Source organism: Bos grunniens, chromosome 2 (genome assembly GCF_055505025.1).
Source record: "Bos grunniens cultivar Pamir isolate PY7600 chromosome 2, Bosgru_T2T1.0, whole genome shotgun sequence".
Classification (NCBI taxonomy): Eukaryota; Metazoa; Chordata; class Mammalia; order Artiodactyla; family Bovidae; genus Bos; species Bos grunniens.
This window is the reverse complement of record NC_141166.1, coordinates 11,762,396-11,893,003: the sequence shown is the minus strand read 5'-3', so window position 1 is coordinate 11,893,003 and position 130,608 is coordinate 11,762,396. Positions and strand designations below refer to the sequence as shown.

General features: G+C 44.3%; 3 protein-coding genes and 4 pseudogenes across 14 annotated transcripts; 3 read left to right on the top strand and 4 right to left on the bottom strand.

The window, feature by feature from the left end:
* Window positions 1–12,212: 12,212 nt before the first annotated feature.
* ATP5IF1 (ATP synthase inhibitory factor subunit 1) lies at window positions 12,213–14,535 on the bottom strand. Its single transcript, XM_086331251.1, has 3 exons — window positions 14,373–14,535; window positions 14,179–14,270; window positions 12,213–12,484 (listed from the first exon to the last, which is right to left on the bottom strand). Exons 1-3 carry the CDS (start codon window positions 14,457–14,459, stop codon window positions 12,334–12,336), a joined length of 330 nt encoding a protein of 109 aa, XP_086187377.1. The 5' UTR covers window positions 14,460–14,535; the 3' UTR covers window positions 12,213–12,333.
* A 3,037-nt stretch (window positions 14,536–17,572) lies between these two features.
* Window positions 17,573–42,271, top strand: DNAJC8 (DnaJ heat shock protein family (Hsp40) member C8). 7 transcript variants are annotated; one of them, XM_086331227.1, is made up of 10 exons: window positions 17,573–17,678; window positions 20,817–20,918; window positions 25,721–25,831; window positions 28,954–29,010; window positions 32,500–32,566; window positions 33,085–33,179; window positions 34,717–34,788; window positions 37,479–37,570; window positions 39,881–39,956; window positions 41,461–42,271. In XM_086331227.1, exons 1-10 carry the CDS (start codon window positions 17,601–17,603, stop codon window positions 41,581–41,583), a joined length of 873 nt encoding a protein of 290 aa, XP_086187353.1. In that variant the 5' UTR covers window positions 17,573–17,600; the 3' UTR covers window positions 41,584–42,271. The 7 variants fall into 7 exon arrangements, 5 of the variants coding, with proteins under 5 accessions (XP_086187353.1, XP_086187367.1, XP_086187359.1 ...); XM_086331218.1 differs by lacking the exon at window positions 17,573–17,678 and adding an exon at window positions 17,687–17,819; XM_086331241.1 differs by lacking the exon at window positions 25,721–25,831.
* A 6,884-nt stretch (window positions 42,272–49,155) lies between these two features.
* Window positions 49,156–95,782, top strand: PTAFR (platelet activating factor receptor). 6 transcript variants are annotated; one of them, XM_086331153.1, is made up of 4 exons: window positions 49,156–49,237; window positions 57,287–57,340; window positions 58,911–59,078; window positions 92,578–95,782. In XM_086331153.1, exon 4 carries the CDS (start codon window positions 92,594–92,596, stop codon window positions 93,650–93,652), a length of 1,059 nt encoding a protein of 352 aa, XP_086187279.1. In that variant the 5' UTR covers window positions 49,156–49,237; window positions 57,287–57,340; window positions 58,911–59,078; window positions 92,578–92,593; the 3' UTR covers window positions 93,653–95,782. The 6 variants fall into 6 exon arrangements, with proteins under 6 accessions (XP_086187279.1, XP_086187270.1, XP_086187286.1 ...); XM_086331144.1 differs by lacking the exons at window positions 49,156–49,237; window positions 57,287–57,340; window positions 58,911–59,078 and adding an exon at window positions 68,132–68,814; XM_086331160.1 differs by lacking the exons at window positions 49,156–49,237; window positions 57,287–57,340; window positions 58,911–59,078 and adding an exon at window positions 68,897–70,168.
* On the bottom strand, window positions 50,707–51,573 carry LOC147377510 (small ribosomal subunit protein eS1 pseudogene; annotated as a pseudogene).
* Window positions 95,783–105,296: 9,514 nt separating the features above from the next.
* Window positions 105,297–105,477, bottom strand: LOC147377508 (large ribosomal subunit protein eL39-like; annotated as a pseudogene).
* A 4,496-nt stretch (window positions 105,478–109,973) lies between these two features.
* Window positions 109,974–110,781, bottom strand: LOC147377507 (translationally-controlled tumor protein-like; annotated as a pseudogene).
* Window positions 110,782–113,055: 2,274 nt separating this feature from the next.
* Window positions 113,056–115,243, top strand: LOC147377506 (heterogeneous nuclear ribonucleoprotein A1-like 2; annotated as a pseudogene).
* Window positions 115,244–130,608: the final 15,365 nt, after the last annotated feature.

Below are 130,608 nucleotides of genomic sequence, written 5' to 3'. Positions count from 1 at the left end.
TCAATATATCTTTTCTAGCCTAATCACCTACCACCTTCATGTTCCTTGTTTGATCTTCAAGCCTTTCTCTCTGCAAATCTCTGGCCACTGAACTCTAGCCCAGCAATTAATGCCTTTATTAGTAACTGTGGTCTGAATGAAAGCTTAAAAATGCCACTTCCTACAGAAAGTATTGCTTTTTTCAACTGAGCTGTAAATAAGCTCTACCACTGTTTAACTCCTCAACACATTGTTTCTACATTTTTGTACCATTGGTCTTCAAATCTGATGCAGTCTTGTTATCATATTTGCATGTCTTACCCCTTCTCTCCAACTAACAATAGAATGTTACTGACCACGTTTGCAAAGTGAGGAAACCCAAACTCAGAAAAGTAAAGCTTTGTGTCAGGGTCATATAATGTCTTCTTTTGACTGCACCAGACTGTGTCAGAACTCCCTGAAGGCAGGAACTGTGTCTTATTGTCTCTCTGTCTCCCACTAGCATGTAGTGAGTCCTCAGTTCAGTTCAGTTGCTCAGTCGTGTCTGACTCTTTGCAACCCCATGGATTGCACCATGCCAGGCTTCCCTGTCCGTCACCAACTCCTGGAGCCTGCTCAAACTCATGTCCATTGAGTCGGTGATGCCATCCAACCATCTTGTCCTCAGTTGTCCCCTTCTCCTCCTGCCTTCAATGTTTCCCAGCATCAGGGTCTTTTCTCATGAGTCAATTCTTCGCCTCTGGTGGCCAAAGTATTGGAGCTGCAGCATCAGTGAGTCCTTGGGAACTACTTTTATATTAATGAATATGAGTTGCCCTCCTCTGTAGCATAATGACTCTTTAGAACCTTCAAGGAAGCAACTAAATCATTCCCAAGGCTTCACTTACAAAGTCAGTAAATTTGTGAAAAGCAAGAGATACTGATATTCTCAATTGAATGAGATTTTGTGACCCAATCTCCTTTGAAGGAAAGCTTGGAAGGGACACAGATACTACTACTTACTGAGCTCCAAGGATAATCCAGGATTCATCTGTTATCTCATGTAATTCTCACCACAATATCATGAAGTAGGCATTATGCCCCTATCTGACAGATGAGGATACTGAGGCTCGAGAGGTGTGTTGGCAAAAGTCAGACAGCTTAGTAATATATTGAGTAAGAATTCAAATGTAGACAAGAATGACTCCAAAGCAGAAACTCCACTGCATCACTGATGAAAGACCTGAATATGTAAGAAGCAGGCTGGCACAAGGAACTGATGCGTAAAGCAGAATTCCAATATATTAATTGGGAGTGAGAAACGTAATTGTTAAGTGGCCCATGATTGATAGGCCAGAACCTCTTTATACCGTGAAAAGCCAAATTATCATCAGAAAGTACTTAGGGTAGTTGGAATCTGAGCAAAAGGAGCCAGTGAAAAGATGAATCACTAAACCACCTCCACAGCGAATGTGCTGGTTGGGGCTCAGGCTTCTTCCCTCACTCTTTCATTCACTAAACATTTATTGACCATCTAGTGTGTATCAGGCACTGTGCCGGACTGGAAATCCAGCACTGAAGCTTCCAGCCCAGGTGATACTGCCAAATTTGTTCCTCCCCTCCCCCATGCCTCATATTTTTGGTTCAGGAAAGATCCACCTCCTGTTGCCCTTCTCTCTACTCTTGCATCAGCTCTGTTGAGGCCACTGATTGGTCAATGCTTTCTTTTATTCCTCAGTCACATTCCAGTCCTGAAGGTACATCTAGATGCTATTTGAAATGTTTCTGAGGCTCCTTTCGCTTCAGACCCTCTCACAGATTTTAACCCTAATGGAATTCTCATCTGTTCTGAATTCATTCTTCATAAATTAATTTTTTAATCCCAAATGCAATATGATAGAATATTTTTATACCCTGACCAGATCTGGGGCTATGATTTATCAACTCAGATGTAATTTTCTGAGCTCTTATTGTTTGCCACACCCTCCCCTTCCATTTTAGAATATCATTTCTGCCTTGAGGGAATTTCAGGAAAGAAATCCAACTCCAGGTGACTTATTTGATAAAACCAAAGCAGACTCAATCTCTGTGGCTCATTCACACATTCATTCATTTAATTACTCATTCAGCAGGCATTCTGCTAGGTGCTGAGGGAGGGCCTTCTGGCTGACAGGTCCTGAGCTGTCAAGTTATACAATCAAAATTGACATTGTCCCCAGGAATTGTGCATTAGGGGGCAGAACAGCCACAGACTCTTGAAAGCAGAACCAACCCTCTCCAAAGAGCCCTGCCCAGGAATCAGACAACTAGGGTTCTAGTTTTTAGCTATGTGATCCAAAGTGATTTTTTTTTTTAAATCTCTTAGGATCTGTTTCTGCATCTGGAAAACAAAGGAATTGAAAATAGCTCTAACTCTCCAGAGGAAGTGTGAGAAGAACTGGTGTTCTTCTCACATATATATATGTTCTCATACATATAATTCAGGTAACTTGATTGCATCCTGAGGACAGAAATTTTCAGATTTCAAAAAGTTAACCCCTCTTGGATTTCCCTGGCAGTCCAGTGGTTAACACTCTGTTGCTTCCACTGGAGGGGGTGCGAGATGATCCTTGGTGGGGGAAGTTCAGCGAGATGCGGCCCAAAAACCCCAATAAATTAAAAACAAAATTCACCCCTCTTAAAAAATAAAACACAAAACCTGAGCTCCAGTTTGGTTCAGTAGGCTGTGAGCCCTCAGCGCACCCTGCAGGCAGGACTCTGTTATAGCTCAGAACCGGCTGGGGAAAAAGGTATATTTTTGAGTTCCCAGAATTGTCAGATCCTTAAAAGAAGCCAGGCAACATCTAAGACTATGAGGATTTCCTTGCTGCCAGCAGGAACCAGACTTCCCGAAGACCACCCCGCTTTCCTCTGCCCCTTGCCCAAATGCACTTCATGTTATCTTGACTTACTCTCTCACCTTATAGGCAGGAATCCTGAAGTCCAGAGAGAAGGCATTTGCCAAAGGTCTCCCAAGAAGCTGATCAGAGAGCAGAATTTAGAAAACTTGGGATCCAGGCCCCCAGTCTAGGGCCACCTGCAGACTGCCCCAAGAGCCTCCCGTTTAGAGAGAGAAGTGTCTTCGCACTGCAGTTTTGCTCACCCTCTCTCCCCCTGTCCTCCAGGCCCCGAGGCTGCATATATTCCATTCACAGACAATTATCCTGAGGCCTATCACTGGAGCAGTGCCCCAGAGCCTTGCCACCATCCCTTTCCACCTCTTCCTACCCTCAGAAGTCTTCCCTGCCCCCAGTTGTACTTGGAAGCAGGATGTCAGAATTGAAGGGTCTAGTTCCAACTCTTTAGAGCTGTGGGAACATGGGCAAGTCACTTCACCTCTCTGAACTTGTTTCCTATTTTGTAAAATGGGCTATAACGTTTACCTTCAGGGGTTATTGCGTGGATGAGAGTTAATGCATATGAGTCTCTTAACCAGGCTTGATGAAGATTAGGTGCTCAATAAACAGTAATGATCATTTAAATGGTATGAACTGTGGTGTTGGAGAAGACGTATGTATGAGAGTCCCTTGGATTGCAAGGAGATCAAACCAGTCAATCCTAAAGGAAGTCAGTCCTGAATATTCACTGGAAGGACTGATGCTGAAGCTGAAGCTTCAATACCTTGGCCACCAGGTGCAAAGAACTGACTCACTGGAAAAGACCTGATGCTGGGAAAGACTGACGGCAGGAAGAGAAGGAGACTACAGAGGATGAGATAGTTAGATGGCATCACCAACTCCATGGACATGAGTTTGAGGAGGCTTCGGGGAGTTGGTGATGGACAGGAAAGCCTGGCGTGCTGCAGTCCATGGGGTCGCAAAGAGTCGGACACGACTGAGCGACTGAACTAAACTGTTCTTGTTTTAAAGTACCTAGCTCAGTGACTGGTAGATAGTTGGGTGTTCAAGAAAGTGGTCATGACAATTAAATTTAAAACTTTGGAGCACGAAGCCTGGCATTTAGCAGGGACTGAATAAAAGAAGGTTAGTCATGTTGCTTTTCTGACCCAAGGGCGCCCAGTACCTTTGCGCTCTAAAAGTCTCTCCCGAGCAAAAGCTGCGGCGCCTACTTCTTTTTGCTCAGCAACAGGCTCTCCTTACGAAAACCGTGGCTGCCAATGAGCAGGAAGATGGGCGGGGCTATCCGGCAGCCAGAAGCAGCTCACAGCGGCACTCCGGATAGGCCCAGGCTGGTTTCCAGGCCGCTTAGGGAAGCATAACCCCGAGGCTGATTGCTGGGCATGGAGTGTCTACAAATTCTCCTCGCTAATCAACCATCCTCTGATTGGTGCGAACTGCGGCGGCCCGCCCCTCCCTCCGTCGATCCCACCCCCAGGGGAGGGGGCGGGGACTACGCCGTTAGCTTTCCATTTCTTTTTTTCGCACTTGTTTCCTTTTCTTCTGTTAATCAACTTTTGGTTTTAGTTCATGTTTTTCCTCTCCAAATTATGTAACATATATTATTGCAGAATACTGGAAAGTACAGAAAAGGATAAAGCTACAAAAGAAATAACCCGAAATGATATCCCCTCCCCCCTTTAAAAAAAGGTTTTTCATGCTTTCTACTCTAAACCGGTATTACTCCTGTTCATTGTTCTATTGCTGTAAAAGTGTAAACCTAGAAACAACCAAAATGTTCATCAAAGAGGACTGGTTAAAGTAATAAACAGATTGGTCTACACAAGGAAACATAATGCCGCACAGAAGCAGAAGGAGATAGCTATTCGTGCTGTATTGCAGGTGCTCTACGTGAAATGAAAAGATGTGCTGAATTTAATGTTAGGTTAAAACAAAGAAACAAAAAACAAATGCACGGTGATACATTCAGAATGATGTAGATATGTTGGTGATTACACAGACGCAACAAAAGTCTGGAAATATATGCAGTTTGCAACAAACTGTTAGGATCCAGTTACCTCTGAGATAAAGGGATAATAGAGAAATTATAAGACTTTATACACTACATTTATTTAATAATCGCTTAAAAGCCAAGATGTAGTACATTTGTAACTTAAAAAAAAGATACTTTCAAAGAACTGAAGAGGGGAAAGAAGGGGGTAGAGGGAAACCCTTTGAAATTCTAATCCTACTACCAAGAGAGATTCAATGTTAACATATTGGCTTTTATTTTTGCGTATATTTATTATATATAAATATAATGTTACTATTATATACTAATTCTTTAACCTATGCTTATATTTACAGTATATAAATTATGTGGACTTCCCAGGTGGTTCAGTGGTAAAGAATCTGCCTACCAATGCAGGAGACCCAAGAGCCTTGGGTTGGATCCCTGTGTCAGGAGGATCCCCTGGAGAAGGAAATGGCAACCCACTCCAGTATTCTTACCTGAGAAATCCTGTGGACAGAGAAGCCTGGCAGGCTACAGTCCACGGGGTTGCAAAGAATCTGACACGATTGAGTGACTAAACAGCATATAAATTGTGTATGGGTGTGGAGCCTGCTTTTTCTACTTACTATAATTCATGATGATTTTCAAAAATTAAATATTCTTTAAACTTAATTTGTTTAAAGTTCATAATAATGTGATTTTACTGATAGGTTTTTTTTTTAAGTAATTCTTCTTTTTTAATGAAGCTCTTGATGTCTTCATGAAGGTTCTTGATGTCTTGTGGCAGAAAGAGTTGAGCTTTAGCCACTGAACCACCAGGGAATTCCCCTACAACAATTTTTAATGGTTGTAGAATGTTCACGTGTCACATTCATTAATATCTATTGCTAGACATTTTTCAATATTTTATGTCAAAGTGAGATGAAACTCTTACATACAAAATATTGCATTATATTCCTGATTAGTCTCCTAGGTTACGTTTCTAGGAGCAAATTCATGAGTCAAAGACTGTGAACAAGTGTATTTCTCTTGATGCTAACTGTAAAGACTTTTCAAAGTTTATTTCTGTGAATATTTTTGATGCCTATCTTAGGTCAGGCTGCCATAAAAAATATCGTAGACTGGGTAAGTTTGAAAAAAACAGAAATTTGTTTTGTCAGAGTCTGGAGTCTGGAAGTCCAAGATAAGGTGCCAGCATGTTGGGTTCTGAGGAGAGCTCTCGTCCTGGCTTGCAAATGGCTGCCTTCTCGTTGTCCACAGATGGCAGAGAGTGAGTAAGCAAGCTGACTGATGTCTCTTCTTAGAAGGGCACTAATCTCATCGTGAGGGTCCCACTGTCATGACCTCATCTAAAATCACAGAGTGGGAGAAAATTTTGCAAATTATATAGCTAATTAAGGTCTGAAAGTGAAAGTGAAGTTGCTCAGTTGTGTCCAACTCTTTGCGACCCCATGGACTGTAGCCTACCAGGCTTCTCCGTCCATGGGATTTTCCAGGCAAGAATACTAGAGTGGGTTACCATTTCCTTCTCCAGGAGATCTTTCCGACCCAGGGATTGCACCCAGGTCTCCCACATTGTAGGCAGACGCTTTACCGTCTGAGCCACCAGTGAAGTCCAGTTAAGGTCTAGTAGCCATCATATATAAAGAATTCTGGGGGCTTCCTTGGTGGTCCGGTGGCTAAGACTCCAAGCTCCCAAAGCAGGGAGCCTGGATTCCATCCTTGGTCAGGGAGCCACATCCCACATTCCACAACTAAGAGTATGCATGCCACAACTAAAGATCCTGTGTGCTGAAGCTAAGACCTGGCGCAGTCAAATGAATTAATTAATTTAAAAAATTCTGGAAACTTAATGACAAGAAGACAAATAATCGCATTCAAAATAGGCACAGGACTCGAAGGGATGTTTACTCAAAGAAGACAGACAAATGGCCAATAAGCACACAAAAAGATGCTCAATATTATTGATCATCAGAGAAATGCAAATCAAAACCATGACGAGCTACCATTTTACCCACATTAGGATAGCTAGAATCAAAAAATCATGTGTAACAAATGTCAGTGAGGGTGTGTGTTGGGGGCCAGAGTGAGGTACTCCGCCCATGGCAAAGGTCATGAGGAAGGAGGCTCCACGTACGCAAAGGCGGGATCGAGCCTCAGGAGTCCCCCTGGAAATCCTCGAGCATCTACCCCCATAACCAGAGCCTGCCTACTTTACTACTTTGTGCTCATTTAAATAGTCGCCTAAGCCGTCTCCCCTTCGAATACCCTGGATCAGCCGGGGCTGGACCCCGGCAGGTGTGAAGAAACTGGATCTCTGTACATTGTTGGTGGGAATGCAAAATGCTGCTGTGTAAAAACAGATTGGCAGTTCCTCAATAGGTTAAATATAGAATTTCTCTATGATCCAGCAGTTTCACGCTTAGGTATTTATCCAAAAGAACTGAAAACAGGTGTCCAAATAAATACTTGTAGAGGAATGTTTTTAGCAGCACTATTCACAACAGCCAAAAGGTGGAAGCAAGCTGAATGTCCATCAGTTGATGAATGGATAGTCAAAAGTGTGATATAGCCACACAATGGAATATTATTTTGCTATTAAACAATGGAATGGAGGTGTGGGATGGGGAGGGAGGTGGCAGGGAGGTTCAAGAGGGAGGGGACATATGTAAACCTATGGATGATTCATGTTGATGTTTGGCAGAAACCAACACAATACTATAAAGCAATTATCCTTCAATTAAAAATAAATAATTTTAAAAAATGGAATGGGACTTCCCTGGTGGTCTAGTGGTTAAGAATACACTTGCCAATGTAGGTGACATAGGTTCCATTCCTGGTTTGGGAAGATTCCATGTGCTGCAGGGCAACTAAGCCCATGTACCCTAGAGCCATGAGAAGCCATCGCAATGAGAAACCCAAGCACTGCAACTAGAGAGAAGCCCCTGCTCATCGCAATTTGAGAAAGCCCACGTGCAGCCACGAAGACCCAGTGCAGTCAAAAATAAATACAAAAAGTTTAAACCATGTTACACAGATGGACCTTGAAAACCTTTCTCTAAGTGAAAGAAGCTAGACACAAAATGTTACATACTGTATGATTCCATTTGCATGTTGATTCAGAATAGGCAAGTCTATGGAGACAGAAAGCAGGCTAGCAGTTGCCAGGGGCTGGGTCGAGAGGGAAATGGAGAGTGACAGCTTAATGGGTGCGGAATTTCCTTCTGGGGTGATGAAAATGTCTCGAACTAAATAGAGGCAATGTTTGCACAACATTGTGAATATACTAAATGCCCTGAATTTTACACTTTAAATGGTTAATGATTAATTTTATGTCATGTGAATTTTATCTCAAGTTAATAAAAAGGATGATGAGCAAGGGGGAACCTGTGGCATCTGCTAATTGCAAGATTGTGTTGGGTAGCCCAGCGTGTGAAGCGTTGGCATAAGTCTCCTTGTACTTCTTTGTTCCTTTGCCTGTTCCCAAGCTTTTTGTTCCTTTCTGATGTTTGAGGTTGAAGACTCCTCAAGGGTAAAAGTGGTTTAGGTGTTTTCTGCTCTAGTAAAGGACTGTGCTTAAAAAGAAGAGGGAAAGGAGCAAAGGAGGGGGAGAGGATGGAAAGAAGAAAGGAAGGACTGAGGAGTGGGACACGGTGACTGAGTCAGCTTACAGGCAGCCGCTCAGCCCTGGGCAGAGTCACAGAACTTCCTATACTCCCTCCTCCCCAGCCCTGCAGCGATCCCTCCGTGCAGCAGATAGAAAGGCTGAACTATTGTCGACTCCCCAGGAGCCAAGGACCTCTCCCAGTGCCAGAGGCTGTCACTCGGTCTTGAATGCCAGTCTCTCCTGTTTATCTGGCTGCCGTTTTGTCTCTCCCAGGTCTGCACTGAGTGCCTATCCCACGACCTCCCCCAACATTCTAAATTCACCCCATTAAAACGACATTGTTGTTTAACCACTTGACTTTGCCAATAGGCTGTGGGTTCAATAAGGACAGGAGTGGGAATTATTTTGTAGTTGAATTCCCAGTGTTTACCAAGTGTCCAGCATGTAGTAGATACTAAATAACATTTTTATATTGAAAATTAAATGAATACATTTTAGAAGTATGAAACTGGAATCCATAGAATATGCAGCAGTGCATATTTGAAAATAGTGGGATAACCCTGGGTCATCCCCAATGGTCCTGGCAAGACCCACCACCCCCAACCTGTTCCACGTTGAGGAGGGAGCTAACAGGTAGCTGAACCACCGCAACTCAAGACTGTGGGAACAGGAGTTCTGAAGTAAAGTCCTTGCTCAGCACAAACCTGCTTGTGTGACCTTGAGAAAGTTATTCCCAATTCCCTGCTTTTGTTTACCTTGGTTATAAAATTAAGCTTATGGTGTATGAACCTATTTACCAGAAATATCATGAGATTTAATGAGTAAATAATTATAAAGTGCTCCATAAATATAAATTTTCATGCAATTATTAAATAATTGTTAATCTCGTGTAAAATTCCATACAAATTCTTTTTTTTAAAAAAATGTTTCTGACACAGGTGGTTAGAAAGCTTAGACAGATCTCCTGCACTTTTCAGGGCTTCTCTGGCCCCTGCCTTTCCTGAGTTTTGTTTGTTCAGGTCTTGAGATTCTGTGAGCCAATAGCCTGTTCCTCCAGTAAATTACTGTTTTTCTCCTCCATAAGCCAGCCAGTGCTGGTTTCTGTTACTTGTAAACAAAAAGATTTTTACTAATGCAATAAACCACTGTAGCATTTTCCAAATTGTATTCTGTGGAATGCAATGTTCGAAAATGCTAATATGTTTTGTATAGAATAATTCTTAATAATTTTTTTAAAAGTCCTAAAATAGCATTCATATTAAGAACTATATTAGAGACTTTCCTGGTGCTCCAGTGGCTGAGACTTTGTGCCCCAATGCAGGGGGCCCAGGTTCTATCCCTGGTCAGGGAACTAGACTGCATGCTGCAACTAAGACCTCGCACAACCGAATAGATATAGTATTTAAAAACTATATTATATAGTTATCTTCATTGTACTTAATAATCTGCCTATGTTGACAAATATGTTGCCTATGTCTGACGATTATTAAAAGTGCCCTGTGCTCAAGAATGTCAGCAAATTTCATTAGAATTTAGAATGGGCCTCAAACTTCAGGGCACATCAGAATCACCTGGGGGAGCTTGTTTAATGACATTGCTGGGTTCCACCCTCAGTTTCAGCGGGTCTGGGCTGTGGCCTGGGAATCTGCGTTTCTAACAAGCTCCCAGGTGCTGCTGCTGCCGCTGCCTTGCGGCTTCTTTAAGAATCCCTTGCTGTAGTATTTCCCAAATTCTAAGAACCACCTGAGGGTGCTTCTGGGTCTTTGGTTAATCTCATGACCTGTGCTGTGTCTGTGGTAACTGGTTCCTATCACATAAATTATCTTAGGATTTTAACATATATTTGTTTTAAAAATTTAAAGTATTTTAAAAGTTATATCTTTCCATTACTATAGCATGATAGGAAAACTAACCACAGGTATGTCCTAACAAAAAGACCATGAGTTACCATTTTCATAAAGCTCAGGTAGTTTTAAATTAGGCAGCTCCAAAAACTTTTTTTAAAGAGTTGAAACTCAGTTTTAACCACTGGACTTCCACTGCAGGGGTTTCAGGTTGATCCCTGATGGGGAAGTTCCACATGTTGCCAGGTGAGGCAAAAAAAATAAAATTTGAACTCATGATTCCTTGTCTTCATTTTAAAGTTTCAACTCTTTGATTCAATCATTAGACTGATTTTTATTTAAAACATAGGACAAGACCAGATGATACACTGCTGTTGAGGAATCAACTTAAGAACATCATTCCCAATAAGCAAAGTATTGATTATAAGAAGTCACAAAACACTATAATCTTCAATTTTTTTCTTTGCCTGTTTGGCCTCGGGGCATGTGGGATCTTATTTCCAGGAATCAAACTCCAAGCGCATGGCAGTGAAAGCAGAGTCCTAACCACTGGATCACCAGAGAATTCCCAAGATTTTGTGTGCCATTTTTTTTTTTTTTGGTCACAAAGTCCAAAATGGAAGATGTTACTTGTTCCTCAACCAGTTTTTAAATGTTTCAAATTTTGCAGTGTTTCAAAATTTTAAAAAGGTATGTGAGTTAGTTTGACGATTTCTTATACCTCATCTTTAAGGTCATTTTGTTGCTGGCCACTAGAATCTCAGCACTCATACCTCAAGAGTATCTAGAAATAAACTTTCCATCAGCAGCACTATGGGTAAGTTTTAGAAACAGCCATCAAGTGTCTGGTCTGCAAGGATAGGGTCAATGACTTGTCCAAGATGTTATCACTCAATGGTCCTAAAACCTTTTGTGTAAACAAAAAGTCATCTGTCTTAAAACAAATGACATCACAATTCTGGGGCAAATGATCTACCACTGAACTGGTGAACTGAAAATATCTTGCCAATGCCCATGTCACTTGAAGTTGTTTTTTGCATTTTTGTCTAAAAGAGTTACACAAATAGTTTGTATAATAATCAAGGCCTTAAAGTCTAAAGCAAGAGGATGCTCGGCAAAGCAAAATGTAACTTCAGTGATAACTCTAATTCTGTGCTGTTAACAGATTAGGAGTCTAATCACCTGGATGCCAAGGTGACACATGATTTCTAATTCCAGCCTTCTCAACCTGCATGAGGATAATTAGAACAAGGGTAATTAGTTCACATGGAGTTGTCTAATCCATTTTATAGATGCAAAATGGTATTATTACTGATGGTGCCTTGAATTAAAACTTTTAAAGTCCATCCTAAAGGGGATCAGTCCTGGGTGTTCATTGGAAGGACTGATGTTGAAGCTGAAACTCCAATACTTTGGCAAAGAGCTGACTCATTTGAAAAGACCCTGATGCTGGGAAAGATTAAGAGCAGGAGGAGAAGGGGACGAAGAAGAGGATGAGATGGCTGGATGGCATCACCGACTCAATCGACATGAGTTTGGGTAAACTCCGGAAGTTGATGATGGACAGGGAGGCCTGGCGTGCTGCGGTTCATGGGCTCACAAAGAGTCAGACATGACTGAATGACTGAACTGAACTGAAGCAACCACTCCTGTTTTCCAGGCTGCTCTTGACCTTATACACTGACATTTATCCCTTAGGAAGCTCTCTCCGACGCCTCTTGACCAGTGTCTGACGGGGAAAAGGGGCTTTCTGTTCCCCGTGTCATGCCGTTTCCTGCCTCTGTTGCACAGCACTCCTCACACTGTGCTTTGTCTCCAAGTTCCCTACTTCGGGTACCCTGTCTTCTGATTCATTTTAGTGGCCCAGTAGTTCGTCCCCTTACCCCTCTTCAGACAGACGCATTAGACACAGCTCACTAATGACAATTTATTATAATTTGTTGGAAGCACACAGGTTGATTTTGGTTAAACCAGAATTATGTCTACATAGAAGTGGGCGATAATAGGTAGCCATTCTGTGGAGAACTTGTGCACTTAGTCGTCATCCTCACTCTGTTTTAGTTTCTTGATCGACTGCTTATGCCGCTCAATTTCTTTCTGCAGGCGCTCAATCTCCTTTGCATGATGGGAGATCTCATTTTCATGGTGTTTCTTCAAGGCGGCCAGCTGTTCTTTAGCACGAGCTCTACAAGGACAGAGTGGCTCTTGGTTTAATACCAGTTCTTCATCCCAAAGAAATCTCTAAGCACCTGAAATACCTAAGGCAAAGAACAGGCATCCCAACCCCACAGGAGTCTGGCTCGCCATCCTCTTCTACCCTCTTCAAGCCCCTATGAATGACGACTCCATCCTAAGATACAACATTTACAGGAGATGGCCAAAAATGATTCCATTGTCCTGGTGCTGCTGCTGCTGCTGCTGCTAAGTCGCTTCAGTCGTGTCCGACTCTGTGCGACCCCATAGACGGCAGCCCACCAGGCTCCCCCATCCCTAGGATTCTTCAGGCAAGAACACTGGAGTGGGTTGCCATTTCCTTCTCCAATGCATGAATGTGAAAAGTGAAAGAGAAGTCGCTCAGTCGTGTCCGACTCTTTGCGACCCCATGGACTGCAGCCTACCAGGCCGCTCCATCTTGTCCTGGTGCTAGTGCCTGAAATTCCTCCGCTAATGAAGGAGTCCTTTCAGATTCAGTAGAAAACTCCAAAGAGGTTTAACTTAAGTCCCTACCTGAAGGACTTATTAGAGAAACAACCCAGAGAACAGAATCCCTTTCTGGGGGGGGAAAGAGCAAAAGGAAGTGGGGAGATATAAAGGTGCTGCAAAGGACAAATATATGTGTCTTACCACAGTTTATCTAGGGCTGTCTTTGCCTGAGGACTGCAAGGCCCTCTGTAAAGGCCAAAATGAAGGGGAGGAAAAATAAAAAGTGGTCTCTTGAGTCCAATTTAGGTCTCAAGAACGGATGATTCAAATGTTGGTTTAGCCACACATAGGCTTCTGTTTTCCATAAATGTAAAATGTGGGAGGCCAATTAGATGGTCTCTAAGGGCTGCACCTTGTCTCTCTGGTATGACAGGTGCCATGGTGATAATCCTTAATAGTGAGCAAGAGAGGGCAGAAGAGAAAAGATAGGCCAAGGACAGCAGAAGATAGATTAGTTCCACGCTGCTCCCCACGGTGGATACAAGTCAGTATAAGATAACTCGAGGTTGGTAAACAGGGTAGACAGGCCCAGCCCAATCCATGCTCCTACAGGCTGGGCTGGGCTGGGCGGAGCCGGCCAAGTCTCCAAGAAAAGGGGGGATGGGTGTCCCAACCACGTGCAGCTGCCACATGCTCCTACGACCCCACTCGCTGAGGCGAGTTGCAGAGGCAGAAGCGTCTAGAAATGGCTGAGGGTCTGAAGAATCAGGGAATCCATCCTTGCGGGGCTGGCAATCTACGGCCTGGGATGAAGGCTGAGAGAGTCAGGCTCAGTGAGTCTGCAGATAGTGGAACCGTCGGATCTAGACGCTCTGGGAGGAATCTGGGGGGCGTTCTGCATGATGCGGGTAGAATTCCATGGGTGGAGACGGCAGATGACTCAGGAAGACATGAGTCGAGGTCTGCAGACCCGCAGGTGGAAATGACTTGGATATGGGGGCCGTGGGATTCAGCAGGGCACCGGAAGCCCACAGGTGGCGACAGTCGGGCCCTCAAGCCTTGAGTGTTAACAGGTTCAGGGGCCTGTTGGGTCTGCCTGGCGGGGTGAGGTGGGGTGGGGTCGGGTGTGGATGGGACGCCGCAGGACGCTAGGGAGGGATGCGTGGGGGCAACTGACAATTGAAGAGGGACTGGAAGGCCGTGAGGGATCTAGGGCTGGGGTCCCCAGGGCCTCACCGGAAGTATCGCTCCTCTTCGGCCTGCTCTCTTTTTCCGAAGGCCCCACCGGCGTCCCGGACCGCGCCCGCACTGGACCTAACATTATCTCCCTGCGGAGAGAGAGGGGGGCATTGGTACAGACGCCGGCGGGGTGGGGGGAGAGGAGGAATCCGCGCTCAGGGCTGGGGCAGCAGACCCTGCCGCTGGCGTACCGATTCCGAGCCAAAGCCTCGGCCTTGCATTGACAAGACGCTCCAGACGGCCTGCCGGGTACGCGCCGCCAACGCCGTGGCTGCCATTGATGTCACTGAAGCACCCCTCCAGTGACCTGAAGAGCAGCTTCTCCTTAGGCGCAGCTTCTCCGCAGGCGCTAACGGCCCTGCTGGTCAGGCAGCCAATCGTTTCGCTGGAGAGGCGGGATGAAGCCAGGAGTAGCGAATCATACGAGGGAGAGGAGGGGTTCCTGTAGTTTGTGGCGAATCCTGGCAGAGGGGCGGGCCCATTCTTAGCCAACCCCTAGCAAGGGCTCCAGGGTCAAAGGCCTGGAGAAAAATAATGGAGGAGACTGGGGAAAAGCTGGAACAGAGAGGCAGTAGCCAGGGTTTCGGCTCTTGGATCTATCAGAACTAGGCGTGGCGTCCACCCCCACCTCACCATTCCTTCTCTCATGTTATTGTTAAACACCCAAAGGAAGCTTTCATTTTTCTGGACTACTAGCATCAATAAGATGGGTAATAAGGGGGCGGGGGGCGGAGTGGGCCGCTCTGTCCATGATGCTGATGGCCAGGGTGCCCTTAGTCATTTAGAGTTGTGGGGATTTTTTTTTTTTTTTGATGTATGAATCTATGGTTTTTTTGTTGTTGTTGCACTGACATTTCACTCTCAAGCCTAATAATAGTAGACTTGAGCTGAAGTAAAACTTCAGCTCAGAGAAAACTTCTCTGCCCTCCTTCGTTATTCTATCAATAGCTCACTGTTTTGTTCTTTTTGTTTTTGCGCCTTCGAGTTTATGAAGTTGTCAAGTCATTACTGAATTAATATTTGTGAGATGCATTGATGTGTTATCAAATGGACTTGATAACAGGACTTTTGGCAGCGTGGTGCAAAGAAGTTGAAAAGAGCATAGGTAGGCATCTAGGGAAGACATTACCTTGGTCTTCCGTTAGCCATCTAACAAACGTCGTCGAGATAATAGTAGTTCATAGCCTTTGCCTATGTCATTTTCTCCCTCTGGGTCCAGTTTTTTTCTCTTTTAGTTGAGAGAGTTGGGCCAGATTAAGTGTTTTTAGTGATCACCTTTTCGCTGGAAAAATACCAGCCCTGGTTTGTATGACTTATATGGGAGGAAATGGCTGCGGGGCACATTTTCAAATGTTCATTTCACAAAACTTGAAAAAGCATGAAAGCAGAAGGCTAGAAATAATAATCACGATAAGCCCACTACTTAGTGATAATAATTGTGTGTGTCTCTAGATACTTCAGTGCCATTCCTGTTTCAGGGGGCTTCCCTGGTGTCTCAGATGGTAAAGAGTCGGATGAGACTAAGTGACTAAGCACACAGCACAGCATCTGTTTCAGAAACTCTGCTTCTGGTTCTCAGATAATACTGTTTTTTGATTATCTCCTGGGTGGGCATCCAGTGGAAGGTCTTGCTGAGTTTGTGCAAAAGATCCATAGAGGCATTAGGGTGGCTGCAATTTAAAAAAATGGAAAACAACAGGCATTGGTGAGGATGTGGATAAATTTTAACCCTCCTACATTGCTATGGGATTGTAAAATGGTTCAGCCACTTCGAAAAACAGCTTGGCAGTTGCTCCAAAGGTTAAGTATCGAATTACCATATGACTCAGCAATTTCATTTCTAGGCACATACCTCCCCCCAGTAGAAAACTGGTACTCACACCTTCATAGCAGCACCATTTTACAATAGCCAAAAGATAGAAACAACCCAAATGTCCATCAACTGATAAATGAATAAACAAATTGTGGTATACATGTATGATGGAATACTGCTGCTGCTAAGTCGCTTCAATCGTGTCCGACTCTGTGTGACCCCATAGACGGCAGCCCACCAGGCTCTGCAATCCCTGGGATTCTCCAGGCAAGAACACTGGAGTGGGTTGCCATTTACTTCTCCATTGCGTGAAAGTGAAAAGTGAAAGTGAAGTCGCTCAGTCGTGTCTGACTCTTAGAGACCCCATGGACTGCAGCCTACCAGGCTCCTCCATCCATGGGATTCTCTAGGCAAGAGTACTGGAGTGGCTTGCCATTGCCTTCTCCGGATGAAATACTATTCAGCCATAAAAAGTGATGAAGTAATGATGTGTGCTATATTTTGAAATAACCAGGAAAACATTATGCTAAGTGAAAGAAGCCAGACACAAAAGGTCCCATGTTGTATGACTGCATTTACGTGAAACATCCAGCATAAGTAAGTCCATAGAGACACTGGCAAGTATGGGAAGAAACTGCTTATTAGGTACTAAGTGTCCTTTTGGGGTGATGCAACTGTTTTGAAACTAGACAGAGGTGGTGATTACACAGTACTGAGAATACACTAAAGACCATTGAATTGTTCACTTTAAAATGGTTAACTGTATGGCATCTGTGCATACGTGCTAAATCACTTCAGTCTCCGACTCTTGGCGACCGTATGGGCTGTAGCCTCAATCGTGTTCTACTCTTTGCAACTGTAGCCCGCCAGGCTCCTCTGTCCATGGGATTCTCCAGGCAAGCATGCTGGAGTGGGTTGCCAGGCCTTCTTACAGAGGATCTTCCCAACTCAGGGATCGAACCCCTGTCTCATTATGTCTCCTGCATTGCTGGTGGGTTCTTTACCACTATCGCCACCTCAGTTCAGTTCAGTCGCTCAGTTGTGTCCGACTCTTTGCAACCCCATGAATCGCAGCACGCCAGGCCTCCCTGTCCATCACCAACTCCCGGAGTTCACCCAAACTCATGTCCATCGAGTCGGTGATGCCATCCAGCCACCTGCTGCTGCTGCTGCTGCTAAGTCACTTAAGTCGTGTCCGACTCTGTGTGACCCCATAGACGGCAGCCCACCAGGCTCCCCTATCCCTGGGATTCTCCAGGCAGGAACACTGGAGTGGGTTGCCATTTCCTTCTCCAATGCATGAAAGTGAAAAGTGAAAGTGAAGTCGCTCAGTCGTGTCCGACCCTCAGCGACCCCATGGACTCCAGCCTTCCCGGCTCCTCCATCCATGGGATTTTCCAGGCAAGAGTACTGGAGTCAGGTGCCATTGCCTTCTCCTCCAGCCACCTGGGGAACCCCAATTTAAAAGTTTCTTTAAAGGTATCTGGCTGGGCTGCGACCCCTTTAAGAGACGCAAGGAAGGGGCCGGGGCTGGAGAGGCGGGCCTGTAAGAATCACGTGAGGAGGCGCCTGCGCAGAAGAGTCACGTGGTCGCTGGGCCGGGGAAATGGCGGCTCCAGGAGAGAGCGGGGCTTCGGGTGGAGGAGGCAGCACGGAGGAAGCATTTATGACCTTCTACAGTGAGGTAAACACGGAGTGAGGAATGGCGGCACTGGGGCGACTCCGCCCGGGGCTATCCTCCCAGTGGGAGAAGGCAGTGATCCTCCTGGCCTGGACCGTTGGGCGGCCCCTCCTGTCTGGCCTTTTCCGCGGTGGGGGACTTACGGTGTGTGTGTGTGTCTCCTCCTGATACTGCAGGGGGGATCCCCTGGAAAACTAAAAAGGGGCGGGGGTCTGACGTTTGTGAGGAGGCGTCGAGTTTGGCCAACGAAGTGCTTGGGCGCGCGCAGAGTTCCCCAAGTTCGCGTAGTCGGGTGCTTTCTGCAGCTGGGAGATTGGGTCTACCTGGGGGCGAGTTAAACGGCTTGGTCCCCGTTTGTATTCAAAACGGAAGCACTCTCTACTCTTAGTCCTCTGTAGTGAGTTTTAGTAGTAGTTATTTCTGCCATTCGAGAATGCTAGGTATTGTGCATCATGCCATGTAGGCACTGTCTCCATTTTACAAATGACATACCTGGAGGTTTAGGGAGGTGAAATAATTTGTTCAGGGTCTTAGAGCAGATAATAGTTTGGTATCATGTTAGGACGGGAGTAAGTTTGGTTTGAGACTTATTTACTGTCGGTATCTCCATCGGCCCTGCGTAGTAGTTACTCAGTATTTGTTGAGTGAATGAATGAATGAGTTGATGAATGAATAAATGAAAGAAAAGGATGGTTCTTGGAGTCATAGGACCTCGGATTGGATTTTTGGATGGCTGTTAACATGACTGTGACTGAATTCTTTCAAGCCATTGATTTTGCTAATCAATTTTCACGTTTGTAGAACGAGGTTTATTATTAAAACAAGAGTTTTAATGAGGGTTAAAAGAAAGCTTCATAAAATATAAAGAAGAAGCTACTTTGTAAAAGTTAAAAACAAGGCTGAATGTGAACTTCTTTAGCTTGGCGTGGATTTGAGGAATGGAGTTGCTCTCTACCTGGCTGTGATGTATTCAGAGTTAAGCACCGTGTTAAATTCACCTTTTATCTCTGGTATTTGTAACAGTGCTCGCTACATAGTTGGGCTTCCCTAATGGCTCAGACGGTAAAGAGTCTTAACTGCAGTGCGGGAGACCAGGGTTCCATCCCTGAGTCGGGAAGATCCCTTGGAAAAGGAAGTGGCAACCCACTCCAGTATTCTTGCTCCGAAAATTCCATGGATGGAGGAGGCTGTCAGGCTACCGTCCGTGGAGTCGAAAAGAGTCGAGACGACTGAACGACTTCACTTTTGTTACATAGTAATTTCTCCGAAATAATACATTGTAAAACAACGTAGTACATCCACTTATAGTCTACTTTCAAAATGCCTAATTCACTTTGAAGTGTTAATTTGCTGGTAGCAGTGTTTTCTGGTGGCTCAGATGGTAAAGAATTTGCCCAGCATCTGCTGGTTATACAGAACACCCGGGTTTGAACCCTGGGTGGGGAAGGTCCCCTGGAAAAAAAGAATGGCTACTCTCCAATATTCTTGCCTGAAGAATTCCATAGACAGAGGAGCCTGGCGGGCTACAGTCCATGGGATCGCAAAGAGTGGGACACGACTGAGCAACTAACAATAATGAGTACTGAACAATTATAGGGGAACTTGTTTTAATTTCTTAATTTTTTTTTAAAGCAATCCTGGTTTGTTTAAATTTTAATGTCAGTTTCATCTGTGAGCTGTATTGCACAGATGACTGTTTTTTGTTTTTTTTTTTTTGTGGGACGGAATATTTTCTCCTGGGGGCAGTGACTTATGAGTGTTTTGCTGTAGTTTGCTCTCATCTTAGCTACCCAGCAATTATGAACAGAAGGGTTTTCATGAAATGAGTTATATGCTCATGGGCTATGGGTTTCATATTAGGTACTGTACAAACATCATGGGTGCCTGATTTTCCCTTTTGTGGCCCCATTGAAATGAGCCGTATCTCTTACGAAACTCCAGCAGTGCTAGAGCTTGCCCTTCAGACACTTTTTTTTTTTTTTTTTTAATCTACACATTCACTGGCATGGTTTGTTTAATGAGAGAAAATGCCTAAAGGAGGACCATTTAATCATCATTCAACTAATGTTTGTTGAGCACCTGGTATGCACTTCGCCCTGTATTGTTTAGCTCCTTGGAGAGATGGTAGTTGACAGCAGAAAGAAGAATCCTGTCTTCATAGGGCTTTCATCTTATAGAGAAGGCTAAATAATGAACAGATGTACAATATAGTGTTAGGTAGTGGTAAGTGCCATGAGGAAAAATGAGACTGGGGAAAAGAGAGTATGGTGGAAGGTGGGGAGTGGCGTGCTGTTTTACAAGAGTTAAGAGGGAAGGTGCTGAGAAGGATTAGCTTTTCCTGTTATTGAAATCCTTTCCAACTCTGTTTTGGCCATAGAAATAAAGATAGTATATATAATATGCCAGAGGTTCATTCCAACTAAAATTTCAGTTCTGACAGTGGCACCAAGGATGTTTTTCTGGGGCTAGCCTGGTGCTTGTTCTCCTTGGTATCGTGTTCAGGTCAGGGATTTTCCTATTAGAGTTAGAAAGATAGAGTTATTTGCTCCCTCCCATGTATTTTTTAGGTGTACTTTTTTTAGTGTCTATTTCAGTGTAATTGTATTTTTCCTTTCTTAAAAAGTTGTGAATTAAGTTTGAACATTCACAAGTACATCTTCCATCGTTAGAGTAGAAACTCTTTGAAGGTAATAGCTGTGACATATTTATTTTTGAATCTTCTTGCTCCCTGCTCTGGAGTCAAACTGTTGGGGTTAAAATTCTGGTTTATAACTTGAGTGATTGGGCAAAAATCTGAGTGGTTACAAAAAAGTTGAGTGGTTACAAAAAAGTTGAGTGGTTACAAGTCAGTTGACCAAACTCTTAGATTTGTTATCTGAAAAATGTGGATAATGGTGGTACCTACCATAAGGGATTGTTGAGAAGAATGAACACCTGTAAAGGTTTTGTAATTTCACATTATATTAAAAGTCAGTAATTTGTAGCTGTTGTAATTATTCCTAAAGTGTTTAGCAAAGTACCTTGAACATGTAGACACGCAAATAAATGTTTGCTGACCATGTCAGTGAGTTATTATTGAGATGACAATTTACAGTTCATTACTGAGCTTTACTAATGAGGTTTTTATTCCCTTTATTTTAGGTGAAACAAATAGAGAAGAGAGATTCAGTTCTAACGTCCAAAAATCAGATTGAAAGATTGACTCGTCCTGGTTCCTCCTACTTCAATTTGAACCCGTTTGAGGTGAGCCGTCTGATGTTAATGTGGCCTGTAGTAAGGAATTTTACCTAGCTGTGGGCAGACTTACTTCAAACACACACCTAATTGGTACTGTGCATAGTTGGAATTGAACTTGGGTGGCTTTATTGTGAGCAGAGCTTGCTGTCATCTTTTAGTAACCCAGATATATATAGATTTATTTTCAGGTGTGATGGAATAGCTAGCCTTGGTAAATTTAGGGTCTTTGATTTAATTTATTTGTTAAAACTTTCCTGTTTCACCACGATAAAATAACTCAACAAGCAAAAAATGATCATATGATTATAGACAGGCATGTAAACTTTTGAATTTCCTTAGTTTTATAACTTCAGACATTTCCTGATGATAAAAGTAAATCATGTTGTTATAAAAATTAGAAATATACAAATAGCAAGAATAGTCATGTATAATTCCATCTAAGAAAACAGCTGTTTATTTAAAAAAATTTTTTTTATTTGAAGTGTAGATTTTTTTTTTAAAGTATTATTTATTTATTTGGTTGCACTGGGTCTTCATTGCTGCGAGGGGTCTTTCTCTAGTTGTGGTGAGTGGGGACTACTCAATGAAGTGTGCAGACTTCTTGTCATAGCGGCTTCTCGTTAGATTCAGTTTATGCAGTGTTGACAAGAATAGCACAGAAGTGACACTGCATTGTCTCTGTCACCTGTAAAGTGGAACATGATTTTGATTTAGCCTATTACTAGTGATGTTAAGTTGATCTCTTAAAGAAGTGCCTGCTAGGTTTGCTTATGAAATTAGCTTTTTCCCCCTTTCTAGGAACACTTTGAGAATGTGTGAATATACTGTCCTTGTCGAGGTTTCAGTTTATTCATTTGTTAGTGTAGACTTGGGGTTTCCTATTTTATTCAGTGGGTTATGATTCAATATTATTTATTCTGATGCTCAGATATCCCAGATTTGACCAGCAGGTTACTTTTAAGCCCGTGCTTGCCTTTTCTTTTTATTTAATCATTCTTTGATTCATAGGCACTCTTGTACTTCTCTGAACCCAGCCTTGAATTAACCATTTCTTTGAGGATCTCTTGAACTCCTTTTAATGAAGAAGGATATTTAGAAGTCAAGATTTGGGTGCTGAGCATACCCATTGCCATTGTCATTACTCCCAGGCCCTGTTGGTAGATAGGGCTAAGGCGTGTGTGTGTCTGTGTGTACACACACATACATGTATTACATAAAAGTTCAACCCAACACCACAGGGTTTATTCTAGGCCGTTTTTCTTCCAGTGTTCATAGTTCCCTTCTCTGATAGCAGTCTGGCTCCTGTTATCTCAAAGTACTGGTATTTTATTTATGCATTTGGCTGCCTCGGGTCTTTGCTGTGGCACACAGGATCTTCACTGCGTTGTATGGAATCTTTGGTTGCGTTGCATGGGCTCTCTAGCTGTGCCACGCAAGCTTGGTAGTTGTGGCACTCAGGCTTAGTCGCTCCTTGGCCTGTGGGAACTTAGTTCCCTGATCAGGGATCAAACCCTTGCTCCCTGCATTGCAAGGCAAATTCTTAACCAAGGCCCTCCCACTGTCTCTAATATATATGTTTACTTAATTGATCCCCGTGTATGAATCTGATCTCCCATCCCTTCCCTCGTGTGAATGCCCTCCTCTCCCTGCTTCACTCTCATACCAACCCCAGGTTGCCTCACTATGCAGAAACCCTTCTCCCCACCTCTGAACTCTCAACTCCACTGCCAGGTCACCTTCGCTGTGGGTGTGGGTCTCACCTGGCTCTGCCCTCCGTGCCTGCCCTCCAGCTGCTGGGAACTGTCTTCATCCTTCCTGGGTCCGGCATCCTCCCCACCAGGCAGGCATCCTTCCTGTCCTGCTCTGGCTTTGACACCCCGTGTTAGGCTACCTTCCTCTGGGAACACCCTCGTCACCTTTCTTGGGTTCTGACTTCATACTCCAGATCACTCCCTGCGTGGAGGTCCTCTTCACTCTGCTCATGTTCCAGCTCTCTGTGCCAGTAATACCTGGGCTCCTGGTCCCAGTTGGGCTGCTCTGTTACTTTGATGCCCTCTTCCATGGACACCCACCTCACTGTGCCTCGGCTTGCACACCCCATGCTAGGCTTGGGTTTCACAGAGATGTCCTTGTTGGGCTCCTGCACTCTGTGCCCATCTATATTGGCAGTCTCACCCTGCTTAGGTTCTGACACCAGGGGGCAGGCTGCCTGTCCATAGAGATGCCCTCTTCAACCCACTTTGGCACTTCCTGTCGAGTTAGCCTTCTGTGGATGCTCTTCTCACCCAGCTTGGGTTCCAGCACCACGTGACTGGCTGACACTCCTCCTGGGGTTCCTGTCTTCTTTGTCCCAGGTAGACTCTGACGCTCTGCTTTGGCCATCTTGACTTCCTACCCAAAGTAGATGTCTACTTTGCTTGGTCCCACTTAACATATTTGAAAGAGAAGAAGAAAATGAAAAAGCTGAAACTTAATCATAACTAATCATTAATTAAGCATAACTTAACTGATCATTAATCATTTAGTTATGATTTTGGGGAGGACAGAGGGGAAGATGATATATTTGAAACGTGATAAAAGAATCTGACGGTATATCCATTCTGTTGTATTTTAAATTGAGATAGTATATACTGTGAAAAAAGTGAAAGAGGAGAGTGAAAAAGTTGGCTTAAAGCTCAACATTCAGAAAACGAAGATCATGGCATCTGGTCCCACCACTTCATGGGAAATAGATGGGGAAACAGTGAAAACAGTGTCAAACTTTATTTTTGGGGGCTCCAAAATCACCGCAGATGGTGATTGCAGCCATGAAATTAAAAGATGCGTACTGCTTGGAAGGAAAGTTATGATCAACCTAGATAGCATATTGAAAAGCAGAGACATTACTTTGCCAACAAAGGTCCGTCTAGTCAAGGCTATGGTTTTTCCTGTGGTCATGTATGGATGTGAGAGTTGGACTATGAAGAAAGCTGAGTGCCGAAGAATTGATGCTTTTGAACTGTGGTGTTGGAGAAGACTCTTTGAGAGTCCCTTGGACTGCAAGGAGATCCAACCAGTCCATTCTAAAGGAGATCAGTCCTGGGTGTTCTTTGGAAGGAATGATGCTGAAGCTGAAACTCCAGTACTTTGGCCACCTCATGCGAAGAGTTGACTCATTGGAAAAGACTGATGCTGGGAGGGATTGGGGGCAGGAGGAAAAGGGGACGACAGAGGATGAGATGGCTGGATGGCATCACCGACTCCATGGATGTGAGTTTGAGTGAACTCCGGGAGTTTGTGATGGACAGGGAGGCCTGGTGTGCTTCGATTCATAGGGTTGCAAAGAGTCGGACACGACTGAGCGACTGAACTGAACTGATACTGTGAAAGGGAATCACTTGATTGTATAGCTTACCCCTTTATTCATTAAGCTAATTCCTGTTTTCTGTGGAGATCTGATTGCTGAGGAGTAACATTGTTGGGACTAGGGTGAATGCTAGGATTTTGCTCTCCTGCCAGTTCTGGAGGTGGAACTTACTGCTCCATAGCTCCTGACCTGGTTGTAGGAAGTGTGTGTGAATGTGTAAAGAATACGGTAAGGTTGACACACTTGAGGAGGTGCAAGGTGGTGTTTAAGTTTGTAGGACTCCATGACTGTCCATTAGAACTTTTGTCTTTTCTATTTTTTTACAAATACGCTGGCCACTTTGTAGTACGATGTCATCGTCGTCTCTTTAAATTGAAGTGTAGGTGATGTTCAGTGTTGTGCTAGTTTCAGGTGTATAGCAAGGTGAGTCACTCGTGCATATATGTGTGTGTGTGTGAATATATATTCTTTTTCAGATTCTTTTCCATTATAGCTTATTACAAGGTACTGAATATAGCTCCCTGTGCTGTATAGTAGTAGGTCCTTGTTGTTTATCTGTTTTATATATAAAAGTGTGTATCTGTTAATCCCAAATTCCTAATTCATCCACCCTCCACCCTCATTGTCTTCTTGTAAAGTTGATTTTTGGCCCTAAGTCAGGATTAGGTATTCCTAGAAATTTAGGAAATCTTTCTGTTGAGGGGAAAAAAAAATCTTGTTTAGAAAAAAATCTTCAATTTAGGGAAATACTTCTGTTTCTTCATGCAACAACTCGAGACATCTAAATGAAGCAGACTTTTCTCCAGAAGTAAGCAGACTGGTCTTTCCTAGTAAGAAGTGATGTCATAATAGCTGTCCTGTTGGCTGTAAATTGAAATGTGAGTAGTCGTCCAATGTACCATTTTACTGAGCAGCAGGTAGAAGAGGGATGCTGAGGGGTCTTATTACAGGAATTCTAATCCACAGGGCATTCCCTGCCCCCGCCTCCTGCCATTAGTGCAGCTCCCTATTTGGACATATTTCTAACCTTCAGCTATTATCCGAGCATCTGTCTCTTATGCATCCTAAGAATGTCTCCTCCCCCACTTCTTTCATAAGCTTAGATGAATCTGTGCTCCTGTTCAGTCCTGCCTTCCTCATGTTCCTTTTTTCTGTTTAACTTTAAAGCCCCAGGAGGCAGCACCACAGACTTGTGTTTTCTGTTTATCTTGTTTGGCACTTTGGAAAGAAAGATATTTGTCTCACAGGACTCTGGAACTTGCGCATTATTCACAGGTCAGAGAGTTCAGATATGACCTAAGACTGGATTTCTCTTTCAAGCAGAAGATCCTAAAGGTGACAGTTGCACTTTATTTGAGTTCAGGAACTTATATTGATGTAAATGCCACAGTCAAGCGTTTTCATTTCTGTGTGATGATTTATTCACTCGCTGAGGTCCAAGACTGTGGATTTTTCTTTGCAGCATCTCCAAAGCCTGAGACATAGTAGGAGCTCAGAAAAATCTTCCAAGAGTCTGAACAGACCTGTGTGCTTCCTTAGAGTCATACTGATTGACATAGTATTTATCATTTTGGTAAGAATTACTTGTGACTTGTCTGTTCCTTCCTTTGTGGACCTTAAATTCCAAGAGAACAGTAGTGAGCACAGTATCTAGCAATCCCAGTTGCTTATACATTTGTATTGAATGTATAAACTGGCTTCAAAGAGGTTTGGGCTGGTATAGGCCCGTTGTCTTTACTGTTTCATGGCTACATATGGCACCTGCAATGCTTAAAGATAGGAAAGGAGCTGGATTAGCTAACTTTGAAGGCACTCAGTGAATGTATGTCGCAGTGATCAGTGTATGTATGATCTGAGTCTTGGAAAAATAACTTTGGCATGTGTGTGTCGGTATGTGTCTGTTATACATTTTTGTTGTTGTTTAGTCGCTAAATCATGTCCACCTCTTCTGTGACCCCATGGATTGTAGCCCACCAGGCTCCTCTGTACATGGGATTTCCCAGGCAGGAATACTGGAGCAGGTTGCCATTTCCTTCTCCAGGAATCTTCTCAACCCAGGGATCGAACCTGTGTCTCCTGCATTGGCAGGTGGATTCTTTACCACTGAGTGACTGGGAAGCCCTATATTTATACATACCCCATCATTTTTGCCAGATCATCAAAGTAAGCTGTAAACATTGATGCTTCATGCCTAAGTATCTTAGCATGCCTCTTCTCCAAACAAGAACACATTTCCACATAACCACAACACTATTACCACACCTAGGAAAGACCACATTACTGCAATTCAGTAAACATCATCAGGCATAGAATCCACACTCAAATAACTCTAATTGTCCTAAAAAAAAAAAAAAACCCAAAACCCTAAGTTATAACTGTTTTAGTTTTTAACCTGGGAACCAGTCAAGGTTTATGAAATACATTTGGCATGATTGGTTCTAGATTGTAGCTTTATTGAGGCTTTTTTTTTCTTTTTTGTGAGGGCAGGATGATTTCCATCCTTTCACGTTCATCTGAACACCTTTTTGGGTGTGCTGGACTTCCATCTGTTTGCTCCAATGCATTCCTTTTTTTCAGAACCAGGAAAGGTAGGGTTCTCTAAATATTTGTGTGTGTGCAGTTATCTCCCTTTGTCTATAAATCTCATTTAGCTGCATTTTTCCTTTTGAGTGACTCCCCCCACCCCCAATTCCTTTCTCCCTTGGGGTGGTATGGTGGGGCACACTCATTCTTGAAAAGTCTTTGTTTTAAAGATTTTCCTTTTCCCTCATCCACAGTTGTATGCCTGATATTTGAGAATTGGTATTCTAAAGAAGTCTCTTGAATGTAGGGGTGATTCAGCTTCCTTGCCTACCAATAACTCTGCTGCTGTAGGTGGGCTGTTTGAATGTTTGGACAGCTTGCTATAAATCTTGACATTACTTGTTGTCAAGTTTTTCTGAGACCCTGTAAGCATCTGACTAAGTTTGGCAGATTATTTTTCAGTTTTAACTTCTTTGGTATGTATTTTTCATTTCAAGATTTTTTTTTTCTCTTTATCCCCTTTAATGATAGATCATCAGTTCTATTAACCTCAAACACACTTATAGCTGACCTCTGTCATCTTTCCTAACCAGGCATCTCAAGCTGTAATATGATTCAGATCACCTGGGGATCTTGTTGAAATCTTGATTCTGATTCAGTCACACTGACGTTGGGGCCTGCTCTTCTGAATTTCCAACAGACCTTCTCACCCTGTGCCCTTTAGCCCTTCCTTACGCCTTGAATACTAAGTAAATAAATAGATACTATGTTGAATCTATGGAGTAAACTGTGAAATCATCTGGTTTAATTGTATTTCTTATAATGAACCCTTCTTTAAAAAACTGTGTTTATGGTAATTAAAAAAATGTTTTCCCTTATTTATCTTTGCATTTCTAAGTGTATAGCAGCATGTTCAGCAGGTGGTAGCTACTGTGTAAATGTTTGAATGAATCTATGTTGTGGTGGTGGGATCAAAATCCTTGATGAGGAATGTCAACACCAGGATACCCAGGGTTGGAGAAGAATGATAAAATTTGTTTTTAAACCGTATTGAGCCCAAAATAACAGATCTTCCCGCCATTTCACTGTGCACTAGTTCTGCTGAGCTGGAATCGGAGTTTCCTGGAGTGAGCCCCAGGCGTTGCTCTCAGGTTTCCACTCCGGGTTGAGAACCATTGAGCTGTGTAAATTTTAACATGGAGCCAAGTCGCATTTCTGAATTGAGGTGAAAATCAGGATATATTTAAAGTGATGAAAGGGAAGAACTTCCAACCAAGAATATGCTACCTGGCAAGACTCTTGTTCATATTTGACAGAGAAATCAAAAGCTTTCCAAACACTCAAAAGTTAAGAGAATTCAGCACCACTGAACCACCTTTACCACAAATGCTAAAGGAACTTCTCTAGGCAGGAAACACAAGAGAAGGAAAAGACCTACACAAAATAAACCCCAAACGATTCAGAAAATGGTAATATGATCATACATATTGATAATTGCCTTAAATGTAAATGGATTAAATGCACTAACCAAAAGACAGACTGCCTGGATGGATGAACACGTGTGCATGGATCTCCACTTACCACATCACTCTACTTAAGCCTCCAAATTGTATGTAATAATTTTATAAATGTTTCCATTATGGCTTGCACTTGTAATTATCTTTTATTTAGTTTATTGTGAAAACTGATAAACATCTTTTACTGTTGTTATAAAAATCAGATAGTCTTGTGGGGGGGTGCTTTATTTGAAAATCAACAGTTTTCCCTCATTTAAAAAAACAAACAGGTAGCCAGCCTAATTATTTCCTTGTTGAGTTGCTATACTTTTTCCACATTTGCAAAGATAAGTTAGAGGGTGGGTGCTTTTCTTAATGAAAAGGAGTGAATGAAGGAGGAAGGCAGCATTTTTCTCATGGTCTGGAAGCATGTACTGGTTATAGTGTAATTTATTATTTTTCTGATGGAGTGAAAGTAACCACTGAATTAATTGAGAACCCTGAAACACTGTCACTGTTACTCTGTTACAGGTTTACTCATTTCTCTTTCTTGAACATTTTTTAAAACTGTTCTACAACACTGACAACTGTTAGATGCCAATTATAATTATTGGGGATCTCTTAAACCTATAAATTCTTTTAATCTCTTTTACAATTTTGATTTTAATTCTTCCAGGTTCTTCAGATAGATCCTGAAGTGACAGATGAAGAAATAAAAAAGAGGTTTCGGCAGGTATGGTACTGTATTCCTGTAATAGGTGGAGTTTGAGCCTTTTGAAAATGTGTTGAGCACATGATTTTCTTAGGACTTAACTGTTACAACTTTTGGGTGAAATTTTAACTTTTTTTTTCCTTCAATTTTGTAATTCTTAAAAAAAATTACAGTGACTTAATCTTAAATAATTGAATGACCATAGCTTACCTATGATTGGAGAAGGAAATAGCAACCCCCTCCAGTGTTCTTGCCTGGAGAATCCCAGGGACAAGGGAGCCTGGTGGGCTGCCATCTATGGGGTCGCACAGAGTCAGACACGACTGAAGTGACTTAGCAGCAGCAGCAGCAGCTTACCTATGAATAGGATGAATTTAACATCCAAATAGAATCTCTCCAGCCCCTTAATTAAGAGCGGGAAGTACAAGGTAGAGTAGAAAGCTTTCACGAAGTCATACTGTACAGTACTTACCAAATCCCCTGGCTTCTAGGAGAGAACATGTTAAATGATTCATAGTAGTGATTTACTTTTAAGATCCCATTCCTCAATAATTCTATCTTTTGTGAACCTATATGAATACTCAAAAAATACCTGACTTAATATAAAGAGTGCTTTCAGAAAGTTCTCTCAGAAAGGAGATCCAAGACCTCTGATTATTACTCATTCTAATATTTAATAACTCAGACTGTAGAGTTTATAGTAGCCTTTTAAAACACTCTTCCAGTCTGGGGCTTCTCTGTTGGATCAGACGGTAAAGAATCTGCCTGCAATGCAGGAGACCTGGGTTCGATCCCTGGGTTGGAAAGATCCCCTGGAGAAGGGAATGGCTACCCACTCCAGTATTCTTGCCTGGAGAATCCCATGGACAGAAGGGCTGGACGGTCTACAGTCCATAGGGTCACAAAGAGTCAAACACAACTGAGCGACTAACACTTTGACTTTCAGTCCAGTTTTGACAGCTGAGTAACCCCCAGCATTTTCCTGTATGAGCTGAATAATCATACTCCCTCTAATGTCTTTGGAAATTAAAATTTCCTTATATTTCATGCCTTTAAAATTTCTTTTTTCTTCAACTTACATCTTTTATATACTTTATTTTAAAAAGTTGTTTTTTGGCCACACTGTGAAGGATGGGGATCTTAGTTCCTCCACCAAGGATCAAACTTGCACCCCCTGCAGTAAAAGCATAGAGTCTTAACCATTGGACCACCAGGGAGTTCCCTGTGATTGCTTTTTCAATACAGCCATTGCCTTTCCATTGCTGACTCGTAATTATCTTCAGATCTATTATTAAGCCAAGGTGTTTTTAATCTTTGCCTACCCAGTCATTTCCCATGATATAACTTGATAGTTTTTTTTGGTTCCTGAGTTCTACTCTGCACTTATGTTCAGCGTTTGCCTCTTTTTCTAAAATTTCTAGTTTTCTAGTGTAGTACATTAGCAGTTTTCCCCAGTTAAATAAGCATTTATTCAAATTCATAGTCAAAACTTTTAGACTATTTATGTAACAATACAAAGAACTCAGATTTTTTGTTTAGTTGTTAATAGGCCCTAATAGCGGAGAAGGCAGTGGCACCCCACTCCAGTACTCTTGCCTGGAAAATCCCATGGACAGAGGAGCCTGGTAGGCTGCTGTCCATGGGGTCATGAAGAGTCGGATACGACTGAGCGACTTCACTTGCACTTTTCACTTTCATGCATTGGAAAAGGAAATGGCAACCCACTCCAGTGTTCTAGCCTGGAGAATCCCAGGGACGGATGGCCTGGTGAGCTGCCGTCTGTGGGGTCGCACAGAGTCAGACACAACTGAAGCGACTTAGCAGCAGCAGGCCCTAACAGTTAAGAGTCTGTGCTGGAGCTGTATGACTTGAGTTTCAGCCTTGGCTGTACCTCTTACAAGCACTGTGAGCTCTGGCAACTTACTTTCAACTTTTCTGTGCCCTGTTAGCTCATTTGTAGAATTCATGTAACACTAGTGACTACCTTGGGATTGTTAATAAGGATTTGAATGAGGTTACACACAAGCAGTTAGAATAGGTCTTCTTTATGTGCTGTTGTTTATGTGTATTGGTATGCTAAGTTCTTTACTTGCATTATCTCATTTCATCTTTACAACAATCAGTGATCTAAAGGTATATAGTATTGTCCCACTTACAGAGGAGGAAACTGAGGCGGAGATTAAGTGAACTGTTCAAGGTCTCACAGGTAGTTGGTGGTTGCATTTGGAATTGGAACCCAGGGTTCTGGCTCCAGTAGTGCTGGGCTTAGCATTAGATGCCCACTTGCTTTCATCCCAGCGCAATCCCTGTGTTCAAGCTGTTTCTGTCTTTCAGTGACAGGTCAGTGGTTCTGAAAGGGTCACCTGTGGAGGTTTTGTTTTTAATTTTTTAGTCATAAGAAGTTTTAATTATATTTTAAAAAGAAAGAATAAAACAATGAGAGCCCATATATTCACCTTCAGTAGCTGTGTATTTTTGGCTGAATTGTAAATTACAGACACCATGATACTTAATACCTAAATACTGAAGCAGTTATCCCACCAAAGTAAAAGAGGACATTTTCTTTTTTCTTTTTTAATAGGAGTATAATTGCTTTACAGTGTTGTGTTTCTGCTGTACAACAATGTGAATCAGCCATGAGTATACATATATCCCCCCGCAAAAGGACATTTTCTTGTATAACTGCCTGTCGCACCTAACAAATCAACACCAGTTCCTTTGTATAATATCATCTGATACCCAGTCTGTTGCTGTGTTATGCTCAGTCATGCCTGACTCTTTGCCACCCCATAGACTGTAGCCTGCCAGGCTGCCCTGTCCATGGAATTTTCCAGGCAAGAATACTGGAGTGGGTTGCCATTTCCTACTCCAGGGGATCTTCCCGACCCAGGGAAGGAACCCACATCTTTTGTGTCTGCTGCATTGGCAGGCGGATTCTTTATCACAGAGCCACCTGGGAAGTCTGTGATACACAGTCTAGTAGAGATTTAAAAGAGATTTAAAAAGTACAGATGCCTGCGACTCATTCAGAAGGTCTCAGGCTGGAAAGTAGACCTCTGTATTCCTAAAAATCTTTACAAGGTTCAAGCATAGCTGGAACTGAGAGCTACTGCTTCATATTAGAAATTCTTTCAGGAAAGAGGTGATATCTCAGACCTGTTTAATCCTCTTTAGTGCTCCATACGAGAAACATAAAAGGAACTTGGTACTTTTCATTTTTCCCTTCCCTCACCCAAAGTATCAGAGCATCTTCATGATGCCAGGCTGATATTTGTTCTCAACTAGCTGTTTTCCACCTGTGTGCATTTACCTGTTGATATTTGAATTTTATTAAGGACTAATATAATACCTCTGGGCATTTTATGACATTTATTAATTTGTAAAAAAATGCTTCTGGCTAACTGTTTTTGCCCTAGTATCTTAGAGCTTTTGGTTTTAGAGAGGTGCAGTGCCGGTGAAGAGTTGCTAAATGTTCCTCTTACTGAAAAACTAACTTTTCTCTGATTATAGTTATCCATACTGGTGCATCCTGACAAAAATCAAGATGATGCTGACAGAGCACAAAAGGCTTTTGAAGGTATTTGTAAATTTACCTGCTTGTGAGTAACATTCTGTCAATGCTAAGGACTAATTGTTCCTAGTCCTGGATCAAGAAAAGAATGTTGTAGTTTTGTCTTCTGGTCATGAAGAAGCTGTGGTTTTCAGAATAGTTGTCATTCAAAGCAGAATGTTACTGTTTAGAAATAGGCCTTAACTTTGCTTAGTTAAAACTTTTGTGTGCCAACAAAGACTATTTCTGCGTAGGCTCATTTTTTTTTTTCCTTTGAACATAAAAAATAATTGGAAGAATTTGATCACTGAATTAAATCTAGATATGGTGTAATTAGCCTTGAGTGCATATTTAATTTTCTTCCAAGGCTCTCAAAGAAAGTCATTGCCGTAGTTGTATGTTTTTAAATTAGTGTAACAACAGTAAATAATTTAACAAAGTAGGGAATGCTTTTAGATGGCACAAGTCCATTTGCACTGCCTGAGTAGAGTTCAGACTTTGAGAGGGTGTTTGCAGAAACAGTTAATTTCAATGTTTTGCATTAGCTGTGGACAAAGCTTACAAGTTGCTACTGGATCAGGAACAAAAGAAGAGGGCCCTGGATGTAATTCAGGCAGGAAAAGAATACGTGGAACACACCGTAAGTATTTATAGTGCTGCTATGTTTACAGGAAGTATTAGTGCGCCTTGGGCACCCTGCAGGAGGGTGAACGTTACTGTTGACATAGCAACGCCTGCCTGGCCTGACTGCCCCTGCGGTCTCCGCTTCTTTGCGGTGGCTGTGGTCATGCACAGTGCGTGCCTGAAGCTGGCCTTCACTCCTGGCGCTGAGGGTGCGTGGCCAAGACGCTGCACCTACCTCTTCCCCTAGCACTCCTGTATGTGGAAAGCTCTTCTTGTCCTCTCGGCACTGTGCCCCGTTCTGAGAGTGGAACAGTAGAGCAGCCATGCTGCTGCTTGGCCCTGGACTGTTATCCTTGTCTCTGTGGAAGAGCTGAAACAGGGGCTTGAGAAAGTCTGGCAAGGGCATATGAGTACATTTTTACAAAAAAATAGGAGGTACATGTCTGTGTTAATAGCAGGGTTGGGAAGGACTCAGCTGAAATGAATTCAGTTATAGCTGGCTGTATTTTTTTGCAATACCTAAATCTCCTGAGTGGTAGGAAGTGTTAATAAACTATCTTAACTATTTTCTAACTAGCTATCTTAAGAGAGGTCTTCATTTTAATTTTTCGCCTGCTGGGGCAAAACTTTTGAGGCTGTTTTATAAGGGCAATTTCTATTGGGAGTGAATATAGATGTGACCTTTTATTTGAAGAGCTTTGGTATCTGTAACAACTGTATAACCAATCATAGTGATGAGGCCAGTTTAGATGAAGGAAATGAGTAAAAAGAAGAGACAGACTGCCATAATTGTGTCTTGTTGGTCAGACGCTGGAATTCGAGGGCCAGATTCTGGTAGACACCCAGGAAAGGACCTGATGATTTGTCCACTAATTATTGTAATAGTTACCCTTCCTCTGTATTTTGCCTGTAAAGGAGCTACCACTCTCAGGCTGTCTGACCACAGGGTGGCAGTAGGGCCTTTCTGAGCTTGGAAGGCACTTGGCGTTTTGCTGGACTGAATGGTAATTTATTGGAGTAAATGCCATTCTTATGTGAATGGATATATTTATTTTCTGGGGGGATCTCAATGGTGGCCAAAATGATGTGAAAATTGTTGGTTTAAGAAAGTTTCCCCATGACAGTTACCCAGAATACAGGTGTAGAAATGCCAGAAAACAGTCACATTTGATGCCACAAATTCTGTAGCTTCTTTAAAACTTGAAAGATCTACTTTCTTTGCTGTAAACACATAACCACAAGCCCTGAAAGATACATGCGTAATCTGTTCAATGTGTCAAAGACTCTTTGGATCTGGCCTGGGATGTGAGTTGGGGACAGCGCCCCTGTTTGTCCCCCGGTGTTGGATTTTAGATGAGGTTGGAGAAGGGACCCTGGTTCCTTTTTTTCTTCGATTGCATTGCTGGTTTGGAGGGGAGGCAGGGGCTTATCTTTTTTCAATGCAGACTTTTTGTTACAACTGTAGAAAAGCGCACACATCGTATGTGTGCAGCTTAATGGATATTCTCAAAGTATAAGTGCTCATTTTTTGATGGGAAAAAAATTCTTTTTAGGTGAAAGAGCGAAAAAAGCAATTAAAGAAGGAAGGAAAGCCTACAAATGTGGAGGAGGATGACCCTGAGCTGGTAGGTTCAAAACGGGAAAGGCCACATCCTCTCGTGTGAATGCTTCACAGCCGGTGGGTTAAAGAGAGGGAGTTGTGAAGACTGATGCGCGCATGCTGGAAGCAGTTTACCTTAAAATATTAACATGTACATTCATTCTGCCTTTTGAAAAATCCAACTCTTTGGGGGACAGAGGACTACGGCTTTTCCTTTGAGGATGTGTCTGCTTGTTGGAGCTCACGCTTGACTTCATAAAACATGCAAAGCATCGTCCATAGTTCCTGTTTTTAATTACTCCTGAAGAACATTGCAAACTGCAGTACCTATGAAGCAGACCAAGAGCAGAATCCTAGATTGTTGTTTTCAGATACCTCACCTGTACCTTGAATTCAACAGCAGTTATTTTTAGAGTCTTATGTTTGACTCTTTCTAAAGCATTCCACTTGGTTTTAAAAGAACCAACAAGGGCGTCCCTGGTGGCTCAGTGGTAAAGAATCCACCTGCCAGTGCAGGAGACTTGGGTTCGATCCCTGATCTGGGGAAATCCCACAGGCCTCGGAGTAACTAAGCAGGTGTGCCACAGCTACTGAGGCTGGAGTTGTAGAGCCCAGAAGCTGCAATTGCAGAGCCCACGCGCAGCGGCTACTGAAGCCTGCGTGCCCTGGAGCCTGTGCTGTGCAACAAGAGAAGCCACCACAGTGAGCAGCCCGTGCACTGCGGCCTGAGGGTAGTCTCTGCTCACCACAGCTAGAGAAAAGCCCATGCAGTAAGGAGGATCCAGCAAATAAACGCACCAACAAACATTTGTTTTTATAACCACATTCATCAATTTCTGTGATGTTTTAAATCACCTAAGTACGGTGCAGTTGCAGCTGGGATAGTTAGCTTGGGGAGCAACCACAGTGACTCTGGGTGCACAGCTGTCTACCAGCTGTGGGTACCCGTTGTGCTTCAGGTTATAATATGCTTCCGGGGAAATGCCAAGCATCGGTCGATCCTGTGGGCTCTTCAGTGGGGATTGGTTAAGAGAGAGATTCTACTTATATGTTTGTGTCTCATTGCCTCACTAGCCTGGAAAATTTCAGGTCATCTTAATCTTGCCTCAAGTTAGGTCAAGTAACTTGACCCACGTGCTTATCTTAAAAGATTCATAGAGGGGCAGCTGTCTTGCTAGGGCTGCTTCCTATCAGCTTCTTCCATCAGCAGCTCGTCCCTGCTTCTGTGTGGTAGGTAACACTGCTTCTTGAGAACTGTTAGGCCATCTTTTCCGCTGAATTTTGGGTTTACTCCATTTTAGTATTGTAGTTTTTTCTCCTCAGCCCTACTTTCCCTTCTCTTTATCCTTTTTAGTCTTTTCTGAAGACTCTTATATATTCCTTGGTCCTTCTCTGTTGTTAAGAACCTTAACTTTTTTTTAGTTATTCCCCTCCCCCCACCGATTCTAAAGGAGCGTATGCTAATGATAGAAAAATCAGAAAAAGCAGATAAATACAAAAAAATTAAAACCACCAGAAACGGTCCATCCAGGAACTTTTAAAAATATTGAAATATTCCTGTGGCTTCCATCGCCTCTTTCATTGTCCTTGTTAGGGACTGGAGTTTGCCAGCATTGCTTTCCTTGAGCGCTGCCTGGCAGGTAACAGTGTTCGGAAGTGATAGTAATTGAGGATTCCTTTATTCCCCTTTTTCTCCATATATCACCCTTTACTCTAGTGTTTTTGAATTTAGGATATAAACCCTCTGAAATCTGCATGATGGGTAATTTTTTTATATTTCTTTGTGTATTGAAAATATACAAAGTGTTTATATTATGTTACAAATATAATATGGTGTTATTTTTCTGTCAACGTGTGAGTCAGAATACAAGTTCAACTGCGTGCAACTGAGACCCCAAATGATGGTGGTTTGAACGAGTCGGTGCCCGTTCTCTCCCCAGTGTAGTCGTCTTTGGGAACATGGCTGCTGGACTGTGCGATTCTAGGGCTCAGTGTCCTTTCTGTAGCTCTGCCACCAAGTGTGTCGACTTCATTCTCGCAGTCCAGGAGATGTGGTCACCCCTCACGGCAGGGTAGAAGGAGAGGCCAGGAAGGAAGAGGTGTGCTCCCTCCAAGAACATTCCAGAAAGTAGCTGCATCACTTTTCCTCACAATTCATTCACTGAAACTTCAGTTACATGGCCACAACTAGCTACAGAGAAGCCTGGGAGATGCAGCATTTATGCTGGGTGGCCATGTGCCTTGAGATAAGGGATAGTGCCAGAAGGGGAAGAGATAATGGGGTGAGGATGGGGATAACTAGTAGCTCTGCCTCAGTCGAGAGACTTCCGGGACCAGTCTGCTTTACGGCACCTGCGTATCACTAGTTGTACCTCAAGTGGTGCCTCACTCAGACTAATTATAAAATATATGTACAAAGAAAAATTGGAGATTATTTTTGCAAGTTGGAAAGGGCCCTCTGAAATTTCAGTGGTTCTGATAAGCAGGTCGAGTTACTTTTGTTTTCCTCATTGATGCTTTTTTTACCAGAGCAAGGCTCCTCTGTATCATCCCCATGTGGAAGATTCATAGACGGATGTGTTATTTATCTCCCAGGAGAGAGCCAGCATCAGTTTTTCCTTGTTGGTCTAATTTGCTTTTGTCCTGGGCTCTATAAAAAAATTTAATTCAAATTGCTGATAAAATATTTACTTTACTTTTTTTTTTTTTTGGTAGTTCAAACAAGCAGTATACAAACAGACAATGAAACTCTTTGCTGAGCTGGAAATTAAAAGGAAAGAGAGAGAAGCCAAAGAGATGCATGAAAGGTATATATTGGTATATTTGTTTAATGTTAATGTTAAGTCACTTGCTCAGTCGTGTCCGACTCTTTGCGACCCTGTGGACTGTAGCCACGAGGCTCCTCCATCCATGGAATTCTCCAGGCAAGAATACTGGAGTGGGTTGCCATTTCCTTCTTAAGCCATGTCTAAATACCTAGAGTAACCAAGATGGTCTTTGGGGATTTTTCTGATGAAGCAATTACTCTGCAGTACATCATTTAAGTACTTGAAATAGCAAAACTTTGGAATCACTAGGGTAAGGAATTCTGTCTGACTTCTGGGAAATGTTGAATAGGTTTGTTCTTAGGGCGTTTATAATCAAGAGTGCCGTGTGTTTTCTTCCTGATTTCCTGGAGTGATGATGTTCAAGCTGGTTTTAGAAAAGGCAGAGGAACCAGAGATCAAATTGCCAACATCCGCTGGATCATGGAAAAAGCAAGAGAGTTCCAGAAAAGCATCTATTTCTGCTTTATTGACTATGCCAAAGCCTGACAGTGTGGATCACAATAAACTGTGGAAAATTCTGAAAGAGATGGGAATACCAGACCACCTGACCTGCCTCTTGAGAAATCTGTATGCAGGTCAGGAAGCAACAGCTAGAACTGGACATGGAACAACAGATGGTTCCAAATAGGAAAAAGAGTACGTCAAGGCTGTATATTGTCACCCTGCTTATTTAACTTATATGCAGAGTACATCATGAGAAACGCTGGACTGGAAGAAACACAAGCTGGAATCAAAATTGCCGGGAGAAATATCAATAACCTCAGATATGCAGATGACACCACCCTTATGGCAGAAAGTGAAGAGGAACTCAAAAGCCTCTTGATGAAAGTGAAAGTGGAGAGTGAAAAAGTTGGCTTAAAGCTCAACATTCAGAAAATGAAGATCATGGCATCCAGTCCCATCACTTCATGGGAAATAGATGGGAAAACAGTGGAAACAGTGTCAGACTTTATTTTTCTAGGCTCCAAAATCACTACAGATGGTGATTGCAGCCATGAAATTAAAAGACACTCCTTGGAAGGAAAGTTATGACCAACCTAGATAGCATATTGAAAAGCAGAGACATTACTTTGCCAACAAAGGTCCGTCTAGTCAAGGCTATGGTTTTTCCAGTGGTCATGTATGGATGTGAGAGTTGGACTGTGAAGAAGGCTGAGCGCCAAAGAATTGATGCCTTTGAACTGTGGTGTTGGAGAAGACTCTTGAGAGTCCCTTGGACTGCAAGGAGATCCAACCAGTCCAATCTGAAGATCAGCCCTGGGATTTCTTTGGAAGGAATGATACTAAAGCTGAAACTCCAGTACTTTGGCCACCTCATGCGAAGAGTTGACTCATTGGAAAAGACTCTGATGCTGGGAGGGATTGGGGGCAGGAGGAGAAGGGGACAACAGAGGATGAGATGGCTGGATGGCATCACTGACTCGATGGACGTGAGTCTGAGTGAACTCCGGGAGTTGGTAATGGACAGGGAGGCCTGGTGTGCTGCGATTCATGGGGTCACAGAGTCGGACAGGACTGAGCGACTGATCTGATCCTCAGCCAGAGCCTTCTGTGTGAATAGTGGCTGCAGTTTTGGTGAGTATTTCGTACTGTGCAGTGCACTGTCTTAGAGTGTACTTACTGCCCTAAAGGATGATTTGTCTTCCTCATCAGAAATCTTAAGGCTGGGGCTTCCCTGATGGTTCAATGGTTAGAACGCCATGCTTTTCACTGCTGAGGTAGTCTGGTTCGATCCCTGGTCAGGGAACTAAGTAAGATCCCAGAAGTCAAGCAGTGTGACCAAAAAAAATAAAAATAAAAAAATCTTGAGGTTAATTTAGTTTACATATTTTGTATTGTTGATTGGTGTTCAGCAATAACTAGGTTTTGTTAGTTGGGATTGTGTGAAGTGGCTTGTTTGGGGATAGGGTTTTGTGCAGAAATCCTCTTGAAGGAGAACTTTTGCTGTTGTGATGGTCACTGTCACAGAAGTAAGGTGGCCTGGCTTCTCGGGATGGATTTGTCAGGGTCTGAGCCCAGAACCTCCGGTTAGTGTTGGCTGGGCTTTGATGACCTGATCTGTCCATCTCTGTAACGGCAGTGCCTGTATTTTGCCCCACAGCCCCGCCCACGGTCTCATCTGCGTGTTTTAGAATGAGACGTTCGTGAAGTGCTCTGAGCTCTTTCCAGGAGAACCCTAGGGAGTTGGCTGACTTTGTATGCTGGCTTCTGTGGGGAAGATGCCTAACTTGTATGGTTAACACAGTCTCCAAGTACCATCTAAATCCTGTGGTTTGGTTTTCCCTCTAGGAAGCGACAACGGGAGGAAGAGATTGAAGCTCAAGAAAAAGCCAAACGAGAAAGGGAGTGGCAGAAAAATTTTGAGGTAAATTTCCAAGGTGACGGGGGACTTTTATTCCAGAGGGAGAAGGCTTCCCAGCTGAGAAACTTGATTGCTGGGCAGTCCCAGGACTGCCTGGGGCAGACTGTCAGGGAGACTGTGGGGAAGAGTAGGGGCTTTGGGGACCAAGTCCTGCCTCAGCCGCCTCTCTGCTCCGGAGCTTGTTGGCAGGGGTGTGACAGGCACAGCTGCCAAGTGGGCTCAAGACAGTGGGTCACACATTTAATTTAGGGATAAACGTGGAGCAGTGCCCCACTTAGAGGTCTGTGAGTAGAACCCGAGGTTCTCTTGTAACCCCTGGTGTCCTGCCTGCGGAGAGACTTCGGGCTTGATTCCTCTTTGACATCCTGGTTCATCCTTCAGAGGCTCAGCCCAGTTTCCTGAATTGAGCCACATTTGGTCTTACCTTCTGTTAACATTTAGGATTCAGGGTAGGGATAGGCTAACCAGAGATGCTGGCTTTGTTTCTGTCCCGCCAAATGTGTGCAGAGAAAGAAAATGAGAAGGCCCCTCTGTAAGGGGAAGGATTCCTGTGGCCCTCCCAGCACAGCTGGCCGGGCATTATGCTGATTTCACACCTCCAGCCAAATTTTAAGGGGCAGAAGGAAGGTTTGGGGGAAAGAGTGACTGTACTGTTGGCCAGACAGGTGGCTTTGAGCAAAGGATGCAGCCTCTGAGCCCTGGTGTCTTGGTTTGTGAAGTGGCATGACACACCGAAGCTTTTTGTGAGGGTTAGAAATGTTATTGTTCAGTCACTAAGTCGTGTCTGACTCTGCATCTCCACAGACTGCAGCACACCAGGCTTCCGTCCTCCACTGTCTCCCAGAGCTTGCTCAAGTTCATGTCCATTGAGTCGGGGATGCTATCTAACCATCTCATCCTGTCATCCCCATCTTTTCCTGCCCTTAACTTTTCGTAGCATCAGGGTATTTTCTGGTGAGTCAGCTCTTCACATCAGGTGGCCAAAGTATTGGAGCTTCAGCTTCAGCATTAGTCCTTCCAGTGACTATTGAGGGTTGATTTCCTTTAGGATTGACTGGTTTGATCTCCTTGCAGTCCAAAGGACTTTCAAGAGTCTTCTCCACAAGAGTGCTTCTCGTCAGCACAATTCGAAAGCATCAATTCTTCAGTGCTCAGCCTTTTTGTTATGGTCCAACTCTCACATCCATACGTGAGGATTAGAAATAGCATGCACTGTTATTAGAAATAGCACTAAATATTTAGGCCAGAGGTCCCCAGCAAAGGATAGCCTCATTGTCATGAGTTTTACTTGTCTCCTCCTCCTTTTCAGCTTGTGGCTTCTCCTGCCTTCTAGGGGGTGGTATGACTCTTTCTTGGGCCCATGGAAGTGGGGGGAAACCTCTGCTTTGTTATACTGTGATTATTCCAGAGGACCAGGCCAGGTCAGCATACAAGGGGGATGGCAGAGCAGGTGTAGCCCTTCCTGTCTCCAGCTGGTTTCCTCACCTCAGACCCCTTTTGTGTTTAGGAAAGTCGAGATGGTCGCGTGGACAGCTGGCGAAACTTCCAAGCCAATACGAAAGGAAAGAAAGAGAAGAAAAACCGGACCTTCCTGAGACCACCAAAAGTAAAAATGGAGCAGCGTGAGTGACCGCCAAGGGTCACGGCCACAGAATCCTCCCCAACTGTCTCCCTCCTGCTTTGAAGGACTCATTCTTTCCTCCCATTTTCACCCCAACATAGAGTAGTATTTGCTTTTTAGTCCATTTTGTTTTCAGTACAATTTAATACCGATCAGAGTAATTCTTTTGTACATTGAAATGAGGGGCTCGGTTTAAAAAGAAACCTCCCCCGATCCTCACCCCCCAGACCAACTGGGACCGGAAGGTGCTGCCTTCTCTTCCCACAGCCTGTAACTTAATGTTTTGTACTTCACTGAAGTGTGATGGTTAGAAGCGTCGTGTGTAGTCTGTGGAAATCATCCAGTTAAACACACTGCTGACACTGGTGTTGCCGTGACTTCAGAGACAAGCCTGGGCCACCTTAGGAAGCCCCCTCGCTTCAGTTCCTTGCTTCTGGGCGTGGCGTCCTTCGAAGCTCCAGATCAGATGGGAAGGCCACCGGCACCCAGAGTGGTCACTGGGCGCCCCGATGTCCCTGGAGTCCGGCATGTGCTTTCCCATCTGACTGGCCAACCCGCGTGGCATGAGGCTCCAAGCCACCCGACCTGTTCACTTTCCAAAGAGCTAGCCGTGCTCCATCCCGTACCGTGGTGTCCTCGCCTGTCTGCATTTGTTAGTGGTAATATTCTGTATGTGTAATAAATTTTTATACCCTAACCACTCACGTACTATTGCTCAGGTGTTATTCCACGGGTGGGTCTCTTGTTGGGCTTGGCCCAGCTGCAGAGTGCTTTGGATTTGGACAGACCTGGTTTCTGACCACTTATGTGCTGAGCCCTAGTTTTTTTCACCTGCAAATGGGAATATAGATCACTGGTTACTTTTAGGGAGGATTAGCTACAGCTTATGTAAGGTAGCTACCATAGTGCTCAGCTGGTGTTGCCAGTGTTATTTCTATGAGATGAAAATACTGATTCTTGTGAGGATTAAATGAAATAGTGTATGGATGCATCCTGTCAATGGTATATATACTCTGGTGTCCTGCTGGCTGAGAGAGACAGGACTAGCCCTTGGGAGGGACAAAGGAGAAAGAAAGCTGACACCTGAAATGTGAAGATAGAAACTGGGCGACTTGAAGCTAGACTTTGACAAAGTTGTGCAGTAAAGAGTCCAGTAATCGCCGAGGTGTGATGTCTGGTAGTGTCAAGAGATCCTCCAACTTGTGACTTGCTTCTCTGTGGGAGGGGACAGAAGCTTGGGCGTCTTACTGTCCTTCTAAGTGCAGCTGAGCCCAAACTGCAGGTGACGAGACCACCAGGGTGGCTGGGTGGGGTGCAGAGAGGAAACTTTAGTCACCCTGCGGAGTGACCCGTCTGAGGCAATGCTGCCCCCCCTGCGCTGGGAACATCCGTATTGCCCCCTAGCTTGAGCGCCCCCACCTCACTCCAGGATGGGTGTGTACTTGCCCACCCCTTCCCTGGAGGTTGTGTGGTGGTCACAGTTCAGCTGGCTTTTGTAAGCTCGTGAGGACCAGGCCCTGTCTTTGTCCCCAAGGAGGCTGTGTCAGTGATCAGCTCCAGGTATGCTTGTGAACCCAACAAATATGCTGGCTTAGGAGTAAAACGTGAACGCCATGGGCCCTTGGCACTGACCTCATCTTCCTGGAGCGTGTGGGTGGTGAACCGGCATGAAAGGTTCGTGTGCATCCACCCTCCGAGGAGGGGCCCTTTGATCCTGTTCTAAGTAGTTGGGAGTGCTTCCTGGAGAAAGTGACCTTTTTGAAGTTGGACACAAATGGGGCCTATCTTCTCACAGAAGTCTGGCGGCGGGCTGTCTCCGGGGTTGTACATGACCTCAGCAGTGCCACCGAGGAACCTGGCTCTTCCTTGGCCTCGCCTCTCTCCTCTCAGAAGAACTTATCACCTTACAGCTGCAGCGCCTCAGGTGGTGGTGGCAGCACACACACCTGCTGCCGAGCAGGAGTCATTCCAGCAAGCAGAACTCCCCGAAGGCGCCATTGGCCCAAAAGCGCAGTGTGGCCACCTCTAACTGTAAATCTGGGAAAACAGCAAAGGAGAATGGGCAGCCCATAGATCAGGGTGTGCCCTTGGGACTGGATACCTACTATTTCCAGTAAAGTCTTGTTGGCAAGAAAGGAAGAAAGGCAGATTGACTGGTTTAGGACGGGACTTGAGGGGAAGATGTTTCCATCAGAGGGAATGGTGTGTGCAAAGCCCTGGAGGGAAGAGTGTAGAAAATTCATGGAACTGAACACCCTTTTGTCATGCCTGGAGCAGAGAAGTGGGGCGAGGTGAGACTAGAGAGATCAGAAAGTCAGAAATTTGGGTTTCAGCCACGACATCCTCTTTTCCCAGATGGACTAACGCCTTTCCATTTCCCTTCTGGCACAGGGTAGCCACAGACCCACTTGGGAGGTCAGCAGTGGTCCCAGCCCATTCCCATAACCCTGCTCAGAGCAATCTTTTCAACGATGACTTTTCCTGAGAGAGAGGTGCGTTAGGCACTAAACCAGCTATGTTACTCAGGCCAGGCATGGCCGTAGCAACTGGTCCAGCCCCTTCATCCGTGAATAGTGGAAGGGGCTCCTTGGGCAGGAAAGGCTGGCTGGAGGCACGCCAGGGTCCAGAAAGAATGGGAGGCTAGATGAACCACTTTTCTTCCTGCAGTTTGCTGTGAATAACAGAGGTGATCCCAGCACTGCCCATCTCCCAGCCTGCAGCTCAGTGCTTGCTGCCTGTGGGCCACCCTACACTGAGCCAGTTAGGGGTCACACCCAGGCATTTAGACCTCAGCTTCATCACATGTCAAGTGAGAACCATCGCTTTAAAACGAGGTGTAGCAATGGAATATTACTCAGCCATCAAAAAGAATACATTTGAATCAGTTCTAATGAGGTGGATGAAACTGGAGCCTATTATACAGAGTGAAGTAAGCCAGAAAGAAAAACACCAATACGGTATACTAACACATATATATGGAATTTAGAAAGATGGTAATGATAACCCTGTATGCGAGACAGCAAAAGAGACACAGATGTATAGAACAGTCTTTTTGGACTCTGTGGGAGAAGGAGAGGGTGGGATGATATGGGAGAATGGCATTGAAACATGTAAATTATCACATGTGAAACGAATCGCCAGTCTAGGTTCGATGCATGAGACAGTGCTCGGGGCTGGTGCACTGGGAGGGAGGAGGGAGGGGGGTTCAGGATGGGGAACACATGTACACCCGTGGCAGATTCATGTCAATGTATGGCAATACCAATACAATATTGTAAAGTAAAAAAAATAATAAATGAGTAAGAGGGATAGCTGGTTAAAATAAATAAAAAATAAATAAATAAATAAAACTAGGTGTCGGACTTCCCTGGTGGTCCAGTTGCAAAGAATCCTGCTGCCAATGCAGAGGACGCAGTTTCCATCCCTGATCCAGGAAGATCCCACCTGTTGCAGGTAACTAAGCCTGTGTGTCCCAACTACTGAGTCCGCGCTCTGGAGCCTGCAAGAGGCAGTTACTGAAGCCCGTGTGCTCTAGAGCCCCTGTCCCGCAGCAAGAGAGGCCACCGTGATGAGAAGCCTGTGTATCGCAACAAAGAGTAGCCCCCAGTTGCCACAACTAAAGAAGGTCCGTGCACAGCAATGAAGACCCGGCAAAGCCGAAAAATACATACAAAGTGAGGAATAACCACTGAAAGCATCAGTCTGGACACTCAAAACCCCCCTCAAAGTCCCCCACCCCAACCCCACGGCTGTGGACTCTTCAAGGCTGTCTGGGGCTGTCACAGATGGGCACCACATTTTGGCCCCTCTCACAGACTCCAGGTTGGAGAGAGAGAGTGTGTGTGTGTGAGAGTGTGTGTGTGTGTGAGAGAGTGTGTTTGTGAGTGTGTGTGTGAGAGAGAGTGTGTGTGTATGTGAGAGTGTGTGTGTGTGAGTGTGGGGGTGTGTGTGTGTGAGTGTGTATGTGTGAGAGTGTGTGTGTATGTGAGAGTGTGAGTGTATGTGTGGGAGTGTATGTGAGAGTGTGTGTGTGTGTGTGTGTGAGAGTGTGCGTGTGTGTGTGTGTGAGAGAGTGTGTGTGTGTGTGTGTGTGTGGATGGGTCTGGGCCTGCCCTGGCTGGAACCTCAGTGACTCCTCACCCTAGCACATCCACCTCATCTCTCCCCTTGCAGGAGGTCACTGGCGTTTCTCACCAATGGGTTTGGGGATAGTGGGAACATCTAGCCCTGAGTGTGGAGGAAAGAGCTCAGAAGGGGCTCAGGGTCACCTTGCTTTTTCCCTCACTGGCTTTGTAATCCTGGCCAGTCATTTTAGCTTCTCTAGGTTTTAGCTTCCTCTTCTGTAAAATGAGGCTAAAAATACCTTCTGCGTCCCTGTTCCATGAACTCAAATGAGATTCCGTTTATTGAGATTCTGTTTATTGGAGAACAGACGTTGCAAATGGAGGAGACAAACCTTGCAGGCAACAGGCCTGTGTTTGGCGTCAGGCAGACTGGAGCCTTGAAGCTTCTCTGAGCGTCAGCTTCCTCAGCTCTTAAATCTGCTGCCCTGAGGGCGAAGGAGATCAGAGAATCCAGTGCCTGGCGGGGTGCAGGGTATTCTCCCCAAACCCTCCTCCTGGAGGGTGGTTCCTGCTCCAGGAATTGGGTGGAAAAGCAGAGGGTGGAGGTCGCCTGGGAAACTTGTTAAAAAGCATTCTCTGGTTTCCCTGAAGATTCGGATTCAGGACTCAGGGTGGAGGAAACAGACAACTGGATCTTTAACAAGCTTCTGGGTTAATCCAGCCAGCATTGGAAACTCAGGCAGCGACAGAGAGTCCACTGGGAGGTAGGCGGGGTGGAGAGAGCTTGGGGTTCCGCCAGAGATGTAAAAATCTTTGCCTTACACCTCTGGTTTAGAGCAAGTGAACCTAGCTAGAAAAAGCCTTTAGGTAATCAGCCTCTCCTTGCCCTGGCTTCCTCCAGCCTCCCTCCAAGCCTGCTCTGCAACCACCTTCCTACCTTGGAATCACCTGGGTGCTTGTTAAAAATTCATTTCCCTGATTTCCCTAGTGGTCCAGTGGTTAAGAATCTGCCTCCCAATGAAGGGTACACGGTTTTGATCCTGGGTCCAGAAACTAAGATCCCACATGCCGTGGAGCAACTAAGCCCCTGAGCCTAAGCTCTAACCCGTGCTCTGAAATTAGAGAGAAGTCTGCAGGCCACCATGAAGGCCCAGCATAGCCAAGATAAAATAATAATAATAAAGTAGTCCTCGTCCCTCCTCACTCTAATAAAAAAAAAAATGCATTTCTGGGTCCCCTAACCAGCACTGCTGATTCAGAAACACTCTTGAAGTGGAATCTGAGAAACTGCTTTTCTTTTTTTTCAACAGTTAAAAACTGCTTTTCATTTTTAACAATTTCTCCAATTGAGTCTGATACGGAGAATGGATTTGACTTCCAATTAGCAGCACCAGGCAGGAACTTGGGTAAATAAAGTGGTTGTCACTTGTTGTTGTTCAGTCACTAAGTTGTGTCCGACTCTTTTCGAACCCATGGACTGCGGCATTCCAGTCTCCTCTGTGCTCTACTATCTCCTGGAGTTTGCTCAAACTCATGTCCATTGAGTCGGTGATGTTATCTAATCATCTCATCCTCTGCCACCCCCTTCTCCTTTTGCCTTCAATCCTTCCCAGCATCAATCAGGGTCTTTTCCAATGAATCGGCTCTTTGCATCAGGTGGCCAAAATATTGGAGCTTCAGCTTCAGCATCAGTCCTTCTAATGAATATTCAAAGTTGATTTCCTTTAGGATTGACTGGTTTGATCTTCTTCCTGTCCAAGGGACTCTCAAGAGTCTTCTCCAGCACCACAGTTTGAAAGCATCAATTCTTCGGCGTTCAGCCTTCTTTATGATCCAACTCTCACATCTGTACATGACTACTGGAAAAACCATAGCTTTGAATATACGGACCTTTGTCGGCAAAGTGATGTCTTTGCTTTTTAAAATGCTGTCTAGGTTAGTCATAGCTTTTCTTCCAAGGAGCAAGTGTCTTGTAATTTCATGGCTGCAGACAGGGTATGCAGTGATTTGGGAGCCCAAGAAAAGAAAATCTGTCACTGCTCCCACTTTTTCCCCTTCTCTTTGCCATGAAGTGATGGGATAGGATGCCATGATCTTTGTTTTTTTTAATATTGAGTTTTAAGCTAGCTTTTTCACTCTCTTTCACCCACCCTCAGCAAGAGGTTCTTTAGTTCCTCTTCACTTTCTGCGAGAGGAGGGGTATCGTCCACATATCTGAGGTTGTTGATATTTGTCTTGGCAATCTTGATTCCAGCCTGTGATTCATCCAGCCTGGTATTTCCCATGATGCATAGAAGTTAAATAAGCATGGTGACAATATACAGCCTTGATGTAATTCTCTCCTAGTTTTGAACCAGTCGCTGTTCCATGTCCAGTTCTAAGTGCTGCTTCTTGACCCGCATACAGATTTCTCAGGGGACAGGTTCACTTACTGAGTTCCTATTATGTGCCACGCGCTGTGTCAGGATAATGGAGGGAGTATGTGTGACTGTTACTGACCCAGGAAACTGAGGTTCTGAGCAGGCTCCAGCTGAAGGCCAGAGGCAGCAGTCAAACCTTAGTTTCATAGATTCATAGAGTTAGTATTTGAGAATGCCACCGCCCAGTTTTGCTTTCCTCTGTGGCCTGACAGCTTTGCTTCCTGCTAAGTCCCATCAGATATTTCAGAAGGTCAGTTTGGGGGGGCGGGGGGTGAAGGTGGAGATAAAGAGTAACTCTCAGCACAGAATGTGCAAAGTTGGAGCCCAGGCAGAGTCCTAGGCTTTGACAGAACTGTGGTGCTTTGCCATGGTCAGAGTAGACACTCCACAGAGCAAGGATCTCTCTTTTCCCTCAAACTGGGGGCTCATGAGGGCAGACATGTGTCTTCTCTTACAAGCAGCTGGCTTCAGGAAGAAGAATTTCCTCTTTCCTAACAAACGGCATCCCTGAGGGCAGGCTGTCTCCTCCTTGGCTGGGAGCACTTGAGGGCAGGTTGCCACACCCACTGGACGGTGGCTTCCTGTGGGCAAGACTGGCTGTGCATCCCCTCAGATGGGGGTATCTTCAGATAGCAGCTTTGGGCTTTTTCTAGCATCCTGGGGGTCACTGGAGTCGAGACTGCACCCACTGAAGCCTGGGCTCCTGAGACAGGGTTGGGACCTTGGTCAGGGCCCATCTTCCCCTGAGACAGGGGACCCAGTTCCTTCCTCCTCTGCCAGCCCAGGCCTAGCCCTTCCTCCCAGAGCAGTTCTGCACCGGATGGACCAGTCCAGTGCTGTTGGCTGAGCTGATGTGCAGAGGCAGAGAAAGACTCCCTGCAGGATGTGTGTATTTCTGGTAACCTTAGAGTTGGGGCCCCACCCAAGGACCTGGCATCCTGGCCTTGTGCCCACCCGATAGTGCCTGCAGCCAGGCCTTCCCCAATCCTTTATCCACCGCTGCTCACTGGGGATTGGAGCGTAAAGTGAGTCACGCACCTGGGTCTGGGCCTGCCTTCTGCCTCCTCCCAGTTCCCGGCCCCGTTTCCTGAGTCTCTGAGAAGCCGGCAGGACGGCGGCTCCCACCGCCCCCTCAGCCTCTTTGTCACCTCCTGGACCACTGTCCCTGCAGTTTCTCAGGTAAGAGGCTAGTGGTCTGGGTGAGAGGGTCAGGTTTGGCTGCTTTGTCTGGCTGCTCCTCAGGATCCTTGAGGCTGGTCAGGCTCTGGAGGGGCCTGCGGAGCTGGGTTACGTCGGATTTCCCTCCCCTCAGCACCCCCTCATGGACACCCAACACCCTTATGACTCACAGACAGAGAACACATCCTTTCACTCCTCACAGACATTTATCACACACAGTCACCAACAGACATGGCATTTCCTCACACACTTGATAGAAAACACAGTGTCATCCCACACAGACACCATCCACGCCCCTTCACAAATACACATCATACAACAGACCCTTAGCATCTGCTGACTCAACCGGTGACTCCTCACGACACACAACACACACGCTTTCACAGTTGACACAACAGTCCCTCATGGGATGTATATCCCACAGAACGAAATACATCCTTACAGACACACAACGTGTACAATAGCACCGACTCATAACATGAGGGCTTCCCTGGTGGCTCAGATGGGAAAGAATCTGCCTACAATGCAGAAGACCTGGGTTTGATCCCTGGGTCGGGAAGATCCCCTGGAGGAGGGCATGGCAACTCACTCCAGTATTCTTGCCTGGAGAATCCACATGGACAGAGGAGCCTGGCGGGCTGCAGTCCATGGGGTCGCAAAGAGTCAGACACGACTGAGCCACTAACACTTTTACTTTCACACAACACATGAACCCTTGCAGGACATAAGAAGCCCAGACATGAAAGACCCTCCACTCCTCACTCACAGCAAACTAACCTACTCCACATAGACACATGCACACATATATAGAGATCAGTGCAATCACACGCACATATCCTAGAAGCTCCTCACACCCCCAAACAGGGCCCCGAGATCCTTGGTGGCACTGCTCAGCTAAGGCGGGAGCTGGGGCCCAGTCAGTAATGCTATCCCTACTTCTCGCCTCCAACCTTGGGCTCTGCTTGTGCACAGGGGCAGGGAGGGGGCAGCCAGGAACAGAGCTGGGGGTCCTGGCCACATCATGGAGCATGATGGGCTGGGGGGATGCCTCTCCTGGCTGTCTGAGTGCTGCTTCCTGATGATCCTGGGACTCTGCACAAGCTGATATTAAAAATCTAGCTAACATTTATCACATGCCTACCGGGGGTCAGACACCAAGCTCACTGCTTTCCTGAGTACTATCTTATTTAATTATGTGATACTTTTATGAAGTAATACAATGTTTCCCTCATAGCTCCATCGGTAAAGAATCTGCCTGCAATGCAGGAGACCTGGGTTCGATTTCTGGGTCGGGCAGATCCCCTGGAGAAGGAAATGGCAACCCCCTCCAGTATTCTTGCCTGGAAAATCCCATGGAGAGAGGAGCCTGGCAGGCTATAGTCCGTGGGGTCACAAGAGTCGGACAAGACTTAGCAACTAAACTACCACCACCTTTATGAAGTAGATAGATACTGTATTATAACCCTCAATTTTTTTTTTTTACCACAAATAAGATCTTTTATTTGTCACCATTAAGAGTCTGCATTTTAAACCGATTCTTGGACTGGTGGCTCGTATCCATCAGCTCGTTCAACTTTAGCACCTGTCTCATCCCCGGTAGCTCTTCCAGAACTACTACCTTCACCATGTAGCTCCATGAGTTTTCCCAATTCAAATTTGGGTTTCTTCAGCATTTTTACTTTTCTAACGAAGACATCATGGAGTGGATAAATAGATTGGCAAGCCTTTTCTATGTATTTTCCAATGCTATCTGGAGTCAATTTATTGACCACCTCTTTCAAGTCATTTGTCTGCACCTCTCAGGTCATGATTTCCATCATCTTCTTGCGGATCTGGCGCACCTGCTGGTGCTGGGCGTAAGAGGTCTTCCGAATCTGATTGTTGCGCTTTTTAGTAAAACCCACACAGAATAGACGAAGCAAGTAACCATCGGTAGTCTTGACATTAACGTGAGCTTCAATCATGGTCTGCCATATTTTGACCATGGAGCACATTTTGTCACGGGTAAGATCCATACCATGAAAATTAGTCAGGCAGTTTTTGCCCTGAACATCCTCAGTAATTAGCTTGAATTTTCTAAATGCTACTTCATCATTCTGCAGATCAGCAAGACTCACTTCAAAAACACGACCTTTGAGGCCATCAGATGTGATTTGGGTTCCTTGAGTTCTGGTGACCAATGTTTTCCCAATATTCCTTATGTTGAACATAGCTGGTGCTTTCACATCATACCAATCTTTTTTAGAAAATGGGTCAACCACTTTCTTCTTGGCTCCCTTTTTGCCTCCTTTCGTAAGGCGCTTGTTCTTGCCGACCACCATGGTGCCACTCAGAGAGTCAAAAGGGCTATAACCCTCATTTTGTAGCTATGTTTCCATAGATGTTCAGAGAGGTTAAGAAACTTGCCTGATATGCCACAGCTAGCAGGCAGCAATGGAATTTAGATCTAGTTAAGTCTTCGGAGAAGGCAATGTCACCCCACTCCAGTACTCTTGCCTGGAAAATCCCATGGATGGAGGAGCCTGGTAGGCTGTAGTCCATGGGGTCGCTAAGAGTCGGACACGACTGAGCAACTTCCCTTTCACTTTTCACTTTCATGCATTGGAGAAGGAAATGGCAACCCACTCCAGTATTCTTGCCTGGAGAATCCCAAGGACCGGGGAGCCTGGTGGGCTGCCATCTATGGGGTCGCACAGACTCAGACACGACTGAAGCAACTTTGCAGCAAGTCTGAGTGACTAACAGTTTCACTTTTGGAGAAAGGAATGGCTACCCACTCCAGTATTCTTGCCTGGAGAATTCCATGGACAGAGGAGTCTGGCGGGCTACAGTTCATGGGGTTGTGAAAAGGCAGAGATGACTGAGCCACTAACACTTCAACTCTGACATCAGACTCCATCTCTTTTTTATTTATTAAATTTTTAAAAAAAGTTTTTATAAAGAGGTCACAAAGGAGCCAGTTAAAAGTTCAGTAGATATGAAAGAAAGAACGCACAGTGAAATGATTCCCTCTTATCCTTGTTCTCAGAACACCCGATTTCATTCTCTTCCCCAAACAGGGATTGAAACCGGGTCCTCAGCAGTGAAAGTGCCTAACCACGGGATCGCCAGGAAATTCCCAGCCTCTCTTTTAATGGGGCAGTCTAGCAGGGTGAGCAGTGGGGGCTGGAAAACAGAGGGCTCCTTCCAGCCTAAGTCCTCTCTTGCCCTAAATTGTCAGGGAGACCCGCTCCCTTGAGTCCCCTGGGCCTGAATCTTCTCCCCGTATCTCACCCCTGGGGGCCCTGCCCCACCCCTGAGGCTTCCTTTCAGGATCCAGTGCAGGATGAGGTGACCCCTCTTACAAGCGAGGGGAAGGGGAGCAGTTCTCACTGCTGTCCAAGTTGTGCCCAGGCTGGAGATGGGGAGCCCGTGGGACTCAGCCCTGACCAAAGGAGGGAGAGAGAGAGAGAGAGAGGAGACGAGGAAGAGGAGTGAGGAGAGTCGGGACCCGAGGCCAGGCACGGTCCAGGAATTAGGTCCAGACTTAATTCCACGATGAGGTTGGAGGTGTCATTCCCGCTTCATAAATGAAGAGGCTCAGGGGACCATGTTAAGAGGCAGAGATGGGATTCAACCTCCCAAAGTTTGAGGGAAGGTGAGTAAGTGAGAGAGTCAGAGAGAGAAACTGAGGCTGTGATGAGGAGTCATGGAGGTTTCAGGATGGCTGAGCATCAGGGCTGCCATCCCCGGGAGGGCGAATGAGTCTGCCGCCCCAGTGACTTACAGGCTCTGAGGTCTCTGGTTTTGTAGTCATCCCCCTCCTCCAGTGATTCTTTCTCTATTCTGCCCATTTGCACTATTTGTCTAACCTTGTCCTTTTTTTTTTTTTTGGCAGTACCGCTTGCGGGGCTAACTTGACAGATCTTAATTCCCTGAAAGTGAAAGTCGCTCAGTTGTGACTGACTCTTTGCGACCCCATGGACTATACAGTCCATGGAATTTTCAGGGCAGAATACTGGAGTAGGCAGCCTTTCCCTTCTCCAGGGGATCTTCCCAACCCAGAGATAGAACCTAGGTCTCCTGCATTGCAGGGGGATTCTTTACCAGCCACAGGGAAGCCCAAGAATACTGGAGTAGGTAGCCTATCCCTTCTCCAGGGGATCTTCCCGACATAGGAATCGAACTGGGGTCTCCAGCCTTGCAGGCGGATTCTTTACCAACTGAGCTATGAGGGAGTATTAAATCCAGGCTCATGGCAATGAAATCTCCAAGTCCTAACCACTGGATCACCAGGGAATTCCCCATCCTATTTTAATTACTATAACTTTATTGTAAATCTTGATATACAATGTGGCACTTTCTTTTTTTCTTTTAATTAATTATTTTGGCTGCGCTGGGTCTTCGTTGCTGAGTGGACCCTCTTTAGTGGTGGGAACTGGGACCATCTCATTTTGGTGGCTTCTATTGCTGAAGATGTTGGCCTCTGGAGCACAGGCTCAGTAGTTATGGCCTACGGGCTTGGTTGCCTCTTGACGTATGAGGTCTTCCAGGACCAGGGATCGAACTTATGTCCCCTGCATTGGCAAGTGGATTCTTAACCACTGAACCACCACCAACCACTTTCTTGACTTCTCTTTCTCCAAATTATCTCTGCAAATCCCAGGCTTGGGTATATTTATAAATACATATTACAAAATCCTGTGCACCTACTGCTGAGTTAACTAGAATATTGAAGATATAATAGAAGCCTTCTGTGTATCCTTACTAACCCTGCTCCCTCCCTCTCTCCCCAGGCATAATCATAACCTGAATCTGTCTTTATCTATTGATGCATCTGTATTGTGCCCACCAATAATAATAATGTTTAAAGTCTTAGGAAACAGTATCATGTTATATACATCCTTCTGCAGCTCGCTGTTTTAGTTTAGTATTATGTTTATTATCCAGGTTATTACATGTAGCTCTGTTCATTTTAACATATGTATAGGATTACACTGATGTACAGGATTACATTGAGAAACATACAAATATTAATATCTCCAGTGTGAACCTAAGAAGAACGTGCACATTAAACTTTAGTATGAAATTAATTTCCAGAATGGTGGCACCATTTGTCATTTCTTTTTATCAGTGTAATGAGGGTTTCCACTGTTCTACATCCTCCTCGGTACTTGGAATTGGCAGACTTTCATTTTTTCCAACATAGTAGGTTTGTTTAAACTTGAACTCCTGATTTTTCTGAAACCATATTTTTGACCATATTTTGACCATATCTTTTGACCATATTTTTATGTTTGTTAGCCTTCAGGCTTTTTCTTTTGTAAACTGCCTACTTCTTTCTTTACCCATTTTAAGGGCTTTTCTTTAAGTTACTGGTTTTTAGGAATTACTATCATATTATGCCTGAAAATCCTTTGATACATATGATATAAATATCTTCTCCTGGTCTGTGACTTATTTCTTTACTACTTTTTTTTTTTCTTTACTACTTTTATAGTATCCTTTGAAGTATGCAGTTTTTAACTTTAGATGATCACATTTATCCAATTTTTCTTTGTTATAATATTAATAATTTCAATGTCTTTTTTCTTTTTTAAAGACTTTTTTGATGTGGGTAGTTTCTAAAGTCTTTATTGAATTTATTACAATATTGTTTCTGTTTATGCTCTGGCTTTTTGGCTGTGAGGCATGTGGGATCTTAACTCCTTGACTAATGATCGAATCTGTAAAATTTCCCTGACCCTTAGCTCATAAAGATATTTTCCTCTATACAAAGTTTTTTTTATCATCATAGCTAGTTCTTTATGTCAATAGAAGTTTAATTCTGGATATGGTGTGAAGTAGGAATCTAATTTTGTTGTATTTTCCCCCTAATGGATAGCCAATGATTTTCACAAGTATCTACTCTGCTGCTGCTGCTGCTAAGTCGCTTCAGTCGTGTCGGACTCTGTGCGACCCCATAGATGGCAGCCCACCAGGCTCCCCCGTCCCTGGGATTCTCCAGGCAAGAACACTGGAGTGGGTTGCCATTTCCTTCTCCAATGCATGAAAGTGAAAAGTGAAAGTGAAGTCACTCAGTTGTGTCCGACTCTTCACGACCACATGGACTATACAGCCCACCAGGCTCCTCCGTCCATGGGATTTTCCAGGCAAGAGTACTGGAGTGGGGTGCCATTGCCTTCTCCGAGTATCTACTCTACTGATCTGTAATGGCAACTCTGTCATATATATCAAATTTCCATGTTTATGATCTCTTTTTGTGATCTCTCTTTCCAGTATGTCTATTTTATTCCTTTTGTCTATCTGCTTGTCCCATTGTTAATACTACCCTGTCTTACTACTATAACATTATACTAAGACTTGTTAAGAGATGCTTGCTCCTTGGAAGAATAGCTATGTCAAACCTAGACAGTGTTTTAAAAGGCAAAGACGTCACTATGCCGACAAAGGTCCATATAGTCAAAGCTATGGTTTTTCAGTAGTCATGTATGGATGTGAGAGTCGGACCATAAAGAAGGCTGAGTGCTGAAGAATTGATGCTTTTGAACTCTGGTGGTAGAGAAGACTCTTGAGAGTTCCTTGGACTGCAAGAAGATCAAACCAGTTCATCCTAAAGGAAATCAGTCCTGAATATTCATTGGAAGGACCGATGCTGAAGCTGAAGCTCCAGTATTTCAGCCACCTGATGTGAAGAACTGACTCATTGGAAAAGACCGTGATGCTGAGAAAAATTGAGGGCAAGGGGAGAAGATGGCAACAAAGGATGAGATGGTTGGATGGCATCACTGACTCAGTGGACATCAGTTTGAGTAAACTCAGAGAGATAGTGATGGACAGAGAAGCCTGGCATGCCGCAGTCCATGGGGTTGCAAAGAGTCAGACGTGACTTAGCAACTGAAAACAACAACAACATGAGATAGCAGAAATTCTATCATGTGTCTATGTTCTTGTGTGCATCAAACTTTTGTTGGCTAGTCTTGGCTCTTTGCTTTTTCATCTGGAATTTTAGGAATTTTAGGATCAGCTTGTAAAGTTCCTTGCACAACTCTATTGGGATTTTTTTTTTTTTTGGAGTGCTTTACATGTTATTTTTACCCCAGCTTTATTGAGGTATGATTGACAAATGTAATTGTAAGATATTTAAGATGTACATCATAGTGATTTTATATATATACATTGTGAAAGTACTCCTAGCATATAGTTAATGAATATCTATTTGGATTTTGATTGAACTGGCACTGAGCTTATTGACTTAATTGGGAAGAACTTACATCTTTATGATATTGATGATTCCATGAATGAATATTTTGCATTTACCCATTCATCTAATTCTTCTTGATTTCTTTTTCATTTATTTTTGCTCTGATTTTTATGATTTATTTCCTTCTATTGACTTTGTGGGGTTTTTTGTTCTTCTTTTTCTAGTTGCTTTAGGTGTAAGGTTATGCCATTTATTTGATGTTTCTCTTGTTTCTTGAGGTAGGCTTGTATCAACTTTCCTCTTAGTACTGCTTTTATTGAATCCCATAGGTTTTGAGTTGTGTTTTCATTGTCATTTGTTTCTAGGTATATTTTGATTTCCTTTTTGATTTTTTCAGCATCTAGTTCTCATTTAGCTATTTTTCAATAATTTTATAATTTCCTCCATTAAGACTCAATACATCTTAGGCCAACATAGTTTTCTTGGTATCATAAATTGGGTCTTAAAAAATGACATTTTCTGTTTATTGCTTGTTTATAGGAACATGATTGATTTTTTTTTTCTTTTTATTTTTGGCCACACTTCATGGGTTGCAGAATCCACATTTTCTGACCAGGAACTGAACCCTGGCCACAGCAGTGAAAGCACTGAGTCCTAACCACTGGATCATCAGAGAAACTCTGAAACATAAATGATTTTTATTATTGATTTTATATCCAGAAATCTTACTGAGGTCTTTTATTGATTCTAATAATTTTCCCATGGAATAGCTTTAATTTTTCTATAAATCATATTGCATGTGAAAATGATTTGCTTTTCTTTTTCAATCTTCATAACTTTTTTTTGTCACGTATTCGTCACAACAGAGTGAAGTACTTATGCTATTCCCAGTTTGCAGATTCTGAAACAAGTTTGAAGAGGTAAGTTGGCTTTTCCAAATTCAAACAGAGACTTGGTGGCAGTCAAGGTTTTGAACTCAAGTGTCTTTGATTCGAGAACCCATGCTCTTTTCTCTGATGCTCTTCCTCACACATCCTCCACCGATGGGTGAGAAAAGGATTGTTCCCAGAAAGAAAGTGTCCACGTCACTCTGAGTGAAGGATAGCTTGAGAGAGCAGAATGAAGTCACCAGAGCCTTTGTAACAGGTGTGCAGGGCTTCCCTCGTGACTCAGTGGTAAAGAATCTGCCTGCCAATGAGGGAGACACGCATTTGATCCCTGGTGCAGGAAGATGCCGTGGACCAACTAAGCCTGTATGCCACAACTACTGAGCCTGTGCTCTAGATCCCACGTGCCGCGACTACTGAAGCCCGCACGCCTAGAGTCTGTGCTGCATAACAAGAGAAGCCACTGCAGTGAGAAACCCACGCACCTCAACTAGAGAGCAGTCCCCGCTTGCCACAACTAGAGAAACACCCGAGCAGTGGTGAAGGCTCGGCACAGTCAACAACGAATAAATCAATCAATAAAATTATTTTAAAAAGGAGCCGTGCAGGACTGAACTAGGGTTTAGGGTATATAGAGTTTAATGTATCTGGACTCTAATTCCTGTTCCATCTACCAGCTATGTTGCTTTGGATAAGTCACATTGTCTTTTTAACCTTATTCATTCATTCAATAAACTTAATCAAGGAGCACCTGCAATGTGCCAGGCAGTGTTCCAGGTAATTGGATACAGTACTGTAATCAACAAACAAATCCCTGCTCTCAAGGAACTTACAACCTAGTTGGGGACATAGATAAGTAAACAAGTAAAATATACGAAGTAAACAAGTGAAATATACAATGTGTTAAATGTGATAAGTGCTGTGGAGAAAAATAAAGCAAGGTAGGAGGGCCTAGGCATGTCAGCGAATGGCTGCAATTTGTTTAAGTAACTGGGGAAGCCTTACTGAGGAGGTGGCATTTGAGTAAAGACCTGAACTCTGGGTGCCTGGGGAGGAGAATTCTAGGCCGAGAGAACAGCAGGTGAAAAAGCTGAGGCAGGTGCATGCCTGGTGTGCTGCTGGAGATCAGCAAAGTGGTCTGACTTGGGGGTGGGGGGGTGAGAAGTTGGAAATGAGCTCAGGTCTTGTATGCCCTTGGGGGCATTGTAAAGGACTTGGGCTTTTAAAAAGATAATTTTATTTATTTATTTTTTGGCTGCACTGGGTCTTTGTTGCTGTGAGTGTGTTCTCTGGTTGCAGTGCACAGGCTTCTCATTGAATTCTTTCTCTTGTTAGAGCGTGCAGGCCCTAGAACACAGGCTCAGTAGTTTCAGCACACGGGCTTAATTGCCCTGAGGCATGTGGGATCTTCCTGGACCAGGGAACAAACCCATGTGCCCTGCGTTGGCAGGTGGATTCTTAACCACTGGACCACCAGGGAAGTCCAGGACTTCAACTTTTACTCTAGCGAGGTGGAAGTCACTGGTGGGTTTTGAGCAGAGGAATGATGTGGTCTGACTGATGACATTTAATAAGCTCAACTGCACTACTGTGTTGAGAACAGACTGAAAGAGGTGTGACCGTGGAAGCAGGGAGAACAGTGAGGGGCCACATCCGGGTGAGACATGATGGTGGCTTGGACCTGAGCCGTGAAAGTGCAGATGGTGACAGGTGGTCAGATTTTGGATTGATTGATCAATCTACAATCAACTATCATCATTTAAAGTTTAAGGTAAATTTATTCATTGAAAATATTTGTTTGATGAAGGAAACTTTAAAATCTCTTATAAACCCAAACATAAGGCCACTCTTCGAATAAGCAATCCCTTATTTTCCTGATGACAAGATTCCCCAAAGATATTTTTTTATTTTTGGGCTTCACGGTTTGTGGGAGTTTTAGTTTCCTGACCAGAAACTGAACCCAGGCCAGAGCAGTGAGATGGAGGAGTCCACAGGGTCCACTGGTCCACAGGGAATTCCCTCAAAAGCTTTTTAAGGCCAGCTTGAATATATAAACTCTTTGGAATGAAGATGACATAAGCCTGAGTTTCTCAACCTCAGCACTGTTAACATGTTGGGCCAAATACACTTTTGTTGCAGGGACTGCTCTGTGCCTTGTAGGTTGGTTGGCAGCCTTGCCGGCTTCTGCCCACTAGATGCGAGCAGTACCCCAGTGCCCCCCTTCCTGCCACCTGTGACAACCAAAGATGTGTCCAGACATTGACACATGTCTTTGGAAGGGAAAGTAGCCCCTGGTGAGAATGGCTGCTAGAGTCAAATGCCTATTTACAATATTTATTTTTTATTTTGGCTGCACTGGATCTTTGTTGCGGCTCCTGGGTTTTCTACTGTTGCTGATCTAGAGCTCCGTCTCAGTAGTTGGGACATAGGCTTAATTACCCCCAGGCATGTGGGATATTCCCAGATCAGGAATTGAATTTGTGTCTTTTGCTTTGGCAGGTGGATTCTTAACCACTGGACCACCAGGGAAGCCCTAACTTATTCTTTTTAAAAATTATTTAATTTTTTATTGAAGTATAATTGATTTACAATGTTGTGTTAGTTTCAAGGGTACAACAGAGTGATTCAGGTTAATTTATTCTTTTAGTTACTGACATAATCATTCTGGGCAATAATTTACTATTTTATATGGAATGCTCTTTTACATGCTCAAATTTCATGAAACTAGTTTAGTCACATCCATTATATATGTTATTGATGTCAGCATCTTTACTGTTATTGTTCTTTTCTTTCATTTAACATAATATTCCCAGTTACATCATTTTTACCTCAGGTATGCAGATGACACCACCCTTATGGCAGAAAGTGAAGAGGAACTCAAAAGCCTCTTGATGAAAGTGAAAGAGGAGAGTGAAAAAGTTGGCTTAAAGCTCAACGTTCAGAAAACTAAGATCATGGCATCTGGTCCCATCACTTCCTCGGAAATAGATGGGGAAACAGTGGAAACAGTGTCAGAATTTATTTTTTTGGGCTCCAAAATCACTGCAGATGGTGATTGCAGCCATGAAATTAAAAGGCGCTTACTCCTTGGAAGGAAAGTTAAGACCAACCTAGATAGCATATTCAAAAGCAGAGACATTACTTTGCCAACAAAGGTCCATCTAGTCAAGGCTTTGGTTTTTCCAGTAGTCATGTATGGATGTGAGAGTTGGACTGTGAAGAAAGCTGAGTGCTGAAGAATCGATGCTTTTGAACTGTGATGTTGGAGAAGACGCTTGAGAGTCCCTTGGACTGCAAGGAGATCCAACCAGTCCATTCTAAAGGAGATCAGTCCTGGGTGTTCATTGGAAGGACTGATGCTAAAGCTGAAACTCCAGTACTTTGGCCACCTCATGCGAAGAGTTGACTCATTGGAAAAGACTCTGATGCTGGGAGGGATTGGGAGCAGGAGGAGAAGGGGACGACAGAGGATGAGATGGCTGGATGGCATCACCGACTCGATGGACATGAGTTTGGGTGACCTCCGGGAGTTGGTGATGGACAGGGAGGCCTGGCGAGCTACGATTCATGGGGTCGCAAAGAGTCGGACACGACTGAGCAACTGAACTGAACTGAACTGACCTTGTATGAGATACAGCACTTAATGTGCTAAGAAGATGCTATCATAGGAAAAGTCCATCCCAAGACACAATTATGCTTTTAATGGCTTCAGGACAATTCTTTTTTTCACTGTTGTTCTCATCTCTAAAATTCAAACAAATATTGAATTACATTAAAAAAACAAACAGCAAAAAGCCCTTTCTTATAAAACATTAAAAATTCATGCAAAAGTACACCTAAGTTATAATGGATCCCCAGTATTCTTGACAGGAGAGTCCCATGGACGTAGGAGTCTGGTGGGCTACAGTCCATGGGGTCAAAAAGTTAGACACAACTTAGTGACTGAGCACACTACATTCAAGGTATCAACACACTCTAAGAGTAAGGAATTATCTAAACTTTGATATATGCATTGCTGCTGCTGCTGCTAAGTCGCTTCAGTCGTGTCCGACTCTGTGCAACCCCATAGATGGTAGCCCACCAGGCTCCCCCGTCCCTGGGATTCTCCAGGCAAGAACACTGGAGTGGGTTGCCATTTCCTTCTCCAATGCATGAAAGTGAGAAGTGAAAGTGAAGTCGCTCAGTCGTGTCGGACTCTAGCAACCCCATGGACTGCAGCCCACCAGGCTCCTCCATCCATGGGATTTTCCAGGCAAGAGTACTGGAGGGGGGTGCCATTGCCTTCTCCGGATATATGCATTAGCCACTCGTTAAATTATCAGCTTACAAAGCCACATCCTCCTTAACAACATAAACTTTAAAAGTAGCACTAAAACAGTGTTTTTTTAAATTGCATGTCATTTTGCTATACGTAGACTCAAGCTTTGGCTCTTTTAAAATTACATAAGCCTGACTAAGGGAACAGGACCAAACTTTTGAACCATACATTGAACTAATTTGAGACTATTAGCTTATTAGCAAAATCAGTATGAACTTGGGTGTTATACTTAAAGAAAAAGTAAGTTAGGACATGTGGTCTCTACACTGGGTATCTGGAAACTTCCAGGGTGTCTCAGCACTGTAGCTGTGTATCATTGCTATAAGAGTTGAACAGTGAAAAGTATTTCAGTTCAGTTCAGTTCAGTCACTCCATAGTGCCCCACTCTTTGCAACCATGGACTGCAGCAAGCCAGGCCTCCCTGTCCATCACCAACTCCCGAAGTTTACTCAAACTCATGTCCATTGAGTCAGTGATGTCATCCAACCATCTCATCCTCTCTTGTCCCCTTCTCCTCTTGCCTTCAATCTTTCCCAGCATCAGGGTCTTTTCAAATGAGTCAGCTCGTCGCATCAGGTGGCCAAAGTATTGGAGTTTCAGCTTCAGCATCAGTCCTTCCAATGAATATTCAGGACTGATTGCCTTTAGGATGGACTGGGTGGATCTCCTTGCTGTCCAAGGGACCCTTCAAGAGACTTCTCCAACACCACAGTTCAAAAGCATCAATTCTTCTGTGCTCAGCTTTCTTTATAGTCCAACTCTCACATCCATATATGACTACTGGAAAAACCATAACTTTGACTAGATGGATCTTTGTTGGCAAAGTAATGTCTCTGCTTTTTAATATGCTGCTAGGTTGGTCATAACTTTTCTTCCAAGGAGCAAGTGCCTTTTAATTTCATGGCTGCAGTCGTCACTATCAGCAGTGATTTTGGAGCCCCCGAAAATAAACTCTGCCAGTGTTTCCATTGTTTCTCCATCTATTTGCCAGGAAGTGATGGGACTGGATGTCATGATCTTAGTTTTCTGAATGTTGAGCTTTAAGCCAACTTTTTCACTCTCCTCTTTCACTTTCATCAAGAGGCTTTTTAGTTCTTCACTTTCTGCCATAAGGATGGTGTCATCTGCATATCTGAGGTTATTGATATTTCTCCTGGCAATCTTGATTCCAGCTTATGCTTCATCCAGTCCAGAATTTCTCATAATGTATTCTACATATAAGTTAAATAAGCAGGGTGACAGTATACAGCCTTGACGTACTCCTTTCCCAATTTGGAACCAGTCTGTTGTTCCATGTCCAGTTTTAACTGTTGCTTCCTGACCTGCATACAGGTTTCCCAAGAGGCAGATCAGGTGGTCTGGTATTCCTATCTCTTTCAGAATTTTCCACAGTTTATTGTGATCCACACAGTCAAAGGCTTTGGCATAGTCAACAAAGCAGAAGTAGAGGTTTGTTTGGAACTCTCTTGCTTTTTCAATGATCCAGCAGATGTTGGCACTTTGATCTCTGGTTCCTCTGCCTTTTCTAAATCCAGCTTGAATATCTGGAAGTTCATGGTTCACATATTGCTGAAGCCTGGCTTGGAGAATTTTGAGCATTAATTTGCTAGTGTGTGAGATGAGTGCAATTGTGTGGTAGTTTGAGCATTCTTTGGCATTGCCTTTCTTTGGGACTGGAATGAAAACTGACCATTTCCAGTCCTGGGGCCACTGCTGAGTTTTCCAAATTTGTGGCATATTGAGTGCAGCACTTTCACAGCATCATCTTTTAGGATTTGAAATAGCTCAACTGGAATTCTATCACCTCCACTAGCTTTGTTCATAGAAATGCTTCCTAAGGCCCACTTGACTTCGCATTTCAGGATGTCTGGCTCTAGGTGAGTGATCACGCTATCGTCATTATCTGGGTCATGAAGATCTTTTTTGTATAACTGTGTGTATTCTTGCCAGCTCTTAATATCTTCAGCTTCTGTTAGGTCCATACCATTTCTGTCCTTTATTGAGCCCGTCTTTGCATGAAATGTTCCCTTGATATCTTTAATTTTCTTGAAGAGATCTCTAGTCTTTACCATTTGATTGTTTTCCTCTATTTCTTTGCACTGATCACTGAGGAAGGCTTTCTTATCTCTCCTTGCTATTCTTTGGAACTCTGCATTCAGATGGGTATATCTTTCCTTTTCTCCTTTGCCTTTAGCTCCTCTTCTTTTCTCAGCTATTTGTAAGGCCTCATCAGAAAACCCTTTTGCCTTTTTGCATTTCTTTTTCTTGGGGATGGTCTTGATCACTGCCTTCTGTACAATGTCATGAACCTCTGTCCATAGTTTGAAAATGCATTGGCAGGTAGATTCTTTACTGCTGAGCCACCAGGGACCACCAGGGAAGCCCTATATCTTTTGTATGTGTCTCTAAAAGATAAGAACTCTTTTAACATACTTGTGAAATCATAGTATGAAAAGTATTTACATATGTAAAAAATGTAGACCTCGTCAGGAATATATGACAAACATTCTTGTCATTTAACTCATGGCGGTGATTTAACTTTCTACTCAAAAGTTCTGAGGGCTTCGCTGGTGGCTCAGACAGTAAAGAATTTGCCTGCAATGAGGGAGACGAGTTCAATCCCTGGGTTGGAAAGATGCCCTGGAGAAGGGAACGGCAACTCACTCCAGTATGCTGGCCTGGAGAATTCCATGGACAGGGAGCCTGGCAGGCTACAGTTCATGGGATTGCAAAGAGTCAGACACAACTGAGCGACCTTCACTTCACTTCACTTCAGGTACCATCAACCAACACTAACAATTATCAACCCATTTTTTTTTCAGTTGAAGTACGTCCCATTTTATTCTGAAGCGAACCCCAAATACATAATTTCATCTGTAAATATTTCATGTTGTTGTTGTTATTTAATTGCTAAGTCGTGTTCAATTCTTTGCAATCCTATGGACTGTAGTTTGCCAGCCTCCTCTGTCCATGGGATTTCCCAGGCATAAATACTGGAGTGGGTTGCCATTTCCTTCTCCAGGGGATCTGCCTGACCCAAGGATTGAACCTGCATCTCCTGCATCGGCAGGTGGATTCTGTACCGCTGAGCCACCAGGGAAGCCTTCTATATTTCATATGTATCTCTAAAAGATAAGAATTCTTTTAACACAATCGTGAAATCATTAACCTAACAATCCACATTAATTCCTTAATATAGTTGAATATCCAGTGTGTTCAAATTTCTGATTGTTTTGTAATTCCTCTTTTTCTTTTTTTGCTCCTCTCTCTCTCATTTGTTTGAATTGAGATCCAAAACAGGCTCACACACAGCAATTTGGTTGCTATGTCTCTTAATTCTCATTTAATCTGTAGGTTCTTCCATCATCATTTTCTCCTGTATAATTTGTTGGAGAAGCCAGATGGTTTGTTCTGTGCATTCACTGCAGTCTGAATTTGCTGTGGATATCCCTATGATCTGTTCCTTTTATGTATATTCTGTAAACTGGTAATTGAACTTGCTAATTCTGTTTCTATTTCCTTGGCAAGACTGTTGCATAGGTAGTGTGAATTGAGCACGCACAAGCACAACTTTATTAGGAAAGTTTCCAAACACACAAGAAGAGAGGGAAGTGTAATAAATCTCTGTATACCTGGATTAGTTTCATACAGCTGCTGTAACAAATGACCACAAACTTGGTGGGTTAAAATAGCACACATTTATTCTCGTACAGTTCTGGAGACCAGAATTCCAAAATCAGTTTCTTTTCTTCTTTTTTTGGACTGAACGACACAGCACTCCTCAACCAGGGATCGAACCTGGGCCCTGAGCAGTGAAACCTCAGAGTCTTAACCACTCAACAGCCAGGGAATCCCCCTAAAATCAGTTTCGATGGACGAAGAGTCAGTGCTGTGCTCCCTCCAGAGGCTCCAGGGAGGAGTCCCTTCCTTGCCTCTTCTAGTTTCTGGTGGTTGCGGCATTCCTGGGTTGTGGCTGTCACTCTGCCTCTATGGCCACATTGCCTTTTCCTCTTCTGTCTGTATCCAGTTTTCCTCTCTTACTCAGATATTGGTGACTACATTAAGGCTCACTTGGATAATCCAGGATAATCTCCCCATCTTAAGAGTATTAATTTAATGATACTTGCAAAATCTTTGTCATGTAAGATAAAGTATACAGCTTCCAGGGATTCAGTTCAGTTCAGTTCAGTCACTCAGTCATGTCCGACTCTTTTCGACCCCATGAATCGCAGCATGCCAGGCCTCCCTGTCCATCACCAACTCCCGGAGTTCACTCAGACTCACGTCCATTGAGTTGGTGATGCCATCCAGCCATCTCATCCTCTGTCATCCCCTTCTCCTCCTGCCCCCAATCCCTCCCAGCATCAGAGTCTTTTCCAATGAGTCAGCTCTTCGCATGAGGTGGCCAAAGGCATGAGGTGGCCAAAGTACTGGAGTTTCAGCCTCAGCATCAGTCCTTCCAATGAACACCCAGGACTAATCTCCTTTAGAATAGACTTTTTGGATCTCCTTGCAGTCCAAGGGACTCTCAAGCGTCTTCTCCAACACCACGGAACCTATTTTTGTGGGCCATTATTCAGCCTACACAATCCCCATCCCCTAGATTCAATATTCTGCCTCTCTCTCTTTTTATTTTCTTTGTTCCTTTCATCCTTCTCTTCCCTTCCCTCCTTTCCCCTCCACTCCTTTCTCTCTCTCTCCTTATTTTACTGTAATATTTTAAAGCAATTCCCTGTAATTCCATCCTTAAATATTTCCATATATATGAACATTTTCTCATGTAACCACACCCTCTGCAGTGGAATCACCAAGTCTTAACCACTGACTGCCAGGGAAGTCCCTGAATTTGATTTCTATGTCTCTTAAGTCTCTTTTAACTTAGAGATTCCTGGATTAAAAGTCCTGTCTCCATTCCCCATACCCCGCTCCCTCTGCATGTAGTTGATCCGTTGAAGGAACTGCATCAGTTCTCCTGTAGAATCTCCTGATCCCACATTATGGATTTGACTGATTGATTTCCTGAAATGCCTATTAATTTGTTCCTTTGTCACCCATATTTCCTACAAATTGAAGGTTGGAGCTAAAGGCTTGATTAGGTTCAGATTTGGAAATATGTTAAAGCAGAACAGATAGAATTGGTAACAGCATGGATGTAGGTGTGAGAGAGAGGAGTCAACCTCAGTTTCCTCATCTGTAAAATGTGGATAATAACCTCTGCCTACCTGCCCTGATTACTGATCATCTCAGAGAGGTGCTGAACTGTGACTGCTCCGTGCACTTACACGAGGGACCTCTGAAAGCCAATCGTGAGCCTGGGGTCGAGCCAGCTGTCCTGTAGTCTGAGGTCAAGGTTGATACCAGAGGCCCCTCTGTCCCTCATGGCATGGCGGTTCCTGGAGTGGTGGCTGGGGGGCGGCTGAGAAGGTGAAGCCAGGCTGGAGGAAGAGGGTCTGAATTGGGGAGCAGAGCTAGGACCCGACTCAGGTAGGCAGTTTGTGTGACAGTTAAACACGATGAACAGACCACCACGTCCTTTTGTGTCTCAGGCACTCAAGGCTCAAAATGCCTCCAAGGGAGACGAGGAGGGATGACCAAACGGGGCCGGCTGGGAGGCCTACTGCATCTTGGGATCTGAGGAGAGTGTGAATGAGCAACCCTGGGCAGGTGTGAGCTAGGGGGTGTGACAGATGCAGCACCCGAGTCTGTGAGTGTGTAGGTGAGTGTGTGTGTGGGGGTGTCTCTGTATGCTGGTTTGTACTGAGTGTGCAAGGATTGTGTGTAGGCGGTTTGAGTGGGTTCACCTGCATGTGATGGGCTGGAGCTGGGGGAGAGGGACAGATTTTTGGCTCCAGTTCCTCAGGGCTGAGCCACATATTAGAGGTGCCTTGTCCTCTGAGATCCATTTTTGGCTTAAATAAGGAACAGTGAGGTGGGGTCCCAGTGAGTGGGAGGGGCCAGTCCAGACCCCAGTGGTGGAGTTGAGGCTAGACCATGCATGGGGAATCAGGAGCCTGATCTCCTAGGTCTGCTTGGCACCTGCCTGACTGTGGGGCCCTGATCCTGTCTAGGCCTGTTCCACCCCCCCACCCCAGCCCCCTGCCACCTATAAGGAGGCTGTTGGGTTGGCTGTTGACTGAAGGGTTCACTTCCTTAGTGTCCACTGCAGTGCCTGGGGCCTGCAAGCTCAATAAATGGTTATTGGTTGAAAGAAGGAGTGGATAAATGGACTGGAAACTGAGGCAGGGAGATCGGGCCCATCCCTCACCTCGGTTCACACACAGTCTCTGACATGGGACTCTGACACAAACACACGCTCACTCAGTTTTGCTTGTGTTTACTTCCTCAGTTGCCCACACTTGCTCACCCTCTCCTGTTCCCACTGACTCACTCGCTGCCAGATTCCTGCCTGGGGTCTTATGACCCTTCCTCCTGTGCCAGCCCAGCGCCGCAGGGCTGTGTGCCCATGGGTTCCTTGGTCTTGGTGCTCCTTGGCCACCAGGGGGGCCCAGCCCGGCCATGGCACTGACCACAGCAGTTCTTAGGAGTTCCTCCATTCTCATCTTCTTTATTTTCCAGCTGCCTCTCCTTTTCCTCCTTTGCTCCCTTTCTTTTGTATTGTCTCTCATGCATACACACACACACACACACACACGCACACGCACACGCACACACACACACACGCACACACACACACAGGCCCTCTCACTATCTGTGTCATCTTTTTCTCTGTCACTCCCTTGGGTTTTGTCCTCGACTCTCCTCATCCCTCTCATCTGTCTCTGTTTACATTTGCCTGTCTCTCTGTGGGCCTCTCTCTCTCTCCATCTCTTAACCCCTCTCCCCTGACTCTCACATTCTCCTTTCTCACTCACAGCTCCTCTTGCTCACACTCGTGCTAGGCGGCGTGTCTCTCCCCCACCTTACTCTCTCCTGGTGGCTGCTGCCCACACCCCACCCTGCCCCTCATTCTGCGAAGTCTCCAAGTGGCACCCAGGGCCTGGGTGACCCAACTCGAGGTTTTGTAGCATGTCCTTTCCGCTGATGGGGCCCTGGGGTCATGGCATTTCCTCCTGGGGGTGACTTGGCAGTGATGTGAGCTATTTCCTTACTTCTGCAATTACAGACAGCACAGAGCCTGCAGCTGCCGATATGCTCAGACCTCGCAGCAGCAGCCACTGCCCCTGGACAGGTAAGGGGGTCCCAGCCCTGGCCCGGCTTGGGGGAGGTGTGTGACAGCGTCCCCAGGAGATCAAGGTCCTGCCCCTAGACTCCGCCTGAGCAAACGTGTGCTTCTGTTTTTAAGGGACGGTTCTGACATCTTCCCCAGACCTGAGGCTCTCATTTAGAAGGACTTCCTCGTGACTAGACATTCCCAGGGAATCCGCTACCACCTCTGGTTCTCTGAGGTCAAGGCAGCTCTGAAGTGACCTCAGAGACCTCCCTGGGGGCGGGGGGTGGTGGTGATGAGAGGGGGGCTGCCTAGATCTCAGGGGCCTGGGTGCTGTCTGCTTCAGTGGCTGTGTGGCCTTGGCCATGTCACTGCCCTGCTCCTCCGTTTCCTAGAGTGCCACACGAGGCCAGTGCTGTCTCCCCAGCAGGAAGGTCGGGAGGCAAAGGGTCAGGTACCGGGCTGGGTATCTAGGAATTGACTAGGTGCTAGGTTCTCCTGCGGGGGTGATGAGGAAGATAACAGGGTTGCTGATACAAGAGTCCTGGCCCACAACCTGTTCCCGCCATCAGGTCGCAGGTGTTAGGGACTGAGCACAGGCTGGGAGCCCCTGTCCTTTGCTGGCAGGAAGTCAGATGTGGCCATGGAGAACGGCGGCTGCTGCTCAGACTCTTACTTACTTGTGAAGAATGAGGGAACCTGCAGACTTGCTACCCAGAGCATTCAAGCAGCTCTGATTTAACGCTTGACTGAATACACAGCTGTTCCAGGTGCTTGGCATGTGTGTGTGTGTGTGTGTGTGGGCATTAGGGAAACAAAAGAAAGATACATCCTTGCCTTTAGATACTGACAACACAGTGAAGGAAGGAAGCCCCGAAAGAGATGAGACTGAGCCTGAAGTGGGCAATGGGGTTTTGGCATCAGCTCTTGCCTATCAGCTGGCACCTTGGGCAATTCAGGAGCATCCCTTCCTTCCTTATTGAGGTTTAAGTACTGACCTATGAGTTGGCGGGAGAGGGTGAAGTAAGAGGCTGGTGGGAAAGTGCTTTGTCAATAGTAAGCTGGTGCGCAGACATGAGCCAGTATTACTGCTGGTACCAATACTGTTATTCTTACTGTAAATGCCTCACGGAGGAGGGTTTGTTTGTTCCTCATTTTATCCTTCCTCTTCACGTGGCGTTTGGCAAGTCATACAGTCTTGGAACATGAACTGAATGGGGAATGAGAAAGTAGTGTGTTGTACTGGAAGAGGATGGACAGTGAGCCTGAGGTCCAGCATCTGGTTCCAGCTTGGCTCCTGATTCTGTGCTCACTTGGGGCAAATCCTTTCTCTTCTCTGGGTCTCAACTTCCCCATCTGTCCAATGAAGGTTTGGGTAAGAAAGCCACAGTCTCTGCTGTGTGTAGGCTAAGTCGCTCAGTCGTGTCTGACTCTTTGTGACCCCATGGACTGTAGCCCATCAGGCTCCTCTGTCCGTGGGATTCTCCAGACAAGAATACTGGGATGAGTTGTCACTTCCTTCTTCAGGGGATCTTCCCTTCAGGGATCTAACCCACGTCTCTTGTGTCTCCTGCACGGGCAGACGGGTTCTTTATCACTAGCGCCCCCTGGGAAACCCATAGACTGGTCTACAGTAGTAATGTCAAAATGGGCCTCCAGGAGTGAGTTTCTGCTCTGGATTGATGGGGGCTGGGGCCGGGGTGACGAGAGGCTGGGATTCTTTCTGTCCTTTTATAGAAAGATTTTTATGGAATGCCCTCTTCCTCCCTATCCTAAGCCTGCGAACTCGCCCTTGTTGACAAGAAAGAGCTGCTTATTTTTTCCAGTGAAGTCCCTTCTTTCCCGTCCTGGTCTCTGCCTCCCCATGGATATAGGGGGCACCAGCTAAGCTCTGGCCTGGGGACGCCCCCTTATGGATCCAGGGAGAATGTGTCTGGTTTCAGAGTGGAGCCCATTCTCAGAAGGGTATCTGCTGGGCCCCCGGTGCAGCCATGTGTCTGATCACAGCTTTTGGGTTCCTTGGCAGCATGGTGGAGGGGAGAGAAGCCTCTGCTATCTTTGTGTGTGCATGTGTGCCTGTGGGGTGGACTGGAGAACTGGCTCTGGGTATATATTTCCATGAGTGCCTGGAGTGTGGCCAACTATGGGTGGGCCTGTCCAGCCCAACAGTTCCTAGAAGCAGGATCATCAACCAAACCAGTTGAGAGGTTGGCACTCCATTCTTCCCTCATGTCTTCAGCCAAAGAGAATCCAGAGCCAGTGTGTGTGTGTATGTCTGTAAGATGTAGGGGGAGGAGAATTTGTGGGGGGAAGACTATCATTTAGTAGCCCCTCCCCACCTGTTTATTTCTATAGAAGGGGGAACTTCAGGATCTAGGTTTGGAGTTGAGCTCAGCTGGCTGATGTGAGAACAGCGTCAAAAATCTGTGCAGCGCCCTTCACAGTTGGTAAAGTCTGTTTTGATTTTCTAAGTTCTTGACTGTTTACCAAAGCCTTTGTTACTCTCAGCAATCTTCCTTTTCATAGCAATGTTTCAGCTTGGTGGGGAGGCGTGTGCAGATGAAGATCCCAAGGTTCAAAGCTAGGGAGAGACTCACTCAAGATGGTTAGGGGCTTGGCTGAGGCCAGAGCCCAGGTCCCCTGATCATAATTCCTAATCGTGATTCATGTTTTTCTTCAGCCACCCTTGGTTGCTGCTTCTAACGGAAGACAGGTGGCTGCTTTGGTTCATGGCTGATTTGTTTGCTCATTCATTCATGCAACAAATATTTTCTGAGGGTTGGGGAGGAGCTCCCAGTTACTGAGCTATAACCAGGTGTATCAGTTGCTTCATTCTGCACATATAGCTACCCTGTGAGGAAGGTTTTATTGTCATTACTTTTTTGCAAATGAAGGAAGAGAGGCTTTGAGGGTCAAAGATCAGCTGGGAAAGAACAAAGCCAGGTGCAAATCAGGGTCTGTGTGACTGCAGGGCCTGCGCCCTGTACCCTACGTTTTCCCTCAACCTGTACCCTACATTTTCCCTCGGGCCAGGCCCTAAAGATGTGAGAGTGGTTCCTGGTATAACAGAGGGGTGTGCCCTTGCTGCGGAAGCCCAGAGGAGGAAGCACCTCCCTGCCCTCCTTGCCCCGGCTGACTTCCAGGAGGCAAGGAGTGGGGAGGGTGACTCACAGACGGATATATTTTTTTTTAATTTTATTTCATTTTTAAACTTTACATAATTGTATTAGTTTTGCCAAATATCAAAATGAATCCATCACAGGTATACATGTGTTCCCCATCCTAACCCTCCTCCCTCCTCCCTCCCCATACCATCCCTCTGGGTCGTCCCGTGCACTAGCCCCAAGCATCACAGACGGATATTATCTGCATATCTGGAAGCCAGAGGAGAGACCCAGGCCAGGCTCAGGGTCCCCCAACCCCACGGGGATGTCCTAGGCCAGATGAGTCGAGACAAGCAGAGACTGAGTCTCATCAATGTAATATACATACCTGGGACCAGCTGGACCCCAAGTGAGAGAGAAAGCTGGGACACTTTGATACCCAGGCCACCTCCCACCCCCCATCTCTGGGGCCCTAGACCCTGTCCCTACCTCTCCCCAGACAAGGAGCTCCGTTCATTCACCAATAAATGTGCCCAGTGGGGTCCTAGCCTCCTTGAACTGGAAACCAAGGGGAGCCTAGTGCAGAATTCGCCAGAAATCAGGAAACTTCCTCCTTTCCTTTGCCCCTCAACTCCCTCTGCTTCCTGGACAAGTGGTAATGAAACCACTCCATGAGGGGGTAATTTTTGGAGGATATGAGCAGAGGCACAAAGGCATGGGCAGGCCAAGGCACAAATATCAAGTGTCAGAGGAGGCCAGAATGGGTAGCAACTTATTTCTTGAGGATTTTAGAGGTTCAACTGCCTTCAATCTCAACTGACCTCAACATTGTGAGGTCAATGTTGATATCATTTCCATCTGATAGATGTGAAAACTAAGTACTCACAGAAGGGCAATGATTAAACTATGGTATTTTACTGGTTCCAGGAATCTAAGGGCTGGGAGTGGCTGAGGCTGGTGTGAGAGGGTTTAGAAGTGAGGGATGAGGGACAATGTGACTGTGTGTGTGTGTGTGTGTGTGTGTGTGTGTGTGTAATGCCCGAGGCCCTATACCCAGGGAGTTCCCAGCCCGGAAGGAAGGCGATATCCACAAGAAATATGGGAACCAGAGGTGGTTCCCATACTCCTTCTGGGGTAGAGAAGTATGACTAATAGCCAACATTCATTGAGCTCTTCTTATGGATCAGGCATTTCCTATTCAATCCTTACAACAACCTTATGTCATAGGGTTAGGGTTATTTTTTTATTTTTATTTTTTTTACAGATGAGTAAACAAAGGCTCATGGAGGTAAAATTAATTGTCTTGGACAAGGATTCAGTTCAGTTCAGTTGTGTCCATCTCTTTGCGACCCCATGGACTGCAGCACGCCAGGCCTCCCTGTCCATCACCAACTCCTGGAGTCCACCCAAACCCATGTCCATTAAGTCAGTGATGCCATCCAACCATCTCATCCTCTGTCATCCCCTTCTCCTGCCTTCAATCTTTCTCTGCTTCAGGGTCTTTTCCAATAAGTCAGTTATTTGCATCAGGTGGCCAAAATATTGAAGTTTCAGCTTCAGCATCAGTTCTTCCAATGAATATTCAGGACTGATTTCCTTTAGGATGGACTGGTTGGATCTCCTTGCAGTCCAAGGGACTCTCAAGAGTCTTCTCCAACACCACAGTTCAAAAACATCAAGGGTTGGCTGATAGCATTTTGCCAACTGTCCCCAGTTGCCATAAAATTATATGACTGGTTCCCAGAAGTTTTCAGGGTTTTATCTTTTTAATATATTTCTTATTATTTATTTGGCTGCCCCAGGTCTTGGTTGTGGCATGCAAACTCTTGGTTGCCACATGTGGGATTTACTTCCCTGACCAGGGATCAAACCAGTGCCTCCTGCATTGGGAGAGCAGAATCTTAGCCACTGGACCACCAGAGAGGTCTTCAGGGTTAATGATATATCTGGAAGCCTTATGTAAATGGCTTCAAGCTGGGAAGAACTTGGGATGAGCTTGATGTGAGCAGTTGCAATGACAGTGGTGCTATTTTGACATTTGATCTGATCTAATTAGCAGATGGTCTGGACTTCCTGTAAATACAGCTTTTTAGAGCTGTTGGTCATGAGTATCTGAAACTGGGCTACATTACTCACTGAGTCTTTGCATCATGCTGGGAACTATGTGCTTGGAATATTATGAGCTCCATATACAGTGGAAGGACCTGAGGCTCAGAGAATGATCAGCTTGACTATGGTCGTGAAACCAGGACGTGACCAGAGGCAGAGTTTGAATGGAGGTTTGTCTGATGCCAGAGTCTGTGATCTTAACCACTGTCCTTTCTCAAATGCTTTCTATCCTGTCTCACTGGATGCTCACGGAAATCTCTATAGGGTAGACCTGTTATTGTTCCCATTTTATAGATGAAGTTCAGAGAGGCGAAGTAGTTTTTACTAACTGTTTCACAGCTATTAAGTGAAAAAGCTAAGCCATATGATTCCAAGTTAAAAATATACAGTGTATTTTCAAATCGGCCATTTCTGAGGCCCATTAAAATTCTTTGTGATAAAAATATGTAAGATGGATTTACCCTCTTAACGATTTTTAAGTATTGTTAACTATATATACATGTTGTACCACAGATCTGTAGAACTTTTTTGTCTTGCATGATTGAATCTCTGTGCCCAGTGAACATCAGCTCCCTGTTTCTCTCTTCCTCCAGCCCCTGGCAACCAATATTCTTTTTGTTTCTATGAGTTTAATTACTTTCAAAACCTCATATAAGTGGAATCATTCAGTCTTTTTTGCGATTGGCTTATTTCACTTATTAATATTCTCAAGTGTCATCCATGTTGTAGCAAAAGACAGAATTTCTTTCCTTTTACAGGCTGCATAGTATTCTATTATATGCATATTAATATTTTACCAGATTTTGTTTATCCATTTGTCTGGTGATGGACATCTAGGTTGCTCCTGCCTCCTGGCTATTGTAACTAGTGTTGCTGTGAACATGGGTATACAAATATTTCTTCAAGATCTTGTTTACACTTTTTTTAAAAAAAGAAATATACCCAGGAATGAGATGTCTGGGTCATATGGTAGTTCTATTTTTAACATTCTGAAGAACCTTCATACTAATTTCCTGCATCATCTTACATTCCCACCAACAGTGAGTGCACAAGTGTTCCAATTTCCCCACGTCCTCACCAACACTTGTCATTTTCTGTTTTGATGAGCGAGGCCATCCTAATGGGTGCCGTCTCGTTGGAGTTTTGATTTGCATTTCCCTGGAGATTAGTGATGTGGAGCATCTTTTCATACGCCTTTTCCCCACCTGCCCCTTGACAATTTTTTTAACAAATTTATTTTATTGAGTTATAGTTGATTTATAATATTGTGTTGGTTGCTGCTCTACCACACAGTGATTCAGTTATACATATATACATATATTCTTTTCCATACTATTTTCCATTATAGTTTATCACAGGATATTTTTTTCACTGTCCTCTGTTTCCCTCAGTATATCCCAGGATAGTGAGTATATTTCCCCATGCTATCCAGTAGGGCCTTGTTGTTTATCTATTCTCTGTATAATAATTAGCACCCGGTAATCCCAAACTCCCAATCCCTCTCTCCCCATCTTTTCATATGCTTCTGGCCTTTTATATCTTTGGAGAAATGTTTCTTCAGGTCCCTTGCCCATTTAAAATTTTTGTTGTTGTTGTCATTATTGAGTTGTAAGAGTTCTTTATATATTCTGGATGATTATTTGCAAATATTTTCTACAGTTCTGTAGGTTGTCTTTTACTCTGTTGATTGTTTCCTTTGGTATACAGAACTTTTAAAGTTTGATACAGTTCCAAATGTCTCTTTTTGCTTTTCTTGCTTTTGGTATCATACCCAAGTAATCATTGCCCATTCCAATGTCATGAAACTTTCCCTCTAGAAGTTTGATACTTTCAAGTCTTATGTTTAGGTCTTTAATCCACTTTGAGTTATTTTTGTATGTGATTGAAGATAAGAGTCCACCTTCCTGGTTTTGCATGTGAATATCCTGTTTTCCAAATATCATTTGTTGAGATTATCTTTCCCTGATTGTGTAGTCTTGGCCCCCTTGTCAAAGATCGTTTGACCGTATATGTGAGCATTCATTTCTGGGCTGTCCACTCTGTCCCATCGTTCTGTATGTCTATCTTTGTGCCGATAGCACCCTGTTTTGATTATTGGACTTTCTAATATGTTTTGAGATCAGGAAGTGCGAGGCCTCCAGCTTTGTTCTTCTTTCTCAAGACTGTTTGAACTGTTGTGGGTACTTTGAGATTTCTTATGAATTTTAGGATTTTTTTCTGTTTCTACAAAAAATACCACTGAGATTTTAACAGGGCATTAAATCTGTAGATCGCTTTGGGTAGCATGGACCTTTAAACAATATTAAGTCTTCTGATCCATAAACATAGTGTGTCTTCCCACTTACTTGTGTCTTCTTTAATTCCTTTCAGTAATGTTTTGTAGTTTTCAGTGTATAAGTCTTTTGCCTCCGTGGTTAAGTTTGTTTCTAAGCATTTGATTCTTTTTGATGCTGTTGTAAGTGGGATTGTTTTCTTCCTCTTTTCTTTTTTCAATTTTTATTTATTTCTTTACTTATTTATTTTTGGCTGTGCTGGATCTTTGTTGCTTCACGGGCTACTCTCAAGTTGCCGCGTGTGGGTCTCTCATTGCGGTGGCTTCTCTTATTGCGGAGCACAGGCTCTAGGGTGTGTGGGCTTCAGTCGTTGCGGCACGTGGGCTCAGCAGCTGTGGTTCCTGGGCACTAGAGCACAGGCTCAATAGTTGTGGCACACGGGCTTAGTTGCTTCGAGGCATGTGGAATCTTCATGGACCAGGGCTGGAAATCTGAGTCCCCTAGACTGGCAAGCAAATTCTTTACCACTGGAATACGAGGGAAGTCCCCTGGGATCGTTTTCTTAATTTCCTTCTCTCTTAGGCCCATTTTATCTTCTTTCTTCTTTTTTTATTAATTTTTTTTATTGAAGGATAATTGCTTTACACAATTTTGCTGTTTCCTGTCAAATCTTAACATGAATCCGCCATAGGTATACACACATCCCCTCCCTTTTGAACCTCCCTCCCATCTCCCTTCCCACCCCACCCCTCTAGACTGATACAGAGTCTTAGGCCCCTTTTAAAATCTTCATTCTACCAACAGGGAGACAGAGACCCAGAGTCATGGAGTGAGTTTAGTGTTTGAACCAGAATTTGCTTCCAACTTCACCGCTGCCTGGCAGGAGTGAGACGGATACAGAGCGGACTCTCCTTTCCATGGTCCCATTCAATTCCCCACTTTGGGGAGCAGAGGGAAAAGCAGGGCCCCAGGTCAAAGGCATCTCTTCCTGGGTCCTTGCAGCCTCTGAAGCGCCTGCTCTCGGGCCATAGGACAGGTCTGTGAGTGGAGGAGTCGGCCACAGAGTGGTTTGCTTCCAGCAGGGGCCACAGCTTGGCCTGGGAGAGACAGGCTGGGCCTTGGAGTTCAAAATCTCATCGGCCATTTCCCAGTTGTGTGACTGTGGACAAGTCTGTTTCATTCTCTGACCTCACTTTGTTCCCTGGAAAAATGGGCATTTTGTAAAACTCACTTTGTGAGGCTGATTTGAGAAGGAACTATGATCATGGGTAAGAGGTGTCTGTTCATTTAATTAGTAAACGATGCTCAAGGCCCTCAGCTTAGGTGGCTGGCTCCTACACCACCCCCCGGCCACATCGTCCCCCACAGAGCATGGTGTCCTTGAATCCAGGCGAGAGCGCTTCCTCAGAGCCTGAGTTCCTCCCACACTCCCAGGCTTGCGGGGTGGTGAGGAGTTGCTGAGGCATGGAATGTGGATGAACTTAGATATGACTGATTTTTAGCTTATAAATATTTAGACGCTTGTACTCTGGACCCCAAATGGCCCCACAATATTAGGGGCCAGTCTGACTGGTAAACACAACTTTCCAACCCACAGTCCGCACTGGGGAAGTACCCAGCACACACTTCCTGTTGCCCAGATCTCAGTGGTTCCTCCCCTCTAACGGTCCAGCTGAGGACAGGAGCCTTTTCTCCAGGTCCCCTAGGGGCCAGATTGTTGGCAGACAGATGAGACTGGTACCAGTGGGAGTTGGGACTGAATAGTCTGCAGGGCAGAGGGTGGGAGATACAGATGGTAGAATTCTTCTTGTCATCATGAATATTTATACCCTCTTGGCCCAGCTTCAGCTAAACGTTGGGCCTGAGCTTGCTGCCTGGACTTGATCCATCAGGGTGGCCCTGCCCGCCTGTTAAGTTGAGTGGTTCAGAGTTGCCTCCTTCTCCCTCTAAATGCTCATTCCCTTCCTGAGTTGTTGAAAGCTTTGCTGGCATTAGCCCAGTGCTGTGTCTGGAGCTGGCAGGAAAGGCAATATGTTAGAGACCCTAAGGTCACTGGTGATCCATAGTCCCCTCCCCTGTCTTCAGCTGACTGGAGACACTTGAAGTGATTGGAGACACTTGGAGACCAACAGTGAGAGAAAGTCCTGACCATTTGTGGCAACTTTGTATGCTTATTTTTGGAACTTTTGTTAGGGTTATAAGATTGTGCAGATGAGGAAATCCAGGCTCCGAGAGGTAAAGTCACTTGCCCAAGGTCACACAGTAAGCAAATGCAGAGTCAGGTAACAACCAAGGTGTTTCTGACTCCAGAGGCCTTTTCCGCAATCTGCTATGTCTCCCCCAGGGAAACGGGACACCTTTTGTTTATGCCAGTTTCCTCTGAATAATCATCAGGGCATGGTCATTCATGCATTCGATCCCCTGTGTGTGACACTGAGAAAAAAGAGATAAAAAAGATCTAGTCTCTAACCTCAAGAAGTTCTCAGCCTGGTGAGGAAACAGCCACAGAAATCAATATTTACAACATGTTATGCTGACAGCTGTGCTCAGTACCATGTCAACCCAGGCAAGGCGGCAACTCATTCTGTCTGGGGCAATCAGAAAAGGCATTCCAAAGGAAGCCCTCTTTTAGATTAGGTCTTAAAAGATGAGTAAGATTTTCCTGGGTAAAGCGATAGGCAAAAGGCATTCTCAGGAGGGGCCGTGGCATGTGTGCGGGCACCGAGGTCTGAGGAGAAATCGTTTTTAAAGAAGCAGCAAGAAGTTCAGTGTGGGGACTTCCCTGGTGGCCCAGTGGTTAAGAATCTGCCTTGCAATGCAGGGGACACCGGTTCGATCCCTGGTCGGGGAACTAAGATCCCACAAGCCATGGAGCAACTAAGCCCTCTCACTGCAACTACTGAACCTGTGCGGTGCAACTAGAGAGTCTGTGCACCACAACAGAGGATCCCCAAAGACACAGTGAAGATCCCACGTGCTGCAACTAAGACCTAATGCAGCCATATCAGGAAAAAAAAATTCAGTGTGATTAGAGTAGAGGGCAAGGGGCAGTAGAGGCTGGTGAGAGAGGAGGTGGGAAAGGAGCTTGCACCTGGTCCTGGGCAGGGCGGAGCCATGGAAGGTGTTAGAACAGGCAAATATGTGGCTGGCAGTGTGTTGAGGCATAGTACTGCTCAAAATTCAGTGTGCATATGAATCACTGGGCAATCTTGTTAAAATAGATGCTGTAACAGCAAGTCTGCTGTAGAGTCAGCTTCTGCATGTCTAACAAAGCTCACAGGTGATGCTAATACTGCTGGTGCACGGACCACAATTTGCATCATGAGTTTGTAGAGGGCTCAGCCTGCCTTCTCTGGAGGCTGCTCTCAGGGGCCGGCAGCCACTGTGCTGTTTAGTTACTGGAGAGATAGGCCTCCACCATCCTCTTGGGTCACCCTCTTTCAGCTCTCATCTCACAAGAGTTGATCTTATTGGTTGCTAGATATTTGCTTACTAGACAGATGTTTATCAAGCTCTTACTCTGGGGACTTCCCTTGTGGTCCAGTGGCTAAGACTGTGAGCTCCCAATGCAGGGGGCCCGAGTTCCATCCCTGGTCAGGGAACTAGATCCCACATGCCACAACTAAAAAATAAATAAAATAAAAGCTCCCTTCTGGCCAAGTTTGTATTGGGTGCGGGGATAGAGAGAGGGATTGGAAATGCTACTTTCTGGTCCATGTCACTCCTGTCTCTTGCCTCTGAAATAGTCGGTCTGCTTCCACACTTGTTCATCACCATCTATTCTCTGCCCAGCAGCCAGAGAGAGTCGGATTATGCTGCTTATCTGCTTGACATAGTCCAGCAGTCCTCCAGTGCTTATAGAATAAAATCTAAACTTCTTACTGTGGCATAAGAGAGATTTGGGGTCTGTTGCCCTCTGATCTCATCCTTGTTGTTGTTAAGTTGCTAAGTTATGTCTGATAACTTTCTTTGCGACCCCATGGACTGTGGCATGCCAGGCTTATGTGTCCTTCACTAATTCCAGGAGTTTGCTCAAACTCATGACCATTGAGTCGGTGGTACTATCCAGCCATCTCATCCTCTGTCATCCCCTTCTCCTCCTGCCTTCAATCTTTTCCAGCATCAGGGTCTTTTCCAATGAGTCGGCTCTTCGCATCAGGCGGTCAAAGTATTGGAGCTTCAGCTTCAGCATCAGTCCTTCCAGTGAATATTGATTTCAATCCTAAAGGGTTGGTTTCCTTTAGGATTGACTAGTTTGATTTCCTTGAAGTCCAAGGGACTCTCAAGAGTCTTCTCCAGCACCATAATTTGAAAGCACCAATTCTTCAGTGCTCAGCCTTCTTTATTAGTCCAACTTTCACATCTGTACATGACTACTGGAAAAACTATAGCTTTGACTATATGGACCTTTGTTGGCAAAGTGATGCTTCTGCTTTTTAATATGCTGTCTAGATTTGTTACAGCTTTCCTTCCAGGGAGCAAGCGTCTTTTAATTTCATGGCTGCAGTCACTGTCCACAGTGATTTTGGGGCCCAAGAAAATAAAATCTGTCACTGTTTCCACTTATTTCCCCTTCTGTTTGCCGTGAAGTGATGGGACTGGAGGCCATGATCTTAGTTTTTTGAATGTTGAATTTTAAGCTATCTTTTTCACTCTCCTCTTTCACTTTCATCAAGAGGCTCTTTAGTTCCTCTTCGCTTTCTTCCATAAGGGTGGTGTCATCTGCATATCTGAGATTATTGATAATTCTCCTGGCAACCCTGACTCCAGATTGTGCTTCATCCAGACTGGCATTTCACACAATGTATTCTGCATATAAGTTAAATAAGCAAGGGGATAATATTCAAACTTGATGTACTCCTTTCCCAATTTTTAACCAGTCTGTTAGTCCATGTCTGATTCTGACTGTTGCTTCTTGACTTGAATACAGGTTTTTCAGGAGACAGGTAAGGTGGTCTGGTATTTCCATCTCATGAAGAATTTTCCACAGTTTGTTGTGATCCACACAGTCAAAGGTTTTCACATAGTCAATGAAGCAAAATAGATATTTTTCTGGAATTCCCTTATTTTTCTATGATCCAGCAAATGTTGGCAGTTTGATCTCTAGTTCCTTTGCCTTTTCTAAACCCAGTTTGTACATCTGGAAGTTCTTGGTTTATGTACTGTTGAAGCCTAACTTGAAGGATTTTGAACATTACCCTGCTAGCATGTGAAACGAGTACAATTTTAATGGTAGTCTGAACATTCTTTGGCATTGCCCTTCTTTGGGATTGTAATGAAAACTGACCTTTTCCAGTCCTGTGGCCACTGCTGAGTTTTCCAAATTTGCTGGCATATTGAATACAGCATTTTCACAGCATCATCTTTTAGGATTTGAAATAGCTCAACTGGAATTACATCACCTCCACTAGCTTTGTAGTAATGCTTCCTAAGGCCCACTTGACTTCACACTCCAGAATGTCTGGTTTTAGGTGAATGACCACACCAACACGGTTATCCAGGTTATTAAGACCTTTTTTGTACAGTTCTTCTGTGTTTTCTTGCCACTTCTTCTTAATCTCTACTGCTTCTGTTAGGTCTTTACTGTTTCTGTCCTTTATTGTGCCCATCCTTGCATGAAATGTTCCCTTGATATTTCCAATTGTCTTGAAGAGATTTCTAGTCTTTCCCATTCTATCCTACTATTCTCATTTCTCTGGAGACACTGACCTTTCAGTTCTTTGAAACTGACACCTTTACTTTCGGCTTAGAGTACGATGAATTTATTCCCACTGCAGGCCCTTTGCACATGATACCCCATGCCTGGAGTACATTTCTTCATCTACATTTTCTCCTGACTTGTTTCTTCTCACTTTTTAGATTTTAGCCATGAGAAGATACAGGTTTTGTAGGACTCTAAAGTTTATACAATTTGGGGGGCCTTCTTTAAATTAAAGATATGAAATTATAAATATACAATTAAGAGCAAGGCCTTAATATACAATTAAGAACAACTTCAAGGCCTAGGAAGGGATCTTGAAGTTTATGCTTCATTGGCTTCACAGTAGATCTGCCTTTGGTTTCATTTATATGTCACTTCCTCTGAGAAGCCTTCCCTGGTTACTCTATTTTAAGCAGCCCCCATCCAATAATCATCACGTCACACTTTTTATTTCTTTTGTTGAATATATCACAAGTTGAAATTACCTTGTTCTTTTATCTCTCTCCTTATTTTTGTTTGTTTTCCACATCTAGAGTATAGGTCCTTAAGAGCAAGAATCTTGCCTGCTTTATTCCCACAATGTCCCCAGCACAGTTCTGGGCACCCATTTGGGTGTCAGGTGAATGAATGGACATGGTCTTGGTCCTCTGGGAGCTATGGCCCAGTGCTGGAAGGACACACACAGGCAATTTCAGTGAGTTTTGGGAGCCCAGGGGATGGGCATTAACCAGGCCTGGGGAGAGAGGAAAGAGTATGAAAGGGTCAGGGAGGTTTAGGAAAAACTCCCTGGAGGAATGGAAGCCTTAAAGGATGACCAGTAGTCAACCAGGCAGAGAGAGGGAGGGAAGCAGGAATGAAAGTGTGGATGGATGAGTCCCAGACCCCGAGGAGACTTGGCTGGTTACATTTTGGGTGATTTCAAGGGTTCTGTTGATGCGAAGGGACTTCTGCGCACCATATTCGGGACGAGGGCCAAGGGAGTGGGAGTCACCTGGGGACCTGAAACTAGAAGGAAAGTAGCCGAAGCAGCAAGAGTCTGGGTGGTGGGAACTGGAGGCTCCAGAGACGAGGCTCCAAGCAAAGGCAGGGTGTCCGCCTGAGACTTCCACACTGACTCTGGCCCTGTGTCTGGAAGAACGAGGCTACTTCTGCTCGGCCTCCTGTGGGGCCGTGTGGACTGGGGAGGATCTGGGGTCAGACAGACCCAAGTACACATTGTCACAGATTGGGTTCCTGGGAAGATGCTTCTCACGTGAGATTAGCCCACAGATGTGTTTTTCCTGGAACATTTTTAAGCAAAACCGAGATATTGTATAATCCTACCTGTAAATTCTTTTTGTTGTTCAGTTGCTAAATTGTGTCAGACTCTTTGTGACTGCATGGACTGCAGCACGCCAGGTTTCCCTGTCCTTCCCTGTCTCCCGGAGTTTGTTCAAACTCATATCCATTGAGTCAGTGATGCCAGCCAACCATCTCATCTTCTGTCACCCCCTACTCCTCCTGTCCTCAATCTTCCCCAGCATCAGTGTCTTTTCCAATGAGTTGGCTCTTCGCATAACTACTTTAGTTTGTGTATATAATAGATCAGGAATTAAAATCTAAAACTAGAGACATCCCTGGTGGTCCAGGAATTAGGACTGTGAACTTCCACTGTAGTGGGTGTGGGTTCAGTCCATGGTGACCTAAGATCCCAAATGCTGGGCAGTATAGTAAAAAAAAAAAAAAAAATCTAAAAATATATAACCAATATATCAAAATTACAACCTCACAAAATTAACATCAATTTTTTTTCTTTTTCTGGCTGTGCTGTGCAGTTTAAAGGGAGCTTAGTTCCCTGACCAGTGTGGAATCCTAACCACTGGACTGTTAGGGAATTCCCAGCATCAGTTTCTTAATTCCATCTAATACTTCGTATTGGAGTTCTCCTAGTTGTCTAGCAAATATTTTTTCATAGTTTGTTTAAAACAGGATACACACAAGGCCCACACACAGCATTTATTTGCTCAGCTCAGATTCTTGAACGAGAATTTGATGTTCCACTTCCTTGCCTCTCATTCACGCCTCCGCTCGCACTTAGGAAACTGCTCTCCCTCTGATCACGCGGGATAGACTTCCGAGTGGCCCGTGCAGTGTTTGCTTTTTTGTCTGCACTGTGCTGGGTCTTGCTGTGGCTTTTCACACCATTGGCCACTTTCCAACACTCTTGAAACTGTCTTCGCATGAGGACTCCAGTGTGGTCCTCCCCTGGTCCTTCTACCTCTTGACCACCCTGTCCCTACCTCCTTCCTAGGTTTTCCCTCCTCCTCTGACTTCTCTTTTGACGTTGGGCTCTTTAGGATCCTCCTGGGTGTTTCTTAGGTACTATCCCTGTCACACGTCCCCCATGGAATTCCTCCTCCCTACCCACACACTCTTCGTCTTCAGTGTCATCTCTGTGAAGACAGACTCTACCCAGCTCTAATCATCTGGGTCAGAAACCTGGCCATTCGTGTCTCCTCCCTTTCTCTCAACCACTGTCCCTTGCATCACTAAGTTCTGTCCATTCTATCTCCAAATCATTCTCACAGCCATCCATTTCCCTATGATCTGCCATGGTCCAAGCCTCCTCCAGCTCTCTGGACAATTGCAATGATCTTTTTTGCCATCTCTCTGCCTCTGGCCTGAAGCCCCTCCAGTTTGTTCTGTACACAATAGTCAAGTGGATGTGAGAGTTGGACCATGAAGAATACTGAGCACCAAAGAACTGATGCTTTCAAACTGTGGTGCTGGAGAAGACTCTTGAGAGGCTCTTGGACTGCCAGATCAAATCAGTCAATCCTAAGGGAAATCAAACTCGAATATTCATTAGAAGAACTGATGCTGAAGCCAAAGCTCCAGTACTTTGACCATCTGATATGAAGAGCCGACTCATTGGAAAAGACCCCGATTCTAGGAAAGATTGAGGGCAGGAGGAGAAGGGGGCAACAGAGGATGAGATGGTTGGATAACATCACTGACTCAATGGATGTGAATTTGAGCAAACTGCAGGAGTTAGTGAAGGCAGGGGAGCCTGGTGTGCTGCAGTCCGTGGGGTTGCAAAGAATCAGACAAGACTTAATGACGGAACAACACAATGCTCAAAGTCATCTTCCATAAACACAAAATGCTACATATGTCAATGACTCCCTGTTTTCTGCAGAATCAAGTACAAACTCCTTTAGCCTAAAATTCAAGACCCTACTTCAGTAGACTGATGATGCTTACTTTGTAGGTCCTGTCTATCCTCACCACCACCCCATCCCCTTAGTGAAAAGTGAAAGTGCAAGTCGCTCAGTCGTGTCTGACTCTTTGCAACCCCCTAGACTATACAGCCCATGGAATTCTCCAGGCCAGAATACTGGAGTGGGTAGCCTTTCCCTTCTCCAGTTTTAGCCAAACCAATCTTCTCAAGTTCCCCGAGAAGAAGGCACATTCTCTGCTTTCTTCCAGGTCTCTTCCTCTCTCCCAGCTGCATCAGGCTAACTCCTTCTCTTCCTTCAGCCTAAGCAGGAGTTGTTCTGGACCCTTCAGTCTGGGCCGTGGGCACCACTCAGAATGACCCTGACATCTAGAACCTCCACCATAACACTTGTTCAGTCGCTAAGTTGTGTCCTGCTCCTTGTGACCCCATGGACTGCAGAGCACCAGGCTTCCCCGTCCTTCAGTTATCACTTATCTGTTTCTGCATTTCTCTCTTGAAAATGTCCTGTTAGTCCCTGAAGGACAGAGACAAGGTCTGTTTTCAGAGGCCTCAGAACTGCCCAGCTGTGAGCTTGTCCAGTGAAGGTGTGAGTGAGTGACCGAATGGGTGAGCTGCGCTGTGAGGTGGTATTCCCCATTCACATGGTGAGAGTATTTTTTGAATAATCGATTAATGCCCCCAAAACCCCATCCCACCCCTAAATCCATGACGAACAAAATACCAAAGTTTTCAATGAAGTCTGCATAATAGTGCCAGGCAGGGCCATATTAGAGTCTGAGGGAAAAGGAAGAGTCAGTAATACTGATTTGGATTCTTTAAAATTGCGTTAAAATGTTATTTATCTGGATTACTGAGGTTTTTGGTGCTCCCTTAAATTTTGTACCCAGGTGAACACCTCACAAACTTTACTGTAATTCTGATCTGGGAGGGAAGACTTCCTCAACAGGCCTGGACAGGCGTGGTAAAGGGGTCAGGGCCCAGGAGAGTGTCCTGGGTGGAGTCCTTTGTCTGGAGAAAGATCACTCTGGAGTTTTCCCTACCCTGCTGGACTGGAGCCTAAACCCAAGAAGAGGAAGGGACTTGGTTGGGGAGAGGGGTTGGGGGTGGGGGTGGTTAGGGATGCAGCTTCCTTAAAGACCCACAGTGAGCACCACACACTGCCCAGTCCATCTGTGGGCTGCCTCCCCGCCTCTCAGACCCCAGGAACAGGGTCCCCTAAGGCATGAGGGTTTTGTCCAGCAGGAAAAAGAATTAAGGGGAGTCCCAGATGAAGGGGCATCTCAGGCTCACCAGAAATGAAGGGAAGGAGGCGGAGATGACATGATGGAGCATCGATTTTCAAATTTTCTAGTTTCGAGATCTCTTTATATTCTTCAAAATTATTGAGGGCTCCAGGGAACTTTTGTTTACATGGATTATATCTCCCAATGTTTACTCTATTCAAAAACAAAAATGACATTCTAAAACGTTTTGTTTTTAAATATGAAACCAATAATAAACTCAGTTCATGTTAACATAAATCATGGTTTGAGTAGAAAGTAACTAAAGTTTTCAAAACGTAAACAATTTAGGGAAAAGAGTAGCATTAATTCACATTTTTCTTTTCCAATCTCTTTAATATTGGGTTCAATGGAAGACAGCTGGGTTCTCACGGCCACTTCCTCATTCAATCTATTGTGATAACACTGGGTTGAAGCATACGAAGAAAATCGGCCTTCCCACAGCTATTAATTTGTAAAGGGAGAAATATTTTTATGGATTTTTTTCAGACTAATTGATGATATTCTGTCTTAAAACATTACTTATTTATCTATTAACTTTTTAACCGCACTGGATCTTTGTTGCTGTGGGCGGGCTTTCTCTAGATGCAATGCGTGAGCTTCTCCTTGAGGTGGCTTCTCTCTAGTTGCAGAGCATCGGCTCTAGGCACTGCTCTGCAGTTGTGGCACACGGGTTTAGTTGCTCCGCAGATCTTCCCAAACCAGGAGCCAAACCTGTGTCTCCGGCATCGGCAGGTTAACCAGTGGACCACCAGGGATGTCCCTTGTCATCTGTTAGCAATGCGATGTATTGGTCTATCTTGCCCTTTGAATCTTTTACCTCTGTGTAACTTGGAAACATCATGTTTTCCACTTTTGGAAAACGTTGGTTCACTGAGATATATAGGTCTTCCAAGTATTGACCTTTCATTATGAGGTGTTTGAAGGACAGGGAAGCCTGGAGCATTGCGGTCCATGGGGTTGCCAAGAGTCAGACACATCTCAGCGATGAAACAAGAACAACAATTATAAGGTATAAAAATTGCATTTATTAACGTAACTACAAAGCTCATCAGAACATTCTTTAGCTGCTGGAAAGCTGTCAACCTCATGCTGGCAGAAACAATTTTTCAAAACTTCTAGTTTTCTCTTGTTAAGTCCAAGTTTTATCATTGGCAACAAGAATGGGTCATTTGTTTTCCTTGATGAGACAGGTTCACTTTATTTATATTTGAGAAAAAGTCTGCCAGATACTCAAGTCTCTGAAAACACCGTAGTTCGCCAGTCATTTTTTCAAGTGATAACAGTAATATGAAAAACGGCTCAGCTCACAACTCAAACAATGGCACAATGGTCTTTTTCTGAAGACAACCACTGTATTCCAGTTTGCAGCATCGATGTTTCCTATGTATTTCCCATTCTGATACACAGATTATTAAAAAGATGTGTAGGGACTTCCCTGGTGGTCCTGTGGCTAAGACTCAGTGCTCCCAGCACTGGCGTCCAGATTCAATTCTTGGTTGGGGAACTGGATCCCATATGCTGCAACTAAAAATTCCACATGCCTCAAGTAAGATTCCAAATGATGGAACTAAAGATCAAAGATCTGGCATGCCACAACTAAGATTCAGGGTAGCCAAAAAAGAAAAATATTAAAAAATAAAAATTTTAAGAAATGAAAAAATTAAAATAAAAGAAGTGTACTTAAGATTTAATAAAATAATTTCCTTTCTTTATCAAGGACATTTAAAAGTGAAATTGGCTTCTCTTTGTTTTTAACATGGAATGCATGGCGGTGAAGAATATGGCACCTGTGACAGTTTGGTATCTCTGCCTTGATTGGTGCTAAGGAATCAGCAGTTTTATTCACCCTTTTGTAACATTAGCACAAATGTCAACACAGTGAAAAGGACAAATAATGTCTTGGTATTATTATGATGATTGTTTTGACCTCATGGATCCCCTGAAAGCTCTCTCTCGTCCCTCATTCACATGGACCACTCTTTGTGAGTTATTATCCTGTACCTTTGAAATAAAATGGCAGCATAGGTCACCTTTAGGAGTGGGAAAGTTCCCAGCTGAGTAGAAGCTAGCAATTTGCTGCTGAGGAAGCAATTTATGTATGTGTGAAACTCATTCACTTCACTGCATACTTGAAACTAACACAGCATTGTGAATCAACAGTACTCTGGTAGAAATTTAAAGAATTATGTAATTAAAATCAACTATGTAATTTACTCATTGGAAAAGACTCTGATGCTGGGAGGGATTGGGGGCAGGAGGAGAAGGGGACGACAGAGGATGAGATGGCTGGATAGCATCACTGACTCGATGGACGTGAGTCTCAGTGAACTGCGGGAGTTGGTGATGGACAGGGAGGCCTGGCGTGCTGCGATTCATGGGGTCGCAAAGAGTCGGACACGACTGAGCGACTAAACCGAACTGATGTAATTTACAATTTTACTGGAGGGTGAGTTTTTTGTTTTTAAAGGAATCACAATGATGTATTTGAATAATGGAACGTACATTTATTCAGCTAACATAGACAAACCACCACCATACTAAATGGAGCAAAGAACAAAAAGTTTATCAATCAACAAAATTCCAGTTACAACAATTGATTTCTTTAAATTCACCTGGAAGTATCCCTAGACGTCTTCAAGTGTTTCCAATGCTCTGGGGCTCCTTAAAGGGTGGGTGTAATTAACAAGGCTAACCCATTCCTTTAAACTTTTTTTTGGTTTTAAATTTAGTTATTTTTTATTTTTGGCTGTGCTGGATGTTCGTGTCTGAGCGGGTTTTTCTCTAGTTGCAGAGAGCAGAGGATACTCTCTAGTTGAGGTGTGTCGGCTTCTCATTGCTCTGGCTTCTTTTGTTGCACAGCACAGGCTCTAGATCACAGGCTCAATAACTGTGGTGCATGGGCTTAGTTTCTCCATGGCAAATGGGATCTACCCAGACCAGGGATCTCCTGCATTGGCAGGTGGATTCTTTACCACTGAGCCATCAGGGAAGCCCCCTCTTCTTTTTATTTATTGGTTCATGGTGCTGGGAATAGAGTAGAATAGACAAAGTCCTTGATCTTGTTTTGCTCACAGTTAAGTGGGAGAGGGTGAAGCAATCATACAAACAAGAATATGATGACAATCGAGCTACGATTTAAGAAGTACAGAGAGTTTTGAGATGGGACCTGACCTGACCTGGAGCTGACTGAGAAACTCCGTGAAGGAGTGAAATGAAGCGAAGGTCTGAAGCAAGAGTTGGAGCTGGCCAGGTGGAAGTATATGTGGATCCGGAAGAGAGCTCCAGGCAGGGGCATGGGTGTGCATGCAGCCGGCTCAGGCAGGAGAGTCCTGGGTGGGCTTGAAGACCCACCTGGGAAGTCCATTTTGGCTGGAGCCCCGTGAGAAGGTGGCACGAGATGAAGGTGGAACTGCAGCCAGACGTCAGGTCAAGGGTCATCAAATGGCTGTTTTTTCCGTTCCTGAAATTCTTTCTTGCCCTAGTCCTAGACCCACACAGATCCCTCTACCTGGAGCACTCTTCCTCAGCTCCTCTTTCCGGCTTCAACAGAAGTGTCACTTTCTTTCAAAGTAGATCTCTTTTTTTCTTCATATCAACACCCCATTTTCTTTGTATAGCAACTGAGTTTGTTTACATTGCCTTTGTCTGTCTCCCCTAGGAGACTGTAAGTTCCCTGAGGGCATGGTCCTGTCTGTCCTGTTCATTCTGCCTCTCCTGTGTTTAGCAGTGAGCCTGACATGCAGTTGGAGCGCAGAAATATTTGTTGGATAAATGTATGAATGAACCAGATTTGAGATTCTGGCTCCATTCCATAATGCTGTGTGACCTTGGACAAGTCACATGACCACACTATACTCTGTAAAATGGGGATTTTACTTCCTATCTCAAAGGGAATTTGTGAGACTCAAAGAAGTACAGACTGTGGAAGCACTGAGCAGAATGCCTAGCTTCAAAAGAGGTACTCCTAAGTGTTTTGGGTTTTTCTGGGGGGGGGTGGGCAGCATGCAGGATCCTACTTCCCTGACCAGGGATTGAACCTGTGCCCCCTGCATTTGGGAGCATGGAGTCCCAACCACTGGATTGCCAGGGAAGTCCGCTCCTAAGTATTGTCTTCCTTGCTTCTCGCTGTCAGTTCCCTACTTTTTTCTCTGGGCTGTGATATATGTATGATGAACTTCAGGCCTTGCTTAATCCCAACTGAGTCTCTTGCCATCCCATCCCCTCAGCTGCAACACAAACATCAGAGGTGCTTCTAGGCTTATGCGATGGCACCAAAGTAAGAGGAACAAGAGTAGAGGGGAGGAAACACTGGTTTTGATGGAGAGTGGATGGGAGTGATGAACTGTTGAAAATGGACCAGACTTTGATTAGTGTGTTATGGCTAGCTTTAATCTTCTTTAATATACAGTTGAATCTTGAACAACTCAGGAGCTAAGGGAGGCAACCCTCCACGCAATTGAAAATCTGCTTATAATTTTAGTTGGCCCTCCCTCTATGGGGTTCCATATTTGTGGATTCAACCAACCATGGATTGTGTGGTATTGTAGTATGTATTTAATTTTTTAAAAATCCATGTATAAGTGGACCCACACAGTTCAAACCTGTGTTGTCCAAGGATCAACCATACTTTAAAAAAACTTTTTGTTTTTAAATTTTAGGCCTTTAAAAAGGTTGCAAAATAGTATAAAGAGCTCATGTATGGACTTCACGCAACATTCTCAATTCATAAACTACAGTACAGTGATCAAAACCAGGACATGAACATGGATACCGAGTTATCTAAATTATAGACCTTATTTGAACTTCACCACTTCTTCCCCCAGATACCAACCCAGCATCCCATGTCTCACTTAGTTGTCCTATGTCTCCTTAGTATCCTCTGACCTATGACAACTCCTCAGTCTTTCCTTTCTTTCATGACCTTATTTTTTATGTGGCTGCACTGGGTCTCAGTTGTGGCACGTGGGATCTAGTTCCCTGACCAAGGTTGAAACCCAGGCCCGCTACGATGGAAGTGTGGCGTCTTAACCTCTGAACCACCAGGGAAGTCCCAGCCTTGGCACTTTTGATCATTTATTTTGTGGAATGTCACACAATTTAAGTTCGTCTGATGTTTTCTCATGACTAAATTGAGATTCTGCGTTTTGACAAAAATACTACTGAAGCGATGAGTGCTTTTCAGTACATCATACCAGGCGTACCTGATGTTGCTGCGTTTTGCTAACGATGATGCTACTCTTGATTACTTTGTTAAAGCAGTGTCTTTTGGGTTTCTCCACTATGCTTTTATTTTAAAATTATATTAAAAATTTTTAAATTACTAAAGCAAAACATGCTCCTAAAAAGTTCAAACAAACAAAAAGTATAAAGTAAATATCCTTCCCACAACCTCTACCTCACCTTCCTAGAAGTTACTTACTTGTCAACACACTTTGAGGTATATCATTCTAGACCATTTTCTATATAATATCCACATATATAATGAGTTCATACCAATTTTTTAAATTTTGTTTTACTTAATAACATTATCCAGGGACAACTTTCCATGTCAGTACAATCAGATCTAACTTGTTCTTTCTAATAAATAGCTGCTATTTCATTCTCTGGGTGACCCTAATTTACACTTCTGTATTTTCCAGATTTTGTATGAGCACATAAATTATTTTTTTAACATAGAACAGTTTATCATCAAAATTTCTATCTCAAATTTCATCAGTACAAAAATATTCAAATTTTGTCAGAAAATTAAAATCATTATAATTTAAGTTAATATTTTAAATTTTATATATTTCATCACCAGGAATAGATTACCTAAAACTTTAAGTCAAAATGAGGTCAAGGATAAAAAGATATGTTTTAAAATGAAACAAGAGAAAAGAAATTCCACTGCCACTGATTTTATTGAATCTCAGAGGCCATTCATTTTAAAAACACACCATTATTTTATGTAGGAAGAAAAAACATTGTCAATTAATTGGAAAATGCCATCAATTTTAGAGTTTTTAAAGTGTGCAAAACAGGAGTCTTGAACAGAGTAAATAAGAAAGTACCATGTTGGCCCTTCATTGACCAGAATCCCTATGTGGTCTTTCAGGAACAGACAGGATCCTATGACCAGCCTCTACTTCCAGCACATAGAGATGGAGCCAAATAATTCCTTTCGTGTGGACTCCGAGTTCCGATACACACTCTTCCCAATTTTTTACAGCATCGTCTTTGTGCTGGGGGTCATTGCCAACAGCTACGTGCTGTGGGTCTTTGCCCGCTTGTACCCTTCCAAGAAATTCAACGAGATAAAGATCTTCATGGTGAACCTCACCATGGCTGACCTGCTCTTCTTGGTCACCCTGCCCCTGTGGATCGTCTACTACTACAACCAGGGTGACTGGATTCTTCCCAAATTCCTGTGCAACCTGGCAGGCTGCTTCTTCTTCATTAACACCTACTGCTCAGTGGCCTTCCTGGCTGTCATCACCTACAATCGCTTCCAGGCAGTGACAAGGCCCATCAAGACTGCTCAGGCTACCACCCGAAAGCGTGGCATCCTTCTGTCCCTGATTATCTGGGTGTCCATTGTGGGCGCAGCATCCTACTTCTTCGTCCTGGACTCGACCAACAGGGAGCCCAACAAGACCGGCTCGGCCAACATCACACGCTGCTTTGAACATTACGAGAAGGGCAGCATCCCGGTCCTCACCATCCACATCTTCCTGGTGTTCAGCTTCTTCCTCGTCTTCCTCATCATCCTCTTTTGCAACTTGGTCATCATCCGCACGCTGCTCACGCAGCAGGTGCAAATACAGTGCAACGCCGAGGTCAAGCGCCGGGCGCTCTGGATGGTCTGCACCGTCCTGGCTGTGTTCATCATCTGTTTCGTGCCCCACCACCTCGTGCAGCTGCCCTGGACCCTGGCCGAGCTGGGCTTCCAGGACACCGACTTCCACCAGGCGATTAACGATGCACATCAGGTCACTCTCTGCCTCCTTAGTACCAACTGCGTCTTAGACCCCATTATCTACTGTTTCCTCACCAAGAAGTTCCGCAAGCACCTCACCGAGAAGTTGTACAGTATGCGCGAGAGCCGGAAGTGCTCCCGGGCCACCTCGGAGACGGGCACGGAAGTGGTCATGCAGCTCAAAGATGTCCCTGTCAAATCCCTCAAATATTAGTCTAACTGTTGGAGCCAGGCCCGGAGGCTTCTTCTCCATGGACATCATCGACTGACCTGAGGGGTGGGGGAGGGAAGGGGTGTCTGCCATGGTCCTGGCACCTCCTCCCTGGGCACTGGTGGCTGGTTAGGTATGGAGGCTACCTCACCAAGGTGGGGGTGCTGGCAGAACCAGACCGCTGGGAAATTCAGAACCTGAATGAGCCCCTTCAGCCACCTGTGGACACATGCCATATAACCTTGGCTGGCAGAGTCATCCCAGTGTGATAGCTCTGGAAGGGATGTCAGGACCAGGGGGGTAGTCCTTGGGAGCAGACCCTGAGTCACCCCGTTCACGCCAGCAAGGTGGCAGTCCCAAATGCGTCAGGCCCACAGTTTTGGCCCACCACTCCTGTTATCACTGAAAAGACAGAGAAGGGCTTTGGGGAAAGGGATGCGCCCCTGGCTATGGCACTGTCTTTGGGATCGACTTCTGAGCCGGGAAGATCCCACCCAGTCTCCACTCACAGGCACAGGCACTCACAATTCTTTGCGACACTTCCTAGGGGAGGGCCCCAGGTGAAAGGGGAGCCACTTCCACCCGGCTTGGTGGAACATTTTCCTAATTCATGTATAAACCTCTACTGAGTGGTGACCAGCAAAGATAGAACATGCATGGACCAAAAACTAGGACAGGGAGCCTTTCTCCTGAATCAGATGCGTCTCTTCCACCGGCCTGGGGTAGCTCTGGGGCAGCGGGAGAAACTCAACTGCCACTTCCACTGTCTGTCTTAACAAGGAACTCTGAGAAAGTAACTCCTGTGAGGCAGCCACCCACTGTGGGCGGGCAAGGCCCGTCAAAACCAAATTGGGGCCCTCCAGGCCACTGTGATGCCTGGAGGCTTCCATGGGAAACAACACTCAGGCTAAGAAGTGCCTGCGGGTAGGTGAGGCCTCCAGGGTGGAAGGAGCCTGTCATCTCCCCTCCCTGCCTCACTTTCTGGGAGGCCCCTCTGATTTAGCTCCTAGGAGGTGAGGGGAGCAACTATAATCCCTAGGGAAGGCAGGCACTTTGAACTCTGAGTGCAGAAGAGAGGGGGAAACTTCTCTTGAGGAGCTTTGGATGTCGGATCCTCCTCTCGCACCCTGAGCACCTGCAGGTGAACCCAGCAGCCTCAGACTCAGGGGCTTGGAGGAGCCTGCCCCGATTTCCAGAAACCATCCTCCCTTCTAGCCAGTGTCCCTGCAAGGCTGGGATCCTGGTTTCCAGCACACTGGGATGATTTTCATAAATGCCTCTCAAAGGGCTAGTGACCTGCTTAGTCCAGTCGCCATGGGCTGGACTTAGCAGAGGTGACCATGTGAACAGTGGAGTGGATTTGAACTTTGGTGTCACACAGACCCGGTTTCAAGCTGTGGCTGTGTCACTTCCTGCCAAAGGACTGCGAGTTGGATTTCCTACCTCAGAGTTGTTAGGAGGAGCAGATACCTCTTGGTCAGGGTGACTGCTCCTCCCAGAGTCTCTCTGTTTTTGAGACTTAGTTCCCCCTAAATCTTCCAGTAGGGGATGAGAAGTGAGTGTCTGGCTCTTGTGGGGCCAGACAGGTTCTCGCTCGGGAATAAGCAGCAAAATTCAGGGATGCTCTTTCAGGTTCTGCAGGCCACTCACTTGAATGCACATAAACTCTGGAACTGTGAGTGTGTGTGTGTGTCTACGTGTGTGAGGTGTGTGTGCCGCCAGCACAGCAGGGTGGGGAAGGTATCTGCATGAATGTAGTAGAGATAATAGCTTTGCTCAGAGAGAAGAGATGTGCAGAGTCAAGCAGAGACCAGAAGGGACCCCAGGGACCTGCTGGCTCCACCGCTCTACGTCCAGCCCTCTTGCCCAGCCCTTCTCAACGCTCCAATCTGCGCCACTTCCTTTGGGTCCTTGTGAGATTCCCTTGTTAGGATACACCCTCCTATTTTGCTCAAGTTCATTTGAATGAGTGATAATATTGATTACTTTGCAACCAAAAGAGCTCTGAAGGAGATAAATACTTGTATGCTAAAGCAGTGTTTCTTGAATTTCATCCGTTTGTGTACCCATATCATGAATTTTGCAAGATCCATGTACCATCTGTATGTTTTGCTTAATAAATATTTTTCTCTAGATTGAGTCATTTTTTAAAACTTGCGCCTTTTTAAAGATCTAAACTGTAAATGAAGGTGAATGCCACCTGGCACACATAGAGGGAAACATAAACATAAAATGTCAGTATTAAAGTCAAAATGTTCTTGGCGTCCTATCTACAGTCACCTCATGCGCCCCATGACTTGCACAGCACACTTTAGGAGACGTGGCTGTGATGTGTATAAAGCGGACGGGGGTCTGCATTTGCGAAGTGCTTAATAAAGAGACAAATGTTTTTGAGGTGATAGCTTGTGATTGCCCCTTGCTTCTCAGAGAAAGTTGCCCCAACACAAAAGCCAGGACCTCACTCCCACCAAGGAGTATTTCAGGTTGTAGCTCATGCTATGACCCTGTTGATCATTATCTCATACTCTGAACACAACCACCTTCCCCCACCGACCCCATGACCTCTACCTGGTTGTGACCTTCTCAGATGCTTTCTCTCTTTTTGATCTAGCCCAGAACTCCTCCTCCAGGTAGCCTTCCTGAATTCCTCCAGATGAGTTAATTGACCTAGCAGCACTTTAGGTCTAAGAGGGTGCAATTTTTTTTATACCTCTTACTCCTTGGAAGAAAAGTTATGACCAACCTAGATAGCATATTCAAAAGCAGAGACATTACTTTGCCAACAAAGGTCCATCTAGTCAAGGCTATGGTTTTTCCAGTGGTCGTATATGGATGTGAGAGTTGGACTGTGAAGAAAACTGAGCACCAAAGAATTGATGCTTTTGAACTGTGGTGTTGGAGAAGACTCTTGAGGGTCCCTTGGACTGCAAGGAGATCCAACTAGTCCATTCTGAAGGAGATCAGCCCTGGGATTTCTTTGGAAGGAATGATGCTAAAGCTGAAACTCCAGTACTTTAGCCACCTCATGTGAAGAGTTGACTCATTGGAAAAGACTCTGATGCTGGGAGGGATTGGGGGCAGGAGGAGAAGGGGATGACAGAGGATGAGATGGCTGGATGGCATCACTGACTCGATGGATGTGAGTCTGAGTGAACTCCGGGAGTTGGTGATGGACAGGGAGGCCTGGCATGCCGCGATTCATGGGGTCACAAAGAGTCGGACACGACTGAGCGACTGAAGTGAACTGAACTGAATAACTATTGAAGTTTATCCATTTCAATGTATTCTTTCCTACCCTGGGGGGCAGTAACTGAATCTCTCTCTTTTTTTAAAAAAGATTGAAGTATAGTTGAAGGAATTAAATCTTAATCATCAGTGTATCCACATTTCTCACTCAAGGTCTAGAATGAGCTCTGTCTAAAAAGCATCCTGCTTCCCCAGGGTGTAACATGAACACACACTGAAACATACATGCACTTGTTGTGAGAGAGTTTTAGAAGACTCTCTAGGGACACCTAAGAAAGGAATTTAATGTATATTTTCCCAAAGTTATATTAATATATAATTAATATATTAATATTAATAATAAAAAAGATGTCAAGGATTTTCAGAGAATCAGAATTTTTGGAGATGGGAGGGTCCAATTCCTTCATCTTACAGAGAGGAACATGGGGCTCAGAGGGGCTACGTGACTGTAGAAATTACATAGTGTGGAATGCATTTCTTGCAATGGTAACAGGGTTATGGAAAAAGCTGAGTTGTAATTCTTTCAATGAAATATCACCAATCAGGATTTTCAAGCCATGTTGCACATCAAGAAGTCCTCACCCTGCATTTCCCCCTGATCTCAGTCTTGACCTCAAGGTATTCTCAGTGTTCTCAGAGAACACTGGCTTAGGGAAGACCTGGCCCCTTACCTCACCCAGATGAGTCATAGCCACTAGAGCAGTAAGGGCAGGTCACAGCTGACTAGAACTGGGCACAGCTGTGCCTATTTTTGCTCATCTCTGTTATATCTGCGCTTAAGACCTGAGGCCATAAGCAGATAAAATAAAACTCTCTTGTAAAACACTTGTTTTTTTTTATTTTATTTTTTTTTAACTTTACAATATTGTATTGGTTTTGCCATATATCAACATGCATCCACCACGGGTGTACACGTGCTCCCCATCCTAAACCCCCCTCCCACATCCCTCCGCATACCATCCCTCTGGGTCATCCCAGTGCACCAGTCCCAAGCTTCCTGTATCCTGCATTGAACCTGGACTGGCAATTCATTTCTTATATGATATTATACATGTTTTAATGCCACTCTCCCAAATCATCCCCTCTCCCTCTCCCACAGAGTCCAAAAGACTGTTCTATACATCTGTGTCTCTTTTGCTGTCTCACATACAGGATTATCGTTACCATCTTTCTAAATTCCATATATATGTGTTAGTATACTGTATTGGTGTTTTTCTTTCTGGCTTACTTCACTCTGTATAATAGGCTCCAGTTTCATCCACCTCATTAGAACTGATTCAAATGTATTCTTTTTAATGGCTGAGTAATACTCCATTGTGTATATGTACCACAGCTTTCTTATCCATTCATCTGCTGATGGACATCTAGGTTGCTTCCATGTCCTGGCTATTACAAACAGTGTTGCGATGAACATTGGGGTACACATATCTCTTTCAATTCTGGTTTCCTCAGTGTGTATGCCCAGCAGTGGCATTCTGGGTGGTATGGCAGTTCAGACTTGGTATTTCTGTAATACAAATCATGATTCCCCAAACATATATATTTCAGTTCAGTTCAGTTGCTCAGTCGTATCCGACTCTTTGCCATCCCATGAACTGCAGCAATCCAGGCTTTCCTGTCCATCACCAACTTCCAAATCTTACTCAAACTCATGTCCATGGAGTCAGTGATGTCATCCAACCATCTCATCCTCTGTCATCCCCTTCTTCTCCTGACTTCAATCTTTCCCAGCATCAGGGTCTTTTCAGATGAGTCAGTCCTTCATATCAGGTGGCCACAGTATTGGAGTTTCAGCTTCAGCATCAGTCCTTTCAATGAATATTCGGGACTGATCTCCTTTAGGATGGACTAGTTGGATCTCCTTGCTGTCCAAGGGACTCTCAAGAGTCTTCTCCAACACCACAGTTTAAAAGCATCAATTCTTCGGTGCTCAGCTTTCTTTAGAGTCCAACTCTCACATCCATACATGACTACTGGAAAAACCATAGTTTTGACTAGATGGACCTTTGTTGGCAAAGTAATGTCTCTGCTTTTTAATATGCTGTCTAAGTTGGTCCAAGGCAATGCCAAAGAATGCTCAAACTACCGCACAATTGCACTCATCTCACATGCTAGTAAAGTAATGCTCAAAATTCTCCAAGCCAGGCTTCAACAGTATGTGAACCGTGAACTTCCAGATATTCAAGCTGGTTTTAGAAAAGGCAGAGGAACCAGAGATCAAATTGCCAACATCCGCTGGATCATGGAAAAAGGAAGAGAGTTCCAGAAAAACATCTATTTCTGCTTTATTGACTATGCCAAAGCCTGACAGTGTGGATCACAATAAACTGTGGAAAATTCTGAAAGAGATGGGAATACCAGACCACCTGACCTGCCTCTTGAGAAATCTGTATGCAGGTCGGGAAGCAACAGCTAGAACTGGACATGGAACAACAGATGGTTCCAAATAGGAAAAAGAGTACGTCAAGGCTGTATATTGTCACCCTGCTTATTTTACTTCTATGCAGAGTACATCAGGAGAAACGCTGGGCTGGAAGAAGCACAAGCTGGAATCAAGATTGCCGGGAGAAATATCAATAACCTCAGATATGCAGATGACGCCACCCTTATGGCAGAAAATGAAGAGGAACTAAAAAGCCTCTTGATGAAAGTGAAAGTGGAGAGTGAAAAAGTTGGCTTAAAACTCAACATTCAGAAAACGAAGACCATGGCATCTGGTCCCATCACTTCATGGGAAATAGATGGGGAAACAGTGGAAACAGTGTCAGACTTTATTTTTTTGGGCTCCAAAATCACTGCAGATGGTGATTGCAGCCATGAAATTAAAAGACACTTACTCCTTGGAAGAAAAGTTATGACCAACCTAGACAGCATATTAAAAAGCAAAGACATTACTTTGCCAACAAAGGTCCATCTAGTCAAGACTATGGTTTTTCCTGTGGTCATGTATGGATGTGAGAGTTGGACTGTGAAGAAGGCTGAGCACCGAAGAACTGATGCTTTTGAACTGTGGTGTTGGAGAAGACTCTTGAGAGTCCCTTGGACTGCAAGCAGATCCAACTAGTCCATCCTAAAGGAGATCAGTCCTGGGTGTTCACTGGAAGGACTGATGCTAAAGCTGAAACTCCAGTGCTTTGGCCACCTCATGCAAAGAGTTGACTCATTGGAAAAGACTCTGATGCTGGGAGGGATTGGGGGCAGGAGAAGAAGGGGATGACAGAGGATGAAATGGCTGGATGGCATCACCAACTCGATGTACATGAGTTTGAATGAACTCCGGGAGTTGGTGATGGACAGGGAGGCCTGGCGTGCTGCAATTCATGGGGTCACAAAGAGTCAGATACGACTGAATGACTGAACTGAACTGAGATTGATCATAGCTTTTCTTCCAAGGAGCAGGTGCCTTTTAATTTCATGGCTGCAATCACCATATACAGTGATTTTGGAACTCCCAAAAATAAAGCCTGTCACTGTTTCCCCATCTATTTGCCATCAAGTGGTGGGACCAGATGCCATGATCTTAGTTTTCTGAATGTTGAGTTTTAAGCCAACTTTTTCACTCTCCTCTTTCACTTTCATCAGAGGCTCTTTAGTTCCTCTTCATTTTCTGCCATAAGGGTGGCGTCATCTGCATATCTGAGGTTATTGATATTTCTCCCAGCAATCTTGATTCCAGCTTGTGCTTCATCCAGCCTAGCATTTTGCATGATGTACCCTGCATATAAGTTAAATAAGCGGGGTGACAATATACAGCCTTGACGTACTCCTTTCCTGATTTGGAACCAGTCTATTGTTTCATGCATGGTTTAACTGTTGCTGCTTGATCTGCATATAGATTTCTCAGGAGGCAAGTAAGGTGGTCTGGTATTCCCATCTGTTTCAGAATTTTCCAGAGTTTGTTGTGATCCACACAGTCAAAGACTTTAGCGTAGTCAAGGAAGTAGAAGTAGATGTTTTTGTGGCATTCTCTTACTTTTTTTATGATCCAACAGATGTTGGCAATTTGATCTCTGGTTCCTCTGCCTTTTCTAAAACCAGCTTGAACATCTGGAAGTTCACGGTTCACATACTGTTGAAGCTTGGCTTGGAGAATTTTGAGCATTACTTTGCTAGTGTGTGAGATAAGTGCAATTGTCCAGTAGTTTGAACATTCTTTGGCATTGCCCTTCTTTGAGACTGGAATGAAAACTGACCTTTTCCAGTCCTGTGGCCATTGCTGAGTTTTCCAAATTTGCTAGCATATTGAGTGTGGCACTTTCACAGCATCATCTTTTAGGATTTGAAATAGCTCAACTGGAATTCCATAACCTCCACTAGCTTTGTTCATAGTGATGTTTCCTAAGACCCCTGACATAATTACCAGTAAACTCTCCTCCCATCTACCCAGTCATCTGTCCATTTGTCCATCCATCCATCTACTTACATACATGTCTCCATTCTCCCATCCATCCAGGTAACCAACAAACACCTATGGAATACCTGTTTTGGTCCAGGAGTTATGCTAAGCAGTTTTTAATCTAATATATCACTATAGCTTCACACCCTGCTTGAAAGGTAGGTGACTCAATTCAATCCCCATAGAAATGAACAAAATATATACGGATCCAAGCTGACTAAACAGGACAGTGGATGCCTCCCAACTACTTGTCACAAAAGGAAGGGGCCTACTTTTTGTGAGCCCCAGATACGTGCTTGCCGCTTTCATAGATCTTATCTCACTGATTCTTCACAACCACTGTATAGATTTATTTTCATGTCCATTTTCTAGATGGGGAAATTGAGGCTCAGAGGGCTTCAGGGATGTGTAAGTGTACCCGAGCTACTCAGTGGCAGAGTAATGTTCAAACCCAGATCTGCCTGAATAAATATAGGTCTCTTCCTTTTTCTCCTCTCCCCATGTGACTGCACCCTGGCCCAAGCCCCTCTAGGCACTGTCCTAGCTTTGACGAGTGCTGGGGTAGGCATCTCATGAGGGGAAGAGGAGCTGGTGAGGTCCCTGCCTTTCTCCCCTGGGGCTTCTGTGCTCCCCGTGCAGGTGAAAGCCCCTGTAGGGATGCCTTTCCTGGGCTGAGGCTGCTATGGTCCGTTCGGGAGGGCACTCCTGCAGTGAATGCAGTGTTCCAAAGAGCTTCTGAAGCCAGAGTGCCATTGTCACTGGAGCTAGAAGGTGATCTGGATCCTGATGTTTCTGCAGGAGGAGGGAAAGGGGTGAGTGAACAGTCAACAGCTGCTGAGCACAGACCATGTGGCCGGCACTGTGGGGGGAATGTCAAGTCCTTACCTATGGATGGAATTGACTCTTTGCTCTGCATGAATTACTTTCCCCCCAGATTTTTTTTTTCCAGATTTCTGTATAGCTCACTCCGTTGCCTCCTACAAGACTTTGCTCAAATGTCCCCTTCTCAGTGAAGCCTGTGTTGACCCATTCATTTAAAACAGAATCTGATAGAGTCAAGTACTTCCCCAAAGCCACTCAGTGATCAGCTGGGTCATGTCTAAAGGCCATGCACTTTCCATTCTGCTGCGCTGACTTCCTCTGTCGACATCCTTCATGATATATAATGTGAAGGCTCATATCTTCCTATTGTCCTGATAAGAAAAACAAGTATCAAGGCATGAAATGACTTATCCAAGGTCACATAGCAATACCTTGGTAGAACTGAGAGGCATAGACCCCTTTTCTCGCCTCCGTTTTTGCAAGATGCTTCTCTGGTCCTCTTTTCCATCTGAATGCCCGTCATTTTCCTTCATCACCATTCTCCAGGCCCAACCCCCACAATAGTTCTAGTGTGGGCAACACATATCTTTGACTTTTATGTTCCCTTCGAAAATGTAGTGTTATTTTCCGTGCATATTGATTTTAAATTTACATAAAAGGCATGATTTACATAAATTGGGCTATGGGCCTCATTCTGGTTCTCATTTTATTTTTTCCCAATCGGCATTGCTTTTTAAAAAATGTACTTGTTTGGCTGCACCGGGTCTCTGTTGCTGCATGCAGTCTTCTCTAGCTGCCGTGAGCTAGGGCTACTCTCTAGTTGTGGTGCGTGGAGTCTCTCGTTTTGGTGGCTTCAGTGGTTGTGGCACAGGGGACTAGTTGCCCTGGGGCCTGTGGAATCTCCTGGACTAGGGATCCAACCCATGTCCTGTGCATTGGCGGGCAGATTCTCAACCACTGGGCCACCAGGGAAGTCCCAGCATTGCTTTTATGATGTAACCTTGTTGAAGTGTGTATATCTGGCTCATTGATGCAAACATCTGCCTGGCTCACCTCCATCAGGTGAATCCACATTTTTCTTACCTGTTCCCCTGACAATGGACACTTAGGTTACTCCTAAGTGTAAGGACATTTAGGTTACTCCTAAAAAAACTCCTTTTTCTGCAAACAATGATTTGAGGAGAGGCTTCCAGATGTTCCCCTATGAACCATTGTAAGAGTTTCCCTGGAATGTGTACCCAGGGAATAGCTAGGTCATAATCAGTGCTAGGTCATAAGCTACACCAAAACCTAACTGGGTGAAGAGCTGCCAAGTCAATTCTGGAATGGCCTCACCAAGCTACACACCCACCCATGGTTACAGGAGAGTTTCTATTTCCCCAAATCTTCACTCACACTTGGCATTGTCCAACTTTCAAGCTGCTGTTAAGTATAAAGTAAAATCTTGTTTTTAGTTTGAATTTCTCTCAGATTACTAATGGGCGGTATTCTCGGGCTTCCCTTGTGACTCAGCTGGTAAAGAATCTGCGGCAATGCGGGAGACATGGGTTCTATCCCTGGGTTGGGAAGATCCCTTGGAAAAGGGAAAGGCTACTCACTACAGTATTCTGGCCTGGAGAATTCCATGGACTGTATAGCCCATGGTATTGCAAAGAGCTGGACATGACTGAGCAACTTTCACTTTCTTTCTTTCTACTAATGGACTTGTAATCATGTTCTCTTTAGTCATTTGAGTTTGTTAATTGCTCAGTCATGTCCAACTCTTTGTGACTACATGGACTGTACCTGCCAGGCTCCTCTGTCATGTAATTCTCCAAGCAAGAATACTGAAGTGGGTAGCCATTCCCTTCTCCAGGGTATCTTCCCAACGCAGGGAAGTTTGCATTGCAGGCAGACTCTTTATTGTCTGAGCCACCAGAGAAGCCCATTCATTTGAGTTTTAATGCAGATAATTCCAAGTCCAAAGAATACACAGTGTCATATAGTGATCAGTAAAGTAGCCTCAGGGTCCATATGAAGTGAAGTGAAAGTCGTTCAGTTGTGTCTGACTCTTTGCAACCCCATGGACTATACAGTCCATGGAATTCTCCAGGCCAGAATACTGGAGTGGGTAACCTTTCCCTTCTCTAGGGGATCTTCCCCACCCAGGGATGGAACCCAGGTCTTCTGCATTGCAGGTGGATTCTTTACCAGCTGAGCCACAAGGGAAGTCCTTGTGGGGTCCACATGGCCAGGGTTCAATTTCTGCCTCTGTTTCTTCATCTGTAAGATGGGAATAATTTTACTGTGAATGTAATAGTGTGATTTTGAGGATTTAAAGCTGCTTAAAACAGTGCTTGGCACAAAATAAATACTTAGTAAAGGCTATGTCCTTCCCTGATAGAGTGTGTCATTCTCCACAGCCTCCTTTTCTACTCTAGCCCACAACCCCTTCTCCCTGGCTCCTTTTCATGGAGTTCATATTGCATATTCATATGAATTTTCCTTAGAACTGTGAAACTGTGAAAAAGAGTATTAAAAACAAGGGCCAATATGGAGTCACTTATGCTAAACCCCAAGTCACCAAACCAAGACCTAATACCTAACTTGATTGCAGTTTTAGCGTCTCCCAGTAATGGAATCTTAAACCAGTCCATCTGAAATCACCTAATTAGCAAAGTCATCAGCCTCATATACCCCTGCCTTCCCTGGCTCCTAAAGGAAGATGAACTTGCCACTACCAGTCAGTTTTTTGTTAGTAAAACTTACTTGTCCTCACTCCCTTTTACCAATAAAAATCTTTCATTTTGTACTGCTCCTTTTTGCCCATTAGATGGAACGTTGCCTGACTCATGAATTATTGAATAAAGCTAATAAGATCTTTAAAATCTACTTAGTTAAATTTTGTTTTTTAACAAGAACAGAGTGTGATTAGTCTGACTTTCTTTTTATATAGATTCCCGTTCATTCTAAAATACATTCAAAGATTTTTTTTTTTTTTGGTCCAATAAAAGTTTTCACATATTTGTTAATGAACCACATAGACCGCTAGTAAGGAAACATGAACCATGAGGAGCCAAGCAATCCGTCTGTCCCATAAGCTGTTCAGACAGTTGTGATATGCTCAATACCGTGATTTGGTTAGTTAACATGCAAGTGACCTTAACACAGCATAAACGTGTGCCACTTCATACGTGAGGCTTCTTATAGACCCAGCTAGGTTCTTCTCCTGTGTCTTCTCTTGGAGTTGTACTTGGTATTATTACCAGTTTTCATTCAAATCCATTGAGGAATGGGATGATTCTACTTTTGTTTTCTGGCCAGGAATCGCTTGATCCTGAAAGTCTTGTGAGAAGACATGGTGAAGAGCAAATTCAATGGTACACAGGATGGCAGAGAAGAGAAAAGAGGAGCTCAGAGAGGTTTTTAAGAAGAACTCCCACATACATGAGTCAGGGGTTTTGGCCTTTGGAAGGAAATGATGAATCAGTTCCTTAAAAGAAAGGATGGGGGCATTAAAGGACACTATCAACAGAGTTAAAAGGCAACCCATGAGAATTGCCTGGTGGTCCAGTGGTTGAGACTCTGTGCTCCTAACGCAGGGGGCCCTGGTTTGATCCCTGGTTCCACATGCAATTAAGAGTTCAAATGCCACAACTAACAGATCCTGCGTGCCGTAAGTATGAATAAAAGAACCCAGGTGCCACAAGGACGATCGAAGATCCTGAGTGCTGCAACTGAGACCTGGTGCAGCCAAATAAATAAATATTTTTAAAAAATGAAAGTGACTCTTTTCACAGGGTCTGTCTTAAAAAAATAAAAGGCAACCCATTGAATGGGAGAAAATATTTTCAAATCACATATCTGATGTGTATGTATGTATCTTTTTATATGTATATATAAAAAGCTTCTACAGCTCAACAATAAAAAACTAACAAGTCATTTAGGAGATGGGTAAAGGACTTAAATAGACATTTCTCCAAAGGAGATATACAGATGGCCAACACACAGATGAAAAAAATGCTCAGCATCACTAATCACCAGGGAAATGCATATCTAAACCAAGATGACAGGAAAACAGAAGATAACAAGAGTTGGCAAGGCTGTGGAAAAATGGAATCCTTGTGCATTGCTGGTTGGAATGTAAAATAGCACAGTTGCTATGGAAAACAGCATGAAGTTCCTCAAAAACTTAAACACAGAATTACCTTATGACCTCGTAACTCCAATTCTGGGTTATTTACCCAAAGGAACTGAAAGCAGGAACTTTAATACCAAGGTTCATAGCAGCATTATTCAGAATCGCCAACCATGGAAGCAACCAAAGTGTCCATCGAGAGATGAATGGATAAACAAAATGCAGGTGTATACAAAACCAGAGGATATTATTCAGCCTTAAAAAGTATGCTACATGCTACAGTATGAATGAACCTCGAGGACATTACAATAAGTGAAATAAGCCAGTCACAAAAATATGAATACTGTTTGATTCCACTTGTATAAGGTGCCTAGGGCAATAAATTTGTAGAGACAGAAAGTAGAATGGTGGTTATCAGGGTTGGGGGAGAGGGGAATGGGGAGTGATCATTTGATGACTATGGCGTTCAGTCTGGGAAGATAAAAAAGTTTTAGAGATAGATGGTGGTGATCATTGAACAACAGTGGAAATACACTTAATGCCACTAAGCTATACACTTAAAAATGGCTATGATAGTACATTTTATGTGAACACATACACACACATACCACTTGAGAAAATGGGAGGATTGGGTAGGAAGAAGTGGGGTGAAATGAGAGAAATTCAGGCTTCCAAAGGAGCTTTTCTCACGGTGGGTTCATCATGCTCAAGGCGGGGTTGCCTGCCGTGGATTCAACAAACTCTGCTTGAGTTACTCTGTGTGAAAGGGCTGAGTCACTAAGATTCTATACACGTGATATTCTTGCAACATGTGACTATCTGAGGCAATGTGGTCTCGTGAAAAGAGAGTGAGTGTCCTTTCATTCCCAACTTTTAGTGATTGCCTTTCGGTAGCCTCTGCCATGTGCGGTGGGAGCAACAAAAGAAGTCTCTGCCCTCACACTGTAGCAAAATGGCAGGCGTGTTAAAAATGCAGTGGCGTGTTATGCTTGCTTTTCAGAGCTAAAGCCTGGTCATCCGGCTTGTGAGAGCCCACCGGGAGCATCTCTTCCCAGCTCTGTGCTCAGAGACGTCACATTGCTAGCTTGACTGGGTATTTACACCACAGAAATCAGCAAATGCTACAACTCTTTTGAACCTCAGCTCTGTCACTGGCTGTGTAATCACTTAGGCGAATCACTTAGCCTCCCCAGCCTCAGTTTCCTTATTTGTAAAATGGCTATAGTAAACGTCGGTTCTTTTCTCTCTCCTAGGAAGAGAACAGTTTGACACTTAGGATGCATCGTTGCTTGCTCCTGGATGACAAGAGGCCTGTCTCTTTTCAGACTAACAGCTGAGACCTTACCTCACCCCCTCAATTGGCACCAATGCTGCCCCAGACTGAGGGTTGTCCACAGAGGGCAGTAACTTACAGTGCCCGTGGGGTACACACTTATTATGTACCCAGTGGGCACTAAGGAGCGTGGGGGGAGACTAGTAATGGAGGAGATGACAACTGCTTTGGTAGTTCATTGTCTCTTTATTTTTGGCTGTGCTGGGTCTGCGTTGCTGCGGGGGCTACTCTCTAGTTAGGGTTCATGGGCTTCTCATCACTGTGGCTTCTCCTGTGGCAGAATGCTGGCTCTAGGTGCGTGGGCTTCAGTCGTTGTAGCACACGGCTGCAGCAGTCGTGGCACGTGGGCTCGATGGTGCGTGGGCTTCAGTAGTTGAGCCACAGGGGCTCATTAGTTGTGGCTTTCGGGCCGTAGAGCGTGCAGGTTTCAGCAGTCGTGGCGCATGGACTTAGTTGCTCTGCAGCACGTGGAATCTTCCTGGACCAGGGTTTGAACACATGTCTCCTGCATTGGCAGGTGGATTCTTATCCACTGCATCACTAGAGAAGTCCCCGCTGTTTCTTTTTTTTAATACATTTTTTTAAAAAATTGAAGTATAGTTGATTTACAATGTTGTATTAGTTTCAGGTACACAGCAAAGTGATTCATATAAATATATGTATATAAATAAATATATGTATAAAGTCTCCCAGTTCCATCATCACTACTGGTTTGGCCTTAGGTAACTGATTGCTCAACGCTGAACTTCAGTTTCTCCAACTGTAAAAATGGAGATGATGACAACTATTGCACAGATGTGTTAGATGGCAAGGGGGTTACAATGGAGACAATACCATTTGGCAATCTGTCAAGAACAATTATATGAACAATTATATGTGAGCACTGATATTGCCAGTTACCTAACATCTATTCTCTCCCTAGTCCAAAACAGAAGAACCCCTATTTTATTTGAAGTAACGATGCATCCAGCTCAGAGATTACATTTCCAGGGCTTCCCTGGTGGTCCAGTGGTTGGGAATCCACCTGCCAATACAGGAGACACAGGTACAATCCCTGATCTGGGAGGATTCCCACATGCTACCTGGCAACTAGGCCCATGTGGCACAGCTACTGAGACCATATGCTGCAACTACGGAAGTTCTCGGGCTTCCCTGGTGGCTCAGTTGGTAAAGAATCTACCTGCAATGCAGGAGACCCCGGTTCGATCCCTGGGTCGAGAAGATCCCCTGGAGAAGGGAAAGGCTACCCACTCCAGTGTTCTGGCCTAGATAATTCCATGGACTGTATAGTCCATGGGGTCACAAAGAGTCAGACACGACTGAGCGACTTCACTTTCACTGCAGCTCTCGTGCCTAGAGCCCATGCTCTGAAGCCACTGCGATGAGAAGCCTGGTGCTGAAACTAGAGAGAATAGACCCACTCGCCGCAACTAGAGAAAGCCAGAGGGCAGCAGTGAAAACCCAGCACAGTCAAAAATAAATAAATAAATCTTGAAAAAAAAAAGTAGTAAAAAAAGAAAAAAAAAGACTACATTTCCATACTGCTACAGGCAGCCAGCCTTCTTTATTTTTTAAAAATTTGATTCTTTATTAGAACTCTTTAGAACCAGCCTTCTGACTAGGTTTCAGCCAATGAGGTGTCAGTGGAAGAGGTGAAAGGACTTCTGGAGACGTTACTTCAAGGGGTTGACTCAGTCAAGTGAGCCTCTTTTGCTTTTCCCTCCTTTCTCTTCATGCCTGGAATCTGATGCTCCAACAGCTGTATTTGGCCTTGAAGTGACCTTGAAAATGGAGCTCTTTGCCATGATGGCAGAACAGAATGATACGAAGAGCCTGGGTTCGTGATATTGGTGGCGTACTATTCCTGCCCTTTTCTGCCTACCTCTGGACCACTTTTATTTGATAGAGAAACACAATTGTCTCTTGTTTAAGCTTCTGTTGTTTTGGATTTTCTGTTACACGCAGCTAAATCTAACCTGTATGAATACTGTTGAATGGAGCTGCGGGAGACACGAGGGGAGAGGGACCATCTCGTATGGAGCACTTGCCTTGGGCTCAGATGGTTTACATATTTACGTGGTGTCAGGGTTCCCACTTGACTTCTCAGCATTTGACTTTGTTAAGCATTCCTTTCTTCTTAAAACTCTCATCCCCGGCTTCTGCGACCTCACATTTCCGTGGTGTTTGTGGGCTCTCTCTCTCTCCCTTTTGAGTTTATATGTGTTTTGTTTTAGACAAACTACATGACGTATTTTTTTCCCCTCAAAAACAATGCCTCCACTTCAAACAAATCAGCATCAAAATAAATGAAGAGCTCAAGATGACATCAGTCCCAGTGTTTTGTGGATGAAAAGCAGCAGCTGGTCAGTTATGACAACAGGTGATGGTTCCAAAGTCACTGCCAAGTTTGTTAACATTTTCCCACTTGTAAGCCATCCTTAAAATCATATATGGGGGGGTCACACCATCCTCATGGTAGTTCAACAGAGAAACCATGCCATCTGGATTCATGTTTTCACTGATAAAAAATGGACAATTTTTTAAAATGTATTTATTTACTTATGTGATGTGCTGGGTCTTCACTGCAGTGGCTTCTCTTATTGCTGAGCACAGGCTGTAAATGCTCTGGCTTTAGTAGCTGCAGTTTGCAGGGTCTTGAGCTCCTACTGAGTAGTTGTGGCATGTGGGATCTTCCCAGAGCAGGGATTGAACCTGTGACCCTTGCATTGGTAGGTGGATTCTTAACCACTGGACCACCAGGCAAGTCCCAAGAACTGATAGGTTTTGAAGTCAGCAAGGATGTGCTTGATTTGCTCTGCAGCTCCTGTCATATAAAAGGTTTTACTTTTTCTGGTCTCTGTTCTTCAAGTTTCCCTTTGATTCAGTCAGTTCAGTTCAGTCGCTCAGTCGTGTCCAACTCTTTGATTGACTTCATGTCATCTTTGACGTACTTCTTGTGGGCTTCTTTCGTAAAGGTGGTTTCCTGCAAGTGATGGTTCATGACGATAGTGACATGAGTCATTACTTTGCTTTCAGTACCTTAGCCTTCCAAGCCTTCAGTGAAAGCATTTCCACCAATGAGTGATTCATCAGTGTTACTTTTGTCCTGTTGATCACCTTCCCCTTCACCTCCAGACTCAGCCCTCTGCGACCTCCCAGATCTTGTAGATGTTGGAGAACATCTCATGAGGGCTGATGTGGTCCTGGTAGATGATCATGATGGCAACTGGAGGGACATGACTTTGGTGCTAGCTTCCTAGGAGCCTGGAGCTCAGAGTAAGCACTGTGCATTGGCAGGTAGATTCTTAACCACTGGACCACCAGGCAAGTCCCAAGAACTGATAGGTTTTGAAGTTAGCAAGGATGTGCTTGGGGAAGGGGGGATGGGAGGAGAAAAGTGTGGGATCTCTTTTGATTATCAAGTGACAGAAACTTTGACTTCTACTGGCTTCAACAACATCAAAAGAAGAGCCCAGGATTACATGTTTTGACCCAATTGAATAGAGGGATTCAAACAATAGTATAGAGACAAAAGCGACATTTAAAATACTTAACAATTGGCATTGTGTTGTCACTGAACAGATGTCAGAGGAGGTGTCCTGGAAGTCTCCTGCTGGACCAAGCATTAACTCTTTAGTTACTGGATCATAGGGAAGTTCAGGGGTTCCAGAAAGGTGACTAGGAGAAAGTGGGGGAATGATTCCTATCCCCAGGTGGTTCTGGAAAACATTTACTTCCCAACAGAAATATTTCAACAATAATCAGCCATTCCAATGAATACCAGATAAATAACAGCCCTGTGTTAGGACCTGGTTCGATTCAGTTCAGTTCAGTTGCTCAGTTGTGTCTGACTCTTTGTAAGCCCATGGACTGCAGCCCACCAGGCTTCCTTGTCCATCACCAACTCCCAGAGCTTGCTCAAACTCATGTCCATTGAGTTGGTGATGTCATCCAACCATCTCGTCCTCTGTTGTCCCTTTCTCCTCGTGTCTTCAATCTTTCCAAGCACCAGGGTCTTTTCCAATGAGTCAGTTCTTCGCATCGGGTGGCCAAAGTATTGGAGCTTCAGCTTCAGCATCAGTCCTTCCAATGAATGTTCAGGACTGATTTCCTTGAGGATTAACTGTTTGATCTCCTTGCAGTCCAAGGAACTCTCAAGAGTCTCCTCCAATACCACAGTTCAAAAGCATCAATTCTTCGGTGCTCAGCTTTATTTATGGTCCAACTCTCATATCCATACATGACTACTGGAAAAACCATGGCTTTGACAAGACAGATCTGGTTACTCTTTTTTCTTTTTTTCTATCTCTCAGCTGTACTATCCCATATAGACTATGTTCTCAGATAGTCTCTCTCCCCTGGCTGAGGGATGGCTGCCCAATGACTCCCAGGGCTATGTTCTTCCTCATTCACATTCAGCAAAGAGAAGTGAGGCTCTTTCCCCAGCAACCTTAGCATGAAGTCTGAGATTTGCTCTGATGGAGCTGGATGAGATCATATGCACAATCTTGATTGATGAATGTGGCTTGGGGAGGCTTGGAAGGGGAGACTGGCTTAGGCAAGGTCTCCTACTCCACCACTGGAGCCTCAGCTTAGAGATAGCTTCCTTGGAGTAGGTAGGCTTAGAGTGGGGTTGCTATCCCCCAGAGAAAAACTCAGAAGAAGAGGGGGCATGTAACATGTAATGGCTTGTTACAGCAGTAACAGGAAACTGCAAACACAGTGGTTTCAAACAACACAAATTATTCTGTTATAGTTCTGGAGGTCAGAAGTCTGAACTGAGACTTCGAGGCTGAGATCAAGGTGTTGGCAGAGTTGTGTTCCTTCAGGAGGTTCTGGGGCGAATCCCTTCCCTTCCTTTTTCTAGCTCCTGGAGACTCCCTACTTTCCTTGGCTCATGGTCATATCACTCCCACTTCTGGTTCTGTTGTTACATTTCTTTCTCTGACTCTGACCCTCCTTCCACCCTTACATAAGGACCCCGTGATTTCACTGGAGCCATCTGGATAATCTAGGGTAACTTCCCCATTTAAAAATCCTTGACTTAAATATCTGCAAAGTTCCTTTTACCATGTAAGGTAACATATTCACAGAGTCCAGGGATTAGAACGTGGACATCTTTGGGCCAGAGGAACAGGGTGAGAGGTAGACATTATTCTGCCTATTACCTAGTGGATTCTGGATGGTAAAGGTAACAAGTGTCTATTATCTCCTTTGCCTGCCACCTCTCTGACTACTCTTTTCTGTCTTTTGTAGATCTATCCTCTTTTACCTGACTTTGAATATTGGGTTTCTCAGCTTTCAGCTCTAGACCTCTTCTCTCCTTGCTGTATATTCTCTCCCCAGGCAAGCTCACTGAGTCCAGGGCATGATTACCAACTATGGTTACATATTCACATCTCCAGCTCAAATATCTCTGAGTCCAGACCAGTATATCTAAATGTCCATTTAACACCTCCACTGGGCTGTCTCAGTGACCCACCAAATTCAAGATGTCTAAAACCTTGCCAAATCCAGCCCTAAGTCAGTAACTGGAATCACCAACCCTCCAGAAACTTAGACAATCATCCTTAATTCCTCCTCCCAATCCAATCCTTAACTGAGTCTTTTCGTTTTCTTTAATACATGTTATCTACTTCTTTGACTGCAAGGTCTTGTCAGATCTGCACTGCAGCATGTGGGATCTTTTAGTTGCGACAATTTTACTCTCAGTTCTGGCATGTGGGATCTAGTTCCTTGACCAGGGATCGAACTCAGGCCCTCTGCATTGGGAGTGCAGATTTTAGTCAGTGGACCACCAGGGAAGTCCTCTCTTTTTTATTTTTTAAATTATTTGATTGAATTTTATTTGTAGTAACAATAATCATTAAAACCAAACAAAAACAAACAATAAGCAAAAAACAAAACAAAACAAAATCCTCCACACTGAATGGGAATAATACCCATTTCAAAACCCTTTGAAGTTTGATTGAGCTTTTTCAATTTTACCTTCTTGATCTTAAAAACATCAATTTCTCTGTCTACTCACCTTTCACTCCAAGCCACCACTTTTGTCTAAACTCTTGTCTGGACTTCTGCATTGGCAGCCTAAACTAGTCTCTAGGTCCATTAGGATCCACCTCCAGTTTGTTTTCCACACCATTGCCAGGGTTTTTTCCAAAATGCAAATCTGATCATTTAACTCACCCACTCAGAACACTTCACTGGCTTTCCATTGCCCTTAGGAGAGAGATCAAAATCCTTCCCATGGTATCTCAGGGTTTACAGGGTCTGCTCCCTGTCTGTTTCTCTAATCTTGCCTCCCTTCAAGAGTCTCTTGGGTTTTCTGCATCTATGGACGCCGCTGAGAAAGCACTGTTGAAGTCTTCCCCACCTCCACTACCATCACGTGTAAGTCATGGTCTCCCAAAGAGCCCGGACAGCTGCGGAAGCTCTTCATCGGAGGACTGAGCTTTGAAACAACTGATGAGAGTCTGAGGAGCCATTCTGAGCAATGGGGAATGCTCACATTCCCCATTGTGTGGTAATGACGGATCCAAACACCAAGTGCTCCAGAGGCTTCAGGTTTGTCCCGTACGCCACCGTGGAGGAGGTGGACGTGGCCATGAATGCAAGGCCACACAAGGTGGACCGAAGAGTTGTGGAACCAAAGCGGGGTGTCTCAAGAGAAGGTTCTCAAAGACCTGGTGCCCTCTTAACTGTGAAAAAGATTTTTGCTGGTGGCATTAAAGAAGACACTGAAGAACGTCACCTGAGAGATTATTTTGAAAATAATGGGAAAAAAGCCTGGGAAAATTGAAGTGATTGAAATCATGACTGACCCAAGCAGTGGCAAAAAGAGAGGCTTTGCTTTTGTAACCTTTGATGACCATGACTCTGTAGACAAGACTGTCATTCAGAAATACCACACTGTGAATGGCCACAACCGTGAAGTGAGAAAAGCCCTGTCTAAGCAAGAGATGGCTAGTGCTTCATCCAGCCAGAGAGGTCGAAGTGGTTCTGGAAACTTTGGTGGCGGTCGTGGAGGTGGTTTCGGGGGGAATGAGAACTTTGGTCATGGAGGAAACTTCAGTGGTTGAGGTGGCTCTGGTGGCAGCCATGGTGGTGGCAGATATGGTGGCAGGGGGGGATGGTTATAATGGATTTGGTAATGATGGAAGCAATTTTGGAGGTGGCGGAAGCTACAGTGATTTTGGCAATTACAACAATCGATCTTCAAATTTTGGACCTGTGAAAGGTGGAAACTTTGGAGGCAGAAGTTCTGGCCCCGATGGTGGTGGAGGCCGATACTTTGCCAAACCGTGAAACCAAGGTGGCTATGGTGGTTTCAGCAGCAGCAGTAACTATGGCAGTGGCAGAAGGTTTTATTTACTGCCGGGAAACAAGGCCGGAGAGGAGAGCCAGAGAAGTGGCAGGGAAGCTACAGGTTATAGCAGATTTGTGAACTCAGCCAAGCGCAGTGGTGGCAGGGCCTAGCTGCTACAAGGAAGACATGTTTTAGACAATACTCACGTATATGGGCAAAAAACTCGAGGACTGTACTTGTGACTAATTGTGTAACAGGTTATTTTAGTTTCTGTTCTGTGGAAAGTGTAAAGCATTCCAACAAAGGGTTTTAATGTAGATTTTTTTTTTTTTGTACCCATGCTGTTGATTGCTAAATGTAATAGTCTGATCATGACGCTGAATAAATATCTTTTTTTTTTTAAGAGTCTATTGGTCTATTGGTCTCTCAATGCACAGATTGGGAGAAAATATTTGCAAATAACGTGACTGACAAGGGATTAGTCTCCAAAATTTACAAACAGCTCATGAGGCTTAATAGCATCAAAACAAACAATCCCATCAAAAAATGGGCAGAATATCTAAATAGACATTTCTTCAAAGAAGACATACAGATGGCTAAGAGGCACATGAAAAGATGTTCAACATTGCTAATTACTAGAGAAATGTAAATCAAAACTAAACGGAGATATCACCTCACACCAGTCAAAATAGCCATCATTTTAAAATCTACAAACAATAAATGCCTGAGAGGGTGTGGAGAGAAGGGAACCCTTCTACTGTTGGTGGGAATGTAAATTAGTATAGCCAGTATGAGAACAGTATGAAGTTTCGTTAAAAAACTAAAACTAGAGCTACCATCTGACCCTGCAATCCCACTCCTGGGCATATATATGGAGAAAAATATGGTCCAAAAGGATATTGCTCCCCAGTGTTCATTGAAGCACTGTTTCCAATAGCCAAAACATGGAAGCAACCTAAATGTGCATCAGCAGAGGAATGGATAAAGAAAATGTGGTACATATACACATATTTTCATGAAATATTACTCAGCCATTAAAAAGAATGAAATAATACCATTTGCAGCAACATGGCTAGAGCTAGAGATTGCCATACTGAGTGAAGTAAGTCAGAGAAGGAGAAATATTGTATGACAACCCTTATATGTGGAATCTAAAAAGAAATGATACAAATGAACTTATTTACAAAACAGAAACAGACTCACAGACTTAGAGAATGAACTTACGGCTGCTGGAGGCGGAGGATGGATGGGGGAAGGGATAGTTAGGAAGTTTGGGATTGACATGTACATATGGCTACATTTAAAATGGATAACCAGCAGGGTCCTCCTGTATGGCACACAGAACTCTGCTTAATGTTATGTGGCAGCCGGGATGAGAGGGAAGTTTAGCAGAGGGTGGATACATATATGTGTCTGGCTGAGGCCCTTTGCTGCACACCTGAAACTATCACAGTATTGTTAACTGGCTAAACTTCAATATAAAATAAAAAGTTTTTTTTTTTTTAACAAAAAGAGTCTTTTGGTCTTTTATTTCTTTTTTCCCCCTCAAATTTGCCGTATTCTTTCTCATCATTTAACCATGGCATATTCGGTGTAGTCTGCTAGACCTCTAATTCATCTTTCATATTTCCCTGGACCCTTTTCAATCTCCTGGACTAGATCAAATTCTCCCATTGTAAACTGTCATTGATTTCCCTGATAGACTGTGTATTTCACCTAGGTAGTGCTAACACAATTTAATTTTCCATTTACTTGTCTACTCATTCGATTAATTCTTGTTCTCCTCAGCACAGCCACTATGAGTCTGTAAGCTCCAGGGGAGCAAGGTCTCTGTCTGTGTCTGTTCACCATGAAATCCCAGCCCCTGGCTCTGGAGGCAGTTCTTATCTCTTAAAATCACAGAGGCACATGCTCATCCTTGGATCAGGACACTAAGCTTTGTTCCGAAGTCATATAGCCAGCAGGTGGGTAAATTCCAAATCTGATTCCCAAACCTGTCCTTCTTTTCACTCTGCTGTCCTTTCAGGAGGGCGAAGGGTTTGGATTGTGCCATTTTTGGGTGTGCAGTTCTAGAAACTTCATCTGCTTCCTGAAGTCTTTGGAAGTGAATCTGAAAAAGGCTGACAGCTGGCCTGAACTCACAGGGGTGGCAGGGTGGTGGTGGGGAGTTCTGCTTTCCCTTTTTCTTCCTTTTATGTTTTGGTTTCCTCCCTCCTGTTTTTCTCCTTCCTTTCCTTTCTTCCTTCCCATTTTCCAAAATATGCATGAAGTTTCTGCTCATTGCCAGACTCTCTTCAGGAGGGCAGTGACACAGAGGTGAATCAGACAGAGTCTCTGTCCTCAAAGAGCTCAAAGTCCAGTCTGTTAGAGTCTTGGTCAGTAAATAAATTCCAATCCAGTTTCATTTCCTCTTCTGTAAAATGGGCATTGTTCTTACTACACCAGAGTTTTTGGGTACATGTAACTACACTCACTCTGGAATGAAATTTATTAGAAGGACACTGGATGGATCCCAGGATTGAAAAGAAATCAGGAGAACCAGACCCAAAAAACAAGAGGGTGGGCAGCTAATGGAGCCAAGGAACTTGCTTGTGAGGACAACGCCCCTGGCACTGTTCCCACTGTGACTATCCCAGTTGTTCCCTTGTCTTTGCAACTGTCCCCCAAAATTCAACGACCAGGTGGGAGCATCCCAGGAAGCAAGCATGGGTCAGTCACCTAGCCAGACTCCGGCTGCCTAGCTGTATGGACAGGAGGGAATTGCCCCCTGTCATGGAAGAATGGGAGTTGCCACTCAGAATCCCTGACACTGCTGCTCTCATTTCCCTGTGGTTCTTGGGTGACATCAGGGTCAAAGGATCTCTTGAGAGGTCATGTACCCAGCCAGTGTCCGGACAACTATCAGCTCTTAAGTAACAGGACTGGAACTTGAATTTGGGTCTAGCTGGCAGAGTAGCAGTTAGACCTTTTGGCTGCAAGCAACAGACACCACCTCTGCCAGTTTTCAGCAAAAGAGAATTTACTGGAGGGATGTGGTCGAGGCTCAAAGATTTATAGGTAGCTGGAGAAGTAAGTTAGGGGACAGAGAGGAACCAAAGGAGACACGGAGGGTCTAGGATCGGGGGGAGACACACTGACACTTGAGTCCTGCCACCACCAGTGTAATGAATGACCTCTAACAAGATCTCTTATCTTGGCTGCACTGTCTCTAAATTCAAATTCTCAGGAGAATGTGTTTGACAAGGTTAGTTTCCATCATGGACCTATCCTCCAGGGTGAGAAGAAGGATATGGTTTCTTTAGCGGCATGGGTCATTTGCAGTTACTTTTCCATCAAGGTCACAAAGAAAATTAATACATTGTTGAGGGGTATATCAGTTATCTATTACTGAAAGGATAGTGCATAGCAAACAATCGCATGTTTCCAAAGCAAGCAACAATAAGCATATACATCTGGTGGTCAGCTGGGCAGCTCCACTGATTTCGGTTGGACTTACACGTCTGAGGGCTTCCCTGATAGCTCAGTTGGTAAAGAATCCGCTTGCAATGCAGGAGACTGGGTTCGGTCCCTGGGTTGGGAAGATCCCCTGGAGAAGGGAAAGGCTACCCACTCCAGTATTCTGGCCTGGAGAATTCCACGGACTGTATAGTCCATGCACTTTCACTTTCACTACATGTCTGGAGGTTGCCTGGCTATTGGCTGATTTAGTCTGACCTTGTCTGGGAGAACTAGACTCTCTGGTTCTGTTCTCCCAGTGGGTTACTTCTGATATGTTCTCCTGGGTAATGGCAGAGGCAGGAGAGGGGGCAAAGCCTACCACACAAGTGTTTTTTAAGGCCCACCTTACATCACGTTTGCTAATATCCTAGTGGCCAAAGCAAGACACGTGACTAAGACCAGCATCTGAGTGAGAGCACTGTGACATTTCATGGCAAAGGCTGTCGATACAGTTGGCTCTCTCTCCACGTCTGTATGTTCCACATTCACTGATTCAACTGACCATGGATCAAAAATGGTTGAAAAAAAGAATTCCAAAAAGGAAAACTACTTACATAGCATTTACATTGTATTTACAAGTATTTAAACAGCATTTACAATGTATTAGAGATGATAAGTAATCTAGAGATGATTTAAAGTATAGCAGAGGATATGCATAGGTTGTGTGCAAATACCATGCAGATTTTGGTATCTGAATTGGAGGTGCAGAGTTGTGGTTGTCCTAGAACCAGTCCCCAGCAGATACTGAGGGAAGACTGTACTGGGAAAGGTGAAGAATTGGTGCCATTTTTGCAGTCCACTGGGCAATGTCCAAAAGGAGCCAATGTCTGTGACAGACATCAAAGTCCACGTTCTTTCCATGTTCCACACCATCTGGGGCACCAACCAAAGGTGTTTTTCTCCAAGATGGGCCTCTGTCCTTATTCAATTGTATCACTTTGAACATCAGTTTCATGAGAACAGGGACTTCTATCTGTTTTATTCGCCTGTAACTCCATTGTCTAGAACAGTTCCTGATGCGTAGCAGGTGCTTAACAAATACTGGCCAAATGAAAATTACCTTGTAAACCTACGTTATGCATCTAACCAAGGTTTTTACTTTTGTGAGGAGGCTGTGTACTATGGAGTAAAGGGCTTAGATTTGGAGACAAACCAACCCGAGTTTGTATCTGGGCTTCATCCTTTACTACCAGTGATCTTGGGCAAATTATTCAGTCTTCCTGAGCCTTATTTCCCTCTAGCAGAAACCATCTGGGTGGCTTTTCAGTGCAACTTCCCCATTTTCTGATAATTGTCCCTCTCATCTTCACATATTTCCTGTACCGGGGCTTCTATATTTTGTGACCCTGTCCACCTCCTCCAACCCTAACTCAGCTGATTGGACAAAGGGAATGGATCTGAACTAAAATGGGCCAATCAGAGTCTGTCAGGAATTTGGAATTTCAGTCTTAGTCTGATTGGCCTCTTAAATGGAGGAGACAGGCACGCAGGAGCTGGCTTACGGCCATTTCACACCAGAGACAGCTGGTCTACAGCAGGAGAGAGGAATAAAGCCCTCATTCAAGATTATTTCTCAGGCCCAGCCAGCTATAAAACAGCTGACTAGGCAGCTGGGGTAGTCTCTGGTTCCAGACTGAACCTTGGTTCAGATTCTGGCTCTATCACTTACTAGCCGAGCCATTTCACTTCTCTGTGTCCTGGTTCTCATCTGTAAAATGGGAATGATATTAATACCTACTTCATGAGGTTGCCGTAATGATTAAATAAAAGTGCATAGAAGAATATCTAATACATGGAGAGTACTAATCCACGTGCATGTATTCCAGATCATAGCTTCTGATTCTTAAAGTTAATACTGCTTTTCCACCCCAACCCACCCCCCTTTCAGGAAGCACTCACTTCAGTGGATTGCTGATTCCAGAGCAAAGAATCTGAACGAAACCACTTTCACATGTGAAACGGGGAAAGTTGAGAATCTTCGAGTTCTTAGCGAGGATTCAGTGAGATGAGTACAACTCTTGGCATACTGTAGGTATTCAGTATTTGCAAGCTTCTCATCCTTCCTACTCTGCTTTCCTCAGGCTCCAACTGGGGCCAAGCACGGGAGACGGTGCTTCTCGTGTGGATGGGCTTGGCCACAGCTTGATTTGGCTCCTTTCGAAGGTGAGCCGGATCCTTTCTTACAAGATTCTTAGAACCACTGATCTCGATACCTCATTCTACGCTCAGATGCATGACTCAGTGATCCTGAGGTGCCTCCCCCCAGAAGACTTCATCTCCAATACACTCTAGATTTTTTTCCTGTGGAGGAAGTGACTTGGTGGAGGCAGGGCTGGTGTGGGGAGCATGAGTAGACAGATAGGAAATTTACCTTGCTATTTGTCCTCTGCTGGTACCATCTCTTTCCTGGTCTTTGGGAGCTACATGTTGCTGTTTAGTTGCTAAGTCATGTCTGAGCCACTGGACTGCTGGGAAAGTCCCTAGAAAGAGCTTCTTGATTCGTGTGATGGTATTCCAGGGTGAACAAGTCCATGACAGGAGGGTTTTCTTCCTCTCGGCCGGCTTCCTCAGCCCTCCCAGCTCCACCTTTTGAGGCCCCTACTCTATGACCACCCAGCTCAGCACCTGCGCCAAGGCCAGCAAAGGCAGAGTTATGGGAAAGTGTGGTGGGAGGTTCTACGAACACTTTTTTAAAAAATTGATGCATAGTTGCTTCACAGTATTACGTTAGCTTCAGGTCAGCAAAATAGTAATCCAACAGTTAAATCCACTACACAATGGTCACCACAAGTCCAGTAGCCATCTGGTACCATGCAAAATTATTACACTATTTTGACTATGTTTCTTAGGCTGCATATTACTTCCTTGTGGCTTATTTATTTTCTTAATATAATTGGAGGTTCGTATCTCTTAATTCCTTTCATTTATTTTTGCCCAACCTCCCACTCCTTCCTGGCAACCATCAGCTTGCCCTCTGTGTCAGCAACTCTATTCCTATTTTGTTGTGTTTGTTACTGTATAAGTGAGATCATACAATAATTGTTTTTCTCTGACATTTCACTTAGCATACTATCCTCTAGGTCTGCCCATGTGTTGTTAATGGTAGAATTTCATTTTCTTTATGGCTGTGTAATATTTCACTGGAGGAGAGCATGGCAGCTCCAGTATTCTTGCCTAGAGATTCCATGGACAGAGGAGCCTGGCAGGCTACAGTCCATAGGGTCAAACAGACTTCGATACGACTGAAGCGACTTAGCAGAATATTCCATTGCATATATATATACTACATCTTTTATTATCCATTCTTCTACTGATGGACGTTTAGGTTGCTTCCATATCTTGGCTATTATAAATAGTGTTGCAGTGAGCCTAGGGGTGCATACATCTTTTTAGGATACTGTTTTTATTTTCTTTGGGTAAATATCCAGAAGTAGAATTGCTGGGCCATATGGTAGGTCCATTTTTAATTTTTTGACGATCCTCCATACTGCTTTAAAGTGGCTGCACTAATTTACATTCCCAACAGCAGTACATAAGGTGGTCTTCTGCATCCATTTGCCTCTGGGTTGGGGGGTGGGGGAGGAGAGCAGCAGGAAGGTGATTCCCCTGAGGTGAGTCAGCAGTTGTCATCATCCCTGATCCTACCCCTTCTCTCCTGTGGGGGTAGGGGGGAAGTTGTGGATGTGGAAAAGGCCATAAAGTTGGCAGATGCTGCTGGGGATCCATAAATCCATGGTGCCGTGGGCTTCTCCTCTAGCTCATTGGCCCCAGTCCTTGACTGGGATTCTGCCTCCAATTCCCTGCATAGTTCTCCACTTGCACATGAACATAGCTTCAGACTCTGCATATTACCTTCTCCTTAGTTGCACCAATCAAGCATCTGCCAAGGCCACACCAAATTCCCCACCCCTCCTTGGATCCCAGACCTGGCACAGCCTGACTTCTGGTACTGAACCTGTCACTGGAGCTGGGTCCGTGTTCCCTAGGCCCATCTGCCAAACATCCTCCCCACCAGCGTCAGCCCAACATTTCACAAGCCCGAGTCCACCACAGTGGTTATATTCTGAGTGTCTGTCAAACAGATAGCCTGGGGAGGAAGTGTGGGTCTTAGAATCAGACACCCTGGACTAGGATTCTGGGCCCATTATCACTTGTTTGCTGTGTGACCTTGAGCTGGTCACCTCCCCTCTCTGAGCTTCAGTGTCCATATCTGCCAAAGAGCCTAATGATGCCCTAACTTGGAGCTGCCAGGTTCTAATGAGATGACCTATCTATAGACATCAGCACAATGTGGAGGCTTCAGACACTGTCACCCGCAGCCGCTTCTCCACACAGCTCTGTAGAGAAGAAAGGAGCTGTATCATTGTTCAGTTCAGTTCAGTCGCTCAGTCGTGTCCGACTCTTTGGGACCCTATGAATCGCAGCACACCAGGCCTCCCTGTCCATCACCAACTCTCAGAGTTCACTCAGACTCACGTCCATCGAGTCAGTGATGCCATCCAGCCATCTCATCCTCTGTCGTCCCCTTCTCCTCCTGCCCCCAATCCCTCCCAGCATCAGAGTCTTTTCCAATGAGTCAACTCTTCGAATGAGGTGGCCAAAGTACTGGAGTTTCAGCTTTAGCATCATTCCTTCCAAAGAAATCCCAGGGCTGATCTCCTTTAGAATGGACTGGTTGGATCTCCTTGCACTCCAAGGGACTCTCAAGAGTCTTCTCCAACACCACAGTTCAAAAAGATCAATTCTTTGGCGCTCAGCTTTCTTCACAGTCCAACTCTCACATCCATACATGACCACTGTCCTGCCCCTTACCCCTCAGCTAAGTCATCCCTTGAAGAAGCATTTCTTAAACCTCTTATCAGATCAAGATAGCAGCATGGTGCTGAGGGTTGGGTCTGGGAACAGGAAGCTACCATGGAGCAAAGGGTCACTAAGTCAGAGACCTGGCAGAAGCAGCTGGTAAAGCATGTGATTCCTGGGGGGGGGCCTATGGCCTGGGTGGAACCCCAGCTTTAACTCTGTTGAGCTCTGCACGAGCCACAGTATTTCTTCCAGCCTCAGTTTCCCTATTTGGTATATGAGGGGTAAAATAGTATATATCACATCGGGCTTCCATGGTGGCTCAGGTGGTAAAGCATCTGCCTGCAATGCGGGGACCCAGGGTTGGGAAGATCCCCTGGAGAAGGAAAGAGCAACCCACCCCAGTACTCTTGCCTAAAAAATTCCATGGACAGAGGAGCCTGGTGGGCTACAATGGGGTCACAAGGAGTTGGACACTCACTCACTGAGTGACTTTACACTCACCCAGAATTTTTTCTTTTTAAATTCTGGCTACGCTGGGTCTTTGTTGTGGCATGGGGGCCCAGTTGCCCCATGGCATGTATGACCTTAGTTCCTGGGCCAGGGATCAAACCTGAGTCCCCTGCATTGGAAGGCAGATTCTTAATCCCTGGACCATCAGGGAAGCCCCGAGAATTGTTTCGAGAATTAAATGAGGTAATCTGTGGGGTGGATATAACATGGGACCTGCCCCAAAGGGAGCACTCAAAACACCTTTGACAGGTAAGTCATTTTCAAGTTTTTGCTACTTTATTTTTTGTCTCTTTATATGATTGAATTAGGATAAAGTTCCAGGAGAGGAATTACAGCCTCCTAAAACAGATCGTCAAATTGCTTTTAAAAAGGCCGGGCTCTTTCAAAAAAGCTCCCCGAGCCCTCTGCGGTCATGGGGTGGGGCGGGGAGGAAGGCCGTAGGGGGAGGTAGGGAGGGCAGGAAGACGGGGGTTGGGGAGTGAGGGGTGATGGGGTGGGGGGATAAGGGGTGAAGAGGTGGGGAAGTTGGCGGAGTAGCGGGGTTGGAGGGAGGGAACAGGTGGTGAGAGGAAACGCACAGCGGACTCGGTTGAGCAAAGCGGCCACAGCCCAACCTCAGCTGGGCCGCGCTTCCTCCGCTGCGAACAGCAGGACTGGGGCGGCGCTGATCCTGGGGGCGCTGCAGGTTAGTGCTGTGGAAGGCCGCTCAGGCCCAGTGGATCTCCAGGCACAAGGAAGGCTGTCTCTAGAAAACTCCAGTGCTAACCCAACAGGGAAGACCTCAGGATGCACGTGGATCTCCCAACTGCGCTATGAAACCAACAACAACTCCAGTTTCCTCCTCCGTTTCAAAGAATGGGACAGTCACCACCTTGAGTCTATAGCAGCCTTTAAAATGACAACATCCGGGGTCTCAGTAGATATGACTTTCATCACCTTAGTCTACAATCCAACATAACAAGTGTTTCATTGTTGTTGTGCAGTGGCTAAGTCGTGTCTGACTTTTCTTCCCCATGGACTGCAGCACCCCAGGCTTTCCTGTCCTTCACTATCTCCTTGAGTTTGCTCAAACGCATGTCCATTGAGTCGGTGATGCCATCCAACCATCTCATTCTCTGTCGTCCCCTTCTCCTCCTGCCTTCAATCTTTCCCAGCGTCAGGGTCTTTTCCAATGATAGACATCCCAAATGTCAGTCAACATCCACAATGACTGCAACCCACAGTAGTTAGATGACATTTCTTTCTTCATTAGTAACAATTACAGCAACTATTAATTTTAACGAAAATAAAGGATTGGAAATTCCCTGGTGGTCCAGTGGTTAGGACTTGGCCTGGATTCAATCCCTGGTAAGGGAATTAAGATCCTGGAAGCCATGTGATGGGCACCCCCCCCCCCAAAAAAAAAGGATTAAAATTTGATACTGGCAGCTTTGTTGGTGGTATTCTATTAAAATATGGAATTTAATCTATGCTTTATACTGGATACAAACTGTACTGTTCCCGAAGAGACATTTGTTATAGATCCATCTGTGAACGTGTTGCCGTCATTTAAGAAAATCCAAGGAACAATGGAAAGAAGAAAGGTTTTGCAGCCCAGTCAATTAATTTAGTATTCTCTTCTTGAAAATAGTATCAGTAGGCCACTGCATATAATGTACAGTGTATTATAGGATTTTTTTTTTTTTTTTTGGCTGCTCAGCATGTGGGATCTCAATTTCCCAAATTTCTGACCAGGGATGGAACTCTTGCCCTCTGCAGTGGAAGTTCAGAGTCCTCACCACTGTAGCTTAGCCAAAGAATTCCTGAAGTTTAATAATATATGTATTTTGTTTAGAAACAAAACACATATCCCCAAAACAAAAACAATCCCCACCCCTGCCACACGCACAAACAAAGCAATTAAACCCAGAAACAATACCTGGGCTTAACTCTGTTAGAAAGTTGTTGGAGAGGCTGTTTTTTTATTAATAACTTCTTTGGAGCATTCAATGGCCGTTGATATAATTATCGTATTTCTCTGTGTAATTTCAGTAAATTGCAATGTTTAACACGCTAATGTTTTAAAGACTTAGTTATCAGTTTTAAATAACGAGTTGGATTATTTACTACTGTGAGAATATTGTCACCACTGGCTATTGCTTCATTTCATATTTAGCTGTTAATTTTGTATTTGGCAAATATTTTAAAGATGTGTACAGTTGTTTTCTATATATGGAAATGTTACAAATGATAAAATGTAAACACACTGATACAATTCCCTGATGGCTCAGTGGTAAAGAATCCGCCTGCCAGTGCCTGCCAATGCAGGAGACTTGGGTTCAATCTCTGGGTCAGGAAGATCCCTGGAGTAGGAAATGGCAACTCACTCTAGTATTCTTGATTGGAGAACTCTTTGGAGCCTGGTAGGCTACAGTCCATGGGGTTGCAAAGAGTCAGACATGAGTTAGCAACTGAACACAGCAAACAAAGAAAAAACCAAAAAAGACCATTATATCATCTCTAAAACTGCCAAAACAACATTTAGAACTCTGAGCCATAGATGAATGCTGTGTTTATCAAACCAGGGTTTGTGAGGCTCCCCTTAGGCTACTGGGCTTTCCTGGTGGCTCAGAGGGTAAAGCGTCTGCCTGCAATGCAGGAGACCCGGGTTCGATCTCTGGGTTGGGAAGATCCCCTAGAGAAAGAAATGGCAACCCACCCAGAACTCTTGCCTGGAAAACCCCATGGATGGAGAAGCCTGTTGGCTACAGTCTATGATAAGCTACTGTCTATGGGGTCACAAAGGGTTGGACTTCACTTAACGTTCTTTCTTTCCTTAGGCTACTATACCTACAGGATGAAAATGCTGCATTTTCATTCATGGTCCATTTTACTCAAAGGTTTGGGGAGACAGCATTTTTATACTAAAACACCAATGTATTTTGGAATACATTCTTATGAAGTTTTAAAGCAGAAAATTTTGAGGCAGGAAGAATTCTACTGCCTTCTTTGGGTCTTCAGACTGCTCCTCTTCCTCGCTTGCTGAAGAGGAGGCACTTTCAGGAGTATTATGTTAATGGGGAGAAAAAGTACAGTATTGTAAGGACACTGGGACCAGCCAAAGTATTTTGCAGTGTTTTCAGTTTTATAGTTTATTTTGGAGCGTTGAAAACTCAGGGTCAAATTTTGACAAAAGAAGTATTTATTCACACTAAATACTAAGCTAGTGTATCTTCTATCTTAGGTCATGTCCAACTCTTTTGCAACCCCATGGACTGTATAACCTGCCAGGCTTCTCTGTCGATGTAATTCTCCAGGCAAGAATACTGGAGTGGGTTGCCATTTCCTTCTTCAGGGGATCTTTCCAACCCAGGGATTGAACCTGAGTCTCCTGCATTGCAGGCAGATTTTTTATTGTTTGAACCACCAGGAAAGTCCCATGGTTAAAGCAAATCACACTAATTTCTGATAGCTTAACAATGAGCTAAGAATCCTAACGAACCTTCACCTATGTTTAACACGAATTAAATGTGACTCGTGATCACCTTTTAATTTTCACAGAATGCCATATATCAAGAATTTTTATATAAAAGGATCATTTCTACTCACTGTGCATTATGGTTGATTGTGGTGATGAATATAGGTGATAAAAATTATCCCAAATATGGATATGATAGAATGCATGTGACACATATAGTATGGAGGAAATAATATGCAACACACATGGTTTCCTTAGTTTGAAAGGAAATGTGACAGATAAGTAAGTTGCCCAAACTGATCTTTCAAACATTGCTTTCACTTATTTGCAAAATATACTTAAAATATATTGCAGAGTAATGTGGGTATCCGAAATCACTGTGGATGGTGACTGCAGCCATGAAATTAAAAGGCTCCTTAGAAGAAAAGCTATGACAAACCTAGACAGCATGTTAAAAAGCAGAGACATCACTTTGCTGACAGAGGTCTGTCTAGTCTAAAGCTATGGTTTTTCCAGTAATCCTGTATGGTTGTGAGAGTTGGACCATAAAGAAGACTGAATGCCAAAGAATTGATGCTTTCAAACTGTGGTGCTGGAGAAGACTCTTGAGAGTCCCCTGGACGGCAAGGAGATCAAACCAATCAATTCTAAAGGAAATCAATCCTGAATATTCATTGGAAGAACGGATGCTGAAGCTGAAGCTCCAATACTTTGGCCACCTGATGGGAAGAACTGACTCATTGGAAAAGACCCTGACCCTGGGAAAGATTGAAGGCAGGAGGAGAAGGGGATGACAGAGGATGAGATGATTGGATGGCATCACCGACTCAATGGACATGAGTTTGAGCAAGCTCCGGGAGATTGTGAAGGACAGGGAAGCTGGAGTGCTGCAGTCCATGGGGTCGCAAAGAGTCGGGGACACAACTAAGTGACTAAACAACAACAAATGTGGGCCTTTTAAATTTAACTTGTTTGTCTCCTGCATTCTTGATATTTTAGTACTTCAGGTCAGTCAGAACATGGTGGATAGGGCTGCAGTTTTCTTGAATGCTTGTTTCTTTAGCATTTTAAAGATATAAAACCACTTTTTAATGCTAAATGTCATTATTTCCCTTTAAACTTTCTGTGGTTTGGGTTTGAAATAATCTTTTTTCTCTGCATATAGATTGTATAATTTGTTACTTTCAAATACCTTTTTTTTGGTTATCTGCAAAAATTAGGGAAAACAGAGATGCAAACTAGAATTTCACTTTAGAGCACATTTTCTAAGCACCACTTTATCTTCCTAATTATGTTTATTTAAACGTTCTATTCTGTTTGCATTCTTTGAGATGGTTATTTGAAGATAAAAAACAATCTAGTTGTATGTCTAAATATTAGGCAAAATCCAGTCTATGATTTTAAAATGTCCTAGATGATCTATAAAATTAATAATTGAAAGATAAATGAGAGTTGGCAGTATTTTATAATAGTAATTTTTTATTTTTAAGGAAAAAAAATTAAAGCAAATTCTTGTTACCTTTTTTATTATAATGACCAGCTTTGGGTATTTCATTGCTACTGAGATCTATTTTTAGAATAAAATTGTGTTCTCCGTTTAAAAAAAATGCTTTTAAAAGGACTAAGTCAGGTACAACGTCACCAGCAAATTGTGTAAATACTAGTTTTGTCACACCTTTGCTGGCACTAACCTTTATAATTACTTTAAGTTTTTACTAATATTTAAGGTGTCTCATAGTTGACTTAGTTTTTTTTTTTTCCTTTCACAGCATAGGTGAACAGGATGTGCCGATAAGTAAACGTTCATCAGAATAGAGGAGGGATCGTTTTTTGGAAGAGGGAACTTCAAAAGAAGAAAACAAACACACACTTTGTAGATATCTTGAAAATTGAGGATGTTGTTCTTCCTGTCAATTGCAGCTACTTCTTTATTCTGAGACATCCGTTTCTGTACAGCTTGTTCAGTTCCCTAGGCTTTGACACTTGTAGATCTCGAATGTGGAAGTACCCTGAATGATGATGACGATTTAACAGCTCGGGATAAACTTTTGATGCAGTGTCACATCAACTTCTCTGTCTCTTTGAATATGCATTTTCTTATATGATAACTTTCCAGTTCGGAGGAGAAGCTTAAATTTCTCTGGAAAATTATTGAAGATGATGAGACTCAGTTTCTCCATCTGTAAAATGGAAGTGGGCAGTTGGGATGAGGTTGTCTTCAAAGAGCAACGTCACAGGTTTGCAAAGACCCGCAAGGACTTGGTTGGCAAAACACGTCTTGAGAGGAGGAAGATTTAATTCAAGAACAAAATAATATCGTGGTTCTTAATGTCCTGCTTGTTTATCCCAGGAAATTTTTGGATAACAAGGAGTTAAGTAACCAAGAGAAGGGAAGTGGAACTAGAATAGACCAGAAGTTATAGGTCCTCTGTCCTCCACGCCAATCACATCTTTAAAGATACTGAGAGGAACTCTGAGTCACCCACTCTCCAGAATCTGAGAGTTCAGTCTTATTTAACTTCCCAAGAATTACTGTTTGCTCCATTTCAACAATCCGTTGTTGTTGTTGTTGTTTTCTCCTTCATTGAATTTATCATTTACATTATTTTGCCTTCTTTGGCATTTTTACTTGTTACTATATGTCTCCCTTACTAGAATATAAATTATATGAAGGCAAGGAATACATCTGTCTCATTCATTACTGTATTTTCAGTTTTTGGAAGATGCTAGATGTTCAAGAAATATTAATGGAGTAAAAGGTGACCCTAGTGGGCTGGAGATATGGGCTGCTATGCCTCTGGTTATGTACATTCATTTCCTGTCTAAAAATGGTCCTCTACCATATGTAATTGATTCTGGAATCCATGTGCCTAGCCATTGGACCTCTCAGCTATGCAAAGGAAGACCATGCAGCCATTAGATACATGTGGCAGAGGAATATTTATTGACGTGGAAAAATATTCACAATATGCTGGTAAATGAGAGCCTCAGGTTTCAAAATACAGCACGAACCATCCAGGGTGATTGGGAGGGTTAAATGAATTAAGACATGTGAAGCACAGAAAACGCTGTCTCAGGACTTCCTGGTGGTCCAGTGGCTAAGACTCCATGCTCCCAATACAGGGGGTCTGGGTTTGATCCCTGGTCAGGGAACTAGATCCCTCATGCTGCAACTAAGATGCAGCACAGTCAAATAAACAGATACTAAATAAAAGGAAGAAGACAGGATAGCATATGGCAAGTTCTGGATAAGTGTTGCCCAAGTAGTTGGGTGAGCCATCTCTCATCTTCACGGACTCTTAAGGAGAAATCAGGCCCCAGGCTACAGAATGGAGAAGCACCCTGCTGTCAGAGGACTGCCTCCGTAGGCTTGAAATAATGCCTGCTGTCCCTCTGCACCTCTCTCCCTTCCACGCCAGGCTGGTCAGATGGGGAAAACAGCAGTTCAGACAACAACTCTTTCCAAGGATG

Excerpts from the sequence above, each read along its gene's own strand:
- ATP5IF1 (XM_086331251.1), bottom strand. The coding sequence starts at position 14,459 with ATGGCAGCCACGGCGTTGGCGGCGCGTACCCGGCAGGCCGTCTGGAGC. Across the intron at positions 14,271-14,372 it reads GAGGCTTTGGCTCGGAATCG|GGAGATAATGTTAGGTCCAG; the intron begins GTACGCCAGCGG and ends CTCTCTCCGCAG. Across the intron at positions 12,485-14,178 it reads GAAGAGGAGCGATACTTCCG|AGCTCGTGCTAAAGAACAGC; the intron begins GTGAGGCCCTGG and ends CTGTCCTTGTAG.
- DNAJC8 (XM_086331218.1), top strand. The coding sequence starts at position 17,697 with ATGGCGGCACTGGGGCGACTCCGCCCGGGGCTATCCTCCCAGTGGGAG. Across the intron at positions 17,820-20,816 it reads TCCGCGGTGGGGGACTTACG|GTGAAACAAATAGAGAAGAG; the intron begins GTGTGTGTGTGT and ends CCTTTATTTTAG. Across the intron at positions 34,789-37,478 it reads AGGAGGATGACCCTGAGCTG|TTCAAACAAGCAGTATACAA; the intron begins GTAGGTTCAAAA and ends TTTTTTTGGTAG.
- PTAFR (XM_086331185.1), top strand. The coding sequence starts at position 87,392 with ATGAGGTGTTTGAAGGACAGGGAAGCCTGGAGCATTGCGGTCCATGGG. Across the intron at positions 87,493-92,577 it reads ACAAGAACAACAATTATAAG|GAACAGACAGGATCCTATGA; the intron begins GTATAAAAATTG and ends GTGGTCTTTCAG.